The following is a 144,179-nucleotide window of genomic DNA, read 5'->3' as shown; positions in this document are numbered from 1 at the left end:
GGAAACTTTGCATACACTTCAGCCACTCATTCACCACAAAGCACACCCTCCTTGAGCTGCAGCGGCAGAACTGCATCCCCCAACATAGGCTGATATGCGACGTTTCCACCTATTGGAATTCCACCCTCCATATGTTGGACCGACTATACGAACAGAGAAAGGCCATAAACGATTTCTTGATGATCCAAGCGGACAGGAGTACGTCCTTGTGTAACTTTGATGTCAGCCAGTGGCAGCTCATGCGTGACACCTGCCATTTGCTCAGGCCCTTTGAGGAGGCCACGTTATTTGTCAGTCGCCAGGACTACGGGATGAACAACGTCATTCCACTGCTTTATGTCCTGGAACAGATGCCGGTAAATCTGGCTGGTCAGGGGACTGGAGAAATGGTGCCTAGATCTCACGGCCACATGAGCCCTGTGGGGGCTGAACTGGAGGAGGATGAGGATGTTGGAGCACAAGCAATGTGTAGCAAAATTGGTGGTTTTTATACACAGGTGACAGGAGAGGAGGAGCAGGAACAGCCAGAGGAGCTACAGGGCGATAAAGAAGATGAGGCGGAGGACCCAGACACACAGTGGCAGAATGCAGTGGAGGTGGAGGCAGGGAGTCCCTCCGAGTCACTTGCACAAATGGCCTGATGCATGCTCACTTGCTTGCGTAGTGATTCGGCAGAGGGAAGACTTCTGGCTCTGAACCTTGTTGGACCCTCGCTACTGGTCCAAGATGGGGGCCTTTTTTACACCCACTGAGACGGAGGACAAACTGAACTGCTATAGAGACATCCTATGTAGTGAGTTGGCCACTGCCTATCTGCGCCATTGTTCATCCTCTCGCAGGTCTGACCGGGGGGGCCCTCTGCGCTCACGTTCCTCTGCCATGGCTGCTGTGGCAGGGTGGGGGGTAGGAGCAGTCCCAGCTCTATCAGCAGCAACTTGAGTCTAGAGTCGCTGAGGAGCAGCTTTCTTCATCCACCTAGTGAAGAAACTACTCACCAGCAGCAGCAGCAGCTAGACCTGGAACAGGACCTGAACCAGCAGGTGGTGGCATACTTGGACAGCACCCTACCACCCCACATTGAAGATCCGCTGGACTACTGGGCAGCCAAACTGGATTTGTGTCCGCAACTGGCAGAGTTTGCACTGGAAAAGCTGTCCTGCCCAGCAAGTAGTGTGGCATCAGAGCAGGTGTTTAGTGCGGCGGGGGCCATAGTTACCCCAAGAAGAACTCACCTGTCCACCCAAAATGTGGAGAGACTGACCTTTGTCAAGATGAATCAGGCGTAGACCAGCCAGAATTTCCACCCACCAATGCCTGATGCATCAGACTAGATCATCCATGGTGCCACACTAACACTTTGACAAAAGAGACCAGTTTCTTCTGGCTACCTGCCTCAGCTACTATTTTAATGCTCCCACCCGCCTGATGCCACACATCTGATGCCAAGTGCTCCTTCTTTCACCCACCATCTTCAGCTGGTACTGGCATTGCCATCCACCTCCCCACTCTGTCACCGGGTCACTTTGTGGTCTCCTGATGCTGCCACCTCACCACTCAGGTCTCCTGATGCTGCTGCTGCTGCCACCTCCACACTGTCATTGTGCCACCCTGTGGCCTCCTTCTGATACTACTGCTGCAGCCACCTCCACACTGTGTCATTGTGCCACTCTTTGGCCTCCTGATGCTGATGCTGCCACCTCCAGACTGTCATTGTGCCACTCTATGGCCTCCTCCTGATGCTACTGCTGCCGCCAACTCCACAGTGTCATTGTGCCACCCTGTGGCCTCCTCCTGATGCTGCTGCCACCTCCACAGTCATTGTGCCACCCTGTGGCCTCCTCCTGATGCTGCTGCCACCTCCACACTGTCATTGCGCCACCCTGTGGCCTCCTCCTGATGCTGCTACCATCTCCAGACGCTGTCATTAGGCCGCTCTGTGGTCTCCTCGTGCTGCTTCCACCTCACCACTGTCATAGGGACACCCTGTGGCCTCCTCCTGATGCTGCTACCATCTCCAGACGCTGGCATTAGGCCGCTCTGTGGACTTCTCATGCTGCTCCACTGACTGGGCCACTATTTTGCCTTTCGTCCTGGCTGACATCATAATTTATTCAATATAGGATAAGTGGACAACCCCTTTAATGAGAGAGTAGAGTATAATGATTTGATCAATAAGTGATATCTGGGACACTTTTTGATTACACATCAGTTATAATTAGAATGCCCAGTTTACAGACTTCAGCTTTCTCTATGTGGGTGTTATTTCATTTCCCTTGTCCTGAAAGTATTGGCATTTGTCTTCTGTGTCAGAATTTGGTATTGCTTCATTATGTATCACCTTGTTACATCAGACACCTGTTTTATAACTACTTCTGCAATGTCGATTTGCTTCCTTATGATCTGAAGTAGTGTATACTTTTGTTGAGAATATTTGTATATGTAGTACTATATTAAATTTTTTAAATAAATATACGGTTATGTAATGCATCTTTCCCTAATAGGCTGTCCACATAAAGAACAAGAACCATGTACTACGTACGATCTGATGAAATTTTGCTCTTCACTAATTCATCTTTTAGATTTCTTGACCACTTAGATTACAGGATTAATAGCCACTACGCTATGTATTAAATCTGAATAGCTCTCAATGTGCCAATAGTGTAAGATCATTTCTTTCAGAAATTCAGACACAAAGTCCCATAGTGGTGAATGGCTGCACATGCACAGCTCTGAAAATCGATGCGTGTCCCATATTTTTGTGATAGGCCACAAATGGGACAACCTCTTTAAGCACGTCCCACCCCCAATGTATGTGGCATCTGTACATGGGTGTAATCAGTCATACATTTTTTTTCTCAGTTTTTTAGCATGACAACACAATATTCTTTACCTATACATTACATATTACTCTGACATACGTATCCACTGCAAGACAAAGCCAAACAGCAAAGCAATACAGACAAGTGATAAGGGATGGAAGAATAGGAAAGAGGGGATAGGGCAGGGAAATCACATGCCCAAAACTTTATTGAAAGACTGACTCAAAAATGGCGGAGAAAGGGGTTATTCCTCCTCTTCATCAACATCAGGTCTGTCCAGGATGGTAGAGTCTCTAGGCAGGCTGGACGTACTTCCCCCCCCTTAAAATGATGCAATTCCTTGCCAGTAGGGTTGCCAGTAATCTAGCCCAGCTGTTGTCTGTTTTTTTACTGTCCCATTGAAGTGCCTGTGTTGGTTAGGAGTCCTTGCTCTGTGTCCATATACAGAGTCAGTGTTATGAGATGAAGGGGAAACCCCCCTGTGTATTTAACTTTCATTTAGTCTTTATTTTTAAATTCTCTCTGCCGGGGTTTGAACCCACAACCTTCTATATTGAAGGCGAAGACTAACCATTGAGTCACAGGGCCCAATGCTAGTAAGTAGAGGATTTTCAGTATTACTTTAGTACCTCAGTAGTACTTTTGCCAAGTATTATGTACTGTATTCACATGTACATTGTACTGGTCTTGACAGATACATCTCTATATATACTAGTACATTGTATGGAAGTGGTTTTCATTAGGCCATAAAAGCAGAAGTTTAGTTTTATAATTTTTAGCAATTGCAAAAAATAAAAATTCTAATTAATGGCACAAAATAAAATAATTTGAAAACCATCCATTACAGAAAGAGAATAATTAAAATAATGTAAGCATCACCTAATGGACCTCAGTAACTAAAAAGCCTCATGAAAGTATCCGTTTTGTGGACCGCAGCCAGAGAAAACTGACACTCACTAGCATTAAATAGCAGTGCCGCTGCTTTCTCAAAACAGCTGATCTGCATGGGTCCTGGGTGTCAGACCCCACCAATCTGATACTGACGACCTAGCCAGAGAATAGGTCATCAGTATAAAAGTCCTGGAAAACCCTTTCAAGCACTATGGCTCAGTGGTTAGAATCTTTGTCTTCAAAACTGTAGGTTATGGGTTCAAAACCCAGTGAACACAATTTAAAATAAATACTGAATAAAAGTTAAATACACAGTAGTATCCCCAAGTATACTGACAGTGCTTGAGGATAGCCCCACCCCTTAATATTCATACCACTGACTCCATATATGGACACAGCCAGAGCAGGGACAGGACTCTTAAAGGGGTTCTCTGGAAAATAAGAAAATGAAAATACGTAAATATTACTTTATTATAAATATATTCCCAAATACCTTTCATTAGTTATAATGGCTCATTATATCTAGGGAGCAATGATTAGGAGAAACAAAATGGCCGCTGTCCTATTAGTGCACACAAAGCCTGTCCTAATCACACAGGAGGAAAAGTTACTTCACAACACTGAGGTAAAGAGCTGCCTCATCCTCCTCTCCTACTTGTCAGGGATTATGATCCTGAATACAGAAGAGAAGATCTTTAGCTGTATCTCTGTAGGAATGGAGTTCATGAGGAGACATGAAGTACAGAGAGGACGGGCAGGACAGGCTGTAGTAATGTGGGGCTGTGGTAATGGAGACTGCATACAAGTGGTGCTGCTCATTAGCCACATCTACTCATGAACTCCATTCCTACAGAGATTCAGCTGATGACCATTTTAAACTGTATTCAGGATAATTCCTGACAAACAGAGCAGAGAGGAGGATGAGGCAGCTCTTTACCTCACTGTTGTGAAGTAACGTGTCCTCCAGTGTGATTAGGACAGGTTTTGTGTGTACTAATAGGACAGCGGCCATTTCCCCCCCCCCTAATGATTGCTCCCCATACAAAAAAAGGCATTATAACTAATGTAAGTTATTTGGGTATATATTTTTAATGATGTAATATTTAAGCATTTTCATTTTCTTAATTGCTGGAGAACCGCTTTAAAGGGAATCTGTCACTAGCAATTTGCTCAACACCCCCCCTCAGCGCCGCGCTCTGCGGCAAACACCCCGATCCTCCTCTCGCCGGCATCCCAAATCCTGCGCAGGCGCAGTGCCGGCGATTGCCTGCGCTATGATGAGATGAGTGACGGCACTGCGCCTGCGCGGGATTTGGGATGCCGGCGAGAGGAGGTTCGGGGTGTTTGCCGCAGAGCGCGGCGCTGAAGAGGGGGGGTGTTGATCACTTAGCCGCGCCTCTGGGAGGCGATTTAGATGAACTTGGAGGCGTTATTAGTTTTCAAATTTAGCCGGGCACGGCACTTCAGAGGGGCGTTCCTGGGCACCGTGGAGAAAGAAGAACGCCCCTCTGGGCTCCTTACAGCGTCATTTACATATCATAAGAATCGATTTTTTGAAGAAATGACAAGACTGACAATCAAAAGAATCAGACAGATGGAAAAAAGGTACTCTGTTAAACATGGATTCATGAAAAAAAAAAATTGGTAAATTGCTAGTAACAGATTCCCTTTAAGTACAGAAACGATTTTTACTACTTTGATTACTTTTACAGGCCAAATTGGGCTCCTGCATAAGGTCACAATGAAATAGGCACACAGGAGTTTTTCTCCTGGTTTTGTGGATATTTGCTTCTTCACAAGAGCTCATTCATTACACCTGTTTACACGAGGTCAGACCCTCATTTTAGTCTGCATTTTTGTTTATTAAAAACAGGGGGGGAATTATTTTATTTTAAAAAAGGAACAAAAATCTATATATAATCAAACCAAATAGCACCCTGTGTTAAACTATGCCCCCTTTTTACCTGTGTAAACTTGGCCTGTATTTTTTTGTTGGTAAAGGTGGCAACCCTACTTTCTAGGCAGATAGTGTCCTTAAGACATCTCCTTAGATCCAGGGAGCGGGCCAACTGTAAGGGATGGAGCTGTCCCACTTGTCTCAGCCTAGCCCCTGACATAGGGATGGAAGAATCGGGACATGGCCTCGCCCAAAAGGCAGATAACAATTCTTACAGTCCTGCGAAGACAGTCACATACAAAGGCAATCTGCAGCCGAGCAGGGACATTCAGGATGCCATTCCCATTCTTGTGGGGCTCTTTGTACATAATCGTCTACTTCACTCTGTCCATCTTAGGGCCTCAAACAAAGCGAAATACTGTTGTGGTGAAGGCCCTGGAAATGGTGTCAAGAAGGTGTCAAAATGCCTGTGTTGTGTACAGAGCTGAGAGAAATAGAAACAAAAAGGCACTCAATAGTGTAGAACTCATAATATGAAATAGCGAAAAGTGAGATACACTCACCACGCTTTGGGAATCTTGAGTTTCCGCTAGATTCCAGGCTCCCTGCAGAGCCCCCCAATGACAATACGCTCCCCACCCGGTAGGACTGGCATCCGTGGTAATAGTTATCTGTTCTTGTAGTGCCCACAGAAATCTCTGAGTCAAATTTGCAGGATCTTGCCACCAGTTTAGGGACCGTATTACCTGTGTCGTAAGAGAAAGCAGGGCATTGAAAGGAAAGAACAGATTCTTCCACTCCTTCAGAATCTGCCACTGGAATAAAAAAGGGACCATCCTGGAATAAAAAAGGGACCAACTTACAGCTGGGATTGTTGAGGTCATTCTGCTTAACACTGACATCCCCTGCCTGATAGTTCGGTTTTTTGAGGCAACAAGCGTTTGTATGTCTTCCCTTAGGCGAGATGCTTTGTGTTGAGGGAGGGTAGCAAGGAAGCATTAAAAACTATAAGGAAAAAAATCGAATACAGGTGAAACTCAAAAAATAAGAATAATGTGCAAAAGTTCATTTACAGTATTTCAGTAATGGAACTTAAAAGGTGAAACTAATATATGAGATGGACTCATTACATGCAAAGCAAGATATTTTCAGCCTTTATTTGTTATAATTTGGGTGATTATGGCTTATAGTCTGGTTCAGTAGGAATCACAATCATGGGAAAGACTGCTGACCTGACAGTTGTGCAGAAAACCATCATTGACACCCTCTATAAGGAGCGAAAGCCTCAAAAGGTAATTGCAAAAGACGTTGGATGTTCTCAAAGTGATGTATCAAAGCACATTAATAGAAAGTTATGTGGAAAGGACAAGTGTGGAAGAAAAAGATGCACAAGCAGCAGGGATGACCGCAGTCTGGAGAGGATTGTCAGGAAAAGGCCATTCAAAAGTGTTGGGGACTTTCACAAGGAGTGGACTGAGGCTGGAGTTAGTGCATCAAGAGCGACCACACACAGACGGATCCTGGACATGGGCTTTAAATGTCGTATTCCCCTTGTCAAGCCTCTCCTGAACAACAAACAACATCAGAAGCGTCTTACCTGGGCTAAAGAAAAAAAGAACTGGTCTGTTGCTCAGTGGTCCAAAGTCCTCTTTTATGATGAGAGCATTTTTTTACATCTCATTTGGAAACCAAGGACTCAGAATCTGGAGGAAGAATGGAGAGGCACACAATGCAAGATGCGTGAAGTCCAGTGTGAAGTTTCCACAGTCTGTGTTGATTTGGGGAGTCATGTCATCTGCTGGTGTTGGTCTACTGTGCTTCATTAAGTCCAGAGTCAACGCAGCCGTCTACCAGGAGATTTTGGAGCACTTCATGCTTCGTTCCGCAGACGAGCTTTATGGAGATGGTGATTTCATTTTCCAGCAGGACTTGGCACCTGCCCACACTGCCAAAAGTACCAAAACCTGGTTCAATGACCATGGGATTACTGTGCTTCATTGGCCAGCAAACTCGCCTAACCTGAACCCCATGGAGAATCTATGGGGCATTGCCAAGAGAAAGATGAGAGACATGAGACCGAACAATGCAGAGAAGCTGAAGGCTGCTATTGAAGCATCCTGGTCTTCCATAACACCTCAGCAGTGCCATAGGCAGATAGCATCCATGCCACGCTGCATTGATGCAAAAGGGGCCCAAACCAAGTACTGAGTACATATGCATGATTATCCTTTTCCGAGGTACTCCATTTTTCTATTTAACATCCTTTTTTTATTGAATTTCATGTAATATTCTAATTTTCTGAGATTGTGAATTTGGGTTTTTCATAAGCTGTAAGCCATAATCATCCAAATTATAACAAATAAAGGCTTGAAATATCTCGCTTTGCATGTAATGAGTCTATCTCATATATTAGTTTCATCTTTTAAGTTTCATTACTGAAATAAATGAACTTTTGCACGATATTCAAATTTTTCGAGTTTTACCTGTATGTAAAAGACAAATAAAAGCAGCCAAACTAGAGACTGAGAGATAATTGCCAAAGAGAGTAAAACTAACCCTAAAATGTTCTTCAATTATATAAATGGTAAAAAGTATAACTCTGAAGATGTCGGCCCTCTACAGAGTGATGAGGGGGCGAGTTTCAGAGAGCGATTAGGAGAAAGCAAAGCTATTAAATATTTTTTTCTCCACTGTATTCACTGAAGAAAATAAACTGTCAGATGAAATGCAGAATGTAAAAGTAAATTTCTCATTATAAATGCCCTGTCTGACTCAGGAAGAAGTACAGCGGAGTCTTAAAAAGATTAAAATAGACAAATCGCCAGAACCAGATGGCATACACCCCCCGTATCCTAAGAGAATTAAGTAATGTTATAGCCAGACCCTTACTGACAGAGTGTTCCACAGGCTTGGCGCATAGTAAATGTGCCAATATTCAAAAAGGGTCCAAAAACAGTGCCCAGAAACTATATGCCGGTAAGTTTAACATCTGTCGTGGGTAAACTGAAGTGTTTTTAAGAGATGCTATCTTGGAGTACCTAAATGAAAATAAGCAAATAATGCCATATCAGCATGGCTTCATGGGGGATCGGTTATGTCAAACTAATTTAATCAGTTTCTATGAGGCGGTAAGTTCTAGACTTGACCACGGTGGATCAATGGCTGTCGTATATCTGGACTTCTCCAAAGCATTTGACACTGTACCACATAAAAGGCTAGTATATAAAATGAAAATGCTTGAATTGGGGGAAAAATTCTGTATGTGGGTAAGTAACTGGCTCTGTGATAGTGAATTTTTGCAGATGACATTAAACTGTGTAAAGTAATTAACACGAAAGAGGACAGTATACAGCTACAGATGGATCTGGATAGATTGGAAGCTTGGGCAGAGAAGTGGCAGATGAGGTTTAACACTGACAAATGTAAGTTTATGCACATGGGAAGGAATAATGCAAGTCACCAGTACATACTAAATGGTAAAATACTAACACCGACATGGAAAAGGACCTAGGAATTTTAGTGAACAGCAAACTAAGCTGTAGAAACCAGTGTCAGGCGGATCCATGTTCTCCACTCCTCACAGAACTGGACCAAATGTAGCTGGCCAGCTAAGACCTGTCCTAGGTTGCTAGTATAGCTTATATGTGTATACAGCTAGACCTGCCAATAGCCTTAATACAGTTCCTATGTTTATGTGTTAAAGACAAAAGCAGAGTTATTTACTGTGACATCATGTTTTGGATGTCATATTACTGTTATATTTTGTGTTCACAGAAGCAGAAAAAGATAATATGCCTTTAAGATTCATTTTGTAATGTAAGGTAAGCTCAGTGACACAGCAGAAACAACAGAAAGTATAGTTTTAATCTGTTGTTGCTGGTCAGAAGTCTAGACCAATCAAAGCCAACTTCTCACACAGCAAGAGTTTTCACCAATCACAGCCAGCCTCACACACAGCCTGTCTGGGAATTCCCCTAGCAGGAGCTGCTAGAATCATTATTCACCAGAGACAGGAGCTGAAGAGATATTCACTCCACTGAGAGTCCAGTTTTATGGGAATAAGAGGCCAAAATAGGTATTTAAAACAGTTATATAAAGTTCCTATCGTTAGTATTGTGTTTAGAACTGTATACTGAACCAGTTACATATGTGTTTACTTACAGTTCGACCAAATACAATTGCAAAATCAATTGCAACCATACAATTGCAAATACAAATTGCAAGCTACAAATTCAGATTCCATATTGCAATCCAAATTGCATACAACCATACCAGATCATACTCACCAATCTACAAATAGTCACTACTAACTGCATACTGCAAGCAGAACTATTAGTTAGACCTCAGATATACCTCTGAGAGAGATCATAAAGTGCCTAAATAACTTAAAGTGAGAGCACGGATACTCAAGAGAGAAATATATCCACCATTTTATGTTGAATGACAAGATTGAACAGTTGAACCACCATCTTATGCATAACGCCATTTTGTGATATCTTTTCAACACGCGTTATGTACATGGACTATCTGCTGTGGAGGCGGCAGTGTTATATGAAGAAAAGTTGAAGTTAATAAAGAAGTTATTTCAAGCATTTGGTGTGCTCTTTAAACCTACTGTTTCCATAGAACAGCGCCAGAGGAATTACAGAATAATAGACAGTCTGGTTAGACTAAAAGTCATGGATACCAAAATTCTTCTAATGCCACAGCGCAAAAGGCACTTCATAGTGCTGCGCCTGCCACACCAAAGATCCCAAAAATAACAATTTCTAAGGATTATCTACAAAAATAAAAACCTTGCCATTTCTAAAGTACTCAGGAAAGACAGAGCGAAATAAAGGAGAGAACCAAGAAGGTCTGAGTGGCTTCACACACTGGTGAATGGCCGCATGAAACCCAGGTCCGCCAAAAATACCACCATCTACTGTAATCAAGAGCCATTGGAGCCTTGCAGGGCTACTCTATAACCCCAACAGAGCAGCACTGCTCATATAACCTACTCCTGGGCGCTTTGACATGGAACCCGGGGAATTGGAAGACTGTGGCCTACCCACTCATTGCAGCCGCGGCCTCGTGTGTTGGACAGAGACGCGCGCTGCTCTCAGGCTCCCGATCCCTCTATACCCCTGGAGGACTGTGACAACCACCTGTAACGGCGGGTGACCTCTGCGGCCGGCGAGGAACAGCAGGCAGAGTCGCCATGCTCCTTGAATCCAGTACCAGAGGTGGGAGAGGCCGGAGCCAGCCAGAGGGACAGACCACACTTTTTTTTAAATTGAAAACGCCTTTATTAGAAACAAATCGTCAAACAAACGTACTTAGTACTGCGGCGCAGCACAGGCCACGAGGCAGCACTTAATAAATACTTACAATCGTCTTTCCTAGTATGGTATTGTTATGTGAAGCACAGGCTAACCTACACTATACATCACAATGCATGCTACACTAGCATACATATTCAATCACAAATGAACACAAACCTTCCAACAAAGCATTTAGACAGTAATGAGGGGTGGGGGATTGGAAGGAGGGGGTAGGGAGGGGAAATCACATGCCTGAAGCTTTATTGAAAGGACAGACACAAACGTGTGGAGAGGAGGAAGGAGAGGGGTATAGTCCTCTTCTTCTTCGTCGTCGTCGACGTCCAAAATGTTGTAGTCCCGCAACAGACTGTGAATAAGCCTGTGGCAGTCCATCCTGAGGATAAGCCGTTTCCTGGCAAGCCATCCAGCATCCTTAAAACAGTTGATAAGGCTCTATGCCTGCTGGATGGCCTCAACAGTAGGGTTGAGGGTTTTTGGACCCCGGACACGAACCCAAACATTTCAGTAAAAGTTCGGGTTCGGGTTCGTTGTTCGGTGATTTCTTAGCGCATTTTGAAAGGCTGCAGAGCAGCCAATCAACAAGTGTTTAGCTGTGTGACCTTAGAACCCATCACAGCCATGTCTACTAATGGCATGGCTGTGATTGGCCAGTGCAGCATGTGAACCAGCCTCTATATAAGCTGGAGTCACGTAGCGCTGCACGTCACTCTGATGTGCTTAGTGTAGGGAGAGGATGCTGCTGTGAGGGAGAGAATAGGACAGAATCTGTTATCAAAACTCCAATTGAACTCAGCGATCTACATAGATTTAGTTGTGTGGGTGCAGTGCACAATCTTTTTACTCTGCCCTGAGCTCAGTGACAGAGAAAAAGAACTTTCATCTGTCTGTTAGTTAGGTGGGCGGCGGCCATTTTATGCAAGCTCAGTGCACTGCATCTGTGCTTTTGTGACATTCAAATCCAAGCTTGAAATACTGCAATAATAATCTGGTTTTAAAAAAACACTTTTTTTTTTGCAATATCCTACATCTGGTGCCTTTGCAGGATTAGTCAGTGTGCAATTTAAGCTAGAAATAAAGCTATAATTTTCTGAGTTTTTAAAAACACCCTTTTTGGGCAAAATACACAATTTTACAGCCCTTGCTGCATCTGCACGTGTGAAATTCAAGCGTTATACACAGCTTTCATATTCTGTTAGTAAAAAAAACACCCTTTTTTTGCAAAATACTTAATTTTGCAGCTCTTGCTGCATCTGTGATTGTTAAAAACAAGCTTGAAATAGTTAAATAATTTTCTGGCTTTGAAAAAAACACCCATTTTTGGCAATAACCTTCATTTTGGGCCTCTGCCGCATTAGTCAGTGTACAATTTAAGCTAGAAATACAGCTATCATTTTCTGGGTTTTAAAAAACACCCTTTTTGGGCAAAATACACTAAGTTGGTGCCTCAGTTTCCCTCCTGTTGCTTCCTCCTCCGGTCAGCATAACACCTTCACCACCAACTTCAGCACAGCCAGGGAGTAAACAACAGCAGGCAGTTTTAAAACTTATCTGTTTGGGGTACAAACCCCACAACGCGCAGGAGCTGTGGATGGGCCTTGAACAACAGACCGATGAGTGGTTGGTGCCAGTGAGCCTCAAGCTCGGCCTGGTGGTGTGCGATAATGGGCGAAATCTCGTAGCAGCTCTGGGACTAGCCGATTCGACGCAGATCACTTGCCTGGCGCATGTGCTGAATTTGGTGGTGCAGAGATCCCTTAAAAATTACCCCGATATGTCAGAGCTGCTGCATAAAGTGCGGGCCGTCTGTGCGCGCTTTCGGCGTTCTCACCCTGCTGCAGCTCGCCTGTCGGCGCTGCAGTGTAACTTCAGCCTTCCTGCTCACTGCCTCATATGAGATGTGCCCACAAGGTGGAACTCCACCTTGCACATGCTGGCCAGACTGTGTGGCGCAGCAGCAGGCGATAGTGGAGTTTCAGCTGCAGCACGCACGGGTTATTCGCCCTGCGAAACAGCACCACTTCACCACCAATGACTGGGCCTCCATGTGAGACCTGTGTTCCTTGTTGCGCTGTTTTGAGTACTCCACCAACATGGACAGTGCCGATAACGCCGTTCTCAGCATTACTATCCCACTTCTATGCCTCCTTGAAAAAAGCTGCTGGCGATGATGGAAGAGGATGTGGCACAGGAGGAGGAGGAGGAAAAGGGATCATTTTGTAGGGTTTCCGGACAGTCATTCACAAGTGGCTCCAAGGGTGGGTTGCTGCACCCACTAACGCCAGGTATACAATTGTCCAGCCAGGGCACATTTCTGGTAGACGCGCTCCTGGCCTTTCCCACATGACAGCGGGGGCACAGTGGAAGCACAAGGCGAAGGCAGAGGAGGAGGAAGAGGTCGCCAACGCAGTTGGGGCACCGCCAGCACCTCAGAAGGCACGGTTAGCATGGCTGAAATGTGGAAAAGCTTCGGTCAGCACGCCACAACAACCAGCACCACCAGCTGATATGGAACATCTTAGCAGGAGGCAGCATTTCACCAACATGGTGGAGCAGTATGTGTGCACACGCCTACACGTACTGAATGACGGGTCTGCCCCCTTCAACTTCTGGGTCTCCAAATTGGGCACATGGCCTGAGCTTTCCCTTTACGCCTTGGAGGTACTAGCCTGCCCTGCAGCCAGTGTATTATCTGAACGTGTGTTTAGCACAGCAGGGGGCGTTATCACAGACAAGCGCAGCCGCCTGTCTACAGTCAATGTGGACAAGCTCACGTTCATTAAAATGAACCAGGCATGGATCCCACAGGACTTGTCCGTACCTTGTGCAGAATAGACATGTATACCGGCCTTACCCAGCCATTGTTATACTACAGCGCAATTGCTCCTTGTTGTATTTTTTATATTTCACACTCTTTTGGGGTGTACCCTAATAAAAAAACTAAAATTAAACCAAAAACCAGTGTTGGCTACCGCGTCCTCCTCCACTGCTACGTCAACCGCCTCCTCAAACTCCTACTCCATATGGACCTCCACCTCATAAATCAAGTTTTTTTTTTGTACGTATTTTATTTTATGTCATTTCACTAATTGGTCTGTTACATTTTCGGGTGAAATTCACCAATTTTTGGGTGTGATATACCACTGCTATACCTAGTATACAAGTTAAAAAAATTCACGAATTTGTCTGTTACATTTACAGGTGAGATTTACCAATTTTTGGGTTTGATATACCACTGCTATACCTAGTAGACAGGTTAAACCTTAAAAAAAAAATCACAAATTTGTCTGTTACATTTTCAGGTGAAATTCAGCAATTTCTGTGTGTGATATACCACTGCTATACCTAGTAGACAGGTTAAAAAAAAATCACAAATTTGTCTATTACATTTTCAGGTGAGATTCACTAATTTTTGGGTGTGATATACCACTGCTATACCTAGTAGACAGGTAAAAAAATTTCACTAATTTGTCTATTACATTTTTGGGTGAAATTCACCAATTTCTGGGTGTGATATACCACTGCTATACCTAGTAGACAGGTTAAAAAAAATCACAAATTTGTCTATTACATTTTTGGGTGAAATTCACCAATTTTTGGCTGTGATATACCACTGCTATACCTAGTAGACAGGTTAAAAAAATTCACAAATTTGTCTATTACATTTTCGGGTGAAATTCACCAATTTTTGGCTGTGATAGACCCCTGCTCTACCTAGTAGACAGGTCAATAAATTTCACACATTTTTCTGTTACATTCTTGGGTTGACATTTAAATTTTTTTTACGTGAATAAACCCCTGCTCTGCATAGTTGACATGTAAAATCTGTTTTGAATACCTTGAGGGGTGTAGTTTCTTAGATGGGGTCACTTTTATGGAATTTTACTCTAGGGGTGCATCAGGGGGCTTCAAATGGGACATGGTGTCAAAAAAACCAGTCCAGCAAAACCTGCCTTCCAAAAACTGTATGGCATTCCTTTCCTTCTGCGCCCTGCCGTGTGCCCGTACAGCGGTTTACGACCACATATGGGGTGTTTCTGTAAACTACAGAATCAGGGCCATAAATTTTGAGTTTGGTTTGGCTGCAAGGGTTACTTGCTTTGTAACTGGAAAAAAATTATTAAAATGGAAAATCTGCCAAAAAAGTGAAATTTTGAAATTGTAAATCTATTTTCCATGAATTCTTGTGGAACACCTAAAGGGTTAACAAAGTTTGTAAAATTTGTTTTGAATACCTTGAGGGGTGTAGTTTATAGAATAGTTATGGGGTCATTTTTGGGTGGTTTCTATTATGTAAGCCTCGCAAAGTGACTTCAGACCTGAACTGGTCCCTAAAAATTGGGTTTTTGAAAATTTCTGAAAAATTTCAAGATTTGCTTCTAAATTTCTAAGCCTTGTAACATCCCCAAAAAATTTAATATCATTCCCAAAATGATCCAAACATGAAGTAGACATATGGGGAATGTAAAGTAATAACTATTTTTGGAGGTATTACTATGTATTATAGAAGTAGAGAAATGAAAACTTGGAAATATGCATTTTTTTAAAAAAATTGGGTAAATTTGGTATTTTTTTTTTATAAATAAAAATGATTTTTTTTACTTCATTTTACCAGTGTCATGAGGTACAATATGTGACGAAAAAACAATCTCAGAATGGCCTGAATAAGTCAAAGCGTTTTAAAGTTATCACCACTTAAAGTGACGTGAGTCCTTAAGGGGTTAAAACAATAAAAATAAATTTAAAACCAAAAAGCAGTGTAGGCTACCTCCTCCTCCTTCACCGCCACTTCCACCTACACCGCCACATCCACCACCTCCTCAACCTCCTACTCCATATGGACCTCGTCCTCCTAGATCAAGATTATTTTTTATTTTTACGTATTTTATGTTATTTAAAGTTATTTCCCTATCCACATTTGTTTGCAGAGCACTTGCCATGCTCTTAACCACATTTTGATGCCATTTGCAGCCCTCTAGCCCTTTCCATGACATTTTTACAGCCATTTTAATGCTCAAAAGTTCGGGTCCCTATTGACGTCAATGGGGTTCGGGGTCAAGTTCGGGTCCCGAAACTCAAACTTTTTTGTGAAGTTCGACCAAACTCGTACATCCAGGTGTCCGCTCAACTCTACTCAACAGTATAAATCCCAGGAAACAATCCGTACAACACCGAGGTGTGTTGCAGGCTGTTCCTGGGCACAGAGTCTTTGAGTTCATGTTCCAGGGCATCCAACAGGCCCTGTGCAAAGGGGCACTCCCAAAACAGGTGATAAGATGTTTTCTCCATTAAAAGGGCACCTGGGGCAGTACCAGGTTTTGCACAGGTTGCGGGTGTGCATGAATGACCAGATGGGTAGGTCTCCCTGGATGGCCATCCATGATAATTCCTTGTGCCCGTTGGTTAACCTGTCTGAAGACACATTAGTCCATACTGTCTCTGCCACATACCACAGGCAAGGCACTACTCTCCCCTTATAAAGGGCCCAAACGAGCAGGCCAGCATCTCAAGCAGACCGGAGCAAAGCTCCAAAATACACTGCTTACAGCTACCCCAATTACACCACCTAAGAAGGAGTCAGCAGACAGTGTCTTTTATTCTAAATGAGGCCATAAAAGCTTGCTACACACACCACCAGCAGCACACAATCTGCTGAGCTCTACCTAACTATCTGGAGTGACACTCCAATATTTTCAGATCCATTATAGGATCTACACTGTTGTATACTTCCTTCATTGAGCATCAAAAGCTGCTTATAATGTAAACCACTCATCCTCTTACTGGGGACCTCGGGCACAAGCCTAGATTTTAGGAGATAATTATGGTGAAGGTTGGCCGCAAACCACCTAGAACGGAGCACAATCTTACTACTATCACTCCGCACTCAGACATGGACAAGTTCCTGAATGGAGACGAATATACTGCTAGAGACAGACCAATCTCAAGATCATTCATAACTCGCCTCCTTACATCTTCCTTGGCACCTATTGCAAAGGACATTTCTGAGATTAAACGAGATCTTCAACATATGAGCCATAGGATTGACACACTTGAAGTTGTTGAAGTGCAAATCTCTGGCATAAATCTCTCAGCCGCAGCGACTGGAAGCCTTCAAATACAAGAGGCACACATTAACAAAATCTACGCTAATATGGAAGATCTGGAAAACCGCAACACACGCAACAACCTAATAGTCAGAGGAGTACCAGAAACTATAGACGTCAACCATCACGGTCGCCTTGACAGGAATTTTCTCTAACCTCCTGGAGGAGGAGGAAAGGCAGCAATGTGTCATTGAAAGAGCACACAGAGCCTTACGACCAAAGCCCAAACCTACTGAACCTCTCAGAGATATCATTTTCAGGATATTGAACTTCCACATAAAAGAAAAAATCCTACAAAACGCAAGATCTTCAGAATCTCTTACTTATGATGCTGCCCCTATAGCTATTTTCCAGGACTTTCCAGCTCCTACACTCACCAAAAGACGCTTGCTCAAACCACTAACGGACGTCTTACGCCACAGACAGTATCCTTTCCATTGGCTGTTCCCGTTCGGCATCCCCATTTTGGCCAATGGAAGACGCTACACAGCTCACATGTCTGAAGAAGTTGTTAAAGTGGCAGCAGCTCTCGACATACCGGTAGACTCTCCGCCAGCCTTAGAGATGGCATATTCAACTAATGACCTACCTCCCCTGCCTACAATGACGCCATGAGAAACGGTCGAAAAGCCCAAGAATCAACGCACCAAAAAGAAATCTCAGAAAGTGACAACTTTGCCAGGAGGCCACGAACCCACATGAACTGCAGAGATATGCGCCTTGAGAGACAGTCCGTTTTCTAATGAGTATTCTGTCTAACCCTCTGTTCTAGGTTTATGTTTTTTGTTCCTTCATTTGTAGGTACACCCGACAGTACCCATGCATTGTTATACACATAGTACATGATGTCAACTTTGGTGTCCTCAATGTTACTCCATGCGCTACAGCTACCAGCTGTTCCGAGAGTAGTACCTGCTTTAAGTTTACATTTACCTTATCCTTTTTTGATGTTCTCAACACGTTTCTGACCCTACCAAGACTCATGACCCGACATCACGTCTCCTGATTATACCACTATACCCTAGACTTTTAGATGGCTACTAATATACAAATCATGTCTTTTGTCTCATATAATGTGAGGGGTTTCAACTCACATATTTAAAGGTCCCAGATCTTAGCTCACCTTAAAAAACTAAAAGCCGAATTTTTACTGTTACAAGAAACACATCTAATCCAATCCAAATCACCTAATTTTAGCAAATCCTTTTATAACCGGTTGTACCACCCCTACTCAATGTCACAGAAGTCCAGAGGAGTTGCCATTGCCCTTAATAAACATGTCCCCTTCCAACATTTAGACACTAACTGATGACCAAGTCTGTTTTGTCTTCATTAAAGGTAAATTGTCCAACACATTGGTGACAATAGGGAATCTTTATGCCCCGAATAAGACCCAAGATACGTGGATTACGCACACATTAAGGAAATGCCGTCACTTTATAAAAGGAACCTTCCTTTTAGGAGGAGACCTGAATGCATCATTACAGCCACACATGGACACGCCTACGGGATGCTCAATGCTAACTAAAAAAGCCTTAACACGTATCCAAAAAGCACTACACTCCGCCCAACTTGTGGATACTTGGCATCATATACAGTGAGGAACAGAAGTATTTGAACACCCTGCGATTTTGCAAGTTCTCCCACTTAGAAATCATGGAGGGGTCTGAAATTCACATTGTAGGTGCATTCCCACTCTGAAAGACAGAATAAAAAAATAAATTTCAGGAAATCACATTGTATGATTTTTAAATAATTTATTTGTCTTGCACTGCTGAACATAAGTATTTGAATACCTGAGAAACAGCAAGAATTCTGGCTCTCAAACACCTGTTACTGTGCCTTTAAAAAGTCCACCTCTACTCTACTCATTAGTTTAACTTAGAAGCACCTGTCTGAGCTCTTTAAAAACACCTGGTCCACCCGACAGTCAGTCAGACGCCAACTACTACAATGGGCAAGACCAAAGAGCTGTCAAAAGCCACCAGAGACAAAATTGTGGACCTACACAAGGCTGGAAAGGGCTACGGGGCAATTGCCAAGCAGCTTGGTGAAAATAGATCAATTGTTAGAAAATGGAAGAGGCTAAAGACGACTGTCAGTCTCCCTCGGACTGGGGCTCCATGCAAGATCTCACCTCGTGGGGTATCACTGATGATAAGAAAGGTGAGGAATCAGCCCAGAACTACAAGGGAGAAGATGGTCAATGACATAAAGAGAGATGGGACCACAGTTTCAAAGGTCCAAAATCCCTGTTGCAGTGTGTGTAAACCTGGTCAAGAACTACAGGAAACGTTTGACCTCTGTAATTGCAAACAAAGGCTTCTGTACCAAATATTAACACTGATTTTCCCAGGTGTTCAAATACTTATGTTCAGCAGTGCAAGACAAATAAATTCTTTAAAAATCATACAATGTGATTTCCTGATTTTTTATTTTTTTTATTCTGTCTCTCAGAGTAGGAGTGCATCTACAATGTGAATTTCAGACCCCTCCATGATTTCTAAGTGTGAGAACTTGCTAAATCACAGGGTGTTTAAATTCTGTTCCTCACTATACACCCGGCAGACAGGGACTATACTCATTTCTCCTCCGTACAACAATCATACAGCCACATCGATTATCTTTTCCTACCCCTTCCCAGCTCTCCTAAATATATGGAAAGTCAACATTCTTCCTAATATCTACTCTGATCACTCAATCCTGGTCCTATGCACATCCCTTGGTAACATCACAGCATCTACACGATCCTGGAGACTAAATTAAACTCTTCTTTCCAATGCCCAACATAAAAATCGCATTGAAAATGCCCTTAAAGACTACTTTAACCATAACTCAGATGAAACACTCCCTTTCCCCATGGTTTTGGGAGGCTCATAAAACAAACAGTCATTCGTGGCGAGTTTATTTCCATAGCCTTGTATCTCAATAGAACTAAACAAGCAAACATACAGTAACATCCCTATACCAAGATATCCAAAAGTTAGAACTTAGTCACAAATCCTCCAGTTCTAGGGATGTCCTCCAATCGCTGACAGGTAACAATTAAAGGACATTTTGAATGTACAATCAGCTAAATTCTACATTTTCAGAAAGAATACATTATTTTCACATGGAGACAAAGTGTCCAAGCTGATGATGTCCCTTAGTAAGAAACGCAAAGCACGCACATATATACTCTCATTGAAACACCACACTGGGTCCCGCATTACTGACTCAACAGGCATATCCGAAGCATTTTGCCAATATTACAAATCCCTATACCAGTTAAGGACACAAGAAGCGAAGGACCAGGCAGTCAAGAGATGCGAGGATATCAAAAACTTTCTTTCCTCTCTACACCTTCCAGCATTGTCGGAGAATCAACAAAAAGAAATCAGTAAACCCTTCATGCTACGTGATATCCAGTCCATGCTGTCAAAGAGTCTAGCAGGTAAGAGCCTGGGGCCCGATGACCTGCCTATTTCTTATTACAAATCCCTACGAGAAGTTATACAGCCCATCTCCTGCATTTTTGCAACGCTGTACTACAAGGGCTATGCAATACCAAGACAAAAACTGGAGGCACATATCTCTCTTATTCACAAAGAGGGAAAGGATCCAGAATTATGCAGTAGTTATAGGCCAATTTCTCTGTTGAACAATGACCTAAAAATGTTTGCAAGCCTTATATCACAGTGATTAGGCCCTCTTTTGCCAAACTTTGTCTCCCCTGAGCAAGTCGGGTTTGTGAAGGGTAGAGAAGGCAAGGATAAGACTTCTTCATCTTATGCAACACACCAATATTCCCCACGCTCCCCTGGTACTTCTCAGTACAGATGCTGAGAAGGCCTTCGATAGGGTGGTTTGGATCTGTGACTAAAACTTTACGTTATTTTAAATTCCCTGATTGATCCTCTTATTCAAGCTATCTCCCAACTATATTCATACCCCTACGTGAGATTCCAGGTCAATGGCTTGTTACCAGATTCCTTTGATATTCTATACGGCACTCAGCAAGGTTGTCCGCTATCCCCCTCGCTATTTATTCTAGTGATGGAGACTTTAATTTAAAGCATAAGACAGCAACCTGCCATAGCAGGTTATAAGATTAATACAGTAGATCACAAAGCAGCAGCCTTTGCTGACGACCTACTCCTTATCCTCACAAATCCCACAAAAGAGATTCCAGTAGTATTAGATACCTTTAACACGTTTAGTTCTCTTTCCAATTTTAGAATAAACCTAAAAAAATCTAAAGCATCAGGCATAAATATTCCCCATGATCTCAAATGTTCACTAATAGCGCAATTCCCATGTAAATGGCCTAATAATTACATCACATACCTAGGAATCAAACTCAGCACCCGCTGGTCAGACCTACTCAAACTCAATTATCTTCCGCTGTTACAATCCTCTCTTCAAGAAAAGTATTCCTGGACAGCCCCCTTCATATCTTGGATAGGACGAAAGAACTTACTAAAGGGACTTATCCTGCCTAGATTTATATATTTGTTCCAAATGCTACCAATCAAGGTCCCAAAAACCAAATTCCAGAAAGTCAGAACATTATTCTCACACTATATTTGGAAAGACAAACGTCCTAGACTGGGCTTCTCAACCTTAGATCTCCCTAAATCACTAGGTAGGATGGGTGCCCCAGATCCCTTTCTGTATTACAAAGCAGCAGTTCTTTCTAGAATAATATACTGGGCTAGGCCCACAACACAAAAACTACATGAGATCACTCATCTCCGATCCCTCTTAGGACTTTGCTCCTAGCACCTACCGACTATTTAGACACACTAATTTTTTTTACAAAATTTGAGGATAGATCTGTGAACTTTAACCTTTCCGGAGGGGGAGGGGGGGGGGAGGAGATGACAAACTCTAGGCGAAAACACTCAATTCCAATTATTCCATTTATCCAAGGGCTTGCAGAGATCTTCTCCCAAGCATGAGAAAAGAGAGAGTCTTCCCCCTGCTGGACAGTAACTGTCCTTGCTGACCTGACTTAGGCCCCAAAGCAAACTGGGAGTTAAAGAGGGGACAACTGGACGGCAGTTTTTCAGGCCCTGGGTACCCTCTATGATGAACCAGACAGGGCCCTGGTAGCCGAGACGGCTCTTAGGGCACTGGTTCAGGGCCATCTCCCTGCGGAGGAGTATTGCACCCAATTCAGACGGTGGTGTGTCCCCTCTGGATGGAATGAACCAGCCCTGAAGAGTCAGTTTAGGTCTGGTCTGTCTGATAATTTAAAAGATTTATTAGTCAGTTATCAAGTTCCAGAGACCTTAGAGGAGATGATGACCCTAGTTGTCCGACGAGTTAGAGAGAGACGACAAGAACGACAGTTCTGTTCTCAGATGGTGGTCCAGCCAGAGGCCTTTTCCAGGGACAACACTATTTAGACACACAATTTTTTTTTACAAAATTTGAGGATAGATCTGTGAACTTTAACCTTTCCGGAGGGGGAGGGGGGGGGGGGGGAGATGACAAACTCTAGGCGAAAACACTCAATTCCAATTATTCCATTTATCCAAGGGCTTGCAGAGATCTTCTCCCAAGCATGAGAAAAGAGAGAGTCTTCCCCCCGCTGGACAGTAACTGTCCTTGCTGACCTGACTTAGGCCCCAAAGCAAACTGGGAGTTAAAGAGGAACCCTTTTTGTCTTTTTTATCTCTAACCTCCCTCCAGTTATTTTGTCTTCTATCTGATCTATTGAAAACGCTCCTGTTTCTACAAATAAACAGCTTTTTAGAGTGTTTGGAAACAGGAAAACCTTTCTTGCTATCAGAGGCTTTCTCTAAAAGGTCATCAAGGACTGACCCAAAAAGAAAATCCCACTGACAAGGGATAGAACAGAGCTTGTTTTTTGAAACCACATCTCCAGACAAACCCCTAAGCCAAATAGCCCTCCTAGCAGAGTTTGACAGAGCCGCTGATCTAGCATTTAATCTTATTGCGTCAGCCGAGGAATCAGAGTTAAAACCTACCGCCTTAAAAATAGTTGGAAAAACTGCAAGAAGCTGATCTCTGGAAGTTTTATTCTAAATATGAGACTCCAACTCCTGCAACCATAGTTTTAAAGATCTGGCTGTAGAGGTAGTGTCTATATTCATCAAAAGGATATTTCCTCTTAACACTTCCAGCGATAAAACCTTTTTATTCGGCTTTCTTCCATTTTTTTAATTTTAAAAATAGATATTTTATATTTTCATTTAATGGGAAAACTCTAGACCGCTTATGCCCCAGGTCCCCGAAATAATGTCCCGAATGGATTCCTGCTCCCTAGCCTCATTCATTTCCATAGTGTGTCACGGGGTTCCGAAGGTGCACTTGGTCCCCCATTTCCCGCAGACCTGTTGCTTAGCTTTGGGAATGAGGATCTGTGCTTGACCTCATTCCCAGTGCAGCTTTGCTGGCTGGGTGGCTCCCTGCTCCTAGTCTGCCTTGAGCGCAGAGCTGATCACTCTGTGCTCGACTGGTTGGTCTGTCGGCCATGTGACGCTGGCCACGTCACATGACCCTCACTCCCCACTATAAATACAGGCAGCCTGCTGGTCACAGGTTGCCTGTTGATTTCTAGGTTCCTGGCTATTTGTTGGACTACTGAATACTTACCTGATCCTGTTCCCTGACGATCCTCTGCCTGCTCCTCCTGTACTGCGCATCCATCCTGGTATTGTGACCTCGGCTCCCACCTGACTACTCTCTTAGGACTCCTCTAGTACTTCGCTACTCTCCTGGTATTTGACCCCGGCTTCTCCTGACCATTCTTTGCTTAATCCGTTGTACTGCGTAGCTCTCTTGGTTCTGACCCGGTCCGTTCATGTTCCGTATTTTGTCTTGTCTGTCTTCCCTGCACATATCCTAAGTTAGGGACTGCCGTCCAGTTGTCCCCTGTCATCAGGACTCGTGAGGCAAGTAGGCTGCTTAATCCGTTGTACTGCGTAGCTCTCTTGGTTCTGACCCGGTCCGTTCATGTTCCGTATTTTGTCTTGTCTGTCTTCCCTGCACATATCCTAAGTTAGGGACTGCCGTCCAGTTGTCCCCTGTCATCAGGACTCGTGAGGCAAGTAGGCAGGGCCAGGGGTGAGGGTGGAGCGCAGTGGTCACTACCCTTCCCCCTGTGTGTGTGTGGACGTGACCGTTACATAGTGGCTCTAATTGCTTTGAGTAAGGAATCTGTATCTTCTGGGGAAAATTAAGGTATACCGGAGGATTCTTTATCAAAGGAAGAACTCAAATCGACCAGGACTTCACTTCGCTCATTCTGATCAAAAGACTCTGAATTTGAGATCACGTTAGCGTGACCCTGTTATCCCATCGCTGAAGCAGGGAGACATTTCTTAAACACGTTAATAGAGTCAGAGACTTCAGATTTAACAATGTCCTTGATACTCTGAAGCAGGGATGGGGATTCTTCCTCAACTACTTTGTTCACACAATGCTGACATAGTAATTTGGACCAGGAGGGAGCGAGTTTTTTCTTGCATACGGCACACTCTTCTCTTAGCTTTAGTTGTGGCTTTTCTAGGGCCCTCTTTGGTATTTTATAACAAAGTGAGAGAATAAGCTCTATTAGATTCTAAAAGAAAGTAAAAGGATGGGGATTAAACCCCCTTGCCCCACAAGGAATATCTGTCTGCCATCATTAACATGTTTACCCTCCTCCTCCTCCATACTTCCACTCAAGGAGAGTTTTTCATTAGGGCGCACACACACACAGGCTGAGATCCTTCTGTCAGCATGCTGAAAAGAGGACAGGGTTTAAAAATGCAAAACCCAGGTCATGCGACTTCTGGTTTTGCATGTGCATTGCGCCAGGAAAACTCTCAGCCCGTCCCCCCGTCAATGCAAGCCAGGGAATGAGAGAGAGAGAGAAGAGGCCTCCTCAACACTGCAAGGAGGATCCGGCGCGCCAACATGACCTCCCAGTTATGCTGGGACTGCCCAGGAACGCCGGCCCGACACAAAAGTCCTGGACCCAGAAGGAGTGCCCCAGACTTTGCTAAGCGGCTCCTAGTAGAGAGAGAGAGACTTACGCCGCACCAGGTAACCCCCATAGACATCTCGAGTTAGGGGCTCCTGCATCTTTTACTTTATAAAAACTAAAATATTTACCTTCCTTACTAAAACGTACCTTTTATTAAATATATCTTTCAAGAAACCCCTATAGATAGTATAATCCTAGATACTTAAATGGTTATTGAAAACACCATATATCAAATCAAATATAGAGTTAAAATCTCAGGCAGGTTACTCAAGAGGTGGGACAATAAATGTCTCCGAGAGTCAGAGAACGTGGACTCATCTCTGACGGGACTCATCTAAGGTTAATTTACATAAACTATAAAATCGTGTGTTTTTTTACACAATAAAAGCACAAAGAGCTATGGGGACTACATATTGCGGATGTGCTAGCGGCAATCTAGCAGCCCATGTCCTCAGCTCTATACTCAAAATCCAGGTGACAAATTCCCTTTAAGCATATTCTGAATGACAGAAACTTGGGCAGGAATCACGAACTGCTGAGAATGGGCGTGGAACTGAACATATACGGGACTGTCAGATGGCAGGAGAGTAGGAGACTGAGGGGGTGAAACAACATGAAGAACCTTCCAACAGGAAGGGAAACTGTCTTTAATCCTTGTTGACATCACCTCCCAAACCCATGTCATCTATGCTTGCAAGCCAAATCTCCTGAAACACACACCTGAGGAAGCAACTAGAGTGGGGAGAGACCTTCAGGCAGAAGAGGACTTAGCAGGGGGATATTTGGAAACCTTAGGGCAGGGATGCCATGGGCTTAAAGGATACGTGCCTGAGGAGTGTTGGACTTTCCTATAAGAATGAGACAATGAGTCCCAAAAGGAGCAAAACCTCTGGTAATGTGCACCAGAAGAACAACGACATCTGGAACAGTTCTGGGGCAGACAGATACTCCTACCACCCACAGTCTGTAAAATAAGCTCTTCTAGTCGCTTCCCTAACAGCTTGTATCACAAGAAGAGCAATAAACTACTTCTTAGACGCTAACTAAAGCCTACCTGGAGCGTTGAGAAGACTGGGATATATCACAAGGATACTTTGAAGCCTGAAGTAACTGGGAAGTGAGAACAGATACCCTTGAGAGGCTTCAGAAGACAAGCCCTGATGAAAATGGCTTGGCCCAAACAGGGCAGGCCTTAGCAACACAGCCGGCAGTGAAGGCTAGGCGAATAGCCGAGTCTGCTGCAATAAATGTGGACTTGGACAGGGAATAAGGGGTCAGACAGCAAAGTGGCATCCACCAAGGGAAGAGTAGTGGGGCCCTAGCCAGGCCCTGAGGTTGTCTACCCGAGCAGGTATTGACCACCTGCAAATAGTGTTCTTTGGTAAACGGAACAAAACCTCCCAAATCTTGGCGTTAGGCAGACGTCCGTTCTGGTGATGCTATTCCTTCATCAAAATCCCTACGGTTAGGGAAAGCCAGAAAACGGCGATGTCATGCCCTGCTCAGGTTATGTGCGGAGGTCTGCCAGGTTAGCAGCACATGTGTAGCCTTTTGTTTTGGAGTTGAGCTGTATCTGCCTCCCTTCAGATGCACTGGGTGGGGTCGTTGGTTTGAGTTTAAATTACGCCCACTCCCAGTGTCCTGTGCGGGTTATAGCTTCTGTCTGGCTCAGAGGAAGGAAGGAAGGATTTGCCTGCTCAGTAACAAGATAAGTTGGTTTTGTTTTCTTGTGGTTGTCTGTCTAGGCTGTTCGAGAGAGGCCTGCCCCCTCCAGGTCCTGAGGGAGCAGGCTGCCTCTTTCCCCCTTTCACCATCTTAGGGATTTTAGGGTATCTTCAGCCTAGGCACGGGGATACGTTATTCCCACCTTCAGGGTCGGAACTTGGGCATAGAAGTCTAGGGAGAGCTGGTAGGGATTTGTCAGGAGGTGACCTTTATCCCCAGCTTCTTGCCTAGACACTTGTTTGGTGGTATTCTGTGTATTTTGTATCCTGTCCACCGTGACATTATAACCCGCCAATACTTTAACTGCCATTTCTCAGCCGTTTTGAGATGGAGTCAATTGATGCGCTAGTTGATCACATGCAGGGATTAACCCTAGAGGTTGCTGATCTGCATAATTCGGTCACACGGTGTCAGAATGCTCTGGCATCAGGTGCAATAGGAGGAAGTCAAATTTATGGGGAGCCTAAAGTCGCTCTCCCTGATAGATTTGCAGGGGGTGTGGATGACTTTATCCGCTTTAAAGAGTCATGCAAGCTGTATTTTCAGCTGCATCCATCTTCGTCTGGTGATGAGAGTCAGAGGGTAGGGATAATCATATCCCTGCTTTAAGGGGACGCGCAATCCTGGGCCTTTCTCTGCCGTCCGGTTCTCTGGCCCTCCGGTCGGTGGAGGAATTTTTAAAGCCTTGGGATTAATTTATGATGATCCAGATCGGGTCTCGATGGCGGAATCTAAATTGCGTAATTTATTACAAGGTGAACATACTGCAGAGGCTTACTGCGTTGAGTTTAGGAGATGGGCTACTGAGTCAGAGTGGAATGACCCCGCGTTACATAGTCAGTTTTGTCAGGGGTTATCTGAGAGATTGAAAGATGCCCTTGCTTTTCATGGGTACCCGGATACATTGGAGAATGCTATGTCTTTGGCAGTACGGTTAGATAGACGTATTAGAGAGAGGCGTAAGGTTCCCTCCACGCAAGGGATCCCTTCTGTGAGTGGTTTAGTCTCACCTGCTCCCCAGGGTGATATGACATGTAACTCTGGGGTAGTAGAGGAACCCATGCAGCTGGGTCAGATTTCTTCAAAATCTGGGTCTAAGTACTTGCACTTTAGAAAGAGAGATTCCGGTTTTCGCAATTGATTCTTCCCCTCTTTCTCAAAGGAGTCTCACTCATATTGCTCATGGTATTCAGTTAAGGGTAGGTGATTCACATGTTGAGATCATGTCTTGTTTTGTCATGAAGGACTTGCCCGCTCCTATAGTCTTAGGTTTACAAAACATAACCCAATTATAGATTGGCAAGCAAGACAGATCATTGGTTGGAATGAATTTTGTTCGGACAATTGTCTTGGCACATCTATCTCTGGTGTGTCTACTACGTCTTTACCTCAGTATCTCTCAGATTTTGCGGATGTCTTTTCGGAGGGTGGGGCTCAGGAATTGCCCCCTCATCGTGACTATGATTGTCCAGTTAATCTCATCCCAGGGGCTAAATTGCCAAAATCTCGGCTTTACAATCTTTCTCAACCTGAAAGAGAGGTCATGCGGAAGTATATTGCCGAGAGTTTGGCAAAAGGTCATATTAGGCCATCTAAGTCTCCGGTTGCAGTTGGTTTATTCTTTGTAAAGAAAAAGGATGGATCGCTGAGACCTTGTTTGGATTTCCAGGAATTGAACCGTATTACGGTCCGTGATCCGTATCCCCTTCCTTTGATCTCCGATCTTTTTGATCAAATTGTTGGAGCCAAGGTGTTCTCCAAGTTGGATTTAAGAGGGGCCTACAATCTGATCAGAATCAAGGAAGGGGATGAGTGGAAAACGGCCTTCAACACGCACGAGGGTCATTTCGAGAATCTGGTTATGCCTTTTGGGTTAACTAACGCACCAGCGGTATTTCAGCGATTCGTCAATGACATTTTCCATCATTTTGTGGGGAGGTTCGTGGTAGTTTACTTGGATGACATTCTAATTTACTCTCCTGATCTGAAGACCCATCAAGATCACGTGAGACAGGTTTTGTCGATCCTTCGGGAGAATAAATTATATGCCAAATTGGAGAAATGTGTTTTCTGTGCAGGAGCTTCAGTTTCTGGGATATCTGCTTTCTGACTCTGGTTTTCGTATGGACCCCGAAAAGGTCCGGGCGGTTCTGGAATGGGACCGACCGGAGAATCAGAAAGCTTTGATATGGTTTTTGGGGTTTACTAATTATTATAGAAAATTTATCTTGAACTATTCTACCATTGTAAAACCTCTGACCGATATGACTAAGAAGGGCGTCGACGTCTCGGTCTGGTCGGATGAGGCATTGCAGGCCTTTTCGGCTATTAAGGAATGTTTCGCGTCTGCTTCCATTCTGGTGCAGCCCGATGTGTCTCAGCCACTCGTGGTGGAGGTTGATGCATCAGAAGTGGGGGTTGGAGCAGTGCTGTCGCAGGGTTCATCTCCTGGAAAATGGGTTCCGTGTGTTCTATTTTTTCCAAGAAGCTCTCGGTCGCAGAGAGGAATTATGATGTAGGAGATAGGGAATTGCTGGCCATCAAATTGGCCTTTGAGGAATGGCGTCACTGGTTGGAGGGGGCGTCTCATCCCGTTACGGTATATACTGATCATAAGAATTTGGCTTACCTGCAATCTGCCAAGCGTCTGAATCCTAGACAGGCTAGATGGTCACTGTTCTTTATCAGGTTCAATTTTGTGGTTACTTTTCGCCCGGGGGTTAAAAGCGTCAAGGCAGATGCGTTGTCTCGCAGTTTTCCTGGGGGATGTGATTCAGAGGATCCTGCTCCGATTTTGGCTGATGGGGTGGTGGTCTCCGCTCTGTACCCCGAATTGGAGATGGAGGTGTTTGGAAGCCAGGAGGGGGCTCCTGGTTCTTGTCCCCCAGGGAGGTTGTTTGTTCCTGATGGACTGCGATACAAGGTATTCAAGGAACATCACGATACTGTCCTTGCTGGACATCCTGGTGGTAAGTCCACCTTTGTCTTACGAATAAATGGAACACTACTGAAACTAAAATACTGTCTTTGATCGGTTGTTTCGTGCGCCCTCAGCAGTCCACACGCTCCACTTAAGGTTCAGCGTACTCTCTTCAATTTCACTACCCTAGTGGCAGGGTGGCTCCTGCCCAAGGCATTAGGACGAATCTTCGCTGCACCAACCGTCTCTTATCTATACTCGATCTCCATTGCAGTTGCATCTAATTGATGCAACCGCAATAGGTGAGCAAACCATTTCTTTTATTAGAAATTTGTTTTGTTGAATTTACTTACCCTATGAGCGCCTTCTCTATCCCATTGGCCATTTTTTGCAGCAATAACCAGAGACTAGAGTGAGAGGTGCTGGAATGTCATTAACAGGAATTGGCTTTTCCATTCTCAGTGCTTTCATTTACACATTCTAGAGTTTTTGAAGGAGTCTTGTTGCAATTCAGGTAAAACCCTTTTCTCATTACAAGGATAAGTGGGGGCATTGAGGTTTGCAACTTATTACAGGACATTAGTTTAAGCAACAATCAAATAATTATTTGTTACCTAAAGGTGAGACCCAATTATACTGAAGTCTAAAAGAAGGGAAAATGAAACAGAAGGAAACATAGGACAAAAGTTGACATTAATATATTTTTAATAAACAATATTGGCATTTCATACAGACAAAAATTGTACAGATGATATTGCTAATTATATTGATTCAACAAAAAAATAAAAAAATTGATTAAAGAAAAAGTGTATGGTGATCAGTCTCTGCTCTTACAAATCAATTTCATCTATTAGATGCAGTCGCAGTTCCTGAAGGGATAAGTATATGTAATGTTTTCCTGTCTGTAAGCCATTCTTTGTGTAAAGAAAACATTACCACACCACTCTGCCTTACACAAAAATGCTGCAAGGGAATGTTTTAACAGCCAGTTTCACAACAGCGAGAATTGGACAGCATGGAGGATGGAACGCATGATAAATACAATGTACCTGTTATGCATTTAAAGGGGTTTTCTGGAAGTTTTTTTATTTATGGCTTATCAGGACAGGTCATCAAAAATAGATCAACAGGGGTCTTACTCCAAGCACTCCCGTTGACCAGCTGATTGAGAAAGCGCATTGAGGTATTGTAGCTCAGCCCCATTGACTTGGCCATGTGACATGGCGTAGGAAGAGTCTTTATCGCTCATGGAGCGCGGCAACCTCTTTGAAAAACTGATTGGTCGGGGTGAGAGGAGTCAGACCCTGGCCAATTTCATATTGCTGACCTATCCCAAGGATAGGCAATCAATATGAAAAGCTGGGAAAACCACTAAGTTTTAACACTAATGAGGATAGCATAATGTATTAACATTCATGTTTCCTGTTGTCCGTTGTGTGAAGATGAATAATGTATTTGCCGTCTCTTACTGGTATGTGCACTTTATTCTGTACACACCACATAGTGCCATATTTCATTTATTTATACTTTCACCAATACACTGCAAATAGGAGTGGAGGATAAAGCAATACTGTTAACTTTGCAATCATTACTAACAAGAAAATTCTAGCATTTTGGTAGATATTAAAGAATAAAACAGCAAAAAAAATTCTACAAATCCAGCAGCAGAGGCCATAAGAGCAGACCAAGAACTTTGCGCTCATCACTGAATCTGGTCTTCATGGTGTACAAACAACATTCTAGAAAGCTTACATGTCACAACTGAGAAATGTACTTTCCTAGCAATGAACTAAGGTGTTAAAAGGTCTTGGGTCAAACCACCCTCTCTAAAAAAACAAAACAAAAAAAAAAAAAAAAAAACACAACAATCCTGCCGTTTGATTGAAAAATAAAGTCTGTACAAATTGCTAAAATGAATGCAGGAAAAAAACAAACACTCAGATGTAAGGACAAAAACAGACTAAAATACAATTTTAAACCTAACTTTTTGAGTTGTCCACAACAGAGTAAAAATAACTTAACTTTTTGGTGTAAACCAATATATACCAAGTATAGATCTGAGCTCGTATCTATTCCTAGCAGAAGTAGCCAACTGTCCTTGTTACTGTCCCTTTTAAAAACAGCAGTCCACTAAACCATGTTTCCAGCTGAAGACAGACTCAGATCTCTCCAGCTTCACGTTCTTCAGAACTACGTTCCTCTGATTTCCCATTAGCAGTTTCATAGCTGCGCTTTTTGTGCCTTCGTTCTCTGTCTCTTGAACGATCCCTGTCTCTTGAGGTTCTCTCCTTATCTCTAGAGGACCTGAAAGGAATCAGATTACTACTTCAAAATTACTTAAAAAGTTATTCATTATACAAAAAAAATTATATTGCTCCATCCCTGCTTAAAATTACAAAAAAGTCCATATTTCATGAATTAAAGGGGTAGAAAACCAGACAGCACATACGATCAGCCTGCGATCAGATCCTGCACCTTTGCTCTGGTTCCCCTAGCAAAGCTCTGTTTACCAGCTGCAGCAGTGATGTCACATCGACAACATGGGACCATCGCAACTATCACTGGCCTCTTTGGCGAGTTGCTGGAGCCAGCGATTAGCAGCAATGGTCACCTGTTATCAATACGATGTCGCCACTGCAGTCAGGAAAACAGAGCCCTGTCAAGAGAACTGGAGCAGCAGGTAACCATCTATTCTTTATTGCAGGAGAATTACATGTGTTTGGCGTCCTCCTGAAAATGGGCCAACCCTATAAGTTAACCCCTTAAAAACTGGGCCCATTTTCATTTTTGATTTTTCCTCCCCACATTCCAAGTCATAACTTTTTTTATTTTCCGTTCACATAGCCATATGAGGGCTGATTTTTGCAGGACAAGATATGTTAAATGGTACCATTAAAAATACACCATGTCTTGTATTGGAAAAATACAATTTTGCGGTAAAAATAAATGCACAATTACGCCAATTTTGGGGATTTTGATATTATGTTCACTGTGTGCTAAAATGGACATGATGTCCTGCAGGTCAATACTATTAAGGCAATACCAAATTTGTATAGTTTATTTTATTACTTAAAAAAATAAAAACCGACTTCCGGTTCCGGCGCTGGGATGCGGGCGGCAGCGTGAAGGAGCTCCGGTGACTTCTCACCATATATTGAATCCCGCTCGTCAAAAATCGGCAATAGGGGGCTGAGACAGGTACGTCCTGGTCCCTGAACATCCAGAGTCCATAAGTTTATGGAACGCTACCTGCTACGGAGCGGCAAAAGGAGGATCTCCGGAGGACGGGGCAGAGTCATTGAGGACATGCTCGACAAGATGGCGGACTCGCGCCCTTCTACTCCATCTCCGCTGACACAAGTGCTGCTAGAAAGCGGTATGAGTGAAGAGCAAGTTACCCAGCCAAACCCCTCAATGGACATTGATTACAAAAAGTTGGCCATAGAGGTGGCCAGACATTTAGCCCCCGATATAAGAGAAACACTCACCATAACTCTGTCTGCCTCGTTACAGCAGCTGCATGAGGCGGTCGCCCAGCATGATCTGAGACTGGAAGAACTTGAGCAGAGAGTGTCTAGGGCTGAAAATGAATCGGCTGCTTTTACTCAAAAAGTTAATGAGCTTTCAAAGCAGAATATGATTTTGTATGATCGGGTAGAGGACCTGGAAAATCGGTCCAGAAGGAGCAATTTGAGACTGTTGGGGCTACCTGAAAAGTTTAAACCGCAGACTCTGATGGATATATGTGAAAAAGAATTACCCAGGGCTCTGGGATTAGAAGGGCGCTGTAAAGTAGAAAGGGCCCACAGAATTGGTCCAGTACTAGAGGATCAGCAGAACCAGATGGGACCGTCTAGAAGTCAAGGTCCTAAACCACGTCAGGTTATTATGAAATTCCTGGACTATTGCGACAAGGAAGCCCTGCTGAGGGCATATAGGGCCAAGAAAGGTCCACTAAAGCTGCTGGGACACTCTGTATTACTTTTTGGTGACTACTCTGCAGCTGTGGCTAGGAAGAGGAGGGAGTTTAGTCACGTCTGCACTTTACTGCATCAAAAGGGACGCAGGTTTCAACTACAATACCCAGCAAAGTTAAGGGTGTTGCATCCTAATGGGTCAAGCACGATTTATCATGATCCGACGACAGCAGAAGAGTGGATTAAATCCATACAGAATCCAGGGGAGCCAGAGGGAGCAGACAAGAGGAGAGGAAGAAGCTCATCCAGAGTGGTGAACCCAAGAGATCGGGAGCGGAGAAGGGAGAGAGGAGGAGAATATCCAGAGCCTGGGACTAGGGGACGAAGATCTTCAGACCGGAGAGAAGATCCCTACCCAGGGAGATGACCCACGTTTTCCATCTAATCAATAGGGGGTCTATAAGAGATCTCAAAATGCATGTGAGACTGGTATACCTGCTGGTTCAATATGGCAGCACTGTTCTGTCACTGCATATATGTTGAAGAGGGTTATGGTTATACCCGCCAAGTTATGTTAATATTCTCTATTAAGTGCAGTGCTAATGAAATGTCATATGCGGGGTGGATGATACCAGATGCAGTATAGATGGATACGGGTAAAAGCCTAATATGTTTAACGGGGAGACCTCAAGAAGTTACAGTAGGAGTGTTATTTTTCCTAGATATCTTGGTGAGAGGCAGCCTGCAACCCAGAAAAAAAGGGAAGTTATTATAAGAATTAAAGAGGTTGTATTAGAGGAGAAGGAAGACAGAGAAGCTAAAAGGTTGTGACAGTGTTACACAAAATTGTTGGTAATCTAACATTTATCTGTTTGTTCGCAAGGGATCTCTCTGGGCGCTTTCGGTGAGTGACGTGGACCCCAGACTCGGTAGGTTGGAATAGCATATATATCTGCCAAACGTATATATAAAAAAAAAAAAAAAAAAAAAGTCCAGGGGACTGACATGAAGGTGCTAACGTGGAATATCAAAGGTTTAAAATCACCCCAGAAAAGGTGGATGGTTTTACGACACCTTAAGAAACTTAAACCAGATGTGGTTTTCTTACAAGAGACCCATCTAGAGGCGCATGATTTTGACAGAATGAAAAAGTTATGGGTGGGTAGAGTCATTGGGTCCCCGTCACTTAACCGAAAAGCGGGGGTAATAACGCTTATCAATAAGCAATTGAACTGCCAGATTATATCACAAACTACTGATTTACAGGGAAGATGGGTACATATTGTAATACAAGTGCAGAATACACAGTATAGTATGTATAATATATACTGCCCTAACACAGGGAATCCTGCCTTCCTAAAGGACCTAGAATTAAGACTGTTAGGAGACTCATGCATAAATAAGGTGGTTGGAGGTGATTTTAATGCGGTTCTAAATGGTATAGTGGATAGGAAGAGAAATGAAGGAAAACTAGGAGGGGAGACTTCCCAAGATAAAGCGCTACAACAGTTGTTGGTGGGTGGTGGATTAGTAGATGTCTGGCGTCAAGCTCATCCTGACGAGAGTAGTTTTACTTTCTATTCACACTCCCAAAACTCCTGGTCCCGCATAGATTATTTGTTAGTGACCCACAACTTGGTACATAGGGTAGAATTATCAGATGTAGGAGACTTAGTAATCTCGGACCATGCACCGGTGACAGTAGTGGTGAGGGATGATTTCCCTAGAGGCCCTGACTTCATATGGAGATTCCCCTCGCAACTCTGCGCAAGAGAGGAGTTCTTGGAAAAGCTCTCTATTTGGTGGGAGGAATATAAAGCAGATAATGCGAATCATATTGACACACCAAATCTTTTCTGGAACGCTTCTAAAGTAGTGTTGAGAGGCAGAATCATGGGATACCTGACAGGTCTTAAAAAAAAGGCTCAAGCTCAGCTGGAAATGGCAAGCCAAAAAGTTAGGACGACCTATGCAGAGTTTAAGCAAGACCCCACAGATTCAAATAGGAAAAAATGGTTTGAGGAACGTCAAAGTTTTGAGCAGTGCATGAAAGAGAAAGAACTACTTCGTAGTTCTGAATTTGAGGCCAAGATATTTAAATATGGCAACAAGTCAGGGAGACTTTTAGCCAATCTGGCGAAAGGACTGAGACAACCGCAGTATATAAACAGCTTGAAAAATTCTGTAGGGACCACTATACATAACCCGGCAAAAATTAATTCCATTTTGGGAGAATATTATGAAAAACTGTATAAAGATGGGGATAGGGTCGACTTAAGTAACACACTTCTTGACAAAAATAGATTACCTAAGATGACTGAGGAACAACGACATATCTTGAATGCAGAGGTCACAGTGACAGAATTGCAGGGGGTGATAAAGGGGCTAGGTAACGCTAAGGCTCCTGGACCTGACGGTTATACTGGAGAGTACTACAAAGCCTTATGTACTCAGCTATTGCCGGTGTTGATGGAGGTTTACAATGACGTATTTAGGGGCGTATCGGCCCTGGATGGAACTAACCTCTCCTACATCAAATTGTTACCCAAACCTGAGAAAGACCCTTTACTGCCGGGTTCATATAGACCCATTTCTCTGATAAATGTGGACGCAAAGATTCTGTCCAAAATTATTGCAGACCGCTTGGCTAAAATGATGCCATCATTGATAGGACAGGAGCAGGTGGGTTTCATCCAGGGCCGTGCAGCGGTGACAAACATTAGAACAGTTCTTACCGTTATGGATAGGGTGCAACATGATCCGGAGAAGGGAGAGACCCCAGCCATGCTCACATTAGATGCTGAAAAAGCGTTTGACAATGTCAGGTGGGCATGGCTGGAGGCGGTCCTGGATAAAATGGAGATTACAGGGGCCTTTAGGGGAGTCTTGACGCAGATGTACCACAGGCCGCAGGCAAGGGTCTATACGCAGGGCCACTTATCCAAACCATTCGACCTACAAAAGGGGACTCGGCAGGGGTGCCCTCTTTCCCCATTATTATTTAATCTGGCATTAGAGCCACTGGCTAGAGAGTTATGCAAGTCTGACCTATTTGAAGGGATTAAAGTCGGAAAGTCGCAAGTGAAAGCGGCATTGTTTGCCGACGATATTATTTTATTTATGTCAAAACCACAGGGACAAATAGATTATATCTTTAAAGCATTGGAGAGTTTCGGGAAATATTCTGGATACAAAGTGAACATGTCCAAATGTGAACTTCTACCGATAGGCCAAAAAAGCAGGTTGGAGGTAGATAAAAATACGGGCATAGTGGGCTCCTTGATAAAATCCCAAATCAAATACTTAGGTATAAAGATTGGACGGACGCCACATTCCATCTATCAATTAAATTACCCACCTTTGCTCAACAAAATTAAGGATGATTTAGTCAGATGGCAGAATCTACCATTATCTCTAATGGGGAGATGCCATTTAATCAAAATGCTAGCAGTATCCAAATTGATGTACCCACTCCAGACCATACCAGTACTCCTAAGACACATAGATGTGAGGAATTTGGAGGGATGTTTTATAAAATTCATTTGGAATGGTAAAAAACCAAGGGTCTCATTGAGGAAGCTGAAACTGCGAAGGGAATTTGGAGGGCTAAATGTGCCTGACATTAGGGGATATAATTTGGCCTGTTTAAGTAGACACCTATTGGACTGGTTCAATGAGACTTCCCATTACTCTAATTTAAGGTTAGAAAAGCAGTTGGCGGCACCATGGGATCTAAAGGCTTTGGTTCATACCAAACTATCTCAGTTGCCACGCCTAGCCAGATGTTCATTAATACTACGGGATTCCATTATAGCGTGGAAAAATCTTAGAAGGGTATATAGATTGCCGTATCAGGTCTCGAAACACCTTCCTTTGCACAATAATCCAGCCTTTAAGCCAGGGCAGTCGGAGAGGTCGTTCCGGGGGTGGAAAGTCAAGGGTGTGAAGACGGTAGGCGATTTGTTCCATATTCAGGAGAATAGATGGGCGACTCTACAGGAACTAATAGATAAGTGGGGGCTGTCGGGATCTGATTTGTTCCCATATATACAAGTCAAACACTATTGTAAGAGCCTGGCTACCAATATGGGTGGTGAATGGAGTAGGAATAAATTTGATACACTCATTACCTCTGGTAATAGACAATCCATATCGCTTTTGTATAGTAGTCTGCGGAGCCAATGGGAAGACACTTTTGCCAAAGGAGTGTTCGGGAGATGGGGGAACAAATTGGATCTGGAGGAGGTTTACCCAATCGTGAGAAATGGTATAGCAGCTTTACACAGGTCAGTGATGAATGAAACAATGAGGGAGACGCACTTTAAAATTATACACTGTGCCTTATATGGTTTTGACATGCCATTCAATAGCGCAAAACCAGATAGGATTGTGGCATGTCCGAGATGTTCCACCCCCAAAACTGATCTGCTACATGGGCTGTGGAGCTGCACAAAATTAGAAGATTATTGGAATATGGTGAGAACGATCTTACGAAATGGCAGTAATTCTAAAGAGGAACTCGACATCCAAATAGTAATGCTGCATGCAAGAAAACAGGTGGAGTCTAATGAAGGTGAAAATGATATTGGGCAGAATAAAGGCCTAACGGCAATGGGACATAGGATAGTTCTGGAAGCAAAGAGATGTTTGTTGTCGGCATGGCTTAAACCAGAGGTACCATCAAAGGCAGAATTTTTGAGACGTCTGAGGCATATGTTACACTTGGAGTGGCTAGAAGCAATAGGTAGAAAGGAAGCGGCTGGGAAAAAATTGTACAGGATATGGAAAAAATTCATGTTAAACTTCATGGAGGAGGCAGAATCAGTTAGAATCATGAGACCGTTTGCCCTAACAGCTTGGTACCTGCAGGAAGACATCAAAGGACGGCTAGGTAGGCTTAAAGTATGTGATCGGTAGAGATATAAGACAGGACAAGTAAGAGGAGACAAAGGGGTATCAGGAAAAGTGTATTAATGGTGATGACGAACAAGTTGGCGCTCAGAGAGATGTGTTTACCCTTGTCAGATATACTTTGATCTGTTATTATTTGTTGGATTACATGGGGGGGGGAGGGAAAAAAAAAATATAAAAAATGCATAGTATTGTGTTGTCAGCTCTGAACTAGGATATGTCACCTAAAATGCATGATATAGAAGATTATGGAAATGTAATCTTTATTGTATGATGGATGATACTGTATTGATATCTTTTTATGATCATGACACAATACTAATAAACATCTTTATTAAAAAAAAAAAAACAAAAAAAAAAACCTCTGAAAAAAGGTTTTAACTTTGCATTACTATTTTCTGACAGACAACTTTTTTATATTTCCGTCTACAGAGCTTTAGGAGGGCTTCTTTTTACCGGGAAAAACTGTAGTTTTTAATAGGTACGTACAACTGTTTGATAACTGTTCAATTTATATTTTAATTTTCAGACATTCTGATGCAGCAATACCGATTATTTTTAACCACTTCCTGACGGAGTGATTTTTCTTTTTTTGGCCCCTTCCTTAACTTTTTTATTTTTCTATTCATATAGCCATATGAGAACTTGTTTTTTGTGGAACAAATTGTACTTTCTAATGGCACCATTTAATATTGCATAGGATGTAGAGGGAAGGTGAAAAAAAATTCCAAATGGGGTGGAATTGGAAAACAAAAAGCAATTCCATGACAGTTTTATCAGTTTTGTTTTTACGGCGTTCACTATGTGGTAAAACTGGCTTGTGCTCTTCATTCTCCAGGTCAGTACGATTACAGAGATACCACAAATGTATAGTTTTTCTCGCGTTTTAATACTGACAATAAAAAATTGGAATGCCTTCCCTGATCTCTGCCCAGGGGAGGTAATCCTGCCCGCAAAGCGCACACTTCTGACCACGGCGTCTAAGGTATTAAATGTCCGTGATCGGCAGTACAGCAAATCACGGACATTAGCCAGGGGGGTCTGCTGTATGAAACATCTATGGCGCTCGCTCCACATGTACAGCAGATATCGGGAAGTTTTTGTTTGTTTTTTCTTACTTTTCACTCAATAACTTTTAGCCCCTTTAGTGGGCTAAAACCTGTGATCTTCTGATTGCTTGTGCTATAAACTATAAGAGAAAACTATTCTGGTCTATAAGATTTTCATTGCCCGACTGTGAAATTGTGCCTCGTGCATGGCTTTACAGGCAGCTTACCATGACAGGCCTGGGAACCTTCAGCAGGCATCAGGCTGTCATGGTAACTGATTACATAGACCGATGCAAATAGAATCAGGCCGATGCAAATAAGATCCAACGGATATAGCACCGTAACATAGAAAAGGTCATCAATATGAGATCAGTGAGTTCACAGCTTTGTACACTGTGTGATGGCTGTTTTCAGGTAGTGCTGCTAATACTCCTTATCAAGAGAATGATCTACCTGAGCTGCAAAACCCGAGAATGGCTACTACACAACATACACTGCTCAAAACAATAAAGGGAACACAAAAATAACACATCCTAGATCTGAATTAATTAAATATTCTTCTGAAATACTTTGCTCTTTACATAGTTGAATGTGCCGACAACAAAATCACACAAAAATGAAAAAATGGAAATCAAATTTTTCAACCCATGGAGGTCTGGATTTGGAGTCACACTCAAAATTAAAGTGGAAAAACATACTACAGGCTGATCCAACTTTTATGTAATGTCCTTAATGACCTCCCTACAACACCTGTGCATGCTCCTGATGAGGGGGCGGGCGGTCTCCTGAGGGATCTCCTCCCAGACCTGGACTAAAGCATCTGCCAACTCCTGGACAGTCTGTGGTGCAACGTGACGTTGGTGGATAGAGCGAGACATGATGTCCCAGATGTGCTCAATTGGATTCAGGTCTGGGGAACGGGCGGGCCAGTCCATAGCATCAATGCCTTCGTCTTGAAGGAACTGCTGACACTTCAGCCACATGAGGTCTAGCATTGTCTTGCATTAGGAGGAACCCAGGGCCAACCGCACCAGCATATGGTCTCACAAGGGGTCTGAGGATCTCATCTCGGTACCTAATGGCAGTCAGGCTACCTCTGGCAAGCACATGGAGGGCTGTGCGGCCCTCCAAAGAAATGCCACCCCACACCATTACTGACCCAATGCCAAACCGGTCATGCTGGAGGATGTTGCAGGCAGCAGAACGTTCTCCAGACATTTTCACGTCTGTCACATGTGCTCATCTGTGAAGAGCACAGGGCGCCAGTGGCGAATTTGCCAATCTTGGTGTTTTCTGGCAAATGCCAAACGTCCTGCACGGTGTTGGGCTGTAAGCACAACCCCCACCTGTGGACGTCGGGCCCTCATATCACCCTCATGGAGTCTGTTTCTGACCGTTTGAGCAGACACATGCACATTTGTGGCCTGCTGGAGGTCCTTTTGCAGGGCTCTGGCAGTGCTCCTCCTGTTCCTCCTTGCACAAAGGCGGAGATAGCGGTCCTGCTGCTGGGTTGTTGCCCTCCTACGGCCTCCTTCACGTCTCCTGATGTACTGGCCTGTCTCCTGGTAGCGCCTTCATGCTCTGGACACTACGCTGACAGACACAGTAAACCTTCTTGCCACAGCTCGCATTGATGTGCCATCCTGGATAAGCTGCACTACCTGAGTCACTTGTGTGGGTTGTAGACTCCGTCTCATGCTACCACTAGAGTGAAAGCACCGCCAGCATTCAAAAGTGACCAAAACATCAGCCAGGAAGCATAGGAACTGAGAAGTGGTCTGTGGTCACCACCTGCAGAACCACTCCTTTATTGGGGGTGTCTTGCTAATTGCCTATAATTTCCACCTGTTGTCTATCCCATTTGCACAACAGCATGTGAAATTGATTGTCACTCAGTGTTGCTTCCTAAGTGGACAGTTTGATTTCACAGAAGTGTGATTGACTTGGAGTTACATTGTGTTGTTTAAGTGTTCCCTTTATTTTTTTGAGCAGTGTACAATGCTGTGGTGTTCCAGCTATATACACAGATTACATATGGAATATGTGGCTGCCACATGTCAGACCCCTACAGATCTCATACCGATGACCTATCCTTTGGATTGATCATCAATATGTTTGCTCCAGAAAAACCCTCTAAAGGCGATGGTCAACTTTGGAGCCATTTATTTTTCATTATCGATTTCGATGTAGTTTGGTGCAAATAACACTTTTGTAATAGGATTTTATTTAAAATAAATAAATTGTAGTTTAGCAGTTTTTCACTACAAAACCAGCTGCATAAAGCAGTTCTGCAATAAATCCGTAAAGACTACATGTCTGTATGATCACTACTAAAGGATCTTGCATGCAAAGCGAAACTTTGATGTGAGCATAATTAAGATATACAATCGATCAGGACAGATGAGACGGACTGGATACGATCATCAGTCTGATGGATTTTTCACAGAAATGCTTTGTGCAGCAGGCTATGTAGTGAAAACTGTTATATAACACAATTCACAAATTAATTAGTAATTCTTAAGTCACAAAACATACTTTGACTTGGAACTCCAATCTTTGCTCCTATCCCGGCTGCGGTGATGACTGTGACTACGACTGCGACTGTCAGAGCGTGATCTATGGCGGTGACGTCTATCACGAGATCTAGATCGTGTTTTTCTCCTGCGGTCCCGGGAAGATGAACGATGTCTGCGTTTCTCCCTGGATCTAGATCTACATGGGGAATACAATGTTACTGAAAGTTCATTAATATAACCAAAGCAACTAACACATCACCTCAGGTTTCTTATTTGGAATTACAATAATAATAAAGTATATTAAATTTTAATAAAAAAGGAGCATATAGTAGTTTGAAAAAAATAAAAATAAATCAAAGCCTCTTATTTGGAAATGCCTGAACACAGTCACCACAAGGTGACTAGGAGAAATTGTTTTCTCGCCAAAAAGAATATAGCACCATGACAGGTGTCCAAAATTGAATCTGATCAAAACAAAACTTCTGGGCAATATCCTGTGTACTGATGAGAGCAAGTTGGAGATGTTTGTTTTTTGCCAAACACTCAGGAAACTTGCAGTCTTTAAGACAATGATGAACTCTACTTTATACCAGGATATTCTTGACAAATGGGAAACTATCTGCCCAACAGCTAAAGCCAATCTAAAATTACAACTTGCAAAAGGATGATAATCCTAAGTAAGTAAATTGACATATGTAATACTAAAGAAGAAAATAAAAATTAAGGTAATACAACTTCAGCTATCTTCCAGCTATTGTTGGTAAAGGTGACTCTACATGTTACTGAACCATAAGGAGGCCTTATTTTTTAACCACGCTTTTTCAGAATAATGGTTCAATTTTTGGGGATGACAACAATATTACATTGAGACTGATAAAACCATGGGAAAAAGAAAGCACACCCTCTTCATCCTGATGACTATATAAAGAAAGAGAAAAAAAAAAAAATATTTAACAGAGGTGTACTGATTCATATACAGGTGCATCACAAATTAGAATATCATCGAAAAGTTAATTTACTTCAATAATTCAATTTAAAAAGTCAAACTTGTAGATTTATTACATACAGAAGATTTACATGTTTCAAACATTTATTTCTTTTAATGTTGATGATTGTGGCTTACAGCTAATGAAAACCCAAAAGTCAATATCTCAAATAATTTGATTATATAAGATAAATTAAACAATGATTTTTAATTTAGAAATGTTGGCCTCCTGAAAAGTATGTACAGTATATGCACTAAATACTTGATTGGGGCTCCTTTTGCATGAATTACTGCATCAATACAGTGTAGCATGGAGGCAACCAGCCTGTGGCACTGTTGAGGTGTTATGGAAGCCCAGGTATCTTTGATAGAAGTGTCTCAGATTCTCTATGGGGTTTAGGTCAGGTGAGCTTTCTGGCCAATCAAGCACAGCGATACCGCGGTTATTATGTGGCAGTGTAGGCAGGTGCCAAGTCCTACTGGAAAATTAAATCAGCATCTCCATAAAACTTGCCAGCAGAGGGAGGCATGAAGTGCTCTAAAATTTCCTGGTAGACGGCTATGCTGACTTTGGACTTGATATAACAACACAGTGGACCAACACCAGCAGATGACATGGCTCCCCAAACCATCACTGACTGTGATAACTCTTCCTTCAGACTCCGGGACCATGATTTCCAAATGAAATGCAAAATTTACTTTCATCTGAAAACAGGACTTTGGGCGACTGAGCTACAGTCCAGTCCTTTTTCTCCTTAGCCCTGGTAAGACACTTCTGACATTGTCTCTGGGTCAAGAGTGGCTTGACACAATGAAGGCAACATTTACGGCCCATGTCCTGGATGTGTATGGTGGCTCTTGAAGCACTGACTTCAGCCGAAGTTCACTCCTTGTGAATCTCCCCCAAATTCTTGAGTGGCCTTTTCTTGACAATCCTTTCAAGGCTGCTGTGATCTCTGTTGCTTTCTTGTGCACCTTTTTTTACCACACTTGTTCCTTCCACTCAACTTTCCATTAATATGATTGGATACAGCACACTGAACAGCCAACTCTTTTAGCAATCACCTTCTGTGGCTTACCCTCCCTTGTGGAGGGTGTCAATGACAGTCTTCTAGACAACTGTCAGTAGTCTTCCCCATGATTTTGTAGCCTACCGAAACAGACTGAGGAACCATTTAAACGCTTAGGAAACCTTTGCAGGTGTTTTGTGTTGATTAGTCAATTTGTGTCTACAATATTTAACTTTTTCATAATATTCTAATTCTCTGAGATACTGTTTTCTCCAGAATTTTCACCATAAAGAATGCATCACACCAGAAATGAGTTACAAATGTAAGCGGGAGGGGCTATCAAATTGGCGCATATTACGCCTCATTTATCAGCCTCTTATCGGCAGAAATGGCTCAAATTGTTGCGGACAATTAAGCCAGCTTATGTGGTGGTGGTGTTTTGTGTAAAAATGTTTTCAAAAAGTCGCATTTATGATAAAAAAAAAACAACTCATTTTAGGAACAAGTGATAGGTAACGTAAGTATTAAAACAGGACTCATTTTTATCTAAATATAAATGAGCCAAGCATGGTTTTGTCAGTAAATTTACATTCAACAAAAAAACTAAAATGTCCAGATTTAACACTAGAAATGTCGCAAATATATTTCAAAAGTCGCAAATGCAGTCTGGCAGAGGTTGGCTGAAATGGCGCATTTCGGTTTTAAAAAGTCGCTATTGGCATTAAAATTTTTCAAAAATCGAGAGAAATAGGCAGATAATCAAGTTAATATTTTAAAAAGTCACATTTTAAAAGTGACATGCACCTTTTGATATATGAGGTGAAACAAACCACCACTTTTGATTTGTAATGTTAGTATTATTGTAATGTTAGCCATTATTGATAAATGCCCCGCCCCCCCCCCCGACTTTTTGGGTTTCATTAGCTGTAAGCTATAATCATCAACATTAAAATAAATTAATGCTTGAAATAGATCACTCTGTGTAATGAATCTATATAAGTTTCACTTTTTGAACTGAATTACTGAAAAAAATTTACTTATTCTATTCTAATTTATTGAGATGCACCTGTAAGAAAGACAACCTGTGTCTGTAACGTATCATATAAACCTGTACATTTTATATGTATAAATAGTTACACACACACACAGTTATTGGAAACTAGTATACTCTGAATAGGCCTTAATAGTGAGGTGCTGTTCTTGCACACATTACTGCCAAGGCCACTGTAGCTATCCTGTGACCAATAACAGAATGTCATCATTTCCAGTCTGACAGCGACCGCAGTGGTGGTATGAAAGGAGTTTGGACAGTGACGCCTTTGTTTTATCCTTGCTACCTTCCAAGAGCTTTTTTTTCTGACCAAAAACATTATTTGGGTGGAATGAGAGAGGGGCGGGGAGACGGACAAAAACAAAACTTTTGCCATTGTTTTTTTGGATTATGTTTGCATGGCATTTGTTGTGCAGTAAAAAATACAGCATGTTTTTTTTTTGTGGAGTAAGATAGTTTTTATTGGTACCATTATAGGTTTAATACGATTTTAAAATTTTTCTCATTTATTATTGTGTAGTCGAGGTGTCCAAAAAAAACCTAACAATTCCAGCATTGCGCTTTTTTATGATGTTTACATTGTGGAATAAATAATGTGATATTGTAATATCCTTGAGGTGCAAAAAATAGACCAATTAGGTTTATTTTTTTAATGATTTTTAAGTGATAAAATTGGATTTTTTTTATTTTCAATATTTTTTTAATTTTTAAAAACTTTATTAACCTGCGATCACTAGTACAATACACTGAAATCAATATTTTTGTATTACAGTGTATTTTGCTGCTATCCTATTAAACTTTGCCAGGTCGTATATATAAGAGTACCAACATGGCAGGCCTGGGGATCTTCACTACAGACTTGCATCTGAGGAGTTAAACGAGCAGGATAGAATGTTTCTAATCACAGCCACATCAGCTGTATAGCACAGGACACTAATGACCATGACATCTAGAGCAGGGGTGTCAAACTCAAATTCATCAGGGGCCGCATCAGCAGTTTAGTCACCCTCAAAGGGCCGGTTGTATCTGTAGGACTATGTGTCCACTCTTTATTATCATAAATTATTGTCACTGCATTCAATTATTACTGTTTTTTGTAATAATGTAAGTAATAACTAGCTCTGAAAGCAGAAACATAGTCAGAATAATGGCAAGTAGATATTCAAATGTACAATTTATTGAAATTTTTTTTTTGGTAACAGACAGTAATTTATTTATTTTTTTAAACATCTGTGGATGACGGACACTGTTATGGGGGGGATCTGTGGATGACGGACACTGTTATGGGGGGATCTGTGGATGACGGACACTGTTATGGGGGGATCTGTGGATGATGGACACTGTTATGGGGGGGATCTGTGGATGACGGAAACTGTTATGGGGGGGATCTGTGGATGACGGACACTGTTATGGGGGGGATCTGTGGATGACGGAAACTGTTATGGGGGGGATCTGTGGATGACGGACACTGTTATGGGGGGGGATCTGTGGATGACAGACACTTATGGGGGGATCTGTGGATGACGGACACTTATGGGGGGATCTGTGGATGACGGACACTTATGGGGGGATCTGTGGATGACGGACACTTATGGGGGGATCTGTGGATGACGGACACTTATGGGGGGGGATCTGTGGATGACGGACACTGTTACAGGGGGGGGGGGGGATCTGTGGCTGGCACTGTTACAGGGGAGGGGTGATCTGTGGATGGCAGTGTTATATATGTGCTAACCACAGACCCCCCACCCCATAACAGTGCATCCACAAACCGCCACCCCTTAACTGTGCCATCCACAGATTCTGTGTAAACCCCCCCCCCCCCCCCCCCCTAGTATACAAATATAAAATGTATTATTGAATTAAAAGTTATTAAACATGCCCCCCTCACTCCTAATTGTACCGTATATCCTAATTGCTTGTGTATAATGCCGGCAGGCAGGACGGGCGGCCGGCGCGTCACTCACTGACGTCACTTGCCTGCGCCGCCTGCTTCATTCATAAAGGAGGCGGTGCAGGCACGTGACATCAGGGAGTTACGCTGCCGCCCGCTCGGCCTGCCTGCATTCTACACAAGCAATTAGGATATACGGTACAATTATTTCCTGTGTAGAACGGCCGGCGCCGCTGGAGGGCAGACGTTCTCTGGCCTGTAGGCTGCCGCGCATGCGCTGAAGAGGCGGCTTTCTTGTGTCAAAAAAAAAAAAAGCGAGAATAAAAAGGTGAAGGCTGGCGGCCGGCGGCGGCTGCGCGGGCCACATGACGAGGTCTGGCGGGCCGGATTCGGCCCGCGGGCCTTGTGTTTGACACCCGTGATCTAGAGGATTAAAGGATCATTGTACTTTCATTAAACCTTTGATGGGGAACAAGTCTATATGTCTAGAATGAGGGGAAAGGAGTGCTTGATTAGCGAATTCTCTCTCTTGGCAGCAAGGCTGAAAGCGAGACTGACTCAATAGAAAGTCTATGAGACCTCTCGCAAAGTAAGGACACTCTCTCCTTGTTCTAGAGTTCGGTGGGGGTCTCAGCGCTCAGACCCTGTGACATTTTAAAAGTTTAATCAAAGTACAGTGACCCTTTAAGTAACAGGGCCGTAAGCACTGCTCGAAGGTGTTCCCTTGGACCATAAGAGTCTACTAAAAGTGTGGCTATAAGGATCTGCTGCGGAACCTGGCACTAACAGTTAGGTCCCTTTCACACAAGCGAGTTCCACGCATTAGACTCACAGCATGTCATTGAGAGCACCCGTCCTAACCTCCCAGCACTGACCGGGTCACATAGCATTATACTGATTTATGATGCTATGTAACCCTTACAGTTCTGGAATGTATTGTATAACAGTGACATCATTAGGTCAGTGTTATAAAATACATTCCAGCACTCTAAGAGTTACACAGCTTCATAAATCTATATAATGTTATGCGACCCAGCCAGTGCTGGGAGGTCAGGACGGGTGCTCTCGCTGACATGCTGCGAGTCCAAGGCGAGGAACTTGCTTGTGTGAAAGGGGCCTTAGATAAAGCAGCCACCGTTATTTATTTGGAGGCTCACATTAACAGTCTAGTGCCACAACATACTGTAATAAATACTCTAGTTTGTGAAATTATGATAAGCTTGGTAATAATTACTTATTTCATCATTACCTTCTTTTTAATTTGTCTCGCTCTTCTCTATCTCGCTCTTCTCTGCGCTTCAATCGATCTTGATTTCGTTTCTCCTGCTTTTCTGCCACAATTCTCTATTTGAAAGAACTTAAATTACATTTCTAAATGGTTTCAGTTACACAAATCAATCTTTTAAAATAAATGGAAACGATTAAAAGTACTGTGTAATTACTGCACTTAATGAATAATGAAATAATAAAACAAACGGAAAAAACATCCTAATATGTTGGATTCTAATTTTCCCACAAATTTTGCACCTAAATCCATACAGTATCCTCAATGGATGTGAATAGCGTTTTTCATGCTGACATTCAAATGTTCTGGAAAGAAAAAGGAGATTTTTGTATAACTTAGGCCTCCTGCACACGAACGTATTTTTTTGCGGTCCGCAAAAACGGGTCCCGTTTTTCCGTGACCGTTTTTTTCGTCCGTGGGTCTTCCTTGATTTTTGGAGGATCCACGGACATGAAAAAAAAGTCGTTTTGGTGTCCGCCTGGCCGTGCGGAGCCAAACGGATCCGTCCTGAATTACAATGCAAGTCAATGGGGACGGATCCGTTTGACGTTGACACAATATGGTGCAATTTCAAACGGATCCGTCCCCCATTGACTTTCAATGTAAAGTCAGGAGTTAATATACCATCGGATAGGAGTTTTCTCCAATCCGATGGTATATTTTAACTTGAAGCGTCCCCATCACCATGGGAACGCCTCTATGTTAGAATATACAGTCGGATTTGAGGTACATCGTGAAACTCAAATCCGACAGTATATTCTAACACAGAGGCGTTCCCATGGTTATGGGGACGCTTCAGGTTAGAATATACTAAAAGAACTGTGTACATGACTGCAGACCCCCCCCCCCCGCCGTTAACACATTGGTGGCCAGTGCGGCCGGCCCCTCCCTCCCCTGTAGTTAACTCGTTGGTGGCCAGTGGGCCTTCTCCCCTCCCTCCCCCTCCTAATTAAAATCTCCCCCCTATCATTGGTGGCAGCGGAGTGTACCGATCGGAGTCCCAGTTTAATCGCTGGGGCTCCGATCGGTAACCATGGCAACCAGGATGCTACTGCAGTCCCGGTTGCCATGGTTACTTAGCAATTTGTAGAACCATTATACTTACCTGCGAGCTGCGATCTCTGCGTCCGGCCGGGAGCTCCTCCTACTGGTAAGTGACAGGTCCGGCCGGGAGCTCCTCCTACTGGTAAGTGACAGGTCATGTCACTTACCAGTAGGAGGAGCTCCCGGCCGGACGCAGAGATCGCAGCTCGCAGGTAAGTATAATGGTTCTACAAATTGCTAAGTAACCATGGCAACCGGGACAGCAGTAGCGTCCTGGTTGCCATGGTTACCGATCGGAGCCCCAGCGATTAAACTGGGACTCCGATCGGTACACTCCGCTGCCACCAATGATAGGGGGGGAGATTTTAATTAGGAGGGGGAGGGAGGGGAGAGGGCCCACTGGTCACCAACGAGTTAACTACAGGGGAGGGAGGGGGGCCCACTGGCCACCAACGAGTTAACTACAGGGGAGGGGGGGGGGGGGGGGGGCCGGCCGCACTGGCCACCAATGTGTTAACTACAGGGGGGGGGGGGGCCCACTCGCCACTAATGTGTTAACCACAGGGGGAAGGGGGGCTGCCCCCTGCTGCCTGGCAGCACCTGCCAGGCAGCAGGGGGAGGGGGCAGTCATGTACACAGTTCTTTTAGTATATTCTAACCTGAAGCGTCCCCATCACCATGGGGACGCCTCTGTGTTAGAATATACTGTCGGTTCTGAGTTTTCACAAAGTGAAAACTCAGCTATGAAAAAGCTTTTATGCAGACAGATCTTCGGATCAGTCTGTATAAAAAGTAACCTACGGCCACGGATCACGGACACGGATGCCAATCTTGTGTGCATCCGTGTTCTTTCACGGACCCATTGACTTGAATGGGTCCGTGAACCGTTGGCCGTGAAAAAAATAGGACAGGTCATATTTTTTTCACGGCCAGGAAACACGGATCACGGATGCGGCTGCAAAACGGTGTATTTTCCGTTTTTTCCACGGACCAATTGAAAGTCAATGGGTCCGCGAAAAAAAAAAACGGAAAACGGCACAACGGCCACGGGTGCACACAACGGTCGTGTGCAGGAGGCCTTACCAGTAAAATCTCTTTCTCGCTCTTCATTGGGGGACACAGGAACCGTGGGTATAGCTATGTCCTCTAGGAGGCGTTGACACTAGATAAAGCTGTTAGCTCCTCCCCTGGCAGCTATACCCCCTCAAGCCTGGAGAGAGAGCTTGAGTTTGTGTACAAGCAGTAGGAGAAACAAGCCAATCAAAGAAAAAAACATGGAACACCAACCATGTCAAAAGATCCAACGGGGTTCAAACCAGCAACTGCCACAACTGTGGTCGAACAACAATACTGGGTGGGTGCTGGCCCCCCCAATGAAGAGCGAGAAAGATTTTACTGGTAAGTTATACAAAAATCTCCTTTTCTCGCCCATATTCATTGGGGGACAAAGGAACCGTGGGACGTCCAAAAGCAGTCCACGGGGAGGGAAAAACCACAGACCCATGGAAGCAAGCGTCCCTGCAGGCATCTAATAAACTGCCTCCTGCAAGACCATGCGGCCTAAGGCAGCGTCCACCGATGCAGAAGTATGCACCTGGTAAAATTTTGTGAATGTGTGTAAGGAGGACCATGTAGCCGCCTTACACAACTGTGCAGCCGAAGAGCGATTCCTCCGAGCACAAGATGCGCCCACCGCACTGGTGGAGTGAGCCGTGACACCTAAGGGCGGCACCCTGCCCCGGGCGCGGTATGCTTCAGCAATTGCAGACCGAATCCAACGTGCGATTGCCACCTTGGAGGCCCGCCAATCCCTTGTGAGGACCCTCTGGAATGACAAAAAGGGAGCCTGTACAGCGGAAGGGATCGGAGGCTGCAAAATAGATCTTCAGAGCTCTGACAACGTCCAAATGGTGTAACTCCTTTTCTTTAGAGTGTGAAGGAGATGGACACAGTGAGGGAAGGACAATTTAATCGTTAATATGGAAGTCAGAGGCCACCTTCGCAAAAAAGAAAAAAAAGGGACAGGCCGGAGAACCACTTTGTCCCCATGAATAACCAGGAAGGGTTCTCTGCAAGAGAGCGCCGCCAACTCGGACACCCGTCTGATGGAAACCAGAAAAAATACCTTCCAGGTCAGGAGTCAGAGAGAAATCTCCCGCAAGGGCTCAAGGGGGAAGCCTGGGGCGCTGAGAGGACTAAATTCAGATCCCAAGGCGGTAAAGGAGGACGGTACGGAGGAACTGTATGTGCCACTACCTGAAGAAACGTCCTTACAGGCCCCAGGGTGGGCCAGAGGGCGCTGGAAAAGGATAGAAAGTGCCGACACCTGACCCTTCAAAGAACTAAGGGCTAGACCAAGGTCCAACCCTGATTGAAGAAAGGACAGGACGGTAGGGAGAGAAAAACAAAGTGTGTGTGGGGGGGGGGCGTGGCGGGATGTTCCGGCTTTCACAGAAACCCTGGAAGGACCTTCAGGTTCTATAATAGATCTTGGACGATGCAGGCTTCCTGGCCTGAATCATAGTGCGGATGACATCTGGCGAAAAACCTCTTTGCGTCAGAATAGTGGTTTCAATGGTCACCCCGTCAAATGAAGAGACCTTAAATGCTGATGGAAGACAGGTCCCTGTGAAAGAAGGTCGTCTCTGAGAGGTAGTGACCAAGGGACATCTCCTAGAAGGAGAATGAGTTTGGCGTAGCACGCGCGACGGGGCCAATCCGGAGCGACGAGGCTCGTTGGAATGCCCTGCATCCAGATTTTCCGTAGAACCCTGGGTAGGAGGGGGAAAAGACGTAAAGGAGGGAAAACCCTACCAAGGGGAGATCAGGGGGTCCATGCCGCAAGCTTCCAGATCCCTGCTCGGGAGAGGAAGGTGGGAAGTTTCCGATTGAGCCTTGAGGCCATCAAGTCCACGTTGGGGTGACCCCAACGCAGCCAGATCGCCTCGAACACCTCCGGGTGCAGGGACCACTCGCTCAGACCCATCGTCGTCCTGCTGAGGACGTTCGCAGTCCAGTTCTCCATACCCGGGATGTAGATTGCTGAAATTGCCGGTACAGGGGTCTCCGCCCACTGCAAAATCTTGACAGATTCCTGCATCACCGCAGAGCTGCGCGTTCCCCCTTGGTGGATGATGCCCAGAGTATGTAATGGCTACGCCAGGATCTTCGTACCGTAGAAGCCGCGGTATTCCCCGCCACACAAAAATTAAGGGGGAGGCTTGAGGATATCCAGTAGAAGCCATGGTACCATACTGACCCAGGGAAGTACAGCAAATCTTAAAAAGAGTCTGTCATCAGCATTTCACTTTTTTAACCCTTCCCATAGCTCCCTAGCATGCTTACAGTTAATAAAAACGTTACCTCTGGCATCAATCCTGGACTTATAAAACCTTCAAAAACGATCTTTATAACATATGCAAATGAGGGCTCGCAAGTGCCCAGGGGCGGCGTTACCCTCGTAGGTGCCCTGCTAGCTCAGCCTTTACATTGCTTCCCCCCCGCCCCTTCCTACCCTCCGCCCGCCCATCCTTTCCCTCTGACCGCCTATCTACCAACTTGTTATTCCGCCGAGTGGGATCTGCTTGTCATGCCAGTAACGTTAGAAACCATCAGGACCATCAAGGTTAAATTTTTTCTCATCAGAGAATAAAACTTTTCCGCCTTTGAATGTCCCATGTTTGGTGCTCTCTTGCAAAGTCCAAACGAGCAGTTCTGTGGCGTTCAAGGAGACGAGGTCTTTGAAGACGTTTTTTGTTTTTGAAGCCCTTCAGTCTTAGATGCAGTCTGATTGTTATGGGGCTGCAGTCAGCACCTGTAAGGGCCTTAATTTGGGTCGAGGATCGTCCAGTGTTTTGACGGAGAGCCAATTGGATCCTCCGGCTCAGTGCCGATTAAATTTTCTTGGGTCTTCCACTTGACTTTTTTGTTCCATAACCCTCAGGACCATTTAAGAAATTCCAAATGACTGTCTTACTGCGTCCCACCTCAGCAGCGATGGCGCGCTGTGAGAGACCCAGCGTATGCAGTTCAACAACCCGACCACGTTCAAAAAAGGAGAGTTTTTTTGCCTTTGCCATCATGTGTGACTACCGGACAGAAAATGACAATGAATCCACGTCTTTGCACAGATTTGGCCTTTTAAGGCCCCTTTCACACGAGCGAGTATTCCGCGCGGATGCGATGCGTGAGGTGAACGCATTGCACCCGCACTGAATACCGACCCATTCATTTCTATGGGGCTGTTCACATGAGCGGTGATTTTCACGCATCACTTATGCGTTGCGTGAAAAACGCAGAATATAGAACATGCTGCGATTTTCACGCAACGCAGGCCCCATAGAAGTGAATGGGGTTGCGTGAAAATCGCAAGCATCCGCAAGCAAGTGCGGATGCGGTGCGATTTTCACGCACGGTTGCTAGGAGACGATCGGGATGGAGACCCGATCATTATTATTTTCCCTTATAACATGGTTATAAGGGAAAATAATAGCATTCTGAATACAGAATGCAAAGTAAAATAGCACTGGAGGGGTTAAAAAAAAAAAAAAAAATTTAACTCACCTTAATCCACTTGCTCGCGTAGCCCGGCATCTCCTTGTGTCTCCTTTGTTGAAAGACCTGTGGTGAGCATTAATTATAGTTCAAGGACCTGTGATGACGTCACTCCGGTCATCACATGATCTTTTACCATGGGGAATCACCATGGTAAAAGATCATGTGACGTACCATGTGATGACCGGAGTGACATCATCACAGGTCCTTGAACTATAATTAATGCTCACCACAGGTCTTTCAACAAAGGAGACACAAGGAGATGCCGGGCTACGCGAGCAAGTGGATTAAGGTGAGTTAAATTATTTTTTATTTTTTTTTAACCCCTCCAGTGCCATTTTACTTTGCATTCTGTATTCAGAATGCTATTATTTTCCCTTATAACCATGTTATAAGGGAAAATAATACAATCCACAGAACACCGATCCCAAGCCCGAACTTCTGTGAAGAAGTTCGGGTTTGGGTACCAAACACGCACGATTTTTCTCCCGCGAGTGCAAAACGCATTACAATGTTTTGCACTCGCGCGGAAAAATCGCGGGTGTTCCCGCAACGCACACGCACATTTTTCCGCAACGCCCGTGTGAAAGAGGCCTAAAAGGCATGTGGTCCTAAAATTTGAATCAGCTGAAAAACAGCTTGTTTCAGTTTAATCGTTATTTTCAATTAATTGAATGCTCAAAAAATGTTTTGTCTCACTCTCATTTCTTCTTGTTGCATGTTGAAGCTCTACTTGGAACCTTGTTAAGATCCAACAATGTAAAATATGATTTTTTGCCATTTTTCAAGTGGTCTTAAACTTTTGATCAGGACTGTGGGAAAAAATAAAAAATTGTTAAGGATCCTGTTTATTGACTATCCTGTTTTGTACAATGAGTATTTTTGCACTGTGTTGAACATAATATATCACACAAGAATTTTGTAAAATGATATTGTTTATTTTTACAAAATAATAAAAATGTATCCGATTTAAAAAAAATAATAAAAAATACTCCACCTAAGGAAGGGAGTAATGCATACGACAAGTACTGCTGTCTACCTTGGAGGATCACACAGGAATCCTGGCAGAGCCCAAACCACTGGGGCAGTGGTTTGGTCTCAGCCGGGATTCCTGTGCGATCCTCCAAGGTTGCGTCCAAGGTAGACAGCAGTACTTGTCGTATGCATTACCCCCTTCCTTAGGTGGAGTATTTAAAAAAAAATAATCTGATACATTTTTATTATTTTGTAAAAATAAACATTATAATTTTACAAAATTCTTGTGTGATATATTATGTTCAACACAGTGCAAAAATACTCTTCTTCTCCCCCCCCCCCCCCCAGACCGAACCTCTCCCGGGAGGGAGGGTGTGTCTGAGCGTGACCCTAGGGAGGAAGGGTTGGGATGCGGAGGTGACCGAGGAGGAATGTATCCTGCTCTGGCCCGCTATGTGCTATTCTACCTCTCAAGAACTCGCCCATGGCAGTTGGAGGCTGCGCCGGTGGAATTTATCAACCAAACTACTCGGGGTGGAATGGGAACTTCTACAGTTTCACTCACCGGATTGCGCAGGCGGTGCTACATCAACCAAACGACTCCGGAGGGTGGATTGGGAAGGTCCGGAGATCCACCATTGGATTGCGCAGGCGGTGCTTATCAAACAAACGACCCAGGAGGGTGATTGGGAAGGTCTGGATGTCCATCATTGGATTGCGCAGGCAGCGCTTGGCAACCAAACGGCCCCGGAGGGTGAATGGAAAGGTCCAGAGATCCACCATTGGATTGCGCAGGCAGCACTTTATCAACTAAACCGACTCCAGAGAGTGATTGGGAAGGTCCAGATGTCCACCATTGGATTTCGACCAAACGACCCAGGAGGGTGGATTGGGAAACTGAAGGGTCCTCCTCTGTCCGTGATAGGACACGGGCCCAGTCTGACACAGACAGGGCGGTCCTGCGGTGATGAGGACTGAGGGGGAGGACCCGAATGGACTTTTTTTTTATTTTTATAAAAAACTGGGATGCCCAGCCTCAATTGGACAAGAGGCAGAGGAGTTAAATTCCTCAACATTAAAGTCCTGCAGATAGAAAACCATATAATCCTGTGCCAGCCTCAAGAGAGATGGCTGACCAGGAAAAGTTAACTGCCTGAGGACCGAGGGCGGTGCTCTGTGAGCTACTGGGGGAGAGGAAAGCAAGGCGGGAAGAATTCGTGCCAGATCGCCCCCCTTCCCGAGGATGAAAGTGGCGGGCTAGTAGGCCGCAAAGCCGGGGCCTAAAGATATGGGACATGGCCAACTAGAACGTACTGCCGAAGCACAGAGGCCTGCGGGGACACAACGCTGCATGACCGTGGCCAGCTGAGAGGGCAGCACGCTCACCTGACACCAGCGCATTACTGTAGTGGCAGAGAAATGCACCCGCTTGCGCACACCGGCCGTGGGAGAACGTTGCGCAGGCCGGAGTGAAGGCGGGGCCTAAATTTATTGGTGCCGGGACCCAGTGCAGGCGTTTAGCCTTCTGGAGCGGCGCGCTGGCGCCCGCTTTCCTCCCTGCATCGGGACCACAGCTGTGCGCACGGTCGCCCGCTGTGTCTAATAGTGCCTGCGGGAGACATGGCCATTAACCCCCTATGTGCCCGTGTACCGTCGGCACAGAGGGGGAGGGAAGGAAATGCCAACAGAGGAAGCTGGGCTAGAATAAATGAAGCCTGTGTCTGGCCAAGGAGGGAGGGTGAAGAGGGGGCTCGGTGCTTGGCCAAATAGGAAGGGAAGGAGGGAGAGGGGTTAAACATACTCACCTAGTCCCGTGTACTCCCCTTATCTTCCTCCTCTTCACTTCACCCTCCCTGAGTGGGCCCATAAGGTCACCTTTTCCAGCAAGGTCACCTCCTCAGCAGCTGGCACCGGAGTGGCAGGAGTCTGGTATGGCGGGAGGGTCTTCTCTTTGTCGGACCTAGGTGACCCCTTGGCTGGCGGGATGCAGGAGAGCTGGGCTGCCCTGTTTCACCTTGTCTTCTTGTGGGGGAGGAGGCAGTGTGGCGGACCGGCACTGGCGTGCTCCCCCAGGAGAACAAGGAGGAGAGGCGACCACTGTTTCCCACCTAAAAGAGAAAAAAATTTAATAAAATAAAAAATCTTCAGGAGCTACCCTGCAGAGGGAGGTCTTGCCTCCTATTGACACTAGAAAAAACTGAAGCTCTCTCTCCAGGCTGGAGGGGGTATAGCTGCCAGGGGAGGAGCTAACAGCTTTATCTAGTGTCAACGCCTCCTAGAGGACATAGCTATACCCATGGTTCCGGTGTCCCCCAATGAATATGGGCGAGAAAACCTGTGTGAATAATGACAGTGTTCATTTAATGTAATCAATGAGTAAATATGCTTGCAAATCTGCGGCAGAAATCCTAGTTTTCTCTGAAGGTGTGTGGTGGATTCCTGACTGACTGTGTGAATATGGCCTTGGTTTAAAACAAAAAAAATAAAAAACCATAAAAAAAAGTGGAAAGTTTGTACACAGAAAAATAAAAGTACCTTTAACTCATCTAATTTCTCACGTATTTCAATGAAGCCCAAGTGCAACTTGCCACCAAAATGGTCAGCCAATCTTCTGTCGTTATCATGCAGTCCCAGATAGGCAGAACATACTTCACATACTCTCAGCTTTTGCTGCTGAAAGCTTGAGGCTGGCATAGAACTGCGATAGATTTCCTGTTAGTAAAATAAGATTTTAACACTTAAGATCACTGCAGTATATATTCTTATATAAAATCTATCTATATTCAAATTTCATTGCACTAGAACGAGGCTACTATCACATTTGCGCTTTTGCCTGTTCCGGCAAGGATCAGCAAAAACGCTCCTGTTACTAATACAACCATCTGAGCCCGTTATAAACAAATCCGGTTGTATTATCTTTACAATAGCCAAGACGGATCCGTCTGAAAGTCAATGGAGGACAGATCAGTTTTCTATTATGTCCGAGAAAACAGTCATGAGATGCTTGCTGCGGTTTGCTCTCTGGTATGGGAACGCAACCAAACGGAATGGCATGCAGTTTGGAGCATTCCGTTCAGTTTTGTCCCCATTGACAATGAATGGGGACAAATCTGAAGCGTTTTTCTCCAGTATTGAGATCCTCTGTCAGTTGTCAATACCTGAAAAGTTAAACACAAGTGTGAAAGTAGCCTTCGTTTGTGTCTGCTTTGATTTCATTAGAATCTACGGTGGTATTTAAAAAGGGTACCTCCAAGTATAAACAACTTTCCATAAATCAAAAGTGCAAGAAAATAAGAAACTTTGTAATTATTGTAAGAAGGTACCTGAGATCATTGTGGATGGAAGGTATGTGTCACCGAGGTTCCTGGCCTCGGTGAAGTAAGAGCCGGTATTTTATGTGTCAGCAGAAGCTATTGCTAATTGACACCGTGAGAGTTAGCATGGCTGTCATAGCTGATCCGGGACGACTCTTACTGGGAGTAGTCAAAGTGCTGGGTGGGTGACTACTCCCCAAGTTCCAGGCCAGGTTTTGCCAGGCATAAAACCAGCCAGCACTGCCAGGTGTGTGGATTTGCCTCCCTCTGACAGTGGAGCTCAGAAGTCTGTGTACTGTGAACTGAGGGCTGTGCTGGGCTGGAGGACTCAGGCCCCTCTAAAGATTTGATGAGGTTGAACTGCTAACAGGGTGTGAATTAACACCCAGGAGAAAAGGTGACTTATTGTTTATGGATTTTCCTTGTGTGTGAACAAACACCAAGCCACCTGCGTTTTGTGATACACCTTATCTGCATTTGGTTATACACCAATGTGTGAATAAACACTGCTGTTTGATTCAAGAACTGTGTACTTTGCCTCTATAATGCATCCGCTAGTCATAACTACCAGAGCGAATCCCCACATTATATAGCTATATAAAATCCTTCTCTCTACTTATCAGGCTCCTTCATCTTCTTAAAGGGCACCTGTCAGCAGATTTGTACCTATGAAACTGGCTGACCTGTTACATGGGCCCAACACAGATGCCGTCAGCTGCTAAGCGCACATGTTCATATGTGCCTACTTTACTGGGAATTTTTTTTCATATATGCAAATGAGCCTCTAGGAGTAATAGGGGCATTGCAGTTACACCTAGAGGCTCTGCTCTCTCTCTCTCGCAACTGCCGCACATTCTCCACAGGGCCAAGTGTGATGACATTTACACTAGGTGTAACGGCAACGCCCCGTTACTACTAGAGGGTCATTTACATATATTTAATTTTTCTCAGCAATGCGGGCACATATGAACATGAGACCAACACATGCCTTCAGCTGCTAAGCACACAAACAACAGGTCAGCCAGTTTCATAGGCACAAATCTGCTCACAGATGCCCCTTAAAGAAAACAGTGCCAGAAAAACGTTTAACTCTTAATCAGACTGACTGGATCCCACAAATTTGCTTTATGGGCAGGAAGCAGGTTTATCTATTTATTCCTATGAGTCTCAATGTCAGTCTCATAGGAATTAAGAAAAACTGACTTCCTGTCCACAAAAAACATGCTGTCTCACGGGTCACATGATCTAACTGCCAAAAATCGCGGTCTATAGCTGTCCCCATTTGAGTTGTTGCAATACCAAATTTTTGATTCGATTTCGATACCATAAAAAAGTATTGCGATACTCGATACCATTCCATATCACGTGAAAAAATAAACAAAAAAAGCAGTGTGCATTACGCATTTTTAAAAAAATGGTGAATTGCGCAGTTTTATTTATTTTTTTCTGTTCCGGCGTTCACCGCATAGTTTTAAAATATTTTAATAGTTTGGACTTTTTTGACGTGGTGATATATTTATTTATTGTTTATATATTTTATATGTGAAATTGGGAAAGGGGGTGATTTATACTTAATATTTTGGTGTTTGTTTTTTTTTTACACCTTTTATTTGATAACTATTTCCCTCCCATGTCCTATTCACCCTAATAGATCTCTATCAGGGTGAATAGAACCCATGTCCTATTCACCCTAATAGATCTCTATCAGGGTGAATAGAACCCATGTCCTATTCACCCTAATAGATCTCTATCAGGGTGAATAGAACCTCACACTGTCCCTGCTGCTCTGTGCACACTGACTATGGCAGCCAGGACTTCAGTAGCGTCCTGGCTGCCATGGTAACCGATCGGAGCCCCAGGATTACACAGCTGGGGCTCCGATCAGAACTGCCACTGCCACCAATGAGAGGAGGGGACCCTGTGGCCACTGCCACCAATGATTTTAATACTGGGGGGCTTGAGGGGGGTGGGCGCACTGCGCCACCAATGATAATTAACCCTTAATACAGGAGGCGGGTACTGGCAGCAGATCAGCGGCAGTTAACCCCTCAGGTGCGGCACCTGAGGGGTTTACTGCCGCTGGTCGCAGCTCCCTGTCAGAGGCAGGATACCGGCTATGCGATTCTGCTGCAGACACTTGCCTCCTGTATTATGTGTTAAAGACCACCTTCTATATCCTCCTGTATGTTCGGGGATTTGGTTATAGTAGGCGGAGTCTGCCCTTGTTCTGCTGGGCGTCTCCTTCTCCTAGGCTGTAGCGCTGGCCAATCGCAGCGCAGAGCTCACAGCCTGGGAGGTTTTTTCTCCCAGGCTGTGAGCTCTGCGATGCGATTGGCCAGCGCTACAGCCTAGGAGAAGGAGACGCCCAGCAGAACAAGGGCAGACTCCGCCTACTATAACCAAGTCCCCGAACATACTGGAGGACATAACGGGAGAACGGAGCGGCGCCCAGGGATAATAGTAAGTGCAGTGAGATCCCTGGGCGCCGCTGTATATGTCATGATACTTAGTTCACAATGTTTGGACCGATGAAAGGTCCTCTTTAGTTGAGTATTAGGCTACCAATCGCTGTAGCGCTGTCCAATCGCAGCGCAGCTCAGGGAGAAGGAACACCCACTAGAGAAGCTGATGTCTCCTCCCCATTGCTCCAATAGTAATTAGAATATGGAGCAGGAGACGGGTGAACGGAGCGGCGCCCAGGAATAATAATAAGTGCAGGGACATCTCTGGGCGCCGCTCTGTGTAGCCTAATATTTAACTAAGTCCGGACCCAGGAAAAGTCCTATCATTGGTGGCGCAGTGCGTCCATCCCTCCTCCGCCCCTCTCTCCATTCATTGGTGGCACAGGGCAGGGAGACACTGCTTCCTTCTCCCCTGTGCTGCTGAGAGAACATGAGTGCGCTGACAGCCCATAGAAGTCTATGCAGAGAGGAGGGAGCAGCTACAGAGAGAGACAAATGCAGAGAGAAGCTGCTGCACGCTTTAGTAAATTTCCTCTCACACCGATGCCGGCATTACAGCAACTTACTGCTGTATAATGCCCTCCATGCTTCTGCTGTTTCTGGGAGAGAGAATCAAGCTCTCTCCTAAGGGTCTGCTGTCTATAGGACGTCAATGCAGCACATATCCCCCCGCTCTGTAACCTGATGTCGCGGTAAAATTTTAAAGCAGCCTCCTCGCTGGAGGAAACTTTAAACAGTAAATTCAAAGTTATTGATCAGTGCAGGATGCGTAGGAGAAGGAAGTAAATAGGTGGAGGAGGCATTTTTCTATAAGATATATTATGGCACTTCACTTGCACAATTTATTTATGGAAAGTTGTTTCTAATTAAAGGTATACTTTAAAGTGGTTGGCCAGGATTAGAAAAACGTGTCCGCTTTCTTCCAGAAACTGCACCACATCTGTCCCTGTGTTGTGTCTGGTATTACTGCTCACAGCTGCACTGAAGTGAATGGGGCTGTGCTGCAACACCACGAAGACAGGTCTGGTGCTGTTTTTTCACTGAGATAGAAACAAGCTACTGCCAGACTCGCATCTACCATGTCCAGATTCAATGTGCCTTCTACCCCAGACATCTGTTACTGATGGAAGTGGGGAGATCTCCAGACACATTAAATAATTATTTGGAAGGTTCAGCAGACTATATCTAGAGCAGGAGCGGGGAACCTGCGGCCGGTGGGACCATTTCATGTGGCCCCCTGCCAGAACATATTGTGAAAATGCTAATGACCACTTAGCGGTCATTAGCAAGCAGGAGGCACAGGAAGGTGAGAAGAGCGCATTACTAGCTGTACACACATTCCCTTGTCTTCTTCTGGCCCCATGCTGTGTCCTGACACGTACAGTGTCTGGACGTAGTGCACGTAGACGCACACTATGACCTAACGCTGTGCGCTGTCAGGTCACAGGACAGCACGGCAGGAAGACAACCAAGGAGGGTAAGTGAATCTGTGGCAGCGACGTCCTGATCTGGAGAAGTTAGTTTATTTATTTATTTTAAATGACTGATCTGAGGCTGAGGGGCCTATTGGAGGTCTGATCTAAGGCTGGGGAGGGTCTGATAGGAAGTGGAGTAAGGTGGGGGGCAGATCTCAGGCTGAGAAAGGGACGAAGGCAGGGACAGTTGCGAAGAAAGAGGCAGGGACAGTGTAAGCTGGGTGAACCCTTCTGGGTTTAGCTTGGCTGCCATTAATGCCAAATAAAGAAATAAATATACAACATTCCCAACTTAAAAATTAGACTGCTATATGTGGTCAAAATGGCGCTTGTACTACATGTAATATAATGTAGTGCAGGTGGCATTTTGTGCTGCAAAAATAAAGTGCTCTAGATTTATTTTTAATTGAAGCACCATTTCTGTAACTTACCCCTAAGTATAGTTGTTGCGGGTATAGAAACTTCGATACCCAAATCGATACTTTTGTCCCAGTATCGATACGATACTGGGATTTCCATTTTTTCAATACTGGGCTGCGCAATATAGTATTACAGAACATGAGCGCGCTGCTGTGAGTGCGCTAGTGTTCCATCAGCAGCACAGGGCAGTCTCTCCCTCCCCCCTGTACCGTAGCTGCCACCAATGAGTAAGAGGGGCGGGCGCACTGCGCCACCAATGATAGCAGGACTTTAAATGGGTCCGGACTTTAAGTTACCAGGCTGAATAGAGCGGCGACCAGGGATCTCCCTGCACTTACTATTATTCCTGGGTGCCGCTCTGTTCGCCCGCTGTGCCCCCACTACCCTCTCCTGCTCCGTATGCTAATTACTACTATCGGAGCAATGGGCAGGAGACATCAGCTTCTCTCTTGGGCGTTCCTTCTCCCTGGCTGTAGCGCTGTCCAATCGCAGTTCAGAACGTCACAGCCAGGGAGAAGGAACGCCCAGGAGAGAAGCTGATGTCTCCTCCCCATTGCTCCGATAGTAGTAATTAGCATACAGAGCAGGAGACAGTAGTGGGGGCACAGCTGGCGAACGGAGCGGCACCCAGGAATAATAGTAAGTGCAGGGAGATCCCTGGTCGCCGCTCTATGTAGCCGGCTCATGAAAGGTCGTCTTTAACTTTTAATACAGGAGGCGGGTGCCGGCAGCAGAATCGCATAGCAGCTCATTGTCAGAGGCAGGGTGCTGGCTATCAGCGGCACCTGAGGGGTTAACTGCCACTGATCTGCTGTTAGTACCCTGTATTAAAGGTTAATTATCATTAATGGCGCAGTGCGCCCGCCCGCCCCCCCTCAACCCCCCGAGTATTCAAATCATTAGTGGCAGCTTCTGATCGGAGCCCCAGCAGTGTAATCCTGGGGCTCCGATCGGTTACCATGGCAGCCAGGACGCTACTGAATCCCTGGCTGCCATGGTCAGCTCCCTGCTGCTGTGTGCACAGAGCAGCAGGGAGAGTGTGAGGTCCTATTCACCCTAATAGAGATCTATTAGGGTGAATAGGACAAGGGATAAAAAGATCCCAGGTTCTAGCCCCTAAGGGGGAAAATGGTTATTAAATAAACTGTAAAAAACAAAAACCACACCAAGTATAAATCACCCCCTTTCCCAATTTTACATATAAAATATATAAACAATAAATAAACATATCACATATCGGCACGTCCGAAAAGTCCAAACTATTAAAATATAAAAAAAAAAAATCTATGCGGTGAACGCCGGAACAGAAAAAGAATAAATAAAAACTGTGCAATTCACCATTTTTTAAAATGCGGAATGCACGTGGCTTTTTTGGCGTTTTCTTTTTTTCGCGTGGTATCGAATGGTAACGAGTGTCGCAATACTTTTTTATAGTATCAAAATAGAATAAAAAATTTGGTATCGCAACAACTCTACCCCTAAGTCACTTATATGTTTGACCAAATATAGCCTTCAAATTGAGAATTTTGTATGGCCCCGAACGATGTTACAAATATTCAAAATGGCCCTTTGCAGCAAAAAGGTTCCCCACTCCTGATCTACAGTGTATGCTTTAGGGCCCTCAATGAGCAGCAATTATTTAGGCGCTTGCATTGGAAAGATGCGAGACAAAAAATCACTGAATATTTTCACTTTTTGCAACTGCTAATGACTGGCAGGTTTCTGATTAAATAAATGAAGGTGTGGTCACCAAGGATAATCTTTCGGTCAGGTTAAAAGACCTGATCTCAGGCAAACAAATGATTTATTAAAGGGATTCGGTCATGAGATTTTAGCCTTAGAAGCTAAACATATGCCCATGTCCGTACTAATAACATGAATCCTAAACTGGCCTTATTAAACCTGCTTGTGGCTCTATTAGCCCACAAAACAGTGTGCCCGGTCGTCTGGTGCCCAGCTCCTCCTTCCCAGTCTTAAACGCTGCTCTCCCTGTCTACAGTGCCGCCTTCCTCAACTCAGCGCCGCCTCCGCAATCCTTCTGTCCCCTTGCCAGATCCGGCGCCTGCGCACTAGGCTCAGCCTGATGCGCCGCGGACTCCTGGCAGCGGCTTCGTTGAGCGAAGTGCGCATGCGCATCAGGCCGGGCGCATGCGCACTTCGCTCAACGAAGCCGCTGCCAGGAGTCCGCGGCGCATCAGGCTGAGCCTAGTGCGCAGGATCTGGCAGAGGGAGGGGAGGATTGCGGAGGCGGCGCTGAGGTGAGGAAGGCGGCACTGTAGAAAGGGAGGGCGGCGATTAAGACTGGGAAGGAGGCGCTGGGCACCAGACGGCCAGGCACCCTGTATTAACAGACGTCCCCTTGAGAACCTTAGGTAGGTGATTGACAGGTTCTAAAAACCAGTTTTTTGGGGGCTAATATAGCCACAAGCAGGTTTAATAAGGTCAGTTTAGGATTCATGTTATTAGTACGGACATGGGCATATGTTTAGCTTATAGGGCTAAAATCTCATGACAGAATCCCTTTAATCATCGGTTCGATCACTGTACATTACAAGTGTGAACAAGTTTTAATAGTCTACTAGTCTGACATTTTTGGAGTAGGAAGGTTTACCCAATTTTGTTCTTCCCTTCCCCTAGGCCACTGGTCAGCAACCTTCGGCACTCCAGCTGTTGTGAAATGACAATTCACAGCATGTTCAATTTACTTCTATGGGAGTACTGAAAAAAGCAGAGGAAGTGTGCATGCTGAGAGTTGTCACTTCATAACAGCTGGAGTGCTGGTGGATGCCTACCCCTGCCCTAGACCAACAATGCATGATAATAGGTTGAACCAGTGGACCCATTTTTTCCCCAACCATACCATATTCATACCTCCCAACACGATGGAATACAATGATGTTAATAATCTATATGCACTCTAAACAGGGAAGGTATTTTATGCAGTTTTTAAAGACAAAACCAGGAGTGGATTCGAGAAAAGATGATGAGTAGTATCTGCCCGTCATACTTTTTCTTTTAGGATTCCTTGCCGATTGTAGCTTCAAAAACTACACTAAAAAGAACCTGTACTGCATGTGTGGCCTACGGCTGAGGCTACACACAAGGCTTATTGTGGAAAGATTTCTCCAATTTTAACCATCAAGCTACAGCTCTTGTCCAAAGCTACACATTAAGTTGCATGCATCCGAGTACACTCCTCTGGACTGCAGCTGTCACTTAATAAGTAAAATCAAATCTTTCAGCACTACAAAAAGTCTAGTTGTAGCTGATGTGTCCTATTAGATTGCCAAGTGGTTGAGCAGGATGAGCGCCAATCAACGATACACATGTCCACCAGAACTTGTTTAGGCGATGCAAAGTAAGCGGGGAGGAATCATTTGTACTGCAACCGTTCTTCCCCTATTCAGTTCTGATTAGCAGCAGCACATCCCTAATTACATAGGGAGATGTGATGGCGATAACTGGGCATCTTTCATTCTGACGAAAGACAAACCAGCATTTCCTAAATTTTTGGCTGACTATAGGCATGATAATACAGGCCAATTATTGGAAACAAGTGTTTCTATGAAATCTTTTTCCCCAAGCATATTCGGAATTAGGATCGTCAGTGACATTCCTTATTCCTAATAGATTTGGACCAAAGAAGATGTAGTAATAACTAATATGCTACCAAACCAAAAATACAAGTAATTCCTATATACATCGTCCATATTATGTCAAGTATTTATAAATGAAGTTTTTATGACAAACCTCAGCTTCTCGTTTCCGAATTCTAGTCTTTTCGACTTCATCCATAACTTTCTGTGACTCTTCGACATTTCCTTCTGCCCCTAACTGCTCAGCTTTTGCTAGCAGTTTTCCAATCTCTTCATTTAGTTCGTGCACTCTCTCTGCCTTAACAAATTAATCAGGTTACATTACCAACATCTCTAAAAACATACTGCACTGCCAATTTGTCTACAACATTTTTATCATAGATTTTAAATACAATTTAGTAAAAAGCTTATTAGATAACATGCCCACTCTCTTCCCAGCACTGATAACAGAGGTCTATGCAGACCTTGCAAGATGCATGTAAGCGCCGGTGTTATGGGTGTGGGGGATAACGTCAATTGTGGATATTACAGAGGGGAGCATTGTGCAGCCTTGGGTATTACAGTGGGGAAGCACTGTACGGCTAGCATTGTTACTATGGAGCACTGTGCAGCTGGCACTGTTATGGGGGAGGAGGAGAAACGCAGCTGGAGATATGGGAGGAGCACTGTGTTGCAGGCACCGCTACGGGTGAGGACGGGTACTGTGCTACTTGACGTGTTACAGGGGAGAGAAGTGTTCGGCTAGTAGCGCTATGGGGGTGCACTGTATGAGTTCTAATCTTGGTATCTTAAAGAGATTGCGTAAGAACGTGGGGATTGGATCAACCCCCTGACCACACACTTTACCAGACCAATACAGGGAACATTACGTGCTGAAAACATCTGGTTTGGCCACTGGTTGCGGCAAAGACCGGTTCCCATTGCATCATGTGACCATTTGTGATGATGTAAGTGGAGCCGATCGCAATTGGCCGCGGTGATGTCAAACTGGATGTTTACAGCGAGGGAGCCAGTGCCGGGAAGCAGGCAAGTGATCTTCCCTTTCCAGGTCCCTATAATGGGGCTATCCAGGCAAAACCTTGCATGACTGGTGCTCTTTGAATCCCTGTGTCATGCACTGACCCCTCAGGTCCTTCACCATGTGTAACAGTAAGTAGTATTCCTATATAAAGACATTTATAATCTTTATACCCCATGCATATGTATACATCTAGTACATACTATTGTTCATGGTGAGATATCATACAATTAGTTACTTGTACAGAAAATACATTTACTGGTCTTACTTTGGCAGCTACTTCTGCACTTATTTCCTCCTGCGTATCAGCCAGTCTTTTTTTTGCAATGTCGGTTCGCCTGTCACAGTCTGCGATGAATGACTTCAAGTGGTCCATTGCCTATTAGAGAAGGGATATAGTTTTACAATCGAATAACAATCATAACTTACAGTGGCATGCAGAGTGATGATTGCTAGGTATGGTGCCACAAGCCTTCACATAGCCCTAATATATATAATTTTTTTAAACTCGTTTTATTGAAAAAGAGTAACAAGGCACGTTCGTGGTACAAACAAGTGTATACAAGATAATAGCATGCAGCATACAATAGAACAAAATAAAATCGGGCATGCCAGACTTCTTCACATGTGTAATGCAGACATTTAAAGTAATAAATTGAGCTAAAAACCATGAAAATCGTGTGAGGTTTGTTTGTTATATCACTTTCAAGGGTCTATGAAACCACAGAACCGGGCGAGGTGGTCAAATTAGAATCGCACCATAATCCCCATACTTTCTGAAATTTATCAGGACACTTTCTGTTTACATACAGTACATTTTCAAAAGGGATGATTTGGTTCACTAGTCTTTTCCAAATTCCCATTGTAGGAAGTTCCTCCGCCCTCCATTTGAGGGCAATTACTTTGCGGGCTAGAAACAGGGATTCGCTTAGAAGTATTTTATTGTAATGTGTCCACTCATCATTGTCCAAGATACCCAACAGACATATTTTGGGACATAGTGGTATTGGGCCCATACCCAATGATGAAAGTACTCTAAGTATATCTCGCCAATATAATCTGATATGGTTACATTCCCACATCATGTGCCAGAAGTCAGCATTATTATGAGAGCATCCAAGACAACTAGGCTGGGTCATTTTCCCCATCTTATGCAGTCTGGTAGGAGTTAAATAGCTACGGTGCAACATATACAATTGGATGAGTCTGTTATTGACCGAGGGGGACACATGAGTGACAGCTTCCATCGCATCCGTCCATTCCTCTGCAGTAAGATGGGGAATGTTCCCTTTCCATTTGGCCTCGGCTAATATGGGCTGTGATGACATCTGCAGACCTAACAGGTAGGTATAGAGAGCCGAAATTATGCCCCTAGGTCCTTGTGACTTTATGACCCCGATTAAGGGGTAAGAGGAGATGGCCTTATTCCGGTCCCTAAACTGTTCCTGTAGGGGTTGTCTGATCTGCAAATATTAAAAAAATTGGGTATGCTCTAGTCCAAATTTCTCTTGGATTTGGGAGAAGGAGCATAAAATACCGTCCTGATAAGTCTCGCAGCGCAGTGATCCCTGATGTCTTTCCAGACCTGCTGTGCTAACCTGTGAATCTGCAGCAATTTCCCAGACAGAGATTCAGCCTTTTCCAACACTGGCCATAGACTGCATAACTCTAGATATTGTTGTAAATAATATTCCATGTTCAGAAGGGGTTCCCCATTTACCCAATTAGCTATGAACCTTAACTGACCTGCAAGAAAGTACAAATGGAAGTCGGGTAGTGCTGCGCCTCCTTGTATCTTGGATCGCTGAAGAGTATTTAAGGAGAGTTTATGTCTGGCACTACCCCAGATAAATTGGACAATTAGGGAGTGAAGGCGGTCGAAAAAGCTCCGAGGTATTGGCGTGCAAGCATGTTCTAACAAATATAATCCTTTGGGTAAAAGGATCATTTTTATCAGGTTGATCCTGCCCATAATGGATATAGGTAGGGTTTTCCAAACTTTGAATTTACTAGAGAAAATAAATTCTAAAAGTGGCAATATTTTTGGTATAGGCCTCCCTTGGCTCTCTAGTAATGAAAATCCCTAGGTATTTAAAATGGTCTACTATCCTAAGATTATGGTAAACATTGGGCCAATCAGAGCTCCATAATGGCATTAGGGCCGACTTGGTCCAGTTGATATGCAGCCCGGAGAATTGTCCAAATAGTTCTATAATAGTGATCGCCCGTGGCAGAGAGATATCCATCCTGCTGATAAATAATATGAGGTCATCTGCATACAGGCCTACTCTGTCCTCTCTTCCCCCCAGCTCAACTCCTGTATATATTAGATCTTGGCGGATACGGAGGGCCAGATGTTCAATGGCAATTGCAAACAATAGGGGAGAGAGAGGACACCCTTGCCTCGTACCTCTCTGCAGATTAAAGTAAGCAGAGGTCGTACCGTTTACTAGGATATTGGCCTTGGGGCTTCTATAAATTATCCGGATCTATTGCAAGAATCTAGGTCCAAAGCCAAACTTTCCCATTGTTTTCATCAGATACGGCCACTCCAGTGAGTCAAAGGCTTTGGCCGTGTCTAATGAAGCCAGAGCCCATTGCCTGTCATGTTGGGTTCCAATTTGGGCTATGACTTGTGTCCTGCGAATATTGTTAGAGGTCGAGCGCCCAGGTATAAACCCAGTTTGGTCATTGTGTATAATGCTAGCAATTGTCTTGTTCAACCTAATGGCGAAGATCTTTGTCAGAATCTTATAATCTAAGTTTAACAAAGATATCGGCCGATAGGAGGCACAGTCCAATGGATCTTTATCCGGTTTCAGGAGTACAACTATGGTTGCTTCGTATAAGGAGTCTGGTAGTCTGCCTGTCCGCCATGCCTCCAGGAACATATCACCAAAGGTAGGCCATCAGGACCAGGGGCCTTCACGTTTGCCAGGTCATTGATAGCCTCCTGCATCTCTTCTAGGGTTATATCCTCCTCTAACAGATTGCTGTCCGCCAATGATAAAGTTGGATGCGCTCTCTCATCTAGGTAGTGTTCAAGTTCTAATTCTGAGTATTCCACTCGTGATTGATGTAAATCTCGATAAAAGGCTGCAAAGTTCGATACAATATCTGAGACAGAATCTCTGATCTCACCATTTTGGGCCTGTATTTGCAGAACCGGCGGAGCTGATGAATTCTTATGCACAATATGAGCTAATACTCGCCCTGCCTTATCTCCCACCTCAAAGGCCTGTTGTTTGTAAAAGAATAGCTTACGATTACTTTTTTCATGTAAGTGAACTAAACTGCCTTTCTGCATCCAATCCTGTCGGTTTGCCTCAGAAGAATCTAAGACAAATCTCGCCTCAACAAAGGCGCTAGATGACGTAAGACATCCCCTAAGATAAGCCTTCAACGTATCCCATAATAGCAGGGGATTTGTGTCTACGTCCTGTACCTCTAAAAACATTCGCAACTGGTCTGGGATCCTATCTTGATCTTTCAGGAGGGTGAGCCAAAATGGGTGTATTCTCATCCTCAAGCTAAACCTTCTCTCCTGCGAATCATTGAACCTTACTATTAATGGCGCATGATCGGAGACACTCTGGGGGCCATATGAGATATCTGTTAGTTCCAGGTATACATCGGGGGAGCCAAATACATAGCTAATCCTGGACATTGCACCAGAAGAGGGAGTAAAGCAAGAATACTCTATAGATTCTGGATGTTTCTCCCTCCACAGGTCCAGCCATCCCATCTCCTCGATCCAGGCCGCCAGTAAACTGGGCGGGCCATGAATCAAGGACACCGGACAAGCATGGAAGCGGTCCATCCGCGAATTCATGACCATATTCAAATCTCCAACACATAACAACCTAGCATGCGGATATTGAGCTGCAAAGGTGGCTGCGGTCTGTAGAATTGACATGTTGGCAGGAGGGGGACAGTAAATATTTAAAATCACAAACGGGATATTATTCACATGTGCATGTACAAAAATATATCTGCCGTTCGTGTCAGTCTCAACTACATGTGGTTCCCATCTAATGGAGCGATTAACTACCAGAGACACTCCTTTAGAATGTGAGGTGCCAAAGGAGTGGCTGGACCATTGTACCCAAGGTTTCTGTAATCTAGCTGCCGTTTCGGCCGTGAGGTGGGTCTCTTGTAAGCTAAGTATGTGTGGGTTATATCTAAGAACATGTACAAAAACAGATATTCTCTTACCCGGATCCCCCAAGCCCCTCACATTCCATGACATTAACAATAGGGCAACCATTTTATCTGTGTCAGAAAGCTATGAGTGGGGCTGTCCTCTTTCTGGGTTCTCTGGCGTCTGTTCCTCCTTATCTCTTCTAATACATATATACTGCTGCCTATAAACAGTGTTTTACCACAATTTGCCCAAACATAATACAAAAACATAGATCTGAACCAACTATGCTGTAAATTAGCATTGAAATACAATGTATGATGCCAGATATCGGGTAATAATTTCCCTGTGGCTGAGTAGTCAGGGACCAGCATATTATTAGATGTAAAAAGAATATGCCGGTATCCGACCAGCTCCCTCTGCACGATATATGGTCGTGCCTGCAGCTAACTTTCAGTATGCATTTTAAACAGCAAAACTCACGCTGAAATCACAATGTTATATCGGTGACCGTTGCGGATGATGGAGCTACACCGATGTGGTCAACAATGCGTCCTGACCATTAAGGTCTCTTGGAAAGAATGGACTGCTGACGCAATAATATACTTCAAGGAGGTGTCAATCTTCGCGACTTTCTTACGATCCATTCATCCGCTTCTTTGGGATCCGTGAAGAAGTGTGATCTCTCTCCATCACCACTCGCAGCCTGGCGGGGTATGCCATGGAATATGGTAAGTTCATGTCCCGGAGTCTCTTTTTAACTGCAACAAAAGTCGCCCGTTTCTTCTGAAGCTCGGCGGAGAAATCGGGAAATAAGGATTTTGGCATTTTCATGCATGATGGTTTGCAACCTCCTTGCTTGAGTGAGGATTTAGTCGCAGTCCTTCCAATTTAGCATGCGAGCTAGTAGCGGCCTAGGTGGGGCTCCCGGAGGTGGTGGTCAAGCCGGGACCCTGTGGGCCCGCTCCACTGCATACGCCATAGAGAAAGACACCTCTGGAAAAATTGACTTAAACCAGGCCTCGAGAAATGCTGCAGGATCCGGTCCCTCTGTTTTCTCAGGTAGGCCCAGTATGCGCACGTTATTCCTTCTGGCCCTGTTCTCCAGGTCATCGCATTTCTGCTGCCATAAGGAGACTGAGCCTTCCAGGGCATGTATCTTAGCAGGTATGGGGCGCGTGAGATCTTCCAGCTCTGAGATCCTCTCCTCAGTTCCCCACACTCGTTCTCTGAGTTGCTGTACATCGTGCCTGAGGAGGCCCACATCCACACGTAACTCCTCTATCTTTGTGGTGAGGGAAGTTTGGCAAACTGGTATTGCTGACATCAGCTGCTCATGTGCCTATTTCGGGGTAAGTTCAGCCGCCTCAGGTTAGTCTATGGCTGCTTGACCACGGGTATGCTGTGTACGAGGTGAGCCGGCTGCCGCAGCGCCATGTTGCTTTTAATGGCGCGCGAATTCCTCCAGCCGTTCTGCAGCGGCTTGAGCTTTGCTGGGTCCCATCACCGGTTACCGTGAAGGTTCGTTCTACTGTACACCTTTTATTCGGTCCAATTAGCTGCAATAGCACTCAGGATTGCTCAGGATTATATTCGGGAGCCGAAGCTCAGATCACATGCGACCGTTCATGCCGGCCGCTAGCCACGCCCCCCCCCCCAGCCCTAATATATTTAGTTTTGCTGTGCGCATAATTCCCAGAACTCAATAACTGGAGGCAGTACCTTGCCGTAAAGTAGCACTTCAACATATTTATGTACAGCATTTGGCTCTTAATTTGGAGACAGCTACTGGGTGCACAACTCCAACCATTAGCGAGCCCTTTCTTTAGATGCAATAGTTGCCTAGTATCTCCTCTAGTCTCCAAATGGACATAGAAAAATAAAAATAAAAATGCCAACATCATCTTAATTGAAAAACGAGATTTTTGTGAATTCACCTGTAAAATCTCTTTCTCGCGTGGTTCATTGGGGGACACAGGACCGTGGGTATAGCTTGCTGCTGCCACTAAGAGGCGACACTAGGTTGAAAAAAGACTTAGCTCCTCCCCTGCAGGCTATACTCCCTCCAGCCTGGAGAGCGCATGTCAGTTTGTGCTCAAGCAGTAGAAACATGTGCAAAGTAAAAGAGAACGCAACAAACGCCGGTGGAAGCGAACCCGCTAAAAACCCGACCGGCAGCCAAACATCACCATCAACAATAAAATACTGGGTGGGTGCTGTGTCCCCCAATGAACCACGCGAGAAAGACTTTACAGGCGAGTTCACAAAAATCTCGTTTTCTCGCTGGTATCATTGGGGGACACAGGACCGTGGGATGTCCTAAAGCAGTCCACGGGGAGGGAAAAAAAATAATCCACGCCCATGGAAATAGCACCCTTGAGAATGCTTAATACACTGCTGCATGCGAGACCCTGCGGCCCGGAGCAGCACTGGCGATGCCTAGGAAGCACAAGGCAAAAAATTTGGTGAACGTGCGCCAGGAAGACCAAGAAGCTGCCTTATATAACCGCGAAGCTGATGCAGGGTGAAACATGAATCCCACGAAGAGCTGACCGCTGGTCAGGTGTCCCGAGCGCCTCTGGGCAGTGCCTTGCCCCAGGAGCGGAATGCCTAAGCAACTGCCAATGGATCAACCTGGAAACACCCCTTGGAGACCATGGAGCCCTTCCAAGGACCTCCAGGAATTACCAGGTAAGAATCCGCACGGCAGAAAGAGCTAGTCATGGACAAGCAAACCTCTGAGCCCGAATCCATTCTGATGGAGAGCTCACTCTCTCGAGTGCGAGGGAGAAGGAAAAAGAAGGGAAGACAATGTCCTTGTAGACGTGGAAGGCGGCGACTACCTTTAGCAAAAAAGAAGGTATTGGGCGGAGCACTGCCTTATGTGGGTATCTGACAAGAAAAACGTACGTACAAGAAAGGTGCTCCCAACTTCCAAATTTGCTGGGTGGAATAGCCCGCCCCCAGGAATGCCACCTTCCCAGAAAGAAAAAGGAAGAGGGGGGGGGGGGGGGGGGGGGAAGAAGACGACTTGCAGAGAGGGGTCATGTTCCTCACTGAACGCCAAACGACCCATCGGTCATATGGACGAAACCAGGTACCTGGCCCTAACCCTGGAAGCAGAACCAAAATCCCAGGCCACAGGATACACCTCTGCTAAAGAGAGACGCTCCACGGAAGCAATCAATTGGCAGACCGATGGCCGTAGAGGCTTGCGGGTAGACTGAGAAGCTGGTTGATAACCCACAGAGAAAAACACCTGAATCAGACACGCCCAACCACAGGCCAAAGAACCAATACATTTGAGATAGGTAGAAGTAAAACTGATGTGAAAATAACTGGCGGTGAGGAGCTCCGTCAGCGACCATATATTAGACACAAAGAAAGTTTCTGTGCGATATCAGGAGCGGTTAAAGCAGCAGTCCAAAAAAAAAGGAGTAAGTCCCTTCTCCAGAAAGACAACCAAAGTACATGTAGATGGGTCCGCGCTAGGTTTCCACAGGCATCTATATACGCTTTTTACCAATGGATGTTTGTAAGTACAATAAATCTTACTGAATATTAAACACCCTGGGTATTGCACTATGTTCTGTTTCTCCTGAAGGAGAGAAAAAAAATTTGCTGGTCTGTATCGGGATATTGGAGATGCACTGGTGATATCGTGGAATCTCCATAGAATCTTCCTGTGAGTGAAACTCCTGCCTGTGGAAACCTAGCGCGGACCCATCTACATGTACTTTAGCAACCATATATTGACAGTGTGGCAACACTGCTCGACGGAAATATCGCCCAGACCAAGATAAGATAAAGACTCCTGCCGGATGGAGTGCGATGATGACGTCCAACGCCCCACCCGTACCGGAGAAAACACAGGTCACATAGGAAAAAAAATAGTGATGAGCTACTGGCCAGGTAGACAGAAGGGAGAGACAAGCAATATTCAGCTCCAGAAAAGGTGTTCCGTTCCAGAAACGAAACGTCTATCAGCGGTGGTAAGGTGTGACAGCACCCCCGCTCTGCCTGGCGTGGTGAGTCTCATAGTCTACCCACAGAATGGGTACTGAAAAAGTATGACCACCATCGGATTGACATGACAGTCATTACTCATGTCGTAAGAGAGGTAATTGCAGATACAGGTAGCACCCCCAGGACCAATGGGAAGGCTTCACCTGTAGAAAGAGGGCTGTGGTAGGCATCGCTGCCCACCAGCCAGGACCGGAACCAACACCCTGTGCCAATGCAGATAAGGGGAAAATAGTAACGTAGGAGCCACCAAGGCTTGCGGGGTGGCCTTGAACCCTGAGCCAGAAAAGGATGGAAGGAGAAAATAGGCCAGGGCTAAAGCCCATTCTCCATCTGAGACTGGCACTATAAAGAAGAAGCCACAGGATGACAGTGACGGTGTCAAACTCCGCCTAAGGAGGAACCCATGCAAGGGGAGCCACAAGGCTATGGCTATGGCACCATATTCCAGCTGCTGAGGGGGCCACACGGCAGAGGTCACCGAATCCGCCACCGAAGGAGCTGTGGAGGGGGAACCATAGTATGTCGTGACAACGGAACGACCCCTCGTACCGTAGTAGCCACAGCATGCCCAGTCAGCACAAAACTGAGGGGGAGGCCTGAGGACTTGCCGTAGAAGTCATGGAACCATACGGTCCCAGTTAAAGGGGTATTCCCATCTTAATGATCACTGTTAAATCTGTTAATGATTTAACAGTGATAATTTTTCTAAATATATTTAACTAATTACCACCCCTTAGAAGAAAATGAACATATACTTACCTGACTGTTGTCTTCCGTCTCCCCTGGTTACAGCCACCGCTCTACTCCGGAATCGCGGTGGCTGCGCTTGCGCAGACTACTTATTTTTTCCCGGCCGGCCGCGCGCAGGCCCTGCGCGTTCAGTCTAGCGTGCGACGCGGCCGGGAGAATACTTCAATCAAGATGGAGCCCGCCCCCTGCCGAAACCAGGAAGTGGACAGCGCGCCGGGAGCAGGTAAGTATAAAACAGCGTGATGGGAATACCCCTTTAAGTACAGCTAATCTAAAACACTCCACCAGGCAAGGGCGCCGAACAAGAGCAACCGCCGAAGCCAGCGTCAGGGATGAACCCTAGCACCAGCGTAGAAGCTACACCAGAGTGCCAGCATAATGACTTTCCCAGATAAGAGGGAGTGGAGCTAGAGAATACAGAGTAAGTGCTACCCTCGACTCGCTGGAGCAGAATCACAATATTATGTGCAATGGCGTACGCCCTCCATATTGTTGAGGACAAATACCATGACCGACTGGAACGGTGGAGGCCCATGGAGAGGTGGTTCTCTAGGACACTTAAGTGTTGCCGGGTAACCCCTTGAGAGGACAGAAGGTGACATTCATGCCCCAAACCAGCAACGGCAAGAAAAGAGGATACAACGGGGAAACAGCCACGGTATCCACTGGCGACACCCATATACCACTAGATGAAGAGTATAGGGCACCCAAGAAGCTATCGCATCTAGAGCCATGGCGGAGTTGAATTGCAGCATCCCAAGAAGCTTAGTTATCACCCCGTTAGCGATCACTTACGAAAGGGTAATGTAACAGTAAGCATGGAGATGTCAATGTGACTGAAGAAATAACCTCCAGTGGTAGTGTAATACTCTGCATAAGGAAGGGGGTAGCGCGGCAGTCAGAACCGTACCCAACGGTACTGGAAGTACCCCACTAATGGAGTTTGGCAATGCTTACGTCGAGCATTGCCTCAGTGGTAGTGCAACCACTCCGCCACAAAGGCGGAAAAATGCATATGGCAGGAACTGTATCCCGAGGAAGTGCAAGCACACCACCTAAGGAAAGGGGTGATGCATATGGCAGGAACCGTACCCAATGGCAATGGCAGAGAAATTACACCGCTTATGGACGGGGATAATGCATATGGCGAGTCCTGTACCCGGTGAGAGTGCAATTACTCCACCTAAGAGAGGGGTAAAGCATACTGAAAACACAGAAATCAGTGATAATGCCATCTATGGAAGAGGCTAATGCATAAGGTAAGTATTGTACCCCGCGGAAATGCAATTCCACCACCTACGGAAGGGGGAACCCCTGCGGCCAGCGCAGTTAGTCCACCTAAGAAAGGAGGTAATGCCTCAGGCAAGTACCTTGTCCAGCAGCAGCGCAAATACTACGCCTAAGGGCTCTTTCACACTTGCGTTGTCCGGATCCGGCGTGTACTCTATTTGCCGGAATTACAAGCCGTATCCGGAAAAACGCAAGTGAACTGAAAGCATTTGAAGACTATTTTTATTATTAACCCCTTCAGTCCCGAACCACTTTTCACCTTAAATCCCTTTGTGGTAATAACTTTGGAACGCTTTTACTTTTCCAAGCCATTCTGAGACTGTTTTCTTGTGACACATTGTAGTTCTTGTTAGTGATAAATTTGAGTCAATATGCTTTACTTTATAAAAAATAAATAAAAATGCTTACTCAAATGCATACTGCATACAACCGCACCACAGGCTGAAATTCCATGCTGAGACGCGACCTTCCCACCTGATAACATCGATTATAGCAAACACTCTGTACAGTGTCAGGTAAGCCCACGGAAGTGGGACACCACAACGGGCTGACCGACCGAACTGTGAGTAAGCATTTAAGCGGGCATATATTTATATAAGAGACATATGAATATCAATACCAAAATCAAAAGCCCAAGCCACATTCCTGGTTTTCTCTATATATGAACCCCCCACAACTGGCCGCACTGGCCACCAATGAATATAATACAGGGGGGAGGGGGGGCTGCACTGGCCACCAATGAATATAATACTGGGGAGGGAGGCCGCACTGGCCACCAATGAATATAATACTGGGGAGGGAGGGAGGGGGGGGGGCCACACTGGCCACCAATGAATATAATACTGGGGAGGGAGGAAGGGGGTCGCACTGGCCACCATTTAATATAATACTGGGGAGGGAGGGAGGGAGGGAAGGGGGCCGCACTGGCCACCAATGAATATAATACTGGGGAGGGAGGGAGGGGGGCCGCACTGGCCACCAATGAATATAATACTGGGGAGGGAGGGAGGGGGGCCGCACTGGCCACCAATGAATATAATACTGGGGAGGGAGGGAGGGGGGCCGCACTGGCCACCAATGAATATAATACTGGGGAGGGAGGGGGGGCCGCACTGGCCACAAATGAATTTAAAACTGGGGAGGGGGGTCTGGCCCCTGCTGCCTGGCAGCACCTGATCTCTTAGAGGGGGCTATGATACGCACAATTAACCCCTCAGGTGCGGCACCTGAGGGGTTAATTGTGCAGGTCACAGCCCCCTGTAAGAGAGAGATCGAGTGCTGCCAGGCAGCAGTCATGTACACAGTTCTTTTAGTATATTCTAACTTGAAGCGTCCCCATCACCATGGGAACACCTCTGTGTTAGAATATACGGTCGGATCTGAGTTTTCACTGAAAAAAACTGTTATGCAGACGGATCCGTTCTGAACGGATGCAAGCGTTTGCATTATAGGTGCGGATCCGTCTGTGCAGATACCAGACGGATCCGCACCGAACGCAAGTGTGAAAGTAGCCTAATACTGCCAGTGCGTTTAATACTTATACTACTTACCATTGGAAGGGTGATTCAATTGGACTAGAGCAGTGTTTCCCAACCAGTGTGCCTCCAGATGTTGCAAAACTACAACTCCCAGCATGCCCGCACAGCCAAAGGCTGTCCGGGCATGCTGGGAGTTGTAGTTTTGCAACAGCTAAAGGCACACTGGTTGGGAAACACTGGACTAGAGCACCAATCCTTGTATATGGTAGAGTGAGCCATTGCTAATCATTATGCACACAGCGATACCTAAATATGTCTATTTGTTTAATTTTTGTTAAAGGAGTTGTCAGTTATTTTTTTTGTTCTTTGTAGGTTTCTAACTAATCAAATGTAAAGGCTTTACAATGCACTTACTGCATCTACAGTTGCTGCTTTCTCAGATTTTACTGAGGGTCAGCTTCTCTTCCTGCTCTTTGGTGCACAAACCTGAAAAAGCAGATGTGTCTGTACACAAGTCACTGTGCTGGCCACGCAGTGAGGAGACAAATGCTGGGCACAGGAGCTAACAGACTGGAGGAGTTCTGCAGAGCATTGCACAAGAACAGGTATGGGGAAGATACTGTGTGCATCAGCAGTGTCATTGTACAGCTGAGACTTGCAGTCCTACACATACAACATGCTGCTGAGTCTCCCCGCAGTATGACATATCACTCAGGGCAGATTTATTCACTGCCTTTGCGGAGCAGGGGGAGCGGCAGAGATAGTTGTTATTGCAGGTAAACAAAGGGCCAGAAGAGAACCAGGGAAATGAGGAAATATAATTTTTTGTGCTTAAAACTTGTTTAGCTTAGGCCTCTTTCACACTTGTGTTGTCCGGATCCGGCGTGTACTCCACTTGCCGGAATTACACGCCGGATCCGGAAAACCGCAAGTGAACTGAAAGCATTTGAAGACGGATCCGTCTTCAAAATGCGTTCAGTGTTACTATGGCACCCAGGACGCTATTAAAGTCCTGGTTGCCATAGTAGTAGTGGGGAGCGGTATACTTACAGTCTGTGCGGCTCCCGGGGCGCTCCAGAATGACGTCAGGGCGCCCCATGCGCATGGATGACGTGATCCATGCAACACGTCATCCATGAGCGTGGGGCGCCCTGACGTCACTCTGGAGCGCCGCACGGACGGTAAGTATACTGCTCCCCCGCTCCCCACTACACTTTACCATGGCTGCCAGGACTTTAGCGTCCCGGCAGCCATGGTAACCACTCAGAAAAAGCTAAACGTCGGATCCGGCAATGCGCCGAAACGGCGTTTAGCTTAAGGCCGGATCCGGATCAATGCCTTTCAATGGGCATTGATTCCGGATCCGGCCTTGCGGCAAGTGTTCAGGATTTTTGGCCGGAGCAAAAAGCGCAGCATGCTGCGGTATTTTCTGCGGCCAAAAAACATTCCGGTCCGGAACTGAAGACATCCTGATGCATCCTGAACGGATTTCTCTCCATTCAGAATGCATTAGGATAAAACTGATCAGGATTCTTCCGGCATAGAGCCCCGACGACGGAACTCTATGCCGGAAGAAAAGAACGCAAGTGTGAAAGAGCCCTTAGTTATATATTGCTGCCCATCAGATTTACAGTGCTATATTTTTTTTTCATAACTCGGTCGACCGCTAAGTTTTACACAGCAAAAGCATTTTGGAAAAGAAAAAAAAAAAATGTGTTTTTGAGTTGTCATTTTCTGAAAGCCATTTTATTTTTATTTTTTTAACATTTTTTGGCGATTGTGTTATATGGGTGCTCGTTTTTTACGGGATGAAGTGACTTCTCATTAGCATTTTGGGGTACATACGACTTTTTGATCGCTTGATATTAGTTTTTATGAGGCAAGGTGACCAAAAAAAAAAATTGCTGTTTTGGCACAGTTTATTATTATAATTTTTTTTTACAGCGTTCACCTTATGGAGTGGATCATGTGAAATTCTTAGGCCCCTTTCACACGAGCGAGTTTTCCGCGCGGATGCGTTGCGGGAGGTGAACGCACAGCATTCGCACGGAATCCTGACCCATTCATTTCTATGGGGCTGTTCACATGAGCGGTGATTTTCACGCATCACTTGTGTGTTGCGTGAAAATCGCAGCATGCTCCTCTTTGTGCGTTTTTCACGTATAGGTGAATCACCATGGTAAAAGATCATGTGACGTACCATGTGATGACCGGAGTGACGTCATGAAAGGTCCTTTACCTATAATTAATGCTCACCACAGGTCCTATTCAGTAAAGGGGACAGAAGGAGATGCCAGCATCGCGAACAAGTGGACTAAGGTGAGTTAAATGATTTTTTTGATTTTTTTTTAACCCCTCCAGCGCTGTTTTACTTTTTTCATGAACTGTTTTCATGAACACCATTGAAAGTCAATGGGGGACGGATCAGTTTTCTATTGTGTCAGAGAAAATGGATCTGTCCCCATTCACTTACATTGTGTGTCACTCAGGACGAATCCGTCTTGCTCCGCACCACATCGCGGACAGAAAAATTAGATTTTTGTACTCACCATAAAATCCGTTTCTCGTTCAATTCATTGGGGGATACAGCACCATGGGTATACACCCAGCTACCACTAGGAGGCGACACTAGATATCAAAAAGGTTGGCTCCGCCCAGGTGGGCTAAACCCTCTCCACAGACACTAGGCTAATCAGTTTGTACCAATAGCAGTAGGAGAGAGAAACAAAAGTAAAGAACCAACATGTCCTGAACCGAGGAAGAAAGAAGAAGAGCAGCAGCCTGGTGACAGAAAGAGAATGAAAACAAAAGGGTGGGATCTGTGTCCCCCAATGAATTGAATGAGAAACTGATTTTATGGCGAGTACAAAAATCCAATTTTCTCGTTAATGTCATTGGGGAACACAGCACCATGGGACGTCCCAAAGCAGTCCTCGAGGGTGGGAAGGAAATCTCATGCAAAAAGTTGGACGCACAGGTGCAGGAGAACCATGTGACCCAACAGTACCAGGAGAGGCCATAGCATGAAATGGTAGACAGAAAACTAAGGAAGTGAGACGAGAAGCTCCAGGACCAGGAGGAGTCCAAAGAAAAAAATTATGGAAGACCGCCAGCATCGCAAGGACAAGTGCCTGGGAAAAAAGGCCATATGCAGGAAGGGAACAAGGGGAAACATCCAGCTCCACCAAAGGTGGAAAAATAAGAAGCTAGATTATAGGGAGCAAGGCTAGATATTCAACTCTTGGTTCTTGCGCAGGACAAGTGCGCACTAGAGAGCCCAAGGAAGGATCTGGAAGAGCCAGGGCTCCCCCTGAAGAAACAGAAGAGCAGCACAACCGGAAGGAGTCTGTTGGCGATGACCTAGTGCTCTGCATATAGAAGGATGCTACAGGAGGAGAATCTATAAGAGAACATACCCTACAAGAAAAATTTGACTATGAGGGTACTATGGCGGGAGAAAAAATGCCTGGGAAAAGGACAGGAGCAGTCCTGAACCAGAAAAAACGTCCTGGAGACAAGCTGAAGGAAGACCCAGTGGACCACCCCTCGGCAAAAGGAAGGCGATACCATAAGGCCTGGAAGCAAGGGAACCCGACCAGCAAGAGGATCCGGCAAGGAAAAAAACTCAAAATTGTCTCAGACCAAAAACCATGGCCTGTCTGTGGCAAACACCATGTGAAGGCCAGGGGAAGCACCGGAGGCTGAACGATTGAGAGAAAGAATAGCAAAGACTCACCATGGGAAGGAAGCAAGCCTCCTTCCACTGCAAGGCAGGTAGGAAAAGAGAAACACCCTAGGAGAAGGTGGAAACCCCATCCTGCCAGAGAAAGCAGCCAACCTCTGGGGAAGGAGTGGGTCCTCGGTAATGGCCAGGAGAAGGGAATGTAAAGACATGCATCCCGTACAAAGGAGGCAAGAATTGAGCCTCAGAAAATATTACTGTGAAATGTAAGACCAGAGAATCCCTGGCCACATGAAGCCTCAGGAAAAAAGGAACCAGTCGCAGGCCCTGGTGATACAAGTGGAGACACACTCGTCTGAGAGATATTGGAGTAGAAGAGAGAGGACCCCAAACAGCCTAAGGAGGAACAGTTCTCAATAAAGGGAAAGCTCCATCCCAGAAGTGACCAAAACGAACGTAAATTGCAAACCGGAGCAACAACTCCAAGGTACCAGGACCTGTACCTGGGTAGACTGGAAGAGATTAGAATCTCAAAAGGGAAACAAGCCTATGGGGACCCAGGAGGGAAAAGAACCAAACCGGGCCTAAAGAAGCAGCTATCATACAGAGCATGTGCGGTCAGAGATGCCATGAGTAGCTTCCGCAGAGGGAACCGGCCAGTGAAGGCCAGGGTAACTAGATGGTCTAAGAACCATTGGGGGCAGGGACTCCAAGCAGGATTACCCAGTCAGAGGCTCAAGTAGGGTCCACAGAACTGGAACACATGATGACAATAATAGCCAGATTATCGAAGGAAAAATGAAATGTAGCGCTCACTAGTCCCGTCACAGCCATATCAGAGAGGATGTCCAACGATGACCCGATACTGCAGTAGCGGCTGGTGCTCACAATGCTGCGTATCCCCGCAAGATAGAACATCCAGTGGCGATCCAGGTACTCTGCCAGGACTGGACCATGTAACTCTGTGAAAACAAAGCAAAGAGGCAGTAACAACAATGCGAGTACTCCATCCATGAAATGGGGTAACGCTACAGCGCAGAATACAGTAGTACTTTATAGGGTTGACAAAGAACAAACCTAGCAAACCTGTCAGTGCATAACAGAACTGAGAAGTCTTGTTAAATAATGCGTCAAGCAATAAATAAAAAACTATGCCTAGTACAGGGGCAATGAGAAGACTTGGTGCACTCAGAGGGCCTGGTTCAGGAGGTACTGCACCGGGTGTCAGATCTGAACAGTACAGCCATATACTGGATCTAACAATTGCAACTCTACTCCCCCGCCCCCCCCCCCCCCAAGAAGGGGGGAACATATGGTTACCAGTTACATACTACCACCAAGATGGTTTGTCGGATACAGAGCCTTGAGATAGTACAAGTACACAGCCGAGGACGACGGTAATGGGTGCCAGATGCATCTAGAACCAGAACAGAGTGATGAATACAGCATCTGGGGATGGTACCATCACTCCGCATGAAGAGGGGCCACATGATTGCCTAGCACACAGAGCCAGAAAAGGGCAATGCAGGAGCCGTATGGGCCACAGATTGTACCAATAGGGCAAAACACTTGGAGATACTACAAATACTCCGCTTGAGAATAGGAGTAATCTGGCTGCATGATGCACACTATAATGGGAGTGGAGACATGGCTACAGCATCTGGAACTGGTATAGGTACTCCACTTGATAAAGGAGTTATATGACTGCATGATGCACACTAGAACTAGACAGGTGTAATGGCTACAGCATTTGCAGATGGTACAGGTACTCTACCTAATCAGGGAGTAATACGGCTGTGTAGTGCAGACTAAGGCCAGACAGGTGTAATGGCTACAGCATCTGGAGATGGTACATGTACTCCACCTCTGCATGGTGCACACTAGAACCAGACAGGAGCAATGGCTACAGCATCTGAAGATGGCATCTGTACTTCACTTGATAAGGGAGAAATACGGCTGCATGGTGCACACTAGAACCAGACAGGTGTAATGGCGACAGCCTCTGGAGATGGTACAAGTATTCCACCCAATAATAGAGTAATGTGGCTACATGGTGCACACTAGTACCAGACAAGTGAAATGGCTATAGCGTCTGAAGATGGTACGGGTACTGCACCCAATAATGGAGTAATATAGTGCATGGAGTGCATTAGAACCAGACAGGTGAAATGGCTATAGCATCTTAAGATGCTACAGGTACTCCGCTTAATAAGGGAGTAATATGGTTGCGTGGTGCACACTAGCACCAGGATGGTGTATTGGCTACAGCATCTGGAGAAGTAATACGGTAGCCCGGAACACTCTCCGACTAGGAGGGTGTGTTGAATACAGACCCTTTAAATAGTGAAATTACTCCAGCTGAAAAGGAGATACATTGGAACCAGGAAAGTCTGCCAGATACAGCATTTGGCAGTGGTACGAATACCCCCTGTGAAAGGGAAGGAGTACGTACCTGGGACACCACATAAGTGGGTCGGCGTGCGAAACACGGTGGCGAGTAAAGCACCACCTACTGGAGAGGCAGCAAGCTGACTTACCTGTGTGGATAATTACCTGTGCAACCAGGGGAGTGCCATCTGAAAATCCACTAAAGGGGGTACCAACCCTGGAGAGGAGAGGTTCCTCAGTGGACATTTGTCTTTGACCACCCAGAGAGATTCAGTATGGTGGAAGACCGCTTGATGCTCTGTTCAGAGTCAGACTCGGAACAGGTGCAGAGGAGTCCCCCGATGAGGCAGGAGAAACCTGAGGCGTTTCTCTCAGTGCTAGTCCTGTCCTGGGAGGAAACCAGGTTGTAGGGGGTGAGCGGGACCTATGAGGGGAGACCCTAGGCCGCTATTGGACTCTGCCCCCTGATATGGACCGAGGCAGGAAGCAAAGGGGGGGCCTATGATGCCGCATGAGGGCAGGGATTTCTGTCCCGGAAGTAACCGAGGATACAGAGGAGGAGCAGGACCTAGTTGAGACAACCCGAGGACGATTACAGGACCTGGTGGCTGAGCGTGAGCGTACCCAGTTAGTAGAGGAGTCCCTGGCGGGGCAGAGGCGGCTGCATTTGGGTAGGTAAGTGGTCCAATAACTCCACCATAGATTGGGAGGGTAGGGCTAGATTCCCTATGGCCTGTGACAGGGAAGGGACCCATTCAGGAGGGGCCTATGCAGAAAGTGGGGGCAGGGAGCCCTGAGGGATCCTGGAGACCAGGCAATGCACACAAACAGGGTCAGGCTGACCGTATGGCGACTTTCTACAGCAATGGGCACACGAAAAATACGTGGCGACCCCGAAGGTGGGCTGGGAATGGGGGACTTCTCAGCATTGCCAGCCAGAAAAAAAGAAAGACAGTCAGCCGGAGGCTGTCCTACCGGACACCAGGTGCTGTGTCCCCGAAGGGGTGTTGCGGCTGCCGCAGAAGCGTGCAGGAAGGCTTTATGGGATGATCATTGATGCTGACAAGATGGAGGCCCTGAAGCCAGAATTAAGTGAAAACTCTGCCCACAGGGCTAAAGCTTGCGCTTAAATGAGATTGGGGAAGGGGAGGGGGGGGGGGGGGGGGGGGTCTTCAAGCGCCGCAGGGTCACCCATTCGGGAAAAAACTCAGTTACGTGGGACTACCGGCATGCCACTGCGGATGCAGTAATGGGGGACTGGGTGACCGGCAAGGTACTCAAAGTACGCGTCCGCATGGGGTGCAACTAAAGTGAATATCCACGATGGAGCTCCATCCTGCAGCAGGCAGAAACCTGCAGACAAAAATAAAAAGGACACTAGACTAAAACTGATTAGCCTAGTGCAGTGATGGCGAACCTATGGCACGGGTGCCAGAGGCGGCACTCAGAGCCCTCTCTGTGGGCACTTGCACCCTGGAAAAGTCTATGCCTTATGCCTCCTGCACACGAACGTGTGCACCCCGTGGCCGTGCTGCGGGCCGCAATGCCTGAACACCGACCATGGGGCAGCTGCAGTGGTTCACGGACCCATTCACTTTAATGGGTCCACAATCTGCAAAAAGATAGGACATGTTCTATCTTTTTTCGGAACGGAAGTACGGGATGAATCCCCATGGAAGCACTCCGTAGGGTTCCGTTCCGTGCTTCCGTTCCGCACCATTCCGCATCTCCGGATTTGCGGACCCATTAAAGTGAATGGGTCCGCATCCGTGATGCAGTATGCACACGGAACGGTGCCCATGTATTGCGGATCCGCAAATGCAGTCATGTGCAGGAGGCCTTAGACTTTTCCTGCCATTCATCAGCGCAGGCGCACTATGAACAGCACAGGCAGCGCACTGAGTGTAAACAGGCTTTTATATCGAAAAGTACATGGAAGATATACTATACTGGACTGTAGGGCTGTCGAATATAATCGATGCATCGATGCATCGCGATTCGACCCCCGGCGATTCTGCATCGATGCGGTTGCTTTAAATAATCGATGCATGTTGATGACGTCAGCGTCGCGTCCGCCGTGCAGCCGAGTCGGAAAAAAGTTTTTGGGCGCCTTCTTTCCCGCTGACGTGTCAGAGGGGCTGGCCACAACATTGAGTGAGCCAGGTCTGACTGAGTGAGGAGGAGCCGGAGGCGTGGTTTCCGCGCATCTCCGGCTCCCAGTCAGACACTCAGAAGCAGGCGGCAGTGCGGACGTGCGGTGGCTGGCGGCGAGGTAAGTTCTGTCACCTATGAGTATGTAATATCTACCTCCAAAGCGCCTGCCACCTACACAGCATATACACCCACCTACCGCCTGCCACCTACACAGCTCATATTGCCGCTTCTCATACCTTTGCCGCCCGCGCCATGTTTCTTCTTTATTTTTTTCGGTTGTGTCTCTTCTTATTCTTCCCCTCCGTCTACTACAGTGGACGGAACTTTAGGTTCCGGGTCTATGAAAGGCGGTCAAACAGCGGCCCCTAGTGGCCAGTCTGGGAATGTCTACATTTATCTCACTCTATTGGAGATTGCTCCCAGCAGGAGGTGATCCACACTGACAACTCTCAGCTAAGGGCAGGGATTTGAAACTGCTGGGGTGTCAGATTTACTGACAGTTACTGATCCTGCACCATCAGAGCCCCTTCACACGTGTATCAGTCCCTACTGAGAGGATGGTTATTGTGGATACAATGTAGCATACACAGGATCTATCAACCTGAAACCTCCAGGACTAACATACTGATGGTCTCTCAGGTTCTTTCACACTTGCGTTTTTCTTTTCCGGCATAGAGTTCCGTCCTAGGAGCTCAATACCGGAAAAGAACTGACCAGTTTTATCCTAATGCATTCTGAATGGAGAGCAATCCGTTCAGGAGGCATCAGTTCAGTCCCTCTTACGTTTTTTGACCGGAGAGAATACCGCAGCATGCTGCAGTTTTCTCTCCTGCCAAAAATCCTGAACACTTGCCGGATCCAGCTTTAAACTTATATTGAAATGTATTAGTGCCAGATCCGGCATTAAAATTGCTGCATTGACGGATCCGTTCTTCCGATCTGCGCAGACCTTTAAATCTGTGAAAAAAATAAACACCGGATCCGTTTTTCCAGATGACACCGGAGAGACAGATCCGGTATTTCAATGCATTTGTCAGACGGATCCGCCTGACAAATGCATCCGTTTGCGTCCAGATTGCCGGAATCCTCTGAAAAACAAGGGGACTTGGGTAATAATCTTGATGCATCGTGATGCATCGCCGAATCGAATCGAATCGTGGACTTGATAATCGTAATCGCATCGAATCGTGAGACGAGTGAAGATGCGCAGCCCTACTGGACTGTAGTATTCAGGGAAAATTCCCATGTTGGCACTTTGTGATAAATATGTGGGTTTTGGGGTGCAGTTTGGGCACTCAGTCTCTAAAAGGTTCGACATCACTGGCCTAGTGTCTGTGGAGAGGGTATAGCCCACCTGGGCGGAGTCAACCTTTTTGATATCTAGTGTCGCCTCCTAGTGGTAGCTGGGCGTATACCCATGGTGCTGTGTCACCCGATGACATTACCGAGAAAACACTGCTTGCAGCGTTATTCTGTACGTGATGGGAGCGCTACCAAACGGAACGGAATACATTCTGGTGCACTCAGTTTCGTTCAGTTTTGTCCTCATTGACAATGAATGGGGACAAAACTGAAGTGTTTTCATCCGCTATTGAGATCCTATGACAGATCTCAGTAGCGGAATTGAAAACGATAGTGTGAAAGTAACATAGTAACATAGTACATAAGGCCGAAAAAAGACATCTGTCCATCCAGTTCGGCCTGCCATCCTGCAAGTTGATCCAGAGGAAGGCAAAAAACCCTGTGAGGTAGAAGCCAATTTTCTCCACTTTAGGGGAATAAAAAATTCCTTCCCGACTCCAATCAGGCAATCAGAATAACTCCCTGGATCAACGACCCCTCTCTAGTAGCTATAGCCTGTAATATTATTAAGCTCCAGAAATACGTCCAGGCCCCTCTTGAATTCCTTTATTGTACTCACCATCACCACCTCCTCAGGCAGAGAGTTCCATAGTCTCACTGCTCTTACCGTAAAGAATCCTCTTCTATGTTTGTGTACAAACCTTCTTTCCTCCAGACGCAGAGGATGTCCCCTTGTCACAGTCCTGGGGATAAATAGATGATGGGATAGATCTCTGTACTGACCCCTGATATATTTATACATATTAATTAGATCTCCCCTCAGTCGTCTCTTTTCTAAAGTGAATAACCCTAATTTTGATAATCTTTGAGGGTACTGTAGTTGCCCCATTCCATTTATTACTTTAGTTGCCCTCCTCTGGACCCTCTCCAGCTCTGCTATGTCTGCCTTGTTTACAGGAGCCCAGAACTGTACACAGTACTCCATGTGTGGTCTGACTAGCGATTTGTAAAGTGGTAGGACTATGTTCATATCACGGGAATCTATGCCCCTTCTGATGCAACCCATTATCTTGTTGGCCTTGGCAGCAGCTGCCTGACACTGGTTTTTGCTGCTTAGTTTGCTGTTTATTAAAATTCCTAGATCCTTTTCCATGTCAGTGTTACCAAATGTTTTATCATTTAGTATGTACGGGTGACTTGCATTATTCCTTCCCATGTGCATAACTTTACATTTATCAGTGTTAAACCTCATCTGCCACTTATCTGCCCAAGCCTGCAATCTATCCAGATCCCTCTGTAATAGTATACTGTCCTCTTCAGTGTAAATTACTTTACACAGTTTAGTGTCATCTGCGAAAATTGATACTTTACTATGCAAGCCTTCTACAAGATCATTAATAAATATATTGAAGAGAATAGGGCCCAATACTGACCCCTGAGGTACTCCACTAGTAATAGTGACCCAATCTGAGTGTGTACCATTAATAACCACCCTTTTTATCACTCAGCCAGTTACTTACCCACATACAGACGTTTTCTCCCAGTCCGAGCATTCTCATTTTATATACTAACCTTTTATGTGGTACAGTGTCAAATGCTTTGGAGAAGTCCAGATATAAGACATCCATTGATTCGCCGCTGTCAAGTCTAGAACTTACCTCCTCATAGAAACTGATTAAATTAGTCTGACATGACCGATCCCTCACGAAGCCATGCTGATATGGCGTTATTTGCTTATTTCCGTTGAGATGCTCTAAGATAGCATCTCTTAGAAAACCTTCAAACAGTTTACCCACAACAGATGTTAAACTTACCGGCCTATAGTTTCCAGGCTCTGTTTTTGGCCCCTTTTTGAATATTGGCACCACATATGCCTCGCGCCAATCCTGTGGGACATTCCCTGTCAGTATAGAGTCTGCAAATATCAGAAATAAGGGTCTGGCTATGACATTACTTAATTCCTTTAGGATACGGGGGTGTATGTCATCCGGTCCTGGCGATTTGTCTATTTTAATCTTTTTAAGTCGCTGATGTACTTCTTCCTGGGTCAGACAGGACACTTTTAATGGGGAATTTATTTTTACATTCAGCATTTCATCTGACAGTTTATTTTCCTCAGTGAATACATTGGAGAAAAAAATATTTAACAGCTTTGCTTTCTCCTCGTCGCTCTCTGCGACTCCCCCCTCATTACTCTTTAAAGGGCCGACACCTTCAGATTTATACTTTTTAACATTTATATAATTGAAGAACATTTTTGGGTTAGTTTTACTCTCTTTGGCAATTAATCTCTCGGTCTCTAGTTTGGCCGCTTTTATTTGTTTTTTACATGTTCTATTTTTTTCCTTATAGTTTTTCAGTGCTTCCGTGCTACCCTCCTGTTTTAGTGTTTTATATGCTTTCTTTTTGTCATTTATTGCTTTCTTTACAGTTCTATTTATCCACATTGGTTTCTTTTTGTTCCTTAACCTTTTATTACCATACGGTATGTACCTCTCACAATGAGATTTTAGGATGTTTTTAAAGATATCCCATTTTGTGTCTGTATTTGTGAGGACTTTGTCCCAGTTAGTTAGGCCTATGGCCTCTCTTAGTTTGCTAAATTTAGCTTTTTTGAAGTTTGGTATTTTTGTTCCTCCCTGTAGAAACGCTCTTTTGAAAGATAATTGGAAGGTTATTACTTTATGGTCACTATTTCCCAGGTGTCCCCCAACCTGCACGTCTGTTGTTCTGTCAGGTCTATTGGTTAATACTAAGTCCAGTATGGCCGTCCCTCTAGTCGGGTCCTGAACCAGTTCGGAGAGGTAATTGTCTTTGGTTATTGCCAAGAAAGTAGCCTTATATAGCTGGTCGTGACATGGTATTAGTCAGTTTTTCCTTTATTTTATTTTTCTTCTTCTATTTTTTGCATTTTATATGACTAGATTATGGGAAAGGGCCTTTTTTTTTTACTTTTAATCTTTGTCCCAACTTTTGGGGGTCTGATCTTCTCTACAAAAGCATTGCCTGTGAGTATTTACACTGACTAGCCTGGGGGCTGGATCTCATACGTTTCCGTAGTTGGCAAGCTGCAATGCCTGTGTAAAACATCGGGCTGCCAAAGTAGCCATCAGATCCCCATCACCGCAGCGCGAGGACCCGATGGGGTGAAAGAGGGACCCCGTACCCTCCGCAGTCAGAGTAAGATGTGCGGCGCTGATACCCTACAGGTTAAACAGATTGTTTTATCACATAGATTGGTGGAATATTGAGACCCGCTCCTATCATCCAAACGGGGCGCACTGCACATGTTTCCTCAAAGGAAAAACCCTAGTACATATAAAACTATGATAATACTTCAAATATTTTAACAAGGTCATGCAGTTTGAAATGTGTGCTTTTTACATTTCAGGAATTGACACACCTCAAATAATCTTTATACACTGCGTGCAGAATTATTAGGCAAATGAGTATTTTGACCACATCATCCTCTTTATGCATGTTGTCTTACTCCAAGCTGTATAGGCTCGAAAGCCTACTACCAATTAAGCATATTAGGTGATGTGCATCTCTGTAATGAGAAGGGGTGTGGTCTAATGACATCAACACCCTATATTAGGTGTGCATAATTATTAGGCAACTTCCTTTCCTTTGGCAAAATGGGTCAAAAGAAGGACTTGACAGGCTCAGAAAAGTCAAAAATAGTGAGATATCTTGCAGAGGGATGCAGCGCTCTTAAAATTGCAAAGCTTCTGAAGCGTGATCATCGAACAATCAAGCGTTTCATTCAAAATAGTCAACAGGGTCGCAAGAAGCGTGTGGAAAAACCAAGGCGCAAAATAACTGCCCATGAACTGAGAAAAGTCAAGCGTGCAGCTGCCAAGATGCCACTTGCCACCAGTTTGGCCATATTTCAGAGCTGCAACATCACTGGAGTGCCCAAAAGCGCAAGGTGTGCAATACTCAGAGACATGGCCAAGGTAAGAAAGGCTGAAAGACGACCACCACTGAACAAGACACACAAGCTGAAACGTCAAGACTGGGCCAAGAAATATCTCAAGACTGATTTTTCTAAGGTTTTATGGACTGATGAAATGAGAGTGAGTTGATGGGCCAGATGGATGGGCCCGTGGCTGGATTGGTAAAGGGCAGAGAGCTCCAGTCCGACTCAGACGTCAGTAAGGTGGAGGTGGAGTACTGGTTTGAGCTGGTATCATCAAAGATGAGCTTGTGGGGCCTTTTCGGGTTGAGGATGGAGTCAAGCTCAACTCCCAGTCCTACTGCCAGTTTCTGGAAGACACCTTCTTCAAGCAGTGGTACAGGAAGAAGTCTGCATCCTTCAAGAAAAACATGATTTTCATGCAGGACAATGCTCCATCACACGCGTCCAAGTACTCCACAGCGTGGCTGGCAAGAAAGGGTATAAAAGAAGAAAATCTAATGACATGGCCTCCTTGTTCACCTGATCTGAACCCCATTGAGAACCTGTGGTCCATCATCAAATGTGAGATTTACAAGGAGGGAAAACAGTACACCTCTCTGAACAGTGTCTGGGAGGCTGTGGTTGCTGCTGCACACAATGTTGATGGTGAACAGATCAAAACACTGACAGAATCCATGGATGGCAGGCTTTTGAGTGTCCTTGCAAAGAAAGGTGGCTATATTGGTCACTGATTTGCTTTTGTTTTGTTTTTGAATGTCAGAAATGTATATTTGTGAATGTTGAGATGTTATATTGGTTTCACTGGTAAAAATAAATAATTGAAATGGGTATATATTTGTTTTTTGTTAAGTTGCCTAATAATTATGCACAGTAATAGTCACCTGCACACACAGATATCCCCCTAAAATAGCTAAAACTAAAAACAAACTAAAAACTACTTCCAAAAATATTCAGCTTTGATATTAATGAGTTTATTGGGTTCATTGAGAACATGGTTGTTGTTCAATAATAAAATGAATCCTCAAAAATACAACTTGCCTAATAATTCTGCACTCCCTGTACAATGCCAGCATATTTCACAGCACTAAATGCTAAGTACTAAAGTGACAAAATCAATACAGATGTATAAACAATGAGAGACAAAAAAGGTCCTTGTCCTAAATACAGGTTTGATTTATATATTTGTTACACTAAACTTTAAACATTTGTCAAAGATCTCTTGACCACATGGCAGAAAAGCATTATTATCAGCATCCATATATTAACAAATTGACACAAGCGTATAATAATATTTTTTTCTCTCTTACTTTTTGTAATCTAACTTGTCCGCCACGAGTCAGAAAATACTGTTGGAGAACATGATTTTATTATTTATTTTTACACCGCATTTCCACAATAACCAAGGCTGTCATAGCTGTCAATGGCATGTCTTACAGAGGAGTACAATGATGAGGGCTTTGCTGGGTTTAGTAGGATCCAGCAGCTGTCATTTGACAATTGTCCCTACGTTCATATGATCACTGGGACCAGCATCTCTGCTTCGACTGCAAACACAGCACTCATTGGTATAGATATCGAGAAGGCAAAAGAATTTAACAAAACTTACATCAAGCTCAAAGAAGAAATCTTGTTGTTTAGATGCAATCTCATAATCTGCTCTCAAGGCCAAGTCATGTACCTTCAAACATTCTCCCAGATCCATTCTCTGCAGAAGAAAAATTACAGTTCATTACAGAAATAATTACTTTAGTAATAAAGATGACAGCAGAACTGTAGTTACCCGGCATTGCCACTACACTTTGTACAGCGCTGTGCGTCTGGTGACAGAGGCTGCAGGGATCAGCTTAAAGGGATTCTGTCACCTGGATTTTGCCTATAGAGCTGCTAGATCGCTGATAGCATGTCCGCAATATCCCCATAGCTCTCAGTGCTTTTATTGTGTCAAAAAAACGATATATATATTATATATATATATATATATATATATATATATATATATATATATATATATATATATATATATATATATATATATATATATATATATATATATGAGACAAAAAAATCGGACTGCACTCCAAGCATTTCTTCAAAAAAGTTAGTTTTTATTCACCCATAAGGTGGCAAAGCGACGTTTCGGCTCAAGCATGAGCCTTTCTCAAGCTTGAGAAAGGCTCATGCTTGAGCCGAAACGTCGCTTTGCCACCTTATGGGTAAATAAAAACTAACTTTTTTGAAGAAATGCTTGGAGTGCAGTCCGATTTTTTGTCTTCTAAAGTGGGTAAGCACCTTTTTACCATACTTGGACATTGCACCCGTCTATTTTTCCACACTATCCAGGGTGGTGCTGCCAGTGTTTTTTTTTTTTTTTGCTATATATATATAGATAGCAAGTAATAGGGATCGACCGATTATCGGTTTTACCAATATTATCGGTCGATATTCAGGATTTTGACAGTTATCGGCATCTATTTTGCCGATATTCTGATAACATATGGGGAACACAGATCGTGCTGCTCTCAGCGCACTCCATGTTCCCTCAGCAGCACAGGGGAGAAGGAAGCAGTGTCTCCCTCCCCCTGTGCTGCTGCTGCTGCTGCCAATGAAGAGACAGATGGGAAGAGGAGGGGAGGGGCTTTGGCCACTGCGCCACCAATGAAGATAAATCTCTCATTCATTCAAATTGAACAGGAGGCGGGAGCTGGCTGCAGAATCACATAGCCGGCTCCAGACCTCTATGAGCGGTAGCTGCGATCTGCGGTAGTTAACCCCTCAGGCAGGGCCGGTGCAAGGATTTTTGCACACACAAGCAAAGCTACATTTCGCCCCCCCCCCCCCCCCCCCACAACTCGGTGGGGGTGATGTAACATGGAGGGGGTTGAAATGTGACACGGAGGGGGGAGAAATGTGACATGGAGGGGGTTATGTGACATTTCTCCCCCTCCCCCTCCATGTCACATCACCCCCTTTGTGTCACATTTCACCCCCCCCCCCCCCCCCCCCATGTCACATTTCAACCCCCTCCATGGCACATTTATCCCCCCATGTCACATCAGCCCCCCAACATAAGACATTTCCCCCCTCTATTAATGTTGTGTAAAAAATGATGCTCCTCACCTGGGCCTGTTCCCGTCTGCAGCAGCTCCCCTTCTTCTCTGTGTCCTGGTATCTTCTCTCTGTGCTCCCGACAAGACTTTGAGGACCTTTCCCACTCAGCCAATCAGTGGCTGCAGCTGTGTCATGTGTCAGAACAGTGACTGGCTCAGCAGGAAATCACTGCACTGACACGTGACACAGCTGCGGCCACTGATTGGCAGAGTGGGAAAGGTCCTCAAACAACTTGTCAGGATTCGGGAGCCCAGAGAGAAGATATGAGGACCACCACACAGAGGAGAACAGCCACAGGAGGTCGGCGGCATGCAAGTGATTAATGGAAAAAAAAAAAGTTTCATTTTTCCGCCCCCCCTTTAAAAACATTGGTGGCGCAGTGCGCCCCCCCCCCCCACCCACCCAAGCCCCCTCAGTTTTAATCATTGGTGGCAGTGGCGACAGGGTCCCCTCTCCCCTCCTCCTCCGATCGGAGTCCCAGCAGTGTAAGCCTGGGGCTCCGATCGGTTACCATGGCAGCCAGGGGGCTATTGAAGCCCTGGCTGCCATGGTAAGCTCCCTGATGCTGTGTGCACAAAGCACAGAGCAGCAGGGACAGTGTGAGATCCTATTTACCCCGATAGAGCTCTATAAGGGTGAATAGGACAAGGGTTCTAGCCCCTAAGGGGGCTAAAAGTTTGTAAAAAAAAACAAAAACACCAAAACATTAAGTATAAATGAAAAAAAGATTTACAAAAAAAATACACATATATTTTCAGCAGATTTGTGTAGGAATATTAATTTTTTTTCAAAAATGAAATTTCACAGAATATCGGTATAAATTATCGGCCTGAAAGTTCACAAATTATCGGTATCGGCCCTAAAAAATCAATATCGGTCGATCCCTAGCAAGTAAGGTGCCAAAGGGGCTGTTACTAACATTTTTGGTGCCCAGCCAGGCCCACTGTGAAGGAGCCCAGCACCACCCGCATCCTCCAAATCTCCTCCTTGTTCCCCGAGGTCACCAAGTTAGAGCGCCGTAACCTTGCGCATGCGCGAGTACGTGGAATGTCATTGCCAACATAGTGTTCCTTCCCTGTGCTGGCATCAACCTCAGGGAACGAACTGCGCATGCGCTAGCTGCGAGATTACGGCGCTCTGACTTTGTGACGTCCGGGAGCAAGGAGGAGATTCGGAGGATGCGGGCGGTGCTGGGCTCCTTACTTGCCTCATTTACACACACACACACACATACATATATAACAACAAAGAAAGTCCGCAGCACTCCTTGAAGTAAAAAATGTGCAGTTTATTCACACATGTCAGAAAATTGACAACGTTTCGGTTCTCTCACAGAACCTTTCTCAAGTCAGGTGAACATAAAGTGCATACGTGCATGTTTAAAGGGCTTCTGTCAGCCCACTAAACAGTTTTGTTTTTATATAATAATCCCTACACTGCGATCTCTGCATACATAAGTAAAATAATAATTTTCGTTCAGTAGAATTTGATAAAACGCTATTTTTATAATATGTAAATTACCTTGCTACCAGCAAGTAGGGCGGCTACTTGCTGGTAGCAGCCGCATCCTCCGACCCTAATGACGCCCCCTCCGCTTAGTGATTGACAGGGCCAGGGAACGGAATCGTTCTCTGCTGGCCCTGCCTGTTTTCATTCAATATCTGGTGCCTGCGCCGCGGCCGTACCCATCTTCAATCTGCGCAGGCGCACTGAGAGGCGGCCACTCACTCGGCCGCTCCATCCTCAATGCGCCTGCGCCGATGACGTCACATCTACACCCGGCACAGGCGCATTGAGGATGGAGCGGCCGAGTGAGTGGCCGCCTCTCAGTGCGCCTGCGCAGATTGAAGATAGGTACGGCCGCGGCGCAGCCGCCAGATATTGAATGAAAACAGGCAGGGCCAGCAGAGAACGATTCCGTTCCCTGGCCCTGTCAATCAATGCGGAGGGGGCGTCATTAGGGTCGGAGGATGCGGCTGCTACCAGCAAGTAGCCGCCCTACTTGCTGGTAGCAAGGTAATTTACATATTATAAAAATAGCGTTTTATCAAATTCTACTGAACGAAAATTATTATTTTACTTATGTATGCAGAGATCGCAGTGTAGGGATTATTATTAAACAAAAAAAAATAAAAAATGGTTTAGTGGGCTGACAGAAGCCCTTTAAATACATTTTCACATTGTGACCAATTAATTCATTAACCAATACAACAACAGTGCACTCCCCTCATAGGATAAGCTACAATCCACATAGTTGACTCCACATGTTAACCTAAGTACCGATAGATCTAGGTATGTTTACTAATATATTCAATAGTGATTATTCATAATTATGACTAGTGTATAAAAGTGCAGATAATAAAGTGCAAAGTGCGCTAAAAAACTAAACTATTATAGTACCTTGCTGGGGATTTATGCACAGGGGTATAAGGAGAAGGCGTCTTTACTTCAATGGAGGCACGCCACTCTTCCGCGTCTATTCCTCCTCAATGCGCATGTGTCGGTCTTCCCCCCCTTGTGACGCAGTACATAACCATCATGCGTCACTAATAGGCGGAGACCCAGCGTAGTGACGCCCGATCAACCGTGTCAGCGCTCACCAAGCACGTCATGCATGCGCCAGTGCGCTACACCAGTCGTCCGCGCCACATCACCAGTCTATTCCGCCATTTTACATTAGGGCACTCACTAGATATATAGATATATATGTTTTTTTGCCTAAATGAAAGCACTGAACTATGGGAAAGGCAGAGGCTCATTTTTTGCGGGATGAGAGGACGGTTTTATTGGCACTATTTTGGGGTGCATATGACTTTGATCGCTTGCTATTACACTTTTTGTGATGTAAGGTGACACCGTTTTTATTTTATTTTTTTGACTGTGTTCATCTGAGGAGTTAGGTCATGTGGTATTTTTATAGTTCAGGTTCTTACGGACACGGCGATAACTAATATGTATACTTTAATTAATTTTAGTTTTACAAAATAATATTTAAAAAAAATAAAAATTTGTTTTAGTGTCTCCAAAGTCTGAGAGCCATATATTATTTTTTTTTTTTTCTGGGCAATTGTCTGTGGCCAAATAGAATTAAAATTGGGGAAGGGGATTATAAATTTAGTACTCCATGGAAGTGTGGTACTCCCTGAAGCAGCCATCAATGCAGAGGCCCGCATGATCTGGGCAAATGTCAAACCGAGTGGTGGTGTCCTTCCGTACCCCCCTCCTGTGACACACACTGCAAATTTTTGGGGACCGTCCCTTCTTTCCAGTATAGGGGACCACACCTGGAAAGTGTTGGCCAGGGATGATCCGGGCACCTCCAGTTCCCGAGGTACTCCGGCCTGCTCTTTCCCGGTCAGAAAAGATCAGGGCCTTGAGGACTGCCTCAAAGAACTGCAGGAATTTCCGTGTTGCCAGCGCTTCGGGACAGCACAAAAGAGTTGTACAAGGCAACTTTTTTGTACCATGCCCGGGTTTTGCGCATGGCGTTGCATGGCGTTATATGGCTTGAGGACTTGATCAGAGAGATCAACTCCTCCCATATACTGATTGTAGTCCACGATACAATCGGGCCTGAGGACCGTTGCCGCGGTACCTTGCACAGGGACAGGGGTGATGCCGTTACCGTGAATTGTGGACAGTACAAGGACATCCCTCTTGTCCTTATATCTGACCAGCAACAGGTTTCCACTGGTAAGGGCACGGGTGTCACCCCTGGGGATAGGTACCTGGAGGGGCTGGGTAGGGAGGCCACGTTGATTTTTCCGCATGGTCCCACAAGCGGACGTGGATCTGGGGTGAGGGACTGGAACAAGGGGATACTAGTATAAAAGTTATCCACGTACAGGTGGTAACCCTTATCTAGCAGTGGGTGCATAAGGTCCCACACAAGTTTCCCGCTAACACCCAGAGTGGGGGGACATTCTGGGGGTTCAATACACGAATCTCGCCCCTTATACATACGAAACTTGGAAGTGTACCCTTAGGTAGCCTCACAAAGTTTGTACAGCTTCACGCCATACCTCGCCCACTTAGAGGGAACATACTGGTGGAAAATGAGTCTCCCCTTGAAAGCAATGAGAGACTCATCAACAGCGACCTCCCTTCCAGGTACATAGGCCTCCAAAAATTTGGCCCCGAAGTGATCGATGACCGGCCTGATTTTGTACAGGCGGTCATAGGCAGGATCACCTCGGGGGGCCACATGCTGCATTATCTGCATAAAGCAGGCATTTCCAAATGGCCTCAAAACGGGAACGTGTCATGGCCATACAATAGAGTGGGGTTTGGAATAGGGATCGACCGATATTGATTTTTTAGGGCCGATACCGATAATTTGTGAACTTTCAGGCCGATAGCCGATAATTTATACCGATATTCTGGGAATTTTCATTTTTGAGAAAAAAAAAAAATTCCTACACGAATCTGCTGAAAATTAATATGTTTATTGTTAATGTGTATTTTTTTTGTTTATTGTTAATGTGTATTTTTTTTTTATAAATCTTTTTCATTTATACTTAATATTTTTGTGTTTTTTTTTTACTAACTTTTAACCCCCTTAGGGACTAGAACCCTTGTCCTATTCACCCTGATAGATCTCTATCAGGGTGAATAGGATCTCACACTGTCCCTGCTGCTCTGTGCATAGTGCACAGAGAAGCATGGAGCTGAACATGGCAGCCAGGGCTTCAATAGCGTCCTGGCTGCCATGGTAACCGATCGGAGGAGCAGGGGAGAGGGGATCCTGTGGCCACTGCCACCAATGATTAATACTGGGTGGGGGCGCACTGCGCCACCAATGTTTTTACTATTGGCCGGGATTGGGATGGGGGTGGGGGGCGCACTGCGCCACCAATGATTAATACTGGGGGGCTTGGGGGGGCGCACTGCGCCACCAATGAAGATAAGTCTATCGATCATTCATATACAGGAGGCGGGAGCTGGCTGCAGAATCACATAGCCGGCTCCCGACCTCTATCAGCGGTAGCTGCGATCCGCGGCACCTGAGGAGTTAACTACCGCGGACCGCAGCTATTGCTCATAGAGGTCGGGAGCCGGCTATGTGATTCTGCAGCCAGCTCCCGCCTCCTGTATATATGAATGAATGAAAGGCTTATCTTCATTGGTGGCGCAGCGGCCACAGCCCCTCCCCTCCTCTTATGTTCTATCCCCTCATTGGCGGCAGCGGCAGCAGCAGCACAGGGGGAGGAGACACTGCTTCCTTCTCCCCTGTGCTGCGGAGGGAACACAGAGAGCGCTGAGAGCAGCGAGTTCTGTGTTCCCCATACGTTATCGGTATATCGGCAAAATAGATGCCGATACCGATAACGTTCAAAATCCTCAATATCGGCCGATAATATCGGCCAAACCGATAATCGGTCGATCCCTAGTTTGGAAGAGGAAGTCCCCCACTCCAGTACTGCGTGACCCTGGGATTTTTGACTAGGCCCATGTGCAGCACGGGCCCCAAAACGTCCTCATCTCGGCTGCATTGACTGGAGTCCAGCCACCGGACCTAGCCAAAAAGGAGCCCGGGTGTTGAGCAATGAACTGTTGGGCGAACAAGTTTGTTTGCTCCACCAGATTCACAAAGTGGTCACTGAAAAAAGAAAAAACTAAAAAAGTCATTCAGTGAAGCCCACTGTGCGAATCTGGATTCCTGGTTGGCCAACAAAGTCAGGAATTACGGGCTCAAAATCCTCTGGGGTACACCAGACAAGTTCACTGGTAGGGGGCTCAGGTGGACTTATCTGGTGGGCCGGAAAACTAGTACGAGCCCCAGGTCTGCTCATACTAGTGTGGGCCACAGGGTCCCTGGCATGGGGGTCCCCTGGCTCTGCCTGGCGGCGTCTCTGCCGTCTTGGGGGCTCATCAACACTAGATGATTAGGAGGACGCGGATGACAAGAGGAAACTGGGGTCATCCTCGTCCTCATTGGGGATCTCGGAGACAAGCAGGGCGTACGCTTCCTCGGCCGAGAACGTCTGGTGGGCCATAGGGGAGTGTGTGTGTGCTTGTGTGGAAAAAGGAGACTTTTGTATTACTTACCAGTAAAGTCTCTTTCTCGCTCTTCCTTGGGGGACACAGGAAACCATGGGTATAGCTCTGCTCCCTAGGAGGCGTGACACTAAGTGAAAGCTGTAAGCCCCTCCTCCATCAGCTATACCCTTCAGCCTGGAGAGAGAGACTACCAGTTGCGTGTCCAAGTAGTGAAAGATAACCACCAACCGGAAAAAAAGAACTGTCAAGCCCCAACGGGGGCAACCAAGCCGGAACCACAACTGTAAACCCAAATGAAGGGTGGGTGCTGTGTCCCCCAAGGAAGAGCGAGAAAGAGACTTTACTGGTAAGTAATACAAAAGTCTCCTTTTCTCACCCATATTCCTTGGGGGACACAGGAAACCATGGGACGTTCCAGAGCAGTCCCAGAAGGGAGGGACCAGAACAACTAGACCAACACCAGAGGCATCAATCAACTGCCGCCTGCAACACCAGACGGCCTAAAGCAGCGTCAGCCGACGCATGAGTATGCACCCTGTAGAACTTGGTGAAAGTGTGCAAGGAGGACCACGTGGCCGCCTTGCAGATCTGCTCCGTAGAAGCCCGATTCCTCTGAGCCCAGGAAGCTCCGATCGCTCTAGTGGAGTGAGCGGTAACACCAAGGGGCGGAACCTTGCCCTTGGCGAGATAAGCCTCAGTAACAGCCATCTTGACCAAACGGGCGATAGTAACTTTGGACGCCGCCATCCCTCTGTGCGACCCCTCCGGAACCACAAAGAGCGAGTCAGTACGCCTGAAAGAGCTGGTCACCTCCAGGTAAACCTTGAGCGCCCTGACAACGTCCAGGCGATGAAGCTCCCTCTCCCGGGGGTGGGAAGGGGAAGGACACAAAGAGGGGAGAACGATGTCCTCGTTCAGATGAAAGGCGGAGACCACCTTAGGAAGGAAGGAAGGGACCGGACGAAGGACCACCTTGTCCTGGTGGAACACTAGGAAAGGTTCCAGACAGGAGAGTGCAGCCAATTCGGACACCCTCCGAAGAGAGGTGACGGCCACAAGGAAAATAACCTTGCAGGACAGAAGTCGCAAGGAAACCGTCCGCAGAGGCTCGAAAGGAGAAGCCTGGAGCGCTGAGAGAACCAGGTTCAGGTCCCAGGGCGGTACCGGAGGGCGGTACGGGGGAACCGCGTGAGCCACGCCCTGAAGGAAGGTCTTGACAGGACCAAGGGGGGCCAGTGGGCGCTGAAACAAAATGGACAGCGCAGACACCTGACCCTTCAAAGAACTAAGACCCAGACCTTGGGCGAGTCCGCTCTGCAGGAAGGACAAAACAGTGGGGAGAAAAAAGCGGAGCGGAGGAATCCCCAGATCGGCACAGAACCCCAAATAGGTCCTCCAGGTCCTATAATAGATCCTAGAAGAGGACGGCTTGCGGGCACGGATCATGGTGCGGACGACGTCCGCAGAAAAACCCCTACGTGTCAAGACGGTGGTCTCAACAACCACGCCGTCAAACGTAGGGACCCTAAACGCGGGTGGAAGATCGGTCCCTGAGAGAGAAGATCTTCCCTGGCGGGCAGCGGCCAGGGCGCGTCTGCCAGGAGCAGCATGAGGTCGGCATACCAAGACCGGCGGGGCCAGTCCGGAGCGACCAGAATCACCGAGACGCCCTCCGCCGCGATCTTCCGAAGGACTTTGGGCAGGAGTGGGATGGGAGGGAATATGTACGGACGCGCGAAGCCTCGCCAAGGACGAACGAGGGCGTCGGCTCCGCAAGCTCCCGGATCCCTGGCCCTGGACAGATAGGCGGGGACCTTGTGATTGAACTTGGAGGCCATGAGGTCCACGTCCGGCATGCCCCAACGAAGGCAAATGGCCTCGAATACCTCCGGGTGAAGAGACCACTCGCCGGGGTCGACAGTGGTGCGACTGAGGAAGTCCGCCGCCCAATTGTCCACCCCTGGAATAAAAATTGCCGATAGAGCCGGGACGTGGGCTTCCGCCCAACGGAGAATGCTGGTGACCTCCCGCATCGCTGCAGCGCTGCGAGTGCCCCCCTGGTGGTTTATGTATGCCACGGCCGTGGCGTTGTCCGATTGCACACGAACTGGATGACCCTTCAGCAGATGAGTCCAGTGTCGCAGAGACAGAAGGGCCGCTCTCAGCTCCAGGACATTGATCGAGAGTTTGGACTCCGATGGAGACCAAATGCCCTGGACGGATCGGGGAGGAAACACGCCTCCCCAGCCCAAGAGACTGGCATCGGTTGTAACCACCAACCAGTTGAGCGGCAGAAAGGACCTGCCCAGAAGAGGGGACTGTAACCACCAGCGGAGAGATGACCGCACCGGAGGCGATAGATGGAAGGGATGATCCAGAGACTGCGGCGATTTGTCCCAGGAGGAGAGGATCGCCCGTTGGAGAGGGCGGGAGAGAAACTGCGCAAATGGGATCGCCTCGAAGCAGGCAACCATCTGCCCCAAGACCCGCATGCAGAAGCGGAAGGACGGTCGACGGTGGAGAAGGAGACCCCGAATCGCCCGGCGGAGGGTCAATCGTTTTTCCGAGGGAAGACGTACCTCCGCCGCTCCCGTGTCTAAAAGCATTCCCAGGAAGACCAGTTGTCTGGAGGGGGGAAGGGAGGACTTGGGGAAGTTGATGACCCAACCGAACCTCGCCAGAGTCTCTAGAGTGAGATCCACGCTGGCAACCGCTTGAGAAAGGGACGGAGCCTTGATGAGGATATCGTCCAAGTACGTTAGCAGAAAAACACCCCTGGAACGGAGTAAGGCCAAAACCGGGGCCAGGACCTTGGTGAACACCCGGGGGGCTGTTGCCAGCCCAAAGGGAAGGGCGACAAATTGGAAGTGGAGGTCCCCCACGGCGAATCGGAGGAAGCGATGGTGACACCGGGCTACCGGAACATGGAGGTAGGCATCCTGTATATCGATGGAAGACATGAAGTCTCCCCGCTCCAGGGAAGCCACCGCGGAACAGAGGGACTCCATCCGAAACCGTCGAAGGAGGAGAAAACGGTTGAGCTTTTTGAGGTCCAAAATGGGCCGCACCGAACCTCCCTTCTTGGGAACTACAAAGAGGTTCGAATAGAACCCTTGGAACCTTTCCTCTAGAGGAACGGGGGCAATCACCCCTCTGTCCAGTAAGGCTTGAACAGCCGCGGAGAACGCAGCCGCGCTTTTCGGGTCCCGCGGCGGGCGGGAGCGAAAGAACCGATCTGGAGGGAAGGACGCGAATTCGATTTTGTATCCGGAGGACACAATTTCGAGAGCCCAGGCGTCGGAGACGTGAGCCATCCAGACGTCCCTGAAAAGGAGGAGCCGGCCCCCCACCCGGGTGGGTGGGGGCGCGCCTTCAGGCAGAGGACTGTTTTGCTGCGGGTGTGCGGGCAGCCTGCGGCCTGCGCCAGGAGGGCTGCGCCCGAAAAAACGGCTTCCTACGCTTATCCTGGGGAGGGACTGAAGCGGCAGCTGTGGGGGGAGCCCCAGAGGTCCTGCGGGAGGACCGAAAACGAGATGCACTAGGTCGTCCGCGGGGGACGCCCCTGGCTTGGGGTTGAGGAAGATGGGTGCTTTTACCACCCGTGGCCCCTGAAATAAGCTCGTCTAGGCGGACCCCGAAAAGGCGGGAACCCGCAAACGGTAGCCCCGCCAAGGAACGTTTGGAGGCAGCGTCCGCCTTCCAAACCTTCAGCCAGAGTTCCCTCCTGACAGAAACTGCCAGGGCGGAGGAGCGTGCTATAAGGGCTCCCGCATCAAGGGAGGCCTCACAAACAAAATTCCCGGCCCGAATAATAAGCTGGGCCAAGGAACGTAGGTCCTGGATGGGGACGTCCGAGTCCAACTCCTGCTCCAGCTGCGCACCCCAAGCAGAAATTGCTTTACCTGCCCAAGCAGAGGCAAAAACCGGTCTGAGGGCAGAACCGGAGGCAGCAAAAATGCCCTTGGAAAGGGTCTCCATGCGACGGTCCTCCGCTGACTGAAGAGAGGACCCGTCGGGAACAGGGATGGCCGTGTTCTTTGACAAACGGGCCACAGGGGGGTCCACCTTGGGTGGGGACGACCAGGTGGCCACGACATCGGCCGGAAAAGGATAGCAAATGTCCAGCTTCTTGGGGTTGACAAAACGGGCGTCCGGGCGAGCCCAAGCCTTAGACACCACGGAGGAGAAATCAGAGTGGATTGGAAAAACTTTTGAGGCCTGCCTGGGTCTGATAAAGGAGACGCTAGCTGCGTCAGAGCTAGGGGGGTCATCTTGCACCTTAAAGGTGTCACGAATATCAGAGATGAGTTGACCCATCGCTGAAGCTAGCTTGGACGGCAGGGCCGAGTCCATTTCCAAATCTGAAACCGCCAATTCACCTTCAGAGAGCGAATCCTTTGGAGAGGAGAGGCCCGTCTGAGTGCGCACGCGTGGCGGGGAGAGGAAGGCATCCGAGGAGGAGGCTCGCTCTACTCTAAAACGCTTCTGAGAGTGCCTAGCTCGGGAAGGGTCACTAAGAGAGGGTGAACCCGCCGCAGCGGCAGAAGCGATGGACCCGGAGGGCGCGACAGTAAGAGTGGCGTCCTGCGGGGTAGGCGGCCTGTCTATTAGGCGGCCCACGACATGAGTGAGGCTTTCCACGGCCTGGGACAGGGATCTAGCCCAGTCGGGCGGGTCAGAGGAAGCAGGGAGCGACACAGCGGGCGACTGAGGCTGCGGTGGAGCTCGGCATGCAGGACAGTGCGGATCAGACTGCCCCCGGGGAAAGGCTTCCCTACAAGCGGTACAGGCATGGTACCAAGGCTTGGCAGCTGCAGAAGGGTCTGACATGGTGGAAAACAAGTTGCGCTTAAAGTGGGAGACCCCAGGTGAAAAACGGGGATCACACCCAAGTAACAGTACTGGTGGCACGGAGGGGGTTAACAGTCCTACCAGACCCAGATGATGCAAGCGGCAGACAGCAAGGGCAGCAGACTGAAGGGAGGCTGTGGAGGAGAGGCGGCAGGCACGGAGATGAATAGCTTCAGGATCGGACGGCAGAGAGGGTTCCACGCAGCACCTGAGATGTGGAGCCCGACGAACCAGGAAGTAGCGGAGCGCATGTAGGAAGCTCCGCCCCCCCCTTTCCGCGCTGAAGGAGAAGCAGAGCCGCGCGCGGCAAAATGATTTAACCCCCTAGGTAGATGAAGTGCCGGCCATGAAAAGGTGCCGTTCGCGCCAAGTAAGCGGCCCCCCGCCTGAATGTGACGACTCCTCATACAGCCGTCCCCCTGACTGCCCTGCCGTTGAAGTGGTAATCACCCCCCTAAGAACCACCTTGTCCTGGGTCTGCAACACCAGAACGAAGTCCCCCCCAAATGATGGCCGGTAAAGTTGCCGGCCCCGATATGCCCATGGGGGGGGGGGGGGGGGGGGTTGATGGACACCACGGAGAGATGTAGCAGCGGTGGGAGGGAGGGAAGGGGAGGCTGGAGCAGCCACTCTCACCATACGCTGTCTTCGCCCTCAATCCATCCAGCAGGGTCGCCCCTTCAGCCACTGGCACCGCAGTGGCAGGAAGCCGGGGGAGGGACTTGGCGTGGTAGTCTCTCTCTCCAGGCTGAAGGGTATAGCTGATGGAGGAGGGGCTTACAGCTTTCACTTAGTGTCACGCCTCCTAGGGAGCAGAGCTATACCCATGGTTTCCTGTGTCCCCCAAGGAATATGGGCGAGAAACTTTATTTAGTGTGCGTGTGTGTGGGGGACGGGTGTTCACGTTCACATATAAACCTAACAAAAAAAATAATCTAATAAAAATTAAAGCCCCAAAAATTTGAAAAAAAATTCATAAAATCAAACTCGCTGATCAACGGTGGGCGATGCGCTAACAGTGGCCGGACGCTAAGAGTTCGCCCCAAAAAATGTGTGTGTGCAGCACCCCTGGGGGGTCTAGGGTCGCACAGCAGAGTGTGCTGTGGACCCCAGACACCTGATCAGGGTGAAGCAAGCAAATAAATAAAAAATAATAATATCCCTCAGTCTCCATGCCCAATCTAACCTTTCCCTAAATCTGTCCCTGCAAACTTTTGAGTGTCAGATGGCACTATGGTGGCTCACGTGGGGGTGCTGGGCTCAAAGGTGGACAGACGGGCTCCTGGCTCTACGGAAGCAGTGTGGGGGAGGAGAGCAGAGCTGGGGGAAGTTAACCCCCGTCCAGCCAATAGGATGCGATCCTGAGAGGTGATGTCACACCACCGATCACCATCCTATTCCGGGTTATCGGGTCACCGGAGACCCGAAAACGCAGCAAACTGCAGGTCTGAATTGACCTGCGGTTTGCTGCGATCGCCGATACTGGGCGTCAGAGTGCCTGCTGAATGCAGTCCTTAAAGGGAACCTGTCATCTGGATTTTGGATATAGAGCTGAGGACCTGGGTTGCTAGATGGCCGCTAACACATCCACAATACCCAGTCCCCATAGCTCTGTGTGCTTTTATTCTGTAAAAAAAAAACGATTTGATACATATGCAAATTAACCTGAGGTGAGTTCTGTCCCTGACTCATCTCACATACAGGACTCATCTCAGGTTAATTTGCATATGTATCAAATCAGTTTTTTTTACACAATAAAAGCACACAGAGCTATGGGGACTGGGTATTGCGCATGTGCTAGCGGCCATCTAGCAATCCATGTCCTCAGCTCTATACACAAAATCACGGTGACAGGTTCCCTTTAAGGACTCGGATATCAGGGCGTACCCGTTTGCCCTGTGTCCTTAAGAGGTTATTGGTGGGGGTGTAGGATGTCAGAGCCCCACCAATCTGATATTGGAGGATAGTTTATCAATATCAATAAAAAAAAGGCTCTGGACACCTTCAGCGTATGTTCATACATGGCATAAATAATGCAGAATCTCTGCAGCAGAGTTTTGTGAGGCAAAAGTGATGAGATCTCAACCAAATGCTGCGCACAAACTGACTTGTGCTCTGTGGGTTTAAAGGGCTTCTGTCAGCAGATTTGTACCTATGAAACTGGCTGACCTGTTACATGTGCACTGGGCAGGTGAAGGCATCTGTGTTGGTCCCATGTTCGTATGTGACCATATTGCTAAGAAAAGTGATTGTTTAATATATGCAAATGAGCTTCTAGGAGCAACGGGGGTGTTGCCGTTACACATACAACAGGTCAGCCAGTTTCATAGGTATGTTGCAGGATTTAACTGCAGCTTTTCACTTTTGCAATGCAAAGGTTGAAGGTAGCTAAAGACCTGCAATGATCCTGGCAGCAATGCCACCACAAATATCAGCCCATTTCAGGAGTTTTGTGGCCGGATGCACTTTGGACTTTCCCCAGTGGAATTTTTATGTGTGACTGTACCCTTGGGGTGATTTGTTTTATTGCATTAGCTATATTACAGGATAAAAAGTTACAGTTAATTGAAATGTTGCTCTGTTTGTGTTCTGCAGCCTGCAAAAATTCTCACACATTGCAGAATACCAATTCATATTCAGTGTGAAATCTGTCAGACGAGCTCCGGCAGCTTAGTCTGTAGCCTCTGTCTCCGCTTACATTACAACCAAATAAAATAAACTTCATTTAGAAGGAAAGAGGTCAGCTTAGATTTGTGTTCATAAGAGCAGAGATTGGCCTGCAAGAGAGCTCCTCTAATGGATTTAACATTGACCGGGACTGAGCAGCTTGCAATGTATGAGAACACATACAGGCTGCAAAATTACAAAGCAATTATTTTGTTAACTTTGCTTGTATTAAATATTAACAAATGGAAGTTATGCAGGAATAAAAGGCTTTCAATCACTAGTGACAGCTAAAGCTCTTTAATAATTCTTGGACAACCCCTTTAAAGAGAACCCGTCACCACAAAATCAGTTAACTACAGGCAACATGTTAACCAGCAGGAGTAGCTGAGCAGATAGATATCTATTTTTATAGGAAAAGAATCTCTGTAAAACATGTAATTTAATCCTTTATGCTTAGGAGTCATGTGGGCGGTGCCACTCAGTGACTAAGCATACGGAGCAGGCCGTCAATGACCGATTGGGACGATCCACACGATTCCCAAGCATAAAAAAAAGAGAAGGTGTTAAAATGAATAAATTACAAGTTTTACAAATTTTTTCCCCATAAAACTATTCAATCTGCTCAGCTCCTCCTGCTCTATAACATGCTGCCTGCAGACTGCACTGCATCGTCAAGGTGGCAGGTTCCCTTTTGGCACTAATAATCTAATACCAGGATCACAGTGCCAGCCAACATACAGCCCGAGATATAGCCTTTAGAAACAGGGTTGACTGCCCCAGTTATAGGCGAAATCAGCCCTGTTACAGTGATTTGAGCCACAGGACTAGGACTGTTTGAGCTGTACTGGGTCAAGTCAGACCTAGCAGGAATAGGGCTCATGCACACGAACGTATTTTCTATCAGTGTCCGTTCAGGTTTTTTTTGTGGACCGTATGTGGAACCATTAATTTCAATGGGTACGCAAAAAAAAAAAAAAAAACGGAAGTTACTCCGTGTGCATTCCGTTTCCATATGTCCGTTCCGCAAAAAAATAGAACATGTCCTATTATTGTCCGCATTTCAGACAAGGATCGTACTGGTCTTATTAGGAGCCAGCTGTTCCGTAAAATACGGAATGCACACGGACATGATCCATATTTTTTGCGGACCGCAAAATACATACAATCGTGTGCATAAGCCCTAATCCTAGGGATCAGGTGACCAGAATAGAGGCAGCACTGCTTGGGCAGCCAGCTAAAGCCTGAATTGCAAATATACTTTGGCATGAGGTTTACAGACCTGGACTACCTACTTGAAATACACAGATGGCGGTCTGTTAAATTGACTTGTTAAGGTAATAATGTCTGCCTCCTGTAGGGTTGTTGCGGGTATCGAAATTTCGATACCCAATCGATACTTTTGTCCCGGTATCGATACGATACCGGGATTTCCGTTTTTTCGATACTGGGCTGCGCTTCTGCGCAGTCTAGTATCTCTGAACATGAGCGCGCTGCTATCGGCGCGCTCATGTTCTCTCAGCAGCACGGGGAGAAGGAAGCTGTCCTCCCTCCCCCTGTGCTGCTGCCGCTGCCACCAATGAGAAGAGAGGGGCGGAGGAGGGGCGGCAATGAGAAGAGAGGGGGTGGAGGAGGGGCGGCAATGAGAAGAGAGGGGCGGAGGAGGGGCGGGCGCACTGCGCCACCAATGATAGGATTACTATCGGAGCGATGGGAGGAGACATCAGCTTCACTAGTGGGTGTTCCTTTTCCCTGCGCTGCGATTGGACAGCGCTACAGCCAGGGAGAAGGAACGCCCACTAGTGAAGCTGATGTCTCCTCCCATCGCTCCGATAGTAATCAGCAGCATGTGGAGCAGGAGAGGAGACAGTAATGGGGCACTGCGGGCGAACGGAGCGGCGCCCAGGACTAAATGGTGAGTGCTGAGACATCGCTGGGCGCCGCTCTGTGTGGCCTAATAGTGAAAGTCTGGAGTCATATACAGTAGTCAGTCTTTAACACATACAGGAGGCGGGTGCCGGCAGCAGAATCGCATTGCCGGCACCCTGCCCCTGACAGGGAGCTGCGATCAGCGGCAGTTAACTGCCGCTGATCTGCTAGTACCCGCCTCCTGTATAAAGGGGTAAAATCATTGGTGGTGCAGTGCACCCCCTCCCCCTCAATCCCCCCATCCCATTAAAATCATTGGTGGCACAGTGCGCCGGCCCCTCTCAACCCTCCAGTATTAAAATCATTGGTGGCAGTGGCCACAGGGACCTCTCCACTCCCCCTCATTGGTGGTGCAGTGGCAGCTTCTGATCGGAGCCCCAGCTGTGTAAGCCTGGGGCTCCGATCGGTTACCATGGCAGCCAGGACGCTACAGAAGCCCTGGTTGCCATGGTAACATCCCTGATGCTGTGTGCACAAAGCACAGAGCAGCAGGGACAGTGTGGAGTCCTATTCACCCTGATAGAGATCTATCAGGGTGAATAGGAAAAGGGATGAAAGATCCCAGGTTCTAGCCCCTAAGGGGGGAAATAGTTATTAAATAAAAAGTGAAAAAAAAAAAAAACACTAAAATATGAAGTATAAATCACCCCCCTTTTCCCAATTTCACATATAAAATATATAAATAAACATATTACATCGCCACGTCAGAAAAGTCCAAACTATTAAAATATAAAAAAAAAATCTAGGTGGTGAATGCCGGAACAGAAAAAATAAAATAAAAACTGCGCGATTCGCCATTTTTAAAAATGAGGAATGCACGTGGCTTTTTTTGTTTATTTTTTTCGCGTGGTATCGAATGGTATCGAGTATCGCAATACTTTTTCATGGTATCGAAACCGAATCAAAAATTTGGTATCGCAACAACTCTAGCCTCCTGTACACTTCCTACATCTATACACCAGAACACAATTGTCACCATTGATAAGTTTCAAACATGAAATCTAAAACGGAATTTCCTGAAATAAGTCTCTGAGCAACTGTAATGATAATTGGGTGGTAAAATTGAAGAAAGTCATCAATAAAACTACTATCACTGGACTTTGTCATGCCATAAAAAAAAAAACACATTAAAATGATGTTGGAACCGCGCTGCTTCTCTTTTAATCCGGCCTCTTTCTTTGGCGCAAACAACCAAGTAGTAAAACACAAGACAAAGATACTCCCGCTGTTTATTCCACGAACCTCCAAAGGATTCTCTATAGGGTATCAAGGATCACAAAATTGTGTAATACCTCCGATGCATTTAAATAAAAAGGATTTATTATACTCACAAATTTAAATTGCCAGCATATCATAAATTAATGAAACTTATTTAATGATATGCTGGCAATTTAAATTTGTTTGTGAGTATAATAAATCCTTGTTATTTAAATGCATCGGAGGTATTACACTATTTTGTGATCCTTGATACCCTATAGAGAATCCTTTGGAGATTCGTGGAACAAACAGCGGGAGTATCTTTGTCTTGCGTTTTACTACTTGGTTGTTTGCGCCAAAGAAAGAGACCGGATTAAAAGAAAAGCAGCGCGATTCCAACATCATTTTATTGTCTTCTGGGTGAACACGACCCACTTCACTTCTGGAAGCAGCAGCGCAAGTACCCTATAGCCACGAGATAGAAACATTTTTTGCAAAATTACCCTTGGAATTAAGAAATTATATAAAAACAGCGCAGCTCTTAGATCAGCAATGGGGATTGTAGTCTCTGAAGGCACACAGAAAGTGGTTTCCGATACGATCGATCACTGGACTAGAACCTGGGCTTCAACATAAGTCAGTATTCCTGTCTCTTAAATATTAGGAAAAACAGCTCGACATGGTGAAGTACTGCAAGTTCTTAGTTAATCCAACTTCTTTATTATACTTACAAAATTCCAAATATAAAAGTCACAGAGTATAATCAGTCTTTTCAATCTGCCTGACCCGGGTTTTGCCTCCACTGTCGAGCTGTTTTTCCTAATATTTAGGAGACAGGAATACTGACTTATGTTGAAGCCCAGGTTCTAGTCCAGTGATCGATCGTATCGGAAACCACTTTCTGTGTGCCTTCAGAGACTACAATCTCCATTGCTGATCTAAGAGCTGCGCGGTTTATATATAATTCAAGACTGAGTGTGAACTGAAACCTACCTCACCACGGACCAGCTGCGCTCAAAATATAATTACGGTTTGAGACTTTTAAATTATTATTATTTTTTTATCCAAAAGTGTATTACCCTTGGAATGATTTACCAAACGATGCATCAAGACAAGTGCAGCTAGGTAACGCGTCCACTGTAATGGCGGCAAGGATCTTCCTGTAGGGGATTTTTTACATTTAATCTGCTTTGCTGCTACTGTAAATGCAGTGGATTTTCTAAACGCAATTCCACTGCAGACAATCTGCAGCAATTACCCTACACTACACGTGGCTGTACCCTATGGGGAACTTTAGAAAAAGAGCTACAAAATAAACAAAACACAAGATTACCTACCGTTCCAGAGAGTATATCATGGGGGCAGCAATTGAGCAGATGGCTTTTGCACACTCTTTCATCACTAAACTTGATCCGCTGTCTTGTTGTATCACCTGAAAAAGACGACCCGTAATATCTTATATTAGAGATCCAAAAGTCTGCGTCGTGGACCATAACATCAGCCTATCCTGACTACGCACTAAAGTCTGAAATGGCGCTATGGTCCGTTTGTTGGAGGGTATCAGTAGAACATCCAATTATAAGAACTATGTAATACTGTTCTTTCAGTCCGTTTGCAGGTTCTGTAATATAACAGATGTGATCACACTAAATACAGAGAAATGTAGCATTTTGAAATTAGAGGCACGGGAGCATATGCTGAGGGTTCACAATTTGTCATTCGTCATATAGAACGGATGGAAACGAACCGATCGGAAGGAAGCTATCTCTCCATTATAGAACTATAGGACTTGGCAGGTTACAAAGCACTAGAAAACACTGCACTATGGACTAGAGATGTCCTACTCCTAAAGCAGACCAAAAGGTACAAAAGGCTGAGCTGGTCTAGTCTATACTAGCTTTGTAAGCAAAATTATATTTTCAACAAATGAATGGGGTTGTTCGAGTTAGAAAAACACAGCTGCTTTTAAAAAAAAAAAAAAAAAAAACTGTCCTCATGTTGATTTCAGTATATTGCAGCCCAGGCACATGCACTTCACTGCAGCTGTGCTGCAATACCAAAGGCAAACAATGGACGGGTGCAGAGCCGTTTTTCAGAGGAAAGCGTGACAGTCTTCTAATAGCGGACAACCCCTTTAAGACTAGCAGGTAACAGTTACATTAGAATGCAGGAGTAATACAAACCTGAGAAGTACTTACACTAGTCAAGACCCAGGAATACTCTTACTGTGCAACATTTTACCAACATTACCCTTCTTGTGCTCTGTGGACATGATGAGACCAGCGGGAGCCCCAAACAGATTTTCCTACGTTTTTGCTTTTTGCTTTTCCTTTGATGCAGATAGTTAAAAAAGCAAAAGGGCAACATCCAAATGGAATAAACTATTAGGATACTGGTTATTTGATGTGAGGGTTAGCTTAAAATATGCAGTTCTGCTAAAAGTGAGGGGGGAGAGCAAGAGAGTAGGGCAGTAATCCCATGTCAGGTTGTGTAGAAACTGAAGACGGGGCATTGATCTGGGCCATATCTGGAGCTGGAAAGGATTTTCCCCCCTTAATATGGGGCAATGGGCAGAAACCTCAATGTGTAGATAATCCAAAATTGGCTTATTTAAGATGCCCCATAAATTGCCATCTGCAAATTGTTTCCAGAGGTTTGCCAGTTACTCATGGGAATGGTAACCTGACTGATGCCCTGCTTCAGGACAGATACATTATATACAGAGGTGTTCTGCTGAAAGCAGAAGATGCTGATACCACTGACCGGATGCAAAGCAGTTTCTATTACAATGTCCTTCATTAAAGGGGTTCTACAGTTATTTTAAACTGATGATCTATCCTCTGAATAGATCAGCATCTGGTCGGCGGGGGTCAGACACCCGGGACCCCTGCCGATCAGCTGTTTGAGAAGGCAGAGGCGCTGGCAGTAGCAGGTTTAGCGCAGGCCCAGTGACGTCACGACTAGCATTCAAGTGAACAGAGCTTAGCCGCGCCCAGGCCAGTGATAATAGTCGTGACGTCACTGGGCCTTTGGTAAACCTGCTACTGCCAGCGCCTCTGCCTTCTCAAACAGATGATCGGCAGGGGTCCCAGATGTCGGACCCCCGCCGATCAGATGCTGATGATTTATCCAGAGGATAGATCATCAGTTTAAAATAACTGTAGAACCCCTTTAAACTTAGAAAGTATAAAGGGAAATAACTAGCTAAGGCTACTTTCACACTAGCGTTAGAAGAATCCGGAAGGCAGTTCCGTTGCCGAAACTGCCTGCCGGATCCGGAAATCCGTATGCATTTGTTTCCGGATCCGTCTAACGAATGCATTGCAATAACGGATCCATCTCTCCAGTGTCATCCGGAAAAGCGGATCCGGTATTTATCTTTTTCACAGATTTAAAGGTCCGTTTTTCCGGAACACTTGGTACCGGATCTGGCATTAAAAGGATAACTGGGATTGTGGGAGTATTGGATTGGCATTTTTGGGAGTATTGGATTGTGGTGATTAATATCACCTTGGTGGCCCTATTTCAACTTTTCACTGTGTATTCAATTACCCCTTAATTCCACAGTTTTGTTCCCTGTACTGCCTACTTTTACCTGTGCTTAAAATAGGGTTGCTAGGCATGGTCCGGATCGAGGACGCTGCGTGCAAGGTCAGATTACTGACAGCCAGGGACTGTAAGTAAATGATTATAGCCAGGTCCTCCCCAGCAGCTGATAACAGTGCCTGGGCTGTGTGCACTTCTCCCTGTCCCTGCGCTTGGCAGACGCTCCCTCACTCAGCAGAGCTGAAGAATGGAGAGTTGGAGCAGCGCAGACCAGGGAAGGGAGATCTGCCATCTGCTCAGTGTATAAATGAAAGCAACATGTGGTAAGAGGACCCCTTTGTGCTGCAGGAGATTAACCCTTTAGGGGGAGGGCTCTGGTTACTGACACTTTTGGGGGGCTATTGTTACTGGCTAGTGAGGGCAGGTGGGATTAGCCTCAGGGTGAGGGCAGTGGCGGCCATCTTAACTGAATAGTGAAATTGCAGTTTTATGCAGACTGGTTGCTAAGGGCTGAATCTTATTAAATATGGGGTAAGTCAATCTAATAGTAACTGATTCTGGAATATCATGTTATTAGTAACTACATATATGAAAATTGAAATTAGGGTCTAAATGTGACAGTTATCCTTTAATACATTTCAATGGAAATTAATGCTGGATCCAGTAATCCGGCAAGGTGTTCTGGAATTTTGTCCGGAAACCAAAATACTGTAAAAGGGACTGAACTGAAAACATCCTGATGCATCCTGAACGGAATGCTTTCCATTCAGAATGCATGGGGATAAAACTGAAGCGTTTTTTCCGGTATTGAGCCTCTATGACAGGACTCAATACCGGAAAACTTTACCGATAGTGTAAAAGTAGCCTAAGAAAGTATATTTACAAGGGTGCCAAACGTGTTTTACAGCGTATCAATGACACAGATGAGGACCTGGCTGCCGAGGAGCCCTCTAATCCAAGAAAAGGGGCATTTTTGGTCTTGGCTGTCCAGTGAAAGGTGGCAACAGATTTGCAAGCACTCACCATGGAAAATAATGGAAGATATGTAATCTCTAATACCAATTTATAAGAAATGCAAGTTCACTTTAATGGACAATGAATTGTGAATGCATGGTCACCTATTCATTAAAAAGAAAACCTCTTATTAGCAGAGCAGAAGCTTTCAGAGGTTAAAACCGTTTGTTAAGGTTTATTAATGTGCCATGTAGTTCTTACATTTAAATTGGACAGAGAGATAAATGATGGTAACAATAGCATTACGTTAAAAGGGTTTTTTCCAGTACTTTAACAATAATGATGACTGATCCAGTGATGGTTGGGGGTCTGACGTCCCGGACCTCTGTCTACAGTAGACGGAACTGGATATAGTAGCACTCCTCCGGCTAAGATGAATGGGAGCGGCTGTGCCGTGACACGGCTGGAGTTACTGACTTCTGGCAGCTGATCAGCAGGGGGTAGGGTGTCAGACCCCTGATGACCTAATATTGATGGCCTATCCTGAGAATAGCCTATCAATATTAAAGTACCAGAAAACCCCTGCAGGTATTTGTACAGGACAGAAGAAACATCAGCTAGAATATCTTGGGCAAGTCTGTGTAGGGCAAATACTTTCCAATTTATTAAGGTTTCCATAGATCTCAGTAGAAGGCAACCCAAAGTGATGAGATTTTTACCACCTTGACAAACGTAGAACTTATAAACCTATATCATTTGCTTTAGTAGGGAATTATTCATCACTAGAAATGGTCTTCAATCATTTTCATGCCAAAGTTCTGAAATGTTAATAACTACTTTAATGTAATTCTGTGTTTTAGAATATGAAAAAATAATAATACGCTTTTCAGCTATTTTGTGGTTATTTGTCCGACTTTGTTGCTGCTTATCTGTGTTGCTGGAGGCAGGCGCTGGACCTATTAAATGTGTTTGGCCAGTTTAACTAGCTGCTGGCCGACAGCCCTCTCTCCTGTCTCTGCTATACACATGTTCTAAGTATGCTATGGGGAGAGCAGAGAAAGCCGCTGCCAGACAGTTCTGATAGCAGCCGCCCAACATACCGTTCCAGACAATATATCATGTCAGGGGTGAATCAGAATTTGTCAAACCGGATGTTTTTGGCAGGTTCGGCCTACAGAAGTATAACGTGTATGGCTAGCCTTTGTCTCGGTCCCTCTCTGGCAGCTGACAATATAGTTCTATGTCCCCTTCAGAAGAGGTCTTCTCAGCTATGCTTTAGAGGCTGGGGTCCTCGCCTGACAAGCTGGGCCGTAAGCTATTTCTATGGTAAAGTCACTATGTACTATGGCTGTCAAGCATGTGACTGCCCATCAGCCTTCAGCTTATGTGAATGTGTACATTGCTATACACTTTAAACGGTGCTGCCAAGCCCCTTTTAGCGTGGAGATACAGTTATATCTACACATCTGCCATCTTGCTGCTATAAAGTGGACTGCACACCAAAACTAATCCAACACAACCCGCGGCATGCAGCGGGTTGTGTCCGGTCGGTTCTCCGATGCCTGCCAGAACATGTATGGATCTCCGCCAGACCCCATTACACTTAATGGGTCCGGCGGACATTCCGTCAGCATCAAAATTTTAACCGGAGATGTGAAAGTAGCCTTACAAGGGCTGAGCTGCTGCTTCTTTTAGGCCCCTTTCACACGGGCGAGAATTCTGTGCGGGTGCAATGCGTGAGGTGAACGCATTGGGTCCGGATTCAGTGCGGGTGCATTCACTTCAATGGGGCTGTGCAGGTGAGCGGTGATTTTCACGCATCACTTGTGCGTTGCATGAAAAATCGCAGCAAGCTCTAGATTATGCGTTTTTCACACAATGCAGGCCCCATAGAAGTGAATGGGGCTGCGTGATAATCACAAGCATCCACAAGCAAGTGCGGAGGCGGTGCGATTTTCTTGCATGGTTGCTAGGAGATGATCAGGATGGTGACCCGATCATTATTATTTTCCCTTATAACATAATAGCATTCTTAATACAGAATGCTAAGTAAAATAGTGATGGAGGGGTTAAAAAATAAAAAACTATTAATAATCTCACCTTAATCCACTTGAACGCTCAGCCTGGCATGTCGTCTTTCTTTTTGATGAAAAGGACTTGTGGTGATGTCACTGCGCTCATCACATGGTCCATTACCATGGTGTTGGACCATGTGATGAGCGCAGTGACCTCATCAAAGGTCCTTTAGCCAGGTCCTGAAGAAAGTAGAAAGAAGAGATCCACTACGCGATCAAGTGGATGGGGCGAGTTAAATTTGTTTATTATTTTTAACCACTCAATGGACATTTTACTATACATTCTGTATTAAGAAATGGTATAACTATGGTATAAGGGAAAATAATAAAATCTACACAACACCGATCCCAAATCCAAACTTCTGTGAAGAAGTCCGGGTTCGGGTCTGGGTACCAAACATGCCGATTTTTCTCACGCGCGTGTAAAACGCATTAAAACGTTTTGCACTCGCGTGGAAAAATCGTGCCTTTTCTCGCAACGCACCCGCATCTTGTCCGGCCCTCACACGCAACGCCCGTTTGAAAGAGGCCTTACAACTCTCTTTACAAGTGTGCAGTGGTAAGATTACGTCTGATTATTTTCTAGACTAACCACTCAATCCCACCCCAGTTTGGGCCATCAAATTCAAATCAAGAGGAACAGTACCTGCACAACATAACACCAGCCTCCAACAGTCAGGTTGCCTCTCCTAATGATGGTCATTAAACGGGTTGTACAAAGTTAAAAACGTATCCCTTATTCACAGGATAGGGCATAAGTATCTGACCAGTGGGGGTCCAATCACTAGGACCCTAACTTATTACGAGGATTGTGGTCCTGTGCCCCATTATGAAGGTATATGCAGGTCACACATGTCTGCTGCGGCTCCATTCTTTCTCTATAGGACTGCCAGGGACAGCAAAGTCCAGTACTCCAGCATTACCAGCAATCCCATAGAGAATTAATGTGCATTCATACAGAACCACCACCGATCAGATATTAATGTCCTTTCCTGTGAGATGCAGGAAGGATATGGACTGAGGGCAAGGCCACTATCAGCCTATACGCAGAAGCAGCCAACCCTAGGATACAAGTATGGCTACTTTCACATATGCGTTTGGTGCGGATCCGTCTGGTATCTGCACAGACGGATCCGCACCTATAAATGCAAAAGATGGATCCGTTCAGTACAAATCAGTCTGCATACACCTAGACTTAGATTTTTTTTTTAACTAAGTGTATGCAGACGGATCCGTCCTGACTTTACATTGAAAGTCAATGGGGGACGGATCCGTTTACAATTGCACTAATATTGTGTCAAGGTAAACGGATCCGTCCCCATTGACTTACATTGTGTGTCAGGACGGATCCGTTTGGCTCCGCACCGCCAGGCGGACACCAAAACGCTGCAAGCAGCGTTTTGGTGTCCGCCTCCAGAGCGGAATGGAGGCGGAACGGAGCCAAACTGATGCATTCTGAATGGATCCGCATCCATTCAGAATGCATTGGGGCTAAACTGATCCATTTGGGGCCGCTTGTGAGATCCTTGAAACGGATCTCACAGGCGGAACCCTAAACGGCAGTGTGAAAGTAGCCTATGATGGCCAAATTGAATTACTTAAATTTTAAAATGTTCAACCTGCTATTGTAATAAATTCATACAAGATAAATTAACCACACTGGAGCGCTACAGACCTGGTCAGTGTTGGTCCAGCATAAGGTCAAATCTTTAGAAGGCTTCAACCCAAATAGATGCAATATGCGAGTCTTTTCAATGTTTTATGCAGTAGTGCAGATGGGATACTCTGCTTAGCATGTATTGTTTTTAGAGCTTTTTAAAGGAAAAGTACTGGGATCTGGGATCAACCACGTATTTTATCACCATGAGTGACTACACACAGCTCATGTACCTTCGTGACAGGAAGAGAATACCTATGAAGAGCCAAGATACTGCCATGCCCCTATGTCATGGCTTAGGGATGTTTTTTGGGTGCTCACCATCATTGTGGTATAAAAAACACATTGCCAACTGCTAAGGACACACTCTGCTATCATCAACTCAGCCTCCCTGAATCCAAACCCATACAACCAAATGATACTACACGTTGTAGAGTTCTGCACATTGGTATGAAAGATATTTTCAGTATACCAAAAGGCAATGTAACAGCCATGCTAGCTGAGGTCTGTCTACAGCAGAGGTCTTCTGTCCTGGTTCATAGTTGGGCGATATAGGTTCACTGTTGGGGTCAGCAGCTGCAAGATCTCATGGTTTCTGTTACACAACTGCGTTTCTCTCCACATTCATTAACACATCTGAAAAGTTTGTTATAACTCACGGCTCGGCGAATGCGGGGCCTTTCTGATACTCCCTTGCGGATTGAAGTAGGCAGGCATAGATACATTGAACCTTTATAAATAAAACAAGGGGGCCAGATTGTTCAGTTTGTATAAAATACATTGCGTCTGCCAGCATTTTAACACAGTTCATCAAAGAACATCTTGATCCAGACATAATGAAAAACAATCTATAGTTATTCCCTCCCAAACCAATTGCCAGGCATGAGGTTTCACATATTTTAAAAACATTTCCTACGTGGATTAAAACACTAAATACACTTGTGGTATTGACCATATCAGTTTTATTGTTTAGTTGTGTAATAACAATCCACGTGCTTGGCTTTAAAGCATCGAACAGCTCACACATCAACTGTTCAGTAACAAAAAAAGGTCACATTTACTGAACAACAATTATAAAATACTGTTTGGCTAAAAAAAAAAAAAAAATTTTTTTTTTAAAAAACTTTCTTGTAGAAATATACGTGAAACCACATACCTGGTTATTTCCACAAGTCATGCATTGATTGACAGTGTGAACCGTCTCCAAAAGGTTCAGGACATTCTGCTTAGCCACAGACATAAAAAGGAAGGCAGGGAAGAAAAAAACAATCCATGACTTCTAATGCAACCACCATGTTCAGTCTACTCCACTCCTCCAGCAAATACTCTTTAAAGGGAATTTATTTAGTGAAGAATACACATAGCACATATGCTCCTCAGACTTCAGTTTCCTGATCCAGGCCCATTTCCTACAGGAGAAGGTTTGCGCATGGACATAAGATGCACGTATGATCAATGTACGCACATCTGTTCTAAGTCTCTGGGATCTGGTATTGTTAACAGCATGGGCCACATTTTGGAGGACTATTTTTTTTACGGTTTCCTGCATTCATATTTGCGTTAACTGTAGCTACCATAGGAGACCCACTTAGAAGGGAGGTAGTGTATTAAGTCAGGGGTGGTCAAGGTTCAGTAGCATGACCAGTCTCCCAGTAACCATCGCCAGCAATGTATGAAGTGGTCCTGATCCTTCCTCTATTGCAGGGCTTGACAAATTTCCTTGGAATCTAGAAGCCAGCTAAAAAAAAGTTAGGAGCCGTTTTTTTTTTACCTTATAAAGCCTTATTTTCAGCGACAAAAATAACACCTCTTAAATTAACATATAAAGTCTAGAACCAAACAACATGGGCATTGTTTATAATCCCTGCGCTGTGACGTCACTGTGTGTATAATCCCTGCGCTGTGACGTCACTGTGTGTATAATCCCTGCGCTGTGACGTCACTGTGTGTATAATCCCTGCGCTGTGACGTCACTGTGTGTATAATCCCTGCGCTGTGACGTCACTGTGTGTATAATCCCTGCGCTGTGACATCACTGTGTGTATAATCCCTGCGCTGTGACGTCACTGTGTGTATAATCCCTGCGCTGTGACGTCACTGTGTGTATAATCCCTGCGCTGTGACGTCACTGTGTGTATAATCCCTGCGCTGTGACGTCACTGTGTGTATAATCCCTGTGCTGCAGCTGACAGAACTGATATCCCTTCCCCAGGATGTTTGGTCCGGGCTCATTCATCTCATAGAACTGCAGCTATGAAATCCACAGCGTATTGCAGCAAATACCAGCAAAATAGATGAGATTTTACCAAAAATCCTCACACTTCATAAAATCCACACGGAAATGAACCTACTGTGCACATTTCAAATCCGCACCGTGGTAATATATGATTTCACCACGTGTAACTGATCGTGGCTGAATTCCACAGAAAATCCACACGCTACATGTAGAGTTTGATAAAAATCCACAACAGGTAATCCTCTGTGGAAAATATTTCCATTGGAATTACCCTAGGAATACTGAGGGGCCTTCCAGCTCTCTCATGGATTGTCACCAAGCTTTCCTGGTCTCCTAGTCCTGAGGAGAACATATCTCAGTACGGGAACATATAGAGAAGTTATCAGATGATTTAGCCATTCAGGAGTCTTATGGCAGCTCCTAGGAGAACTGTGAGGTATACAGCCTGTCACCCAGCTTTCCTGAGGAGAATATATCTCAGTATGGGAACATATAGAGAAGTCATCAGATGATTTGGCCATTCAGTAGTCTTAGTTCTCATAGGAGCTGCAACCCGGCTTCCCAAGACTCCTGAATGGGTAAATCATATGATAACGTATCTAAATGTTCCTATACTGAGATATATTCTCTTCAGGAGACCAGGAAAGCTGGGTGACAGACAGCCTGTATACCACACAGCTCTCCTAGGAGCTGCCAACCGGCATTCAGTGTGGTATACAGGCTGTCACCCAGCTTTCCTAGAAAGGGAAAGAACTAAGAAATGGCCGAATGGTAACTGCAGGGATGGAGCACGGAGCAGGAATGGCCACCAGTTGTGGCTAGCAGGAGCTCCGGCCTAATGACGGCAGCAGGTATGCAGCTCCCCGCTGGGTTCATGGCCATGCTAGAGGCCAACTTGGCAGTAGCAGGCAGACATTACAAACTTTGAGCCTACCGGATAAGTGCAGAGCGCATCATTTACCGCCGCAGAGCCGGCCGTGCAGGGACCTGGCAGCACTTGGTGTCCTGGGATGTTGCGCTGCCCGATCATGTCCCCTGCTGTATACAGCAGGAGGAATGATGATGGGCCGATTGTCTTTCCTCCACTTGTCAGCGAGTGCAGCGCCGCTACCTGTGCTCCCGCTCTGCCTCCCCTGCACTAACTCCTCTTCCCCCGCCGAGGCTCTCTTACCGGGACACGGGCTCTGATGTCTGCCGGACAGTTATCACAGATAAGTATCGGCCGGGCTCCGGTAAAGGCTTCGCCATTTTTAACTGCCCTGGAGATTACGCACGGCGACATCAGCACGCTGCGACCGATAGACGACGAGAGAGAGTGGACAAACCACAATGGAGCCGAAAGCTGAGGGGTCCGGGCAGGGTGGCAGACGCAGTCAGAGCCTGGGCGCAAGCGATTTAAAAAAAAAAAGTTTCATTTTGCTCGCAGTCCTAACCCTCCAGTGGCTGCGCCCGGCTGCTGGTGTGCTGGGCCTATTTTCAAGCAGGGGCAAATACCCAGGCGCCAGGACAAAATCATTTTGGCTCACTTTATAAAAAAAATAAGGATAGCAGAAATGGTGAAAAATTTCTACACCACCTATTGAGGAGGTCGGGTTGTCAGAAATACCCAGGTAACCTACGGCCAAACAACTTATTCTAAAGTGCCATAAACATACAACCCTAAAGCACAAACCCATCATCAAGACGTTAAGAAAAAACGCAATTAGACTTACCGGTAATTCCGTTCCCTTGACGGCCACAAGTGAGAGATGACCCTTGACCTCTGTAGGGGCAGGAATACACGGAGAGTTTAAATTGCCTCCACCCCTCCTCCCTTCTCAGTGTTTTTACTAATTATTAAGGAAGGTGAGCAATAATGTGTGTCCCCTTGATTACTTAATATCCAATACAAACACATCAACAAAAAGGTGTATAATAAATATATATAAAAAATTTATTTTTGGGGGGGGGGGGGGGGAGAAGAGTTGAAGGGATATATATGGGCCGTCATGGTGGATTCAAGGAAACAGAATTACCGGTAAGTCTAATTGCGGTTTTCCATTCCATCCACCATGATGGCCACAAGTGAGAACTCACAAATACTTAAAGGTGTTCTGCAGTTTCAACACCTGGGACCCCCGCCGGTCAGATGCAGATGATCTAGCCAGAGGATAGATCATCAGTTTAAACAAACTGCAGAACCCCTTTAACAAGGTGGGAAACCGCCTGCAGAACTTTTTGGCCAAAAGCTTAAGGTGATAATGTTTTACAAATGTGCTGAGACTAGACCAGGTAGCTGCTCTGCAGATTAAATCTAATGAAACACCAGCTTTTTCTCCCCAAGAAGAGGCCGTAGCCCTGGTAGAGTGAGCTTTTATACCCTCTGGACAGGGTATGTTCTGAATGGAGTAGCTGCACTCTATGGTAGATCTAATCCATCGAGCTATTGAGGACTTGGAAAGCTTCCTTCCTTTGATTCTTATTCCGAACTGAACTAAAAGGTTGTTGTCTTTTCTGAAACCTTTAGAAGCTTCTAAATATTGTAAGATGGTGTTCCTTACATCAAGGACAAGGCATTTCTATCTTATCTTCTGGAGAGCTGGTAACTGATGGTAAGACATTTTCCTGGTCTCTGTGAAATCTAACCCCACTTTAGGGAGGAATCCTGGATCTAGCCTTAACACTTTTCAGTCCTCAAAAATCTTAATGGCTCTCTACAGGAGAGGGCCTGAATTTCACTTAAACTGTTGGCTAAAGTGATGACCATCAGGAAAGCAGTCTTGAGGGACAGGTGTTTTATAGAGATTTCAGCTAAGGGAAAGAAGGAAGATCTAGTTAATCCTTCTAAAACTATGTTGAGATTCCATTGAGGAATTCTACAGGGTGGGCCATTTATATGGATACCCCTTAATAAAATGGGAATGGTTGGTGATATTAACTTCCTGTTTGTGGCACATAAGTATATGTGAGGGGGGAAACTTTTCAAGATGGGTGGTGACCATGCCGGCCATTTTGAAGTCGGCCATTTTGAATCCAACTTTTGTTTTTTCAATAGGAAGAGGGTCATGTGACACATCAAACTTATTGGGAATTTCACAAGAAAAACAATGGTGTGCTTGGTTTTAACGTAACTTTATTCTTTCATGAGTTATTTACAAGTTTCTGACCACTTATAAAATGTGTTCAATGTGCTGCCCATTGTGTTGGATTGTCAATGCAACCCTCTTCTCCCACTCTTCACACACTGATAGCAACACCGCAGGAGAAATGCTAGCACAGGCTTCCAGTATCCGTAGTTTCAGGTGCTGCACATCTCGTATTTTCACAGCATAGACAATTACCTTCAGATGACCCCAAAGATAAAAGTCTAAAGGGGGTCAGATCGGGAGACCTTGGGGGCCATTCAACTGGCCCACGACGACCAATACACTTTCCAGGAAACGGTTCATCTAGGAATGCTCGGACCTGACACCCATAATGTGGTGGTGCACCATCTTGCTGGAAAAACTCAGGGAATGTGCCAGCTTCAGTGCATAAAGAGGGAAACACATCATCATGTAGCAATTTCGCATATCCAGTGGCCTTGAGGTTTCCATTGATGAAGAATGGCCCCACTATCTTTGTACCCCATATACCAAACCATACCATCAATTTTTTTGTTCCAACAGTCTTGGAGGGATCTATCCAATGTGGGTAAGGGCTCATTCAGACGGCCGTATGCTATCCGCAAAAATGCGGATCCGTTTTTTTGCGGATTAGATACTGACCAATTCACTTCTATGGGGCCCTTTTCTATTCCACGGTTCCGCAAAACAAATGAAACATGTCCTATACTTGTCCGTGAAAATCAGGAGATGGCCCCATTGAAGTCTATGGGTCCGCAAAAAGACTGAATGCTATCAGATTTTTTGCGGATCCGCAAAAAAAACGGATAGCATTCAGTATTTCTGCGGACAGCATACGGCCGTCTGAATGAGCCCTTAGTGTCAGACCAATAGCGGTGGTTTTGTTTGTTAACTTCACCATTCACATAAAAGTTTGCCTCATCACTGAACAAAATCTTCTGCGTAAACTGAGGGTCCTGTTCCAATTTTTGTTTTGCCCATTCTGCAAATTCAGTGCGCCGATCTGGGTCATCCTCGTTGAGATGCTGCAGTAGCTGGAGTTTGTAAGGGTGCCATTTGTGAGTAGCTAATATCTGCCGAAGGGATGTTCGACTAATGCCACTCTCCAGTGACATGCGGCGAGTGCTACGCTGTGGGCTCTTGCTGAATGAAGCTAGGACAGCCACTGATGTTTCTTCATTAGAGACAGATTTCATGCGTCCACATTTTGGCAAATCCAACACTGAACCAGTTTCACGAAACTTAGCAAGCAGTTTGCTAACTGTAGCATGGGAGATGGGTGGTCTCGTAGGGTGTCTTGCATTGAAATCTGCTGCAATGACCCAGTTACTGCGTTCACCAGACATCAACACAATTTCTATCCGCTCCTCACTTGTTAACCTCGGCAACATGTCAATGGCTGTAAACAAAGAGAAACTTGTAAATAACTCATAAAAGAATAAAGTTACGTTAAAACCAAGCACACCATTGTTTTTCTTGTGAAATTCCCAATAAGTTTGATGTGTCACATGACCCTCTTCCTATTGAAAAAACAAAAGTTGGATTCAAAATGGCCGACTTCAAAATGGCCACCATGGTCACCACCCATCTTGAAAAGTTTCCCCCCTCACATATACTAATGTGCCACAAACAGGAAGTTAATATCACCAACCATTCCCATTTTATTAAGGTGTATCCATATAAATGGCCCACCCTGTAGATCTCAAGGTCGGCTTTAATCTGGAAGCTGCTCTGACGAATCTCCTTATCCACCTGTGTTATGCAAGACTTGTGTCGTAAAAGGCACTAAGAGCAGATATCTGGACCTTAATTGTGCTGGGTCTTAAACCAATTTATAATCCGTTCTGTAAAAAAATCTAGTATTTTATTAATTGGAGAAGAGGTGTCCGGATGTTCTTCTCCTAGCCAACTGCAGAATCTCTTCCAGATATTGAGATAAATGGCTGAAGTGACTTTTTCTACTTGCTTAAAAAGAGTATGAATTACTCTGTCTGAAAGGCCCTGTCTCCTGAGAGATTCGCTCTCAGGATCCAGACAGCTAGATTGTAGAGCTGTGGATTTTGCTGTTTTATTGGTCCCTGAGTGAGGAGACCCTCCTGTAAGGGTATTTTCCATGGTTCTTCCAGTGCCATTCTTTTCAGAGCCGAGAACCAGCTTCTTTTCGGCCAGTGAAGAGATATTAGGATCATTGTTGTTGGTTCCCTCTGAATTTTCTATATCACACAGGAAATCAGTGGGAAGGGTGGAAAAGTGTAGACAAGGCTCCATCTCCAGCTTATTGACAGGGGGTCTACTACCCGTGGTCTGTCCCTGGGGTCTAGCGAACAGAATCTGCGGACCGGAGTACTTTTTCTGGATGCGAATAGGTCTCTCTGGAACACCCCATCTGGAAGAGAATTCCTGAAAAATTTCCAGCTTTAAGGACCATTCTCCTGGATGTAAGGATTGTCGGCTTAGGAAATCCGCTTCTAGATTTTCTGACCCTTTTAGATGGATCGATGTTAAGGAGAGAACATTTTCTTCTGCCTGAGAACGTATTATTTTTGCTACCTCTGCTAGAGGGCTGGATCTTGTGCCGCCCTGATGTTTTAGGTATGCCATTGTTGTGATATTGTCTGAAAGAACTTTCAGATGTCTGCCCTTTAGTAGATAGAGACCTTCTGTTAGGGCCATAAGGACTGCGTACAGCTCTCTGAAATTTGAAGACCTGTTTCTTATGATGACTGACCGACTGGAAGTAATGACTTCCTATTTTTGAACCCCAACCTGAAGCACTGACGTCCGTTAATATTTGGACCTCTGGGATCCTAAACCAGCCTGTACCCTGGAGAAGTTTCTCTTCTTTTTTCCACCATTTCAGATCTATTTTGACCACCGATGGAATGCCGATTATTCTGTCTAGTGAGGACTGCTTTTTGTTCCAGTTTTTAGGATCCAATTCTGCATGGTTCTGGTATGTGCCTGGCTCCATGGGACTGAGCTTAAGCAAGAAGTTAGGGTACCTAGTAGACTCATTGTTTGCCAAATGAAGCATCTGTGAGAGTTCTGATACTTTGTCACTTTGTTTTTTATCTTGTCCTTAGGTAGGTACGTCCTCTGGGATACAGAATCTAACACTATACCCAGGAACCTTATTTTGTGGACGGGGTGAGTGTAGATTTTTTCAGGTTTATAAACCAGCCCAGATCAGAAAGGGTGTTCATAAAATCTCTTGTTACCTTGGAGGTTTCTTCTTTTGAGTCTCCAATAGTTGTCCAAGTATGGGACAATATTTGCTCCCTTCCTTCATAGGAACGCCACCATTTCTACTACCAACTTGGTGAAGGTCCTTGGAGCTGAAGAAATGCCAAATCAAAGCGCCACAAAGCGGTGGAGGTAACCCTTGGGATCTTTTACCGCAAATTTTAGGTACTTCTTAGAGGCCTGATGGATTAGTATGTGGTAGTAGGCATCTTTTAAATCTATTGACGCAGAAAAGGCACCTTCCGGAATCAGCGGAATGGTAGAGGCAACCGACTCCATTTTGAACTTCCTGTACACAATAGACCTGTTTAGGGGTTTTAGAGTTATTATTGTGCGGTACGAATTGTCTGGTTTCTTGACTAGGAAGAGCCGTGAATAAAATCCCCTTCCTATTTCGGTATGTGGCACTTTTATTATAACTCTTGATCTGATCAGGTACTGAACCTCCTGCCAGATCTTCTCTTAAACTCCTATGTTGTGGGTAGTAATTGTGAATCTTTCTGGAGGGTTTGAAGAAAATTCTATCTTGTAACCCTGTGCTAGGATCTGTAAAGCCCAGGGATTTGATGTGATCTGATTCCATTGCTCTAGAAAATCCTTCAACCTTCCTTCTACTTTGGCGTCATTGTTTGTTCTGCTTATTCTGGGGATTGAGGATAAATCCTCTACCTTTGCCTCCCTTGCTGTAGCTCCAACGACCGGTCTTACCCTGCCCTCTATAGGATATACATTGGGAAAAGAACAGGTGAAAGGGTTTCTTTTTAGTTTCTCTCTCTTCCGGAAACCCCTTTTTCTTGTCAGCAGCTTTTTCCAATATTTTGTCTAATATTGGCACAAATACGCCTGAAAAGGCAATAGAACATAACTTGGCCTTGGAGGCCTTATCCCTCGACCAAGCTTTCATTCATAATGCTCTTCTGGCAGCATTGGATAAAGCTGCATCTTTGGCGGAAAAACACACTGACTCAGCCGATGAGTCAGCCAAAAAAGCAGTTGCCAATTTTAAGAGTGGGACAGAATTTATAATATCTTCCCTGGGGGTCTTATTTTTCAGATGTTCCTCTAATTTTGATAACCAGAAATACATAGCTCTGGCTACAGATGTAGCTGCAATGTTAGTCTTGATGCCAAACATTGCAGCTTCCCTTAGGAGGGAGTCTGCTTTACGTTCCATCGGATCGCTAAGCTGCGAGGAATCCTCAAACGGTAGCGCAGACTTTTTTTACTACCTTACCCACCTGGATATTGATCTTGGGAATTTCAAATATTTTACATTCTGTTGCATCAAATCTTAATCAATTCCTGAATTCTCTTGATACTCCTAGCCTTTTTTCTGTCTCGATCCATTCATCCATAATCATGTCCTTAATGTTTTCATTGACGGGGAATATTTTAGATTTTTTCGCTTTTAGACCCCCAAACATCTCATCCTGTACTGTACGTAGTTTGGGAGTATCTTCTATACCCATAGTGGACCTTATGGCTTTGATTAACTCTTCCATCGCATCTGAGAAGTATTTTTTATCATTCTCCACAATTTCTCCGTCAGACAAGAGATCCTCTTCAAAGACTCGTCTGGAGGAAGAGGCATCCTCGTCATTGTCCTCTGGCTCAGAGGAGGATTGAACGGACATTCTGGGTTTTTTAGGATTTTGAGTGGGACTAGCTGCTCTCAGTGACACCATGGAAGATCTGATCTCTTCTTGAATAAAAGATTTCCTATCAGAAAAGATACATGGCTGCTCTTCTTTTACGATGTCCGAAATGTAGACTTTGCCTGATAACTGCAAAAAGAAATTATGTAGTCTCTTGGCACAAGTAGCTCACTTTAGAGGTCTTGCTCTAGATTTAGATTCTCTTGCTCCCTAAAGAACAGAGAAGAGCAACCAAGTATCATACATTGGGTCAAGGAAAAAAAATACACAAATTCAAAAATCATACTGCCCATGGGCGAACTCACGGGAGGTGCAGTTGGAGAGGGATCAGAGCCCTCTGAACAGGGTGCAGGAGTTTCAGGTGCAGGAGATGCAGTTTCCAGGTTGCATGAGCGCCCTGCTATCAAATACTGGCGTCTGAAGTCATCCTTGTGCATCTTGCATGGTGCGCTATGGCTCCCTCTGCTTCTGGTATGTAAAGTCGAAGGTGCGAGTCACAAAAATTGCGCGCGTGCCACGTGACCCAGGTCTCAACAAGCGTACCCTGTAGAAGCAGGATAGCAATCTGGATGAAACTCAGGCCCCAGCACGAACTGGAGCGAGCGTCCCATGACCTTAGGAAGCAGACCTCAGATACCTTAAAGGGAACATGTCACCTGGATTTTGGGTATAGAGCTGAGGACGTAGGTTGCTAGATGGCCACTAGCACATCCGCAATACCCAGTCCCCTTAGCTCTGTGTGCTTTTATTGTGTATAAAAACCGATTTGATACATATGCAAATTAACCTGAGATGAGTCAGAGCTTGAAAATATGACTCTTCTTTGGTCACACAAGTAAGATATGACTCTTATGTTAATTTACATATGTATCAAATCGATTTTTTTTATACACAATAAAAGCACAAAGAGCTTTGGGGACTGGATATTGCGGATGTGCTAGCGGCCATCTAGCAACCCATGTCCTCAGCGCTATACCCAAAATCCCGGTGACAGGTTCCCTTTAATAGTAGTGGAAGGAAGACCAAGACATGGATGGGGCGCAGGTCCCAGCTTAAGCCAGAGCGAGCATCCATGTTGCTCCCGCTGCCTAGCCTTAGCTCCTGCCGCGGGAAGGTAGCGGGAGATCTGGAAAAAAAAATCTGAAGTCTTCACCTCCCGATAGGAAGGACTCTCTCTGCATGCTTACCCCGTAGGGGCAGGAAAAAAAACAAACAGAGGGAGGAGGGGTGAGAACAATTTAAACTCTCTGTATATTCCTGCCCCTACAGAGGTGAAGGGTCATCTCTCACTTGTGGCTGTCATTGTGGATGGAATGGAAAACATGGATGTCTTTTTGGAGAGAGCGAGATTACACAAGATCGGAGCGATGGTGAGCAGGTAGGAATCCTGTGTTTACAGGGCAGGCTGTGGGCACTAGATAAAAAGTCATTATTTCTGAAGAACTCCTGTAAGTGCATTTTAACTCAGTTTTAAAGGGTTGTCTCACTTCAGCAAATGGCATTTATCATATAGACAAAGTTGATACAAGCCACTTACTAGTATTGTTATTTTCGATATTGTTTCCTAACCTTTTCTGGCTCGATTCGTTTTTCCATCACATTATACACTGCTTGTATCCAGGGGTTATGACCACCCTGCAATCCAGCAGCGATGGTCATGCTTACAAACTATAGGAAAAAGCTTTAGCCTGTGCACACTTCCACTGTGCCAGCCAGCAGAGAGGCCGATGCATTTTCCTATAGAGTGCAAGCATGGCCACCGCTGTGCTGGAAAGATGAATCAAGCCAGTAAAGGAGGCAATAAGGACAACAACAATACCGGGTGGTCCAAAAGTATGGACACACCTGAATAAATACAAAACAGTGGTTGGGAACGCCATTCCCTGTGTGGCATGTTGCTAATGGAAAAGCGGCAAATCTGTGAGGAACGGTGTTCGACATGGCGGTCATTTTGAACACTGCCATCTTGGAACAAATATACTTTCAAATGGGATGGGTTCATGTGACATATGTGATTAACATGGGAGGAGAGGAAAGAGATCATGCTGATCTCCGGGGAACGCAGAACCTGAGTCACTGCAGCGGATTTTAACCCCTTAAGGACCTCCGCCGTATATGTACAGCGGAGGTCCGGTCCCTAAACATGGCCGCTCGCACATGCAGTGGGCACCATAGCCGCCGGGCTTCTGATCGCATACATTTTACCCTTCAGATGCCGTGGTCAAATATGTGACCACAGCATCTGATCAGACCGGAAGCGAAGTCGCGCGCTTCGGCTCCAGTAACAGCGTTCCCTGACTGAGATCGGGGAAACTGTTATATTGCTGAAATAGCCAGAAGCCTGCTTCAGGCTTCGGTGCCTATTTCAGGAATATACCAATACAGGCCACAATTGACATCAATTAACACAATGGGCGATCTAATGATTGCCAGTTATTGTCACCCAGGAAGTGACTTAAAAAAAGTTTTTACTAATATATAAAAAATAAAAAAGTTCAAATCACCCCCCGCCCTTTCCTTAAAATAAAAATACTTAACCAATAAAAAAATTTAACATCATGGGCATCGCCACGTGCGAAAATGTCCATACAATTAAAATATAACAATATTAATAGCATACGGCAAATGGCGTAACGGGTGAAAAAATAAAAAAACTGCCAATTTGCCTTTTTTTTTTGTCACTTCAACTACCCAATACCAAATAATTTTTTATAAAAAGTGATCAAAAAGTCTCTCACACTTCAAATTGGTATCACTAAAAAAAGAACAGATCGCCCCGCAAAAACTGAGCCCTCACACAGCCCCGTACACATACGATAACTACAAAAAAGTTATAGGGGCCAGAATATGGTTAAAAAATAAAAATAAAAAAATTTACCCCCTCAAAAGGTTTTCATTTTTTCTTCAATATTAAAATGCAAGAAAAATTATACAAGTGTAGTATTGTTGTAACCGTACAAACCTGGAGAATGAAGATAACAGGTCAATGTTACCTCAGTGTACAGTGTAAAAAATAAAAACCTTTATTACAATTGCGTTTTTCACAATTCTACCCCATTTGGAATTTTTTTCCGCTTCCTACTACATGGTATGCAACCGTAAATGGTGCCATTAGAAAGTACAACTTGTCCCGCAAAAAATAAGCCCTAATAAGGGTACTTTCACACTTGCGTTTTTCTTTTCCGGCATAGAGTTCCGTCTTCGGGGCTCTATACCGGAAAATAACTGATCAGTCTTATCCCCATGCATTCTGAATGGAGAGCATTCCATTCAGGATGCATCAGGATGTCTTTAGTTCAGTCTTTTTGACTAATTAGGCAAAAGATAAAACCGCAGCATGCTACGGATTTATCCCCGCCCAAAAAAACTGAAGACTTGCCTGAATGCCGGACCAGTCTTTCAGGTCTGCGCATGCACAGACCGGTAAAAATGTGAAAAATAAATAAAAATCTAAACGGATACGTTTGTCCGTATGACAAATGGACAGACGGATCCTGATCAGTCTTAAAATGCAATCAGTTGGCTTACGTTTTGCCGGCGATGGAACTGCCTGCCGGATTCCTCTGCCGCAAGTGTGAAAGTAGCCTAAGGCTATGTTAATGGAAAAATAAAAATAAAGTTAAGACTATGGGAAGGAGGGGAGTGAAAAACGAAAATGCAAAAATGGAAAATCCCCCGGTCCTGAAGGGGTTAACACATGGCACCCTAAAGCCTCTTTCACACGGGTGAGATTTCCGGGGGTGCAATGCGTGAGGTGAACGCATTGCACCCGCACTGAATCCGGACCCATTCATTTCTATGGGGCTGTGCACATGAGCGGTGATTTTCACACATTACTTGTGGGTTGCGTAAAAAACGCAGCAAGCTCTATTTTGTGTGATTTTCACCCAACGCAGGCCCCATAGAAGTGAATGGGGCTGCGTGAGAAATCGCAAGCAAGTGCGGATGCGGTGCGATTTTCACGCATGGTTGTTAGGAGACGATCGGGACCCAATCATTATTATTTTCCCTTATAACATAGTTATAAGAGAAAATAATAGCATTCTTAATTCAGAATGCTAAGTAAAATAGGGATAGAAGGGTTAAAAAAAAGATTATTTTTTTTAACTCACCTCATCCACTTGTTTGCGCAGCGCGGCTTCTCCTCTGTCTTCTTCTTTGAGGAAAAGGACCTGTGATGACGTCACTGTGCTCATCACATGGTCCATCACCGCAGGTCCTTTTCCTCAAAGAAGACGACAGAAGAGAAGCCGGGCTGCGCAAACAAGTGGATTAAGGGGAGTTAAATTATTATAATTATTTTTTAACCCCTCCAGCCCTATTGTACTAAGCATTCTGTATTAAGAATGCTATTATTTTCCCTTATAACTATGTTATAAGGAAAAATAATAAAATCTACACAACACCTAACCCAAACCCGAACTTCTGTGAAGAAGTCCGGGTTTGGGTACCAAACATGCGGATTTTTCTCACGCGCGTGCAAAACACATTAAAATGTTTTGCACTCGTGCGGAAAAATTGCGCATTTTCCTGCGACGCACCTGCATCTTATCCGGCACAAATACGTGACGCCCGTGTGACAAAGACCTAACAGACCACCCATCCGCCATGGCACAGTTGGCAAAATTTGACAGATTTCACCAAACAGATTCTGTGTTGGAGCTGCCAAAAAGAGGATGTAACAAAACGGCCCCAGACTAGGCAACAATGGCTGTCCTGACGTCCTTCCACGAGAGCCCACATCATAGCACCCTCCATCTGTTACAGGAGAGCAGGGCGAGTCCAACCACGATTGGGCAGGAACTGGCTACTCCAAATGGCACCTGTAAAGCTCCAGTTACTGCATCATCTCAATAAGGATGATCCCGATCACTATGTTAAATTTGCAAAACGGGTTGTCACAGCAATTGTAACGGGACCCACATTTGGCAGCTCCAAGACAGAACCCGTTTGGTGATGTTTGGCGAGCAATTTGCCAATTGTGCCATGGCAGATGGGTGGTCCGTTAGGGTGCTGCAATCACTCGGGTACAGCGCTCCCCAGAAATGAGCACAATCACTGCCCTCTCCTCTGTCTCTGTAGAAAAGAGAAAATTATTAATAACTTTGGCATGAATAAAGGTATGTCACATTTAAGATTTAGATTCCTCATCAAATTCTCTATCAGGTGTGTGTCATATGGTAAACTCTTCCCATATGAAAATATCAATTTAGTTCTAAGATGGCGGTTTTCAAAACAGCATCCGTGTTGGACACCGCCCCTCATAGATTTGCGCCCGTCCCCTTAGCAACGTGCCACACATGCTCCATTCTGACAGGGCCAAGCTGTGAAAATGCCATCGTGCCTGGCCCTGGCAGAGCGCAGCTAGGTGTAATGGTAACCACTGACTGCAATGGGAAATCCTACCGCCTTCAACTTACTCTGTAATAAAGATCCCTTTAGACGAGACAATTTAGCAGCGATTGTCAGGAAGGAAGCGTTCCTGCTCATCAGTGAAGCAGACTGCCGCATTTATGCTTGTTCGTCGGCGGAACCTTTACACCGCCAGATAAGCGCCAACAAGCATTGCCATGAGTACTGGTTAACAATTACCTGGTGGATTCTCGGCCTGTGTAAAGGGCCCTTCACACAGCAATCAAATTATTTGACGAAGGTTGGAGGATTGGATCAGATAGTCGACTAGTAATCGGTAACGTGACTGTGAGACCTCACGCCGCACATTTAATGTTACGGCTAAATCCCTGTCTAATAAGCCAAATGGCGGTTGGGCTGGGATTTGTGGCTGTAATATAGATGCTAAAATGCACCCAAATTATGGCCATCCGAATGAGGCCTTATAATGCTGTACATCCAGCATCTCTGAAGCCAGAGGTGAAAGTTTATTTTTCATTTCATCCCACTCCCTGCTCTTACCAAGCAGCCGAGCTGCCACTGCAATGACCAGGACTGGAGTTCGCTCTGATCCTGGCTGTTTCACCCCTGAGGTGCAGTGGGCAATAGTGACTACAGCATCTAAATGGTTAGGCAGGCAGAGGGGGCACCAAGTGTCACTCCTTCGTTGATCGAACCGATCTTGGCAGTATTGACTGTCCTAATGTGTATGGAAGGGGCCTCCTGGGGGCAGATATCAGGGGAAAAGAAGAATCAGGCTGCTGGATTTCATCATGTCCAATCATTTTGTTCTCGGGTTGATAAGCATGGCTTTCTCCTCTCTCACTGTCGGGGATGCACAGTCACTCGGCTGAGTAAGCATGTGGTGGTGTGTCAGGACAGAGCGACTGGTGGATCCAAGGTTCTGCCAGCAGGTATCGTGTGTATGGTCGGCCTAAGAGGCCATGCTCACGCAGCAGAATTCTGAGGCTAATGGATTTCTATCGCAGATGTGTATTTTAAATGCTGTGGCTCCGAATGGGGATTGGCAACAAGAGGGCTCAGCAACCTCCGGCGAGCCAGCTGTGGTGAAACTACAACTCCCAGCATGCTCCATTCACTTGTACAGTAGTCCCAAGAACAGCAAGAGTTGTAGTTTCACCACAGTGAGTGTCGGAGGTCCCTGATCCCTGAACAATGAAAGGACGGCCTAATCCTAAATCACCGGGTGACATATGGAGTACTACTGGTTAGCGGCTGCCCCAGAATCTTTACCTATTAGTATCTAAACCTTCTGCCCTGGTATCTGTATGAGTAACTCACAGGCTGAATGAATGCTCAAAATGAGTCTTCTATAGGGGCCCAAAATCAGCAGAGACAGGGACCCGACAAATCCTGGTGAGGTGGAGGCACCAAGCGCCCAATGGACACAATACACTGAAGACGGCAGAACAGCGCCCCCACCGCTGGACGGTCACAGGTTACACGGCAGCTGCAATCTTTCCCGCCTTCCTTATTGCAGACGAAACATCTGAGAAATGTCTATGGCTTTTAGGTCTGGGACGTGTAGAAGCACACTGTCAATCACACCCGCCCGCGGCACCAGATGTCAATACCATGAAAAAGCTACAGAGGAATCGCTTACCGTCCCTAGAGGTCCCCATGAGCTGGTCGAGCATGGCGCGCATTTGGGCCTGCGCCGACATTTTGAGGAGGTACAGAAAGGCTCAGGGCTGGAGAAACCGCTCTCTATCCCTTCCTCGGCCGCTAATTACACTCCGTGCCCTCCTAATCTCCGGAGAAAGGCTGGAGGCGGCTGTCCATCCAGCGGCCGCTGCTGTTAGCAGGACGGAGCTCCCGGGCGGCGGAAAGTATCGCGATACCGAGCTCTTGGTGACCGCGAATGCGCTGTCTCCCAGCTGGCTGCTCTGATTGGCTGCACCGGCGTCCTGGTTCTCGTGTGTGACGGCTGATTGGTCAGAGGAGGTTTGGACGGTTCCCTGTCCGGCCGTTCTCCCGGTGCTGCTTCGTGTTTGACGTGTTGCAGCTAGGGCTCCTGAAGTAATAGTCATATGCAGAGGTCGAGAAGAGTCAAAAATACTCTCCTACCATTTCTGAGTAGGAAAGTTACAGTAATACATAAAACGTAGGCCCACACATGCTCACATCTTCGTTGGAGCCTCTTTGACAGAATCTGCAATAAAGACCGGACGAAAAATACTTAGGCTACTTTCACACTGGCGTTTTGGTTTCCGTTTGTGAGATCAGTCATGGGCGCTCACAAGGGTCCAAAACGGATCAGTTTGCCTCCGATCAGTCTCCATTCAGCTTTGGAGACGGACACCAAATCGCTGCTTGCAGCATTTTGGTGTCCGTCTGACGAAACTGAGCCAAACGGATCCGTCCTGGCACACAATGTAAGTCAATGGGGACGGATCCGTTTTCTCTGGCACAATAGAAAACGGATCCGTCCCCCATTTACTTTCAATGGTGTTCGAGATGGATCCGTCTTGGCTATGTTACAGATAATACAAACAGATCCGTTCTGAATGGACGCGTCCGCACAAAACGCGAGTGTGAAAGTAGCCTTATATGCAGCACAGGATCCTGAACAGACTCCATAGTCAGCGCAGTCTGTTCAGCTTCTTCCCTGTCAGTTAGGCATTTTTGTCATACATTTAAAAGGGTTGTCTCACTCCAGCAAGTGGCATTTATCAATGTATCATTTTTTGTTATTAGCCATAGTGCCTCCTTTGCTGGTTCATTTTCCCATCACATTATGTAGGCACTGCTCTTTTCCATGGTTATGACCCCCTGCAATCCAGCAGTTGTGGTTGTACACTATAGGAAAAAGCGTCAGCCTCTATGGCGGCCAGGACTGTGGCAGACCAAGGGCCAGTCACGTGAGGATCGATACAACGTGTTCCGGGGAATGACGGAGGAAAAGGGAGTGTCCTTGACCCTTTATTTATACCCATTCCAAGGGTGTAACCCCTTAAAGTATTGACATCATTGGTTTATATTCCAGCAATAACTTCTGATTGATCAGAACGGAATCCATCTATTGATTGGTTAGTATTCTATGAGCTTTCTATATTCTACTAACGGGTTAATTGCTAAGACTATGGTTTTTTTTCTTACAAAATGCATACTTGGTTATTAGCATGTACACACGGCTTATCGTATCTTAACCCGTTCGCTTCCAGCGCCGTAGCTGTACGGTGCTGCGAACTAGGTACAAAATACCAGCGCAGTACAGCTACGGTGCGGTGTTCACTCGGTCCCTGAGAGAAATTGCTTGGCGACCGAGTGACGATGGCTGCTCAGGACGGCAGGCAGCCTACAGGGAGGTTTTTCCGCCCCCCCCTGCAACATCAATCACTGCAATTGGCCAATTTCTGCAGAACGGCCAATCTCCGCTCCGGATGTATTTTTATCCAGGAAGCTGCAGGGGGGTGGAACAGGGTTTGTACAGGGGAGACTGGTGCTGAACTTGTCAGCACCTGTCCCCCTGGGTCAGGCAGGGGAACCAGTGTTTTGGGTCCCCTGCCAGCGCTGCTATTGGCTGGAACAACGCTCCAGCCAATGGCAGCACTACAGCTGCACAGGAAAGGGCTGAACTTCCCTGCATGCAGCCATTCTAGATGGTGTCTGGGACTTGTGGTGCACCACCACTGCGACTTCAACTGTTCCTGTAAAGAAGAACAACATCTGGAACTGCTGCCATGATTTTTTTTTCCATTTGCAGCAGTTCTAGATCCCTAAACCACCCTCCATCCCTGTCCCTTCCCGTCCCCCCCTCCCTCCCGTCCTTTTTTTACGGAGGTCATTTGGTCAGTGCGTTTTTTTTACCATTTTCTAGCACTGCACAACTTTTTCTGCGTGCGAGCTGTGACCGCCAAGTGCTGTTCAGTGCATACCTGCCTGATCAGCACCTAGGGATTATCTTTTGTGCTTTTTTTTTTTCCACATCAGTGTTAATATTTTTGCCAATTTTTCCTTTTTTTTGGTCAAAAAGAAGAAACTGTAGTTAGGGGTTTATATAAATATATATAGAGCTCTATATTTCTATATAGATATAAGTTAAATTTTTAGCCAGTGTTCACTTTTTAACCACTGTAGTGAATTTGTATACTACAGTTTTTGCACTCACGCACGATCTGTGCATGCGTGCTGCAGAGCACCGATAACTAGTGTGCTCATTTACATCTGCATATTTATTATAATTTTTCTGTGAACGGAACCCTACGTAAGCATTACAGAGTGCTTCTATGGGTTTTCATCCCGTACTTCCGTTCCGCAAAAAGATAGAACATGTCCTATCTTTTTGCGGAACGGGTGGATCGCAGACCCATTAAAGTGAATGGGTCTACGATCTACTGCGGATACCCCACGGTTGGTGTTCGTGCATTGCGGCCTGCGTTCGTGTGCAGGAGGCCTTAGTGTCAGTTTAGGATTTTGCACGAACGCACCATCTGCGTGTGTGCATGCATTTTAAAACCACCAAGCACTGTAGTGAATTTTTATACTACAGTTTTTGCACACACGCACCATCTGTAGTGTGCTCATTTTTTTATTTATTAAAAAAAATTTTGGTGGGAAAAAATGTGCCTGCGTGCATTTTGCAACCCCTGAGCACCGATCAGTAGTGTCCATTACTGATCGCGTCTGCTCAGTTTTCAAATATATTTTTTTTTCTCCTACATTTATTTAGCAATTTTTTACAAGCCTCTTCACGTGTGAAAGCACCTCATACACACTCCACACTAAATAAAGTTTTACACATTTCACACATTACACCCCAATAAAAGAAAAATGGCCTGTCCGTCCCAACAAGTTTATTCAGCTGAAGAGGCATACGCCATGCTTGCCTCTGATACTGAGTTGGCCATTGAGGGAGAAGAGGAGGCTGCTTTCCTCTACTCCTCTACCCCCTCATCATCAGGTGTAGCAAAGGAGACAGCCCCCCAGAGTGACCCCATATGGACCTCGCCCCCTGACGATTATCAGCCCCAAATTCCTGAGTTTGTGGGCAACTCAGAAATTAAGATAGATTGTGCGGACTTCACTGAAATTGAATTTTTTTAAATCCTTTTCTCTGAAGATTTAATAAATTTGAGGGTAACCCAAACAAATTTATACGCCCAGCAATTTATTTCCCAGAACCCCACATCGCCCTATGCTAGACCCCTACGTTGGACCCTGATGGGGTATGAGTAACTACATTTTGTCTTTTCAGCAACGTGTATTACATTTGGTCAGAGCACTTACAAAATCTCCCTTCTCCCTTCCCCCTTTTGGAATGTGTGAAACTTCTTGTGCTGTTTCAAGATATCCATACATTCCTTAGTTTGTAAGTTTGAACAGCCTTCTAACCATATAAGGTCATCTGGCTCAAGTACATGCTGGCCTATGTGTATATACCTGATTGGTCAAATGCTGTTACTATGAGTCATCTATTATGTTAATGCAGAAGCTTATGTGTGATCATACCATAGGTCGAATACTAATGCTAACATATGATTGGATGTCAAGGAAGCTCAACCCCCTCTATTATAACTGTTTGCCAACTGTGAAATAAACCAGAATGGATTAGAACTACACACGTGTTCAGTGTTATCTTATTCATTCTCCCGGTACCGGATAGACTTAATTCAAGCTGATCACCGAAATCATGTGTTAGGGACACGTTAGGCAAGAGAGTATATTGCCCAACAGCTTGGGGGCTCGGTCCGTGATCGGGGGGGTCATCTTTGGGTCTGTTGCAAGAGACATCAATTTTTGTCTTCTTCGGACCTGGAGGCACTGACCAAAATCTCAAATCAAGTAAGTCGAACCATCTATTTATGATTTCGGTGGATTGCGGTGTCCGGGGCATGCGCAAAAGCTCTGGGAGCTTGTTGATTGTAAGAGGCTCAGGGAGTCCGTATCGTTAGATATAGTGCACTATATATGAATATATCTGTTCCGGGAACAGAAGGTTACAAGCTTGAATTAACTCTTATGTATATATAGTATAAGTATTTTAGAAGTATTAAGATTATCTGTCTGTGTGAGAAGTTGACCGGGTGGTAAGTGTACGGTCACATCCCACTGTGAAATCATTCTGTTTCCATCACTGCCAACATGTAAACTTTATGTTGCACGGTCTAGTCCCACAAATTACTTCCTAGTTAACACATGGGTAGACAATTTGGCAGGATGTGAGAATTGACAGTTAAAATGTGAAACAGAATGTTATGCCCGGCTGGCAACAGGGATGAAAAGCTGTAATAATCTGTGAAGTTAGAAGCTTACAGACTGGTTACATCAGAGCTCCTGTGATGGTGAAGGGGGGAGGCTATGGTGAGTAAGAAAGCAGAGCAGTGTCAGGAAGTTAAATGAAAAAAAGAAAAAAAAAAGAGTGCCCCAGTGTCTGCAATTAGAAAGTGCTTGTGTTAAACGTTCAGAAATGAACTGGTTAAGTTTGGTTGCCCTAATGATATGTGTGTGTTTAAATAGGGACGATTTATAGCCCTAGAATTAGAGATTACAGCACTAAAAGATGGACAGTTAATGCATAAGTGTATTGATAATTGAAAAGAGAAGTTTGCCATGTGGCATCCCTTCACCCACTACATCTGCTGTAAATTCAAATAGTTCCACAAGAACTTTTCCTGATTCTGTCTGAGATGTGTTCTCAGAGAGAACTCCCTCCCATCTCATACCCCCCTCCTCTGCTCAGGAATTTCATATGGGGGTTGGGGGGAGGGGGCCTGGTGATTGGTAATGCATCAGCAGAATGTGAAGATACTAACCTGTGTTATCTATAAGATCTTCCAGACAGGGCTCCAGTATTGGATTAGATCTTTCCAAATTGTATGTTCCGATGGTTTAAAATGTGCCTGCAGTGATGATACTAATTGGAAGTGTCCAATCCTATCAATCTAAGGTTGCACCCATTCTAGGTCCTTATTCAGATATGAGTAAAAGTTTGAGGAACATTTGGGACAGTTGAACGTCCTGTGATAGATTGCTTTACTTCCCCTGCTTGAACATTCCTGAAATAAGAGACGCAAGGCAAAGGAAATGGGGGAAGGGTAATTATATAGAATAAGTGGCGATGTGTGTAACACTAAATCAAAAACCACATGGCATATAAGATGATTTGAATTTTAACAAAATGACTGTATGATTATAACATGTATATTGCTTTACAGTGACAGACCATCAGCAATTCTGGGTGTGGTGTGGCTATCTGTTTCCAGGAAAGCTGTGTTTGTCTGTGCTGCAAATTTTGGAATGTAACAAAGAAATTGTGTGATTGGGTGAAAGATACATGATTCAGTGGAATGTGAATGGGCGTGGTTATGAGTTGTTAATGAAAATGAGCACATGAGAAAAATGTATATGAATGCGTATGGAGTACGATATTTGTTTTTAAATATGCGCATTGAGAATTTAATTTTATTTTTCTTGGAAGTTTTGGGTTTTTATTGGTACCAACAGCATTGATCAAGCTGTACATTTTTATTTATTGAAGTCAATGAAAAGTTTTTATGGGCCCTTTGTGTGTTCATGTCTGTATTGTCAGATCTGTTTGTTTCAATGTTTGCAGTTACATGTTAAGTGTTGTGCTTAACATCAGAGCTCTGTTCTTCTGGACAGCTAGGATACTAATGGCAGACAGAGGACGGACCAAAGCGTCCGACTAAAAGGGGTGGACTTAGATGACTCAGAGTGGGAGGAAGGAAATGTGAGCCTTCTATGTGAATTAATGTTTTTTTTGGGGGGAAAAAAAAAAACTTTCAAAACTGACTCACTACTACTCGAGACCATGGAATACATCACAGATCATGTATTTAGCATTATACTAGATTGCCCAGTCAGCCTATTAGGGAGAGATTTGTTCATTAAGCTTGACTTGCAGGTATCAGCAAAGAATCAGGACATAACAGTACACTCAGATCTCATTCCAGTCTCTACACCAGTGCCACTGATTCTTGCAAACATATAGGAACAACCAGAACTTAATAACATTAACCCTGCATTATGGTCCTCAAATAAATATGACACAGGATTCATAGATTGCACACATTACAAAGCTACTGTGAAACCAGGTGTCATCTTAGTGTTCCAGAAACAATACCCGCTGTCAAAAGAGAAACTTGACGGACTTAGGCCAGTGATAGAAGAATTCCTACAAAAGGGAATCCTGGAAGAGGTGATTTCACCCTACAGCACGCCCGTGAATCCAGTGACAAAGGCAGATGGTGCTACCCGCTTTGTACAGGATTTAGGGGCCATCAACAACGTCATTGTGCCTATAGCCCCTGTTGTACCTGAT

At 45.5% G+C, this 144,179-nt stretch overlaps 1 protein-coding gene across 3 annotated transcripts; it reads right to left on the bottom strand.

Moving 5' to 3' along the window:
* Window positions 1-30,377: 30,377 nt before the first annotated feature.
* LOC120978801 (putative RNA-binding protein Luc7-like 2) lies at window positions 30,378-137,734 on the bottom strand. 3 transcript variants are annotated; one of them, XM_040407149.1, is made up of 10 exons: window positions 137,499-137,734; window positions 120,905-120,975; window positions 113,351-113,445; window positions 93,871-93,969; window positions 67,400-67,510; window positions 66,268-66,411; window positions 57,382-57,558; window positions 48,238-48,332; window positions 42,068-42,244; window positions 30,378-31,977 (listed from the first exon to the last, which is right to left on the bottom strand). In XM_040407149.1, exons 2-10 carry the CDS (start codon window positions 120,960-120,962, stop codon window positions 31,815-31,817), a joined length of 1,119 nt encoding a protein of 372 aa, XP_040263083.1. In that variant the 5' UTR covers window positions 120,963-120,975; window positions 137,499-137,734; the 3' UTR covers window positions 30,378-31,814. The 3 variants fall into 3 exon arrangements, with proteins under 3 accessions (XP_040263083.1, XP_040263082.1, XP_040263084.1); XM_040407148.1 differs by lacking the exon at window positions 120,905-120,975; XM_040407150.1 differs by lacking the exon at window positions 120,905-120,975 and having other exon boundaries at window positions 30,378-31,959.
* Between the last annotated feature and the right edge of the window lie 6,445 nt (window positions 137,735-144,179).

This window comes from Bufo bufo, chromosome 9 (genome assembly GCF_905171765.1).
Source record: "Bufo bufo chromosome 9, aBufBuf1.1, whole genome shotgun sequence".
NCBI classification, from domain to species: domain Eukaryota; kingdom Metazoa; phylum Chordata; class Amphibia; order Anura; family Bufonidae; genus Bufo; species Bufo bufo.
The sequence above is the reverse complement of the archived record's forward strand: the minus strand, read 5'-3'. Positions and strand labels throughout refer to the sequence as shown.

Bases quoted from the DNA above. Each gene is read 5' to 3' on its own strand.
- LOC120978801 (XM_040407148.1), bottom strand. From the start codon at position 137,559: ATGTCGGCGCAGGCCCAAATGCGCGCCATGCTCGACCAGCTCATGGGG. The intron at 66,412-67,399 runs GTAAGACCAGTA...TAATTTGTTAAG, and splicing joins GTGCAGAAGTAGCTGCCAAA to GCAGAGAGAGTGCACGAACT. The intron at 57,559-66,267 runs GTTTGTCATAAA...TTTTACTAACAG, and splicing joins TTCGGAAACGAGAAGCTGAG to GAAATCTATCGCAGTTCTAT.